General features: G+C 41.9%; 1 non-coding gene across 1 annotated transcript; it reads left to right on the plus strand.

The window, feature by feature from the left end:
- Window positions 1–3,363: 3,363 nt before the first annotated feature.
- Window positions 3,364–3,436, plus strand: Trnaa-cgc (transfer RNA alanine (anticodon CGC)). Its single transcript has one exon. It is a non-coding gene; the product is annotated as a tRNA-Ala (tRNA).
- Window positions 3,437–144,179: the final 140,743 nt, after the last annotated feature.

A 144,179-nucleotide genomic window follows, 5' to 3' on the forward strand; every position in this document is an offset into this window, starting at 1 on the left:
AAAAATACATAGAAACGTCAGAAGAGGTATCAGTAGAGAAAAATAATGCTTTATACTAGATGAAGCTCCATTTGAAGAGGTTATAAGGATGCAGGTAGGTAATTTATTGTAGTTGACATCGGAATGTGAATAAATAAACCAAAATAGTCTGTTCTGCCTGTACTTCACTTAGATACCTCTCTCACTGAGTAGTGCCACAGACTAGTTTGCTAGCATAATTTGAGTCAGTACTGTCTTATGACATAATATGCTATTGCAATAGGCATGTGACATAAATGTACTGGAGTAATGATTTTGTGTAAATCTCATCCTAAAATCCCGTAGCGATTACTAAGAACCCAGAGGTTTTTAAACACACACTCCAATACTTACGAAATTAAGACGAACAGTGCAATTCACGATCTCGATATTAGAGGTTAATATATTTTCCTTGTTGTCAAGCATCTTTATTTAGCATATAGAGTTCAGTTTCATATTGTAGTGCAGAAGTCGGTAACAGGCAGTAGGCATACCCGACGGAGGAAACTGAAAACGGGACAGTGTGCTACAGTCGTTAACACACGGCAATCGTCTTCGTAAAAATTAAACGTTCAAATATTTCTCTCAGGTCTTTCTGATTTCCTTATCACCAGTTTCTCCGAAATTGCTGCAAGAAAATTTATGGATGGCTCACTAAGCAGGCCATTTGTTCTCTTAAGTGGCCATCAGTTTGCCTTTAAGAAAGGTAAAGGTGTCAGAGAGGCAGTTCTGACGTTGAGCTTTATAACTGAAATAAGCCACCTCCTTGCGATTTGGCTATCTATAAAATGTGTTCTACAATGTGAAACGGTGCGAATGTTCGAAATGCTCAAGAAAGTTGGTGCGAAATGTTCGAAATGCTCAAGAAAGTTCGTGTAGTCTGTACGGAAAGACGGGCAATAGTATACACTGCTCAGCCAGAAGATTGTGACCACCGACCAACTATCGATATAAGCCCGTCCAAGCGATAGCATCGTCACCAGGCGAGGAATGAGTGTTAGTCAGACACATGCACGGTGCATGTAGTATAAGTGAGCTTGCTGTCCGTGTCTACTATGGGGAAGGTGCGCAATGTATCTGAGTTTGACAAGGGGCGGTTTGTGGTTGACCGGCAGCTCGGCAAGAACATTTCGGAAACTGCACGACTTATCGTGTGTTCGAGGCGTGCTGCGGTGAGTGTCTCCAGCAGTTGGCGAAACCAGGGTGAAAGCATGTCTCAACGTCACAGGGATTGGCAGCCACCTCTCATTACAGATGTCAGACATCCTAGACTGGGCAGTCTGGTGAAACAGGACAGGTGGCGGAAATAACATCAGACTTTAATGCTGGAGAGAGTACGAGAGCTTCTGAATGCACAGTGCACCGAACCCTGGGCCTCCGCAGCTGACGACCAATGTATGTGCCAATGCTAACGTCGTGACATCGCAAACTGCGACTGAAACAGGCAAGTGACCGTCAGCACAGGATGTTGGTGTAGTGGCAGAGCGTTGCATTATCTGATGAATCCAAATATCTCCTTCATCATGCCGATGGAAGGGAGCGAATCCGCATATTCCAGGAGAACAGCTCCTTGACACCTGTACTGCGTCATGGGGACGGCTGTATTATGCTCTGGAGAACATTCACATTCGTATCCATGGGTGCAGTGGAGCTCATGCAAGACACCGTGATGGCCAAGGAGTATAGTACACTGGATTTGAAACTGACTGAAAACATGTGGGATTTGACTGAACGTGGCTTCAGAGCTCATCGCCCTCCTTCTCGGGGTTTACGGGAAATAAGTGGCTTGTGTGTGCAGATGTTGTACCAACTGCCTACGGCGACCTACCAAGGCCTCACTGCTTCCTTGCCACGATGCCTCGCCACTGTCATTCGTGCCAAAGGTGGACATACCGGACGTCAGGTAGGTGGTCATAACGTCTGGATGATCAGTGTAACATATGTGCAAGAACTAAAAAGGAACAATAATAACGGATTACCAAGAAGCAAGTGTTCAGATTAAATAGCGTGTAAAACAGGAATGCAGTCTTTTTCCCGCACTGTTCAGTACGTACAGTGAAGAAGCAACGATGGAAATAAATGACACATGCAGGAGTAGGATTAAAATTCAGGGTGAAAGAATATAAAAGATAACGTTCTCTGATGAGACAGTTATCCTCATTGAAAATGACGAAGAATAACAGTACCTGTTGAATGGAGGGAACTAGTTAAAGAACACGGAATATGGATTGCTAATATACCGAAGGAAGTCGACAGTAATGAAGAGTAACAAAAATGAGACTAGTGATAAACTGAACATCAATATTTTGGACAATATAGGGAAACAGTTTTGTGAAGGAATGTGGGCAGCCTTCGCACTTCCCGCCCCCAGAGAGTTGAGAGCTCTCAAGAATATCTTGGGAGGAGAGTGCAGCGCATAGGCGAAGAACGGAGTGCCGTTCTTAGGTGGACAGTAGAGCACGAGCGCCGGCCGCTGTGGCCGAGTCGTTCTAGGTACTTCAGTCCGGAACCGCGAGACTACTACGATCGCAGGTTCGAATCCTGCCTCGGGCGTGGATGTATGTGATGTCCTTAGGTTAGTTAGGTTTAAGTAGTTCTAAGTTCTAGAGGACTGATGACCTCAGATATTAAGTCCCATAGTGCTCAGAGCCATTTGAACAATTTCAAGAGCTTCTTCTTCTTCACGCGATCAGGCCCAGAGGACCGCGCGCCACCACAGTTAGAGCTCTCCATCCGTCTCTGTCTTCTGCTACCTGTCTCCAGTTTTCCGTGACTCCCAGCTGCAACAGGTCTTCTCTCACTCCATCGATCCACCTCTTTCTAGGTCTTCCCACTGGTCTGCTGCCTGACGGGATCCAGTCCATTGTGATTTTGGGCCATCTTGTTGCCTCCATTCTAACAACATGTCCAGCCCATTGCAGTCTTTTGCTTCTCATCACTCCCAAGAGCAAGAGGTGAAATTGGAGGTGGGCTCTGACAGTACTATGTGTATGGGTTGGGTTTCGTATTTTTCGAATTTTTGTTACTAGTGCAACCTGACGAATCTAAAAACAACAAATATTAAAATCGTTGTAAACTGTCGAATTCTTGTATTGATATAAAAGCCGCTCCACAAGTGCATGTTACCTACGACGCAGAGCTGCAGAAATTCTGGAAAGCAAGTAACGTCGAATCTTAAATGTGTCTGTGACTTAGAGCAAAAATTCTACAAATAAGTGTTTTTTGGGTAGCGGTATGACCGTTTACGGTGAATTACAAGCCTTACTTGTAGACTACGAGCAAAGAACATGCAGTGAGTGATGGCCAAACCTATGTTTTTAGTCGCCACTGCCAAAGGCGACACCGAGCTAGGTGGCGCAGTGGTTAGCACACTGGACTCGCATTCGGGAGGACGACGGTTCAATCCCGTCTCCGGCCATCCTGATTTAGGTTTTCCGTGATTTCCCTAAATCTTTTCAGGCAAATGCCGGGATGGTTCCTTTGAAAGGGCACGGCCGATTTCCTTCCCATTCCTTCCCTAACCCGAGCTTGCGCTCCGTCTCTAATGACCTCGTTGTCGATGGGACGTTAAACACTAACCACCACCACCACCAAAGGCGACAGTGAAGACCCGTAAGACGCTCAACGTCCATTTAGAAGCTTAACGTGGGAAACAGTGTAGTAAAAATAGCACAACGAAATTAGCAGCTTTGGAGTAGTCGTTAGAGAGCAATTGTAACTCAGAAAGACAAAATTAGAATATCTTTTCATGAGAAGGACTTAAGTGAAATCCATACTGAGTAGACAATAGTACAAAAAATGTTACGAATCCTTCCAGTTTTATTTTAAACAGCACTGAACAATATGTCTCTTAGTGCTCCTATATACTGTATAATGCTAGAGCCAATGCCTGAAGTATTTGAGTTGTTATGCAGATGTGCAAAAGGAGGAACAGTATGTCACAGCAATGAATCAACTAGGACCGATGTTTACATTTCTAAAGAAGTATTTATTTTATTATTGTACGGCAAATGCCGGAATTGGAAACACTCCGTCTCGAAGTTAAAATATTTTCTATATAGTCAAGCATCTTTATTTATCATACAGAATGTAGTTTTTCATTGTAGTGCTAAAGTTTATAACAATTTGTAGACAGAACGGAGGTAGGAAATTGGAAATGGGGCAGTCATTAACACACATCATTCGTATTCGAAAAATGTAACGCTCAAATATATATTCAGGTCCTTCTGATTTCACTTATAACGGGTAATCATTTTGCTCCCCAGGAGGAAGAAACAGCTAGCCGATCTCGCCAACATTATACAGAATAAACATTGATGAAACCGACAAACTGCAGGTACAGATCCTTACCGAGCATGCTGGCGCAGTGGTTGTTAGCACACTGGACTCGCATTCGTTAGGACGACGGTTCAAACCCACGTCCGGCCATCCTGATGTATGTTTTCCGTGACTTCCCTAAATCTCTTCAGGCAAATGCCGGATTGGTTCCTTTGAAAGGCAACGGCCAATTTCCTTCCCCATCCATCCCTCATCCGATGGGACCAGTGACCTTACTGTTTGGTCCCGTCCGCAAAGTCAACCAACCAACCAACAGATCCTTTCTGAAAATGTAAGAAAAAAGGTACTATGAACAAGTGACCGGAAGTGCATCGTTTCAGTGCTAGATGGTGTTGAGAATGCCACTTCCTTTGACCACGTACCGTGTGTCCGTTGTCTGGTGCTCGCTGTGAGGCTGTCACGGCTACTGTAAGCGGCAGAGAACAGTGCGGTATTAAAGTCGGGAACAAGGTGAGATGGTGTTTGCGTACAGCCAAGAAGATGGAAACGGTCGAGAGGCACCACGACTGTACCAAAACAAGTATCCTCATAGACACCAACAACGTCGCACAACATTTCAAGCCCTTTTTGGGCGTTTGTGTAAACATGGATCCTCTCAGACAGACCAAAGTGGAGGAAGGCGGCGGACTGTGCGTACAGCAGATATGGGGCTTGTACCAGTGTTCCTCCCAATGTCCTGCACAACCTGGTCCTCCGAATCCACCACACCATGCTGCTGCTTGCAGTACCGCGCCAGTCACACAGCCTGCAACATACAAGGAACTCAGAGCATGTGGTCAGAGGAACTGTCATTCATCAGCGACATCTACCACGGCAACGATGCTTTTCCGAACACCTGTTCATAGGATATTTTGTCCTCCACTTGCCAGGAATCCGTCGCTGCAGTTTGTCGGTCTTATTAATGTTCACCCTGTTTTATAAAGTGAATCAAGCAAAAGATCCTTATTAATTTCAGAACAACTTCCTGGGTGTGTGACCGCGTCATATGTAATGAAATTAGCAACGTTTCGGCTGCTATTTCTAGTGACTGATCACCCTGACAAAGGCTGAAACAGCAGCCCCCACGTTGGTAGTATTATTATATATAACAGACCTTACTGAAATGGTCTCCAGGTGCAAAAGTCTACGCTCTTGTAAAGCAAGTTAAATTAAACGATGTATCGAATAGAAACAACACAGTATGAGAGACTGTAATATCAATTTTTTGTATCTTCGAAGACATTACAAAAGAACAGGAATGAATCTCAAACAGTTCTCTCGAGTTTTGGAATTAGTGAGATACAGCCATATCGATATGTGGTACTATGCTTACGTCAGTACCAGATTGCTGAGAATGACGGAGAGAAAAATGTATTTTTTTTCCTCCGTCATTCTCAGCAATTTCATTTATGAAGTCACAATTCTCCTTAACTTCTTTTCAAAACTTTGTTGTTTGTTGAAAGCTCATTTAATTCTTCTTCACAAATTCTGCGAATAAAATATACTGGTAACAAGACCCGTAACAGAAATGTCGCTTTGTAGCAACTCAAGGCGCTCGTGCGGCCTCCGACTTGTGGCTTAGATATCTACAGCCACTTAGTCGAGGGTTTGCAGCAGGTTGACAGCAGCTCCAGCTAAGTCCTCTGGCCGAGCACAGAGTCGGCCGCTAATTAACGAAGCCGTAGCCAGTCGCAGGGACTAGGGCATGGCTTCCGGACCCCTTGGGGAGATGGCAGCAACTGTCTTGCTGGTCGAACGGACCAATGCGGCGCGTCTGTACTACGGAGTGAGGGTGAAGGACAGAGGATTAGGCGGCGGTTAAAGCTCAACCGAGACCAGCCTATTGCGCTTGCGAGTTCAGCTGTACAGGGCAGCCTGCAAACAGTAAATTACAAACGCGTTGAGTGGAGATTTTTTTCGATAAATTTACATACGCAACTAAAGGAGCGTTCTGGGATTGGAGAGATTAACGTGCACACGTAAGTAATACGCCAATGTTCAATGTCCTCTGAAAGATGGTTCAACGTTTCTCACGGTTATAATGAGGTATTTAAATTTAATGAGTATGTGATAGGAGATCACGATCATCTGATAATAATAATAATAATAATAATAATAATCTGTGATAAAATTAATACATTCATATACGACTTCTAGCTATTTAAAAGAAGCTTCGTACATGAATCTCAATGTTTTTTCAAACTCTCAATTCCCTAAAACTAAGTCCTTCCTAATTTTAGTGGATGACAAACATAGCTCTGCCCCGTTTCGGCAGCATTTCACGATCATACGCAAGTAAGCACAGACAGTGGAATGAAATTATAAACGGCATTCAAATAAAAACAAGACGGTAAAAAGGAAGTAAACTGAGAATTATTTAAAAAGTAATCACAGTAACGGAGACAAGCCGCTCAATAATCTCATAGACATTCATGGAAAAATTTGTACAGTTGCCTACGGAACCATGATTGTACCCAGGCGCTCACTTGTTTTTCCGAAGCAAATCGATGGCCAGGAATGCCTTTCTTTAGGGCTACAAAAAAATAGAAGCAACATGGAGAGATATCGGGAGGATTGTAGAGGATGTGTTAAGACATTCCAGCGAAACTTTTTCAGCATAGTTGAAGCAATCGTGGCAAAGCGCCCTGGGATAGCCCAGTTAGTAAGAGAATACGATGTACAAGGTATGTGCAGGAAATCCGACTAGAGGAGAGACAAGTTAGTAGGACATGGATTACCGTGTTCAGGAAGTATTAGATGAGTGCGGAATCGAATGGGACAGAAGAAGATGTGTAGGAGTTAATGAAGATAGATAGATTAAGGAAGATGAGCGCACCGGGAAGCAGAGGCACATTGCATAAGAAAGGAATAGGCGGGACAGGAAGGCCATTCGACAGACAAAGCGCTTTCCAAAAATCTCGCCAAATGAAAATTTCCGTTCAAGCTAATTCATTTGAAAACTACAGTCTGTGCAGTCCTGAAGCATTGACTGCACACTGACCGACGAAGCGCCTCGAACCAGCGTCAAGTAGTCGATGACACACACACCACTGGAAAGAGCGGGCAGCATCACACCTGCAGGAAGACAGAGTTCGCCGGCCCCTGTCAACGCTGATTTAACCAGCCCCCATCGCTAGTCGGACCCAGTTCGGTCTCTGTCTTCGAGAGCATCAGTACTGACTAATAGGAAGACGATACATAGCTTGCGTTCTGCGAGTAGTAGTAGTGTATAACTGAATTGCACAGCAGGTACAGGAAGCCATGTTTATTTTCTTTTTAGGAATAAAGTGCCCTATTAATTAGAAAGTTTGGTGTACAGATCATTTTAAATTTCTGTCACCGGCCATCACAACTTCTCTCCTTCCTTGTTTGTGTCCGTCTCAACACTCTTCCTGTACAATTCGTGAAGAAATTGCTGGGGGAAAAGTCGTTTTTCCTTCGTTGAACAGAAACCACGTTTTGGCTGATGATTTCTGTCCTTCCACAGCTTAACAGCCCTGGCATCAATAGTGTTTGGCTACCTGTACCTTACGGAACTTAAGATAAAGCTACTTGCCCCATATTTTCGTTCTCAAAATACAATGAGGCTGCCGACTCCCACAAAAATAAACTCTTCAGATAAATTTCTTAAAATCCGTTAGCTTTTTTTCGTTTCAGAATATTTATTAGATAAAATCTCTTTTGGTTACGTTAAGACTTATTTATCTGTTCATATCTTCTGATTATCATACTTCCACTGGCCACAATATGGTGTTATTTCAATGAATAAATACAGCCCCTCGGTTACGTTATAATCACGAGCTATCTTGGCCTTGTGAGACAACGTATGTTTAATTAGGGTAGTCTGACAACATTCGTGGTTTGAATTACGAATAAAAGATGGAAGTGAATGCCTGAACTTCATTGTAAGAGATTAATCATTGCATCTCGTTGGCCTTGGGGTTTTCTGCTTGAGTTTCGGTTGGTTATTTTACTAACAATTTAGCACTGAGTTTCAGAAAGCGGATAAGAACAGGAATAATTGTTTTTGAGTCCAGGGTACTAGGTAAGAAAGATAATCGACTCGCAGTTCTACTCATAATTAGTCCTTATAATTAAATTTTCCATTTTAACACATTATAACGCGGAAACTAACTACCGTACGAGTACCAAACTTCGTAGCATTAATTTCAAGGATGTGGGGAAGCGAAATAATATAGAATCAATTGAATTGAAACACTTTTATTGTGCTGCTACGGTACATCATACCATGACACGTTCATAGGATTCGTCTACCAACAAAAAGCGTTCGACAATGTGAAACGGTTTGAGATGTTCGAAATTCTCAGAAAAGTATGTGTAAGCTACAGACAAAAATGTGTTAAATACCATATTTTTTGGTAGCAAGAAATAACTAACGATTTGCTGCGATTGGGAAGAGTGTAAGACATGAATGCAGCCTTTCACGTCTGATGTTTAATCTGCACATCGGAAAGCAATGTCCTAAATAAAAGATACGCTCACCAGGGGGATAAAATTCGGGGTGAAAGTTACTTACAACAAAGTATTGCTATCCTCAGTTAAGGCGATGATGAATTACTCTGCGTTCTGAAAGATATGGATGGTTTACCAAGCGCAGAATATGGATTGCTAGTAATTTAATTTTAAATAAGATGGATACTGAAGAAATTCAAAAGAAGGAAACAAAGATTACTAGGAAAACATTAGATCCCAAAATTACTGATAGAGAAACTGATAGGGTGGAGAGTAGTAAGGAAATAGAAGAATACACAGACATACTTGGTGACATGTGAAAACAAAAACTTAAATTTTATGGGCACATTAAAAGAGTGCTATCCACTACGTTGACAAAACAAGTAGTAGAATTCTACGAAAAAAGAAGTAATGCCAAAACTGAGCCCTTTCACTGGATCGCTGCGATTAAGGACTACTTTAAAGTATTCGGTATAAATCAGGCAGACGTTACAAACAGAAAAAGATATTTGATTCGAAAGTTGCTCAGAGGGAAGTTAGAAAACGGTCTGGAACAACGCGGTCTGATAAAAAAAGAGATTTCGTTCTGAAAGGATGAAATAAATTTCGACACAAAGAAAGGCCATCTATTAAAAGCGACATTGATTTATTGTAACTCTCGTGGTCTTATTGGACCTATACGTGAATAATGATAATAACTGATACGAATCGCTTATGACATTGCTATCCTGAGAGAAACTGAAGAAAGGTACATTATCTGCTGAATGGAATGAACAGTGTAATGAGTACAGAATACGGACTGAGAACGAATTGAAGAAGTAGCAGAAACGAGAACAGCGAGAAACTTAACATCAGGATTGATGGTCATGAAGTAGGTGAAGTTAAGGAATTCCACTACCTAGGCACCAAAATAACTAATAACGGACAGACCAAGGAAGACATCAAAAGCAGACGTGCACTGGCAAAAAGGGCATTCCTGGTCAAGAGAGGTCTACTAGTATCTAACATAGGCCTTACTTCGAGGAAGAAATTTCTGAGAATATACGTTTGGAGTATAGTATTGTATGGTAGTGAAACATGGACTGTGGGAAAACAAGAACAGAAGAGAATCGAATCATTTGAGGTGTGGTGCTACGACGAATTTTGAAAGTGAGGTAGGCTGAGAAGGTAAGGAATGAGGAGGCTCTGCACAGAATCGGACAGTAAGGGAATATGTGGAAGACACTGAAAAGGTGAAGCGACAGGGTGATAGGATATCTGTTAAGACATGTAGAAATGACTTCCATGGTACTAGAGGGTAATGTAGAGCGCAAAAATTGTAGAGGAAGACAAAGACTGGAATATATCCTGCAATTAATTGAGGACGTCGTTTGCAAGGCTACAAAAAAAAAAAAAAAAAAAAAAAAAATTCGTGGAGGACCACATAACACCAGTCAGGAGACAGACACCTAAAAAAAAAGATAGAAAGATGTTTTTCCTTATCTAGGCCTCTCATGGAAAACAGTACTACGCTCTATTTTCAGAAAGCTCCTCTACAACTCCTTCAAAATGTTTGATATCACTAGATCTTACGTCGTGACGAAAGCTTCCTTACGTCATGACGATAGCTTCCTTACGTTGCCGAATTTACGCTGTTTCCAAATGAAGTGACAACTCTTTCAGTTAACTGCAATGAAAATATAGTGTATATCTGATTTTGTTTATGGACTGAGGTCGTCTGTTGATTGTTGGCATAGGAACAGCCAGCTTACAAAATATTTAAGTAAATCTATTTTTTGTACTATAGCGTTATTTGTTGAATGTAATTATCTTCATCTGAGTCACAATGTATACATTCAGTGCTAAAGAACGATTCAGATAATTATAAATGTAATTTAAGATACAACAATCTACGTAAGAAATGCTAATTTTAGTAAAAGACAGAGCTACTGTCTCTCTTAAAAACTTGGAAACAGATTAGTGCCTAAATGGAGACTGGAGACAATTTTGGTTACTTACGAATAGAAGTTTTCCCTTAAAGCTTATGAACTGTCACAGTTCATTACATACGACTTTTACTGCATGCTCACTGTTTTCGTATTCTGTTATGCCTCACCTGATTGATATTATGACAAATGCAATACTCCATGTGTTACATGAAATGTTCCACCAATGATTTGTTTCACTCTATTTGTCTTTGATAATATGTTTCATCTATAACTGCTAATGCCTCATTTGATTGCAAGCAGACACTGCCTGCATTATGCATGGTGCTTTCAGATGCTGTATTAACATTTAACGAATCATGATGTTGGTGTTGCGGCCGCGTTAAATATGTGTCGTCATATATGTCGGTTAGTTTTCAAATAATTTTATAAAGAGTTTCAGCATGCCTGCTTCAGAGTAGTACAATGTCTCAGTCCAACTATTCACTTAAAAATCTTCTTCGTCATTGGTCGTACAACTGTATTAAAAATGTTGCCCCAATCTATTTCGACTTAAAAAAAAGTTAGTTTCGTTTTGCAGACAGATTATCCACTCGAGATCGTAGTTTTCCACGGTAACCTTCTTGAATAAACGATTCGCGTTCTAGCCCCGTTAGATTTGTCAGTCTTGGGCTTCCGACGATTTTCTCGGTCTCTATCATCAGGAGGTCACGACGGAGGAAGTCATTGAAAGCTTGAGATTGGCAAATCTAACGCGGCAAGAAAACCGTGAACAAAACTGTATGCGTTTCCATGTATTTCACCCGGATCTGTAATCAACACACTACCCAAAATCATTTATCAACTAGAGAGTTATCATCAAAACTGACGTACTTCGAAATTCAACGGTGCTTTCTTCTTTCAGCACTAGATTTTCAAAATAAGACTGCTAAAAATTAAAAATACGGAATTTGCAAAGACACGGGCACAAGAACGAAATAACTTCTGTTAGTTGTTAACTGCTGTTAGCTGTTTCACCGTCGTAGCAGCTCTTAAGAGCGTTCTGAAAAGAAAAAAAAAAGCAAGGTAGTCTCTTCGCGGAGCGTACATCCTTCTAGACTCCATTCAAAAGACTGTGATCATAAAGGCAGGCTCTAAAAAAGCTCATCACAGAAGCTACGTTTATGGAGATGCATTTTACCGCGGAATTATCTTCAGAGCCCTCTTATACGATACGGATTTCTTCAAAGCAGTGCAGTGCAATTTGCATTTGAAAAAGCGCGCATTACGGGTCGTTTGGTGGTACTACATGTGTGTGAATATGCACGCTATCTGCTTACAATTTAGGAGCAGCGTTTGTGTGAGTTTTCATATTCATTCGCATAGAGACAAAAAAGGAATAATGAAGGAACGGGGGAGTAGGAAAGCGGTAGAGAGTTTCGAACAGAAAGTTCAGCGTTCTGCTCTGAATAGAAATATGGCACTGAAGTAAATTTTGCGCTGGTATACTGGGAATGGAAAGTGTTTCTTCTCTGGATCATGTTAAATGTAAGCGCTTTTTTCTTCATATCCATAGAACGAAATATTTTTGTTCGATGGAAAAACGTTCGAGAAACCGAAGCCTTCCATCATAAGATTAAAGAAGACACAGGATATTTACTGAAAGTAGAGAAAGAGATTACCATTCAAGGTTGCATTACTACTGTGAAGGAAAGGCAGTAATTAATGGTTTATTTAAGAAAAGGGAAAAAGAAAATAGTGAAATGTAAGACAGAACAAGAGTTCTGTTACTCTACTGCTAACAGCGGCATGCAGTTAGGAATTGTGGTTTAACCTAATGAGTTCTATGTAAGCAAACAAGTAACAAAGCAAAGCTCCGCGTTCTGGTCCAGATGGTCTAATCGGGACAGACCGACTAAAGAGTCATCCTTTGCCAGTGGCGTCATCTGGATGCGGTATGGAGGTGCGTTGGGTCAGCACACCATGCTACCGGCCGTCAGCTGTTTAGACCTTCGAATCGGTACTACCCGTCAAGTAGTTCGTCAACTGCACCACGAGGCTGAGTGCACTCAATCCAGTCCTCCCACCGAGGCACAGTCCCTGGCAGTACGGGGAATAGAAGCCGAATCACGCACATAACATGCAGATACGCTGGCTGCGGAGCTAGGGATGGAGGAGTTTCGCACAACTCATTCCAAAAAAGATCCATCCCATCTCTTCGTGTTCTTCCACACTGCATACACTGCAATCCCATTATCTTTGGGAACCAAGATGTTCTGGGCAGATCCGAGTATCCATAGTTTTTGGAAGTATGTCAGTTTTTTCTCTGACAACGCTGGCTTTCGCATTCTTTATTCTCTCGTCAACGCCACCCTGTAACACTCAATACGCTCATGCCTCACATGATAGGTGGACATAAGCACTCATCTGATAGAACGAAGGAGCGTAACGATTTTCAGATGACTAAATACTCTGCCAGGTAGCAGTTCAAGATAAATGCAGTAAGTTGTATCTAATAATGTAAGAGATTATCTGTTTCCAAGGGGTCAGAAATAGCTAGTGACATGGTGAAAAGTCTTAAGACTCACCTTTCTTTTCGAGAAGCTACCAGACTATCATAGTATAAAGTACCTATTCTCTACGATGTACGTAAGGTTCTATTGCGACAGTTGTACGTAATGTTCCGCTGTTAGTGGAAACCAGGCATCGATCCGAAGAGCATTGCTTACCAATAGGACATAGATCGTTGCAACCTGATGCTACCGCACGAATTATTGTTACTGCTTACTACAGCCGAAATGAAAAAAATTTGTAAAAAATTGAATTTCCAGTGTGGTTAGCCGTAATTTTGTACGCCAGATAATGTTGTGAATGAATTTAGATTGCAGAATAAAACTTCCACCGATTCCAAAAACGAGATAAAGTTATTTAGTAAGTAATTTTAATGATTTGGAAACAAGTAAATCTCGCGTGAAAAAGATGTATCAGCAACTGGACAAAATGCACAAGCCCTGACTTACTGGTAAAAAATACATGTGAGATTAAAACAAAAGTCGTTAATTTGGAGTGCAATGATGTTATTTTTCATAATGATGTTCAGTGACTAGCAACACATTATGGGAACAATAGTGTGTTACGTAACCCGCGATAATGTTGCCTGTTTGAAAATATGCTCAGTCATGGCCAAAACTGATTGTTATTCTTCACTTATTACCCTGTCTCTGATTGCTATTCAAATAAATGCGGCAAAACCTTCATTCATTGAAAAAAACTATTTTTCAGTATCAATATTACGTAGACGTATGCACACAGTATCATTTACGAAATACAACAATTTTTCAGAAGTAATGTTACATATCATTTACGAAATACGGAATCAAATTCTAAAGCTACTTTGACCACATGAAAACCAGAATGCTTTTGTTATGGAACCTGAATTTCACATTAAATAACTTTTAATTTGAACCGATTTTCTCCAGTAGTCGTGCAATGATATTTGAGCAACTATAGTTACTATTGCGTTTTATTAAAATGATCACTCGACTGAAAATGAACTGTAAATGTAATTTTGACTATGTCTTTCACTTCTGACTTTCTCGGAATTTATGGTGAAAGGATAGGATCCTACTGATGGTTAACGAATCTGGCAATGAAGATTCTCTCGACAAGTTCTTTATTTGACTACACACACTATAATGTTCCACTATAATCTTCGTTATCAGGAGAAAGAAAACTGGCGTTCTACGTATCGGAGCGTGGAATGTCAGATTCCTTAATCTGGCAGGTAGGTTACAAAAATTAAAAAGGGAAATGGATAGGTTAAAGTTACACTACTGGCCATTAAAATTGCTACACCACGAAGGTGACGTGCTACAGACGCGAAATTTAACCGACAGGAAGACGATGCTGTGATATGCAAATGATTAGCTTTTCAGAGCATTCACACAAGGTTGGCGCCGGTGGCGACACCTACAACGTGCTGACATGAGGAAAGTTTCCAACCGATTTCTCATACACAAACAGCACTTGACCGGCGTTGCCCCGTGAAACGTTGTTGTGATGCCTCTTGTAAGGAGGAGAAATGCGTACCATCACGTTTCCGACGTTGACAAAGGTCGGATTGTAGCCTATCGCGATGACGGAACGCCGTGCTAGATCCCAACGGCCTCGTAACACTAGCAGTCGAGATGACAGGCATCTTATCCGCATGGCTGTAACGGATAATGCAGATACGTCTCGATCCCTGAGTCAACAGATGCGGACGTTCGAAAGACAACAGCCATCTGTACGAACAGTTCGACGGCGTTTGCAGCAGCATGGACTATCAGCTCAAAGACCATGGCTGTGGTTACCCTTGACTCTGCATCACAGACAGGAGCGCCTGCGATGGTGTACTTAACGACAAACCTGGGTGCACGAATGGCAAAACATCATTCTTTCGGATGAATCCAGGTTCTGTTTGCAGCATCATTGTGGTCGCATCCGTTTTTGTCGACATCGCGGTGAACACACATTGGAAGCGTGTATTCGTCATCGCCATACTGTCGTATCACCCGGCGTGATGGTATGGGGTGCCATTGGTTACATGTCTCGTTCACCTCTTGTTCGCATTGACGGCACTTTGAACAGTGGACGTTGCATTTCAGATGTGTTACGACCTGCGGCTCTACCCTTCTTTCGATCCCTGCGAAACCCTACATTTCAGCAGGATAATGCACGTAGCAGGTCCTGTACGGGCCTTTCTGGATATAGAAAATGTCCGACTGCTGTCCTGGTCAGCACATTCTCCAGATCTCTCACCAATTGAAAACGTCTGGTCAATGTTGGCCGAGCAACTGGCTCGTCACAATAAGCCAATCACTACTCTTGATGAACTATGGTATCATGTTGAAGCTGCATGGACAGCTGTATCTGTATACGCCATCCAAGCTTTGTTTGACTCAATGCCCAGGCGTGGCAGGGCCGTTATTACGGCCAGAGGTTGTTGTTCTGGGTACTGATTTCTCAGGATCTATGCACCCAAATTGCGTGAAAATGTTATCACATGTGAGTTCTAGTATAATCTATTTGTCTAATGAATACCAGTTTATCATCTGCATTTCTTCTTGGTATAGCAATGTTAATGGCCAGTAGTGTAATAACTGCACCTACACTGTGTGATCAAAAGTATCAGGACACCCCCAAAAACATACGTTTTTCATATTGGGTGCTTCGTACTGCCACCTAATGCGAGGTACGACACATCAATGACCTCAGTAGTCATTAGCCATCGTGAGAGAGCAGAATGTGGCGCTCCGCGGAACTCACAGACTTCGAACGTGGTCAGGTGATTGGATGTCACTTGGGTCCCACGTCTGTGCGCGAGATTTCCACACTCCTGAACATCGATAGGTCCACTGTTTCCGATGTGATAATTAAGTGGAAACGTGAAGGAACACGAACAACACAAAAGCGTACAGGCCGACCTCGTCTGTTGACTGACAGAGACCACCGACAGTTGAAGAAGGTCGTATTCTGTAATAGACAGACATGCCCAAGGCGACATTGCAGGCGCGCGGTTCCGGACTGAAGCGCCTAGAACCGCTCGGCCACAGAGGTCGGCAGAATTTAAAGATTTACTTGATGATGAAAGAGCAAAAAATTATGATTGACAAATGGGATTCATTGCTCTGTACATTGAGAAGCAATTTGTTCTGTGGAAGGATGAAGCACGTGATGTAATTGATGGTACAATAGTCAATTTGTTGAAGTTGTGTTCATTTTTACGCTAACAGTTGCAAGAGCTCTCACTGGAATTGAACGAGGCGTATGGAGACATTACATATTACTGCAAATTACGTTGGTGATACCAAAGGATGTGACTGGAAACATTTTTGGTTTAAAACCAGCTGTTATTGAATTTATGATGGAAAAAGCGAATCTTAGAAATCCTGAATGGACTGCCGATCTCGCATTTTAAGAGGACTTGACTTATCGCTGTTCGAAGTAAGATATGGGAAGGTGAGAAAAAATCTTATCTCTGATAGAGCTGCAGTGAGAAAGAAAAGATCTTGGCAGAAGGGACAAATTCTGACAAAAAGCACCACCAGATTTTCTAGCTCGCTGGCATTAAAGAAAATACGTGTTCTGAAGAATTCATTGTGGCCTTGAAAGAGTTACAAGGATAGTTTCGTAAACGTTTTGAGGACACTGTCTTTCTTACACTTGTTTTGGGACAGTTTTCGAGATCGTTTTGCTTCTCAGTTGAAACCACCCGTGTCCACGTGCGGATGTAACTGATTGATCGGCATTGTAATTTCGGTTTCAAAGACAAAATATTTTACAGTAAAACTGTCCAGGAGCTCCACATTGTTTACCCCGAGAAGGGTTTTCACGTCTCCATAATAAGGTTTCAAATCTGGTAAAATATCTTTATCAACATATGTGTTTAAAATACCTTTTTCGATTATAAAACTACATACGTCACGATTAGGTGGCAACCTGAGCGTGAAATCTGTGAAACCGTCAGTGTCTGTCTGTATGCCAACAGTTTGTACCAGATAAAGATCATTTTTTTGTCTTCAGTGTACCAAAAATTATTAAATAATACTAAAATTTTGTTTTGCTTGCGATTATGTTGTTGAGAAATCTGTAATATGAAACTTAAAGGTATATATACAGGGTAAATAAATTCAAGTTTGGTAAGAAAATATTATATTGAACCAGAGATTGTCAGATGTAGTATCGATTGTGTAGTAGCGTCGCTGCTCATCAGCGATTCCTGATTCGAGGTGTTATGGTTAATGTGTTAGAGTAACTTTAGATCCTGAGATTAATGGAGGACTCTCATTTGTAAAGACTTATAGTACCTGATGTGTGCTGGATATATACTTATTCTCTATGGGGAGTAATAATTCTTTTTATTTGCAAGATCCTATGATGTCTGCTAACTGTAAAAGGAATCTCAACACAAGTTGGAAATAATTAAGGTAAATGAAGTTGTTTTACTACTAATGGAATGATTGACAGATAGAATTCATTGCTTTGTACGTAAGTGATGATTGAGACAACGTGTAACACTCATGTCAAATAATTTTCCTATGATGTCTGCTAACTGTAAAAGGAATCTCAACACAAGTTGGAAATAATGAAGGTACATGAAGTTTTTTACTACTAATGGAATGATTGACAGATAGAATTCATTGCTCTGTACGTAAGTGATGACTGAGACAGCGTGTAACACTCATATCAAATAATTTTGTAAAGCTAATTGTTAATGTATAATCAGTTTATTGAGTGTGTTAATTGTGAGCATTTTTAATTTTCAAAGAGCCAAAATACAAGTTTAAAGTTAGTGCCATATTGTAACTTACCCCAAGGCAACACTAGTTTCCAGATCCACGTCATTTTTGATTAACTATTTTATCAAGAAGTAATTGTCCCAGTCATATTCGATTTAATTAAAATGTGTGCTAAGCAACAGTCTTGCTCAGTTGCTTTTTGCTGACTATACAATTTAAAGTACTAACAGGGAGCAGTGCGATGACCTTTACTATTGCGCAGATAAAGGTAAGAAATTTTGTTTCTTCAGGGATAGCATTCATTAAGCACAGGAACCAATATTTTCAAACCGATCAAGTTTTGTTTTATTACCAGAGTCAATTTCAAATCAATAGTTTTGTATCAGATTCAATTTTTGTGTAACGTAAATTCATGCACTTTTGGTTTTGTTTAAAGTTATTGGCAGTTTATATTCTAGCAGATGAATGAAATTTGCATTCTCACAGTCAGGGAAGTTCAGTACAGGTTAGAGCGCATAAGCGACAAGATAAAATGCACGTTCACATGCCATTCTCATTCTAACAGTTGTGTTTCAGTCTATTGTCAGTTATGTAATTTCAATCATATTTCAAACGTACCTGTTTCGCATATTTCAAATGTACATGCTTCAAAACCAAGTAACATTCAGTGCGACTACACTACGGTTTAAATGCGGTGTGGTTGCAGTTTTCCGCTCTTTCCGCTCCTCAAGCTCACGCTAGATATCGTAACTTGGCGGTGGGGAAAGTGTGCTGTTAGAAGAGAGAGTTATGCACGCATGCACAAGCACCACTCGCTTGCCGAAATCAGGGCCTTCCCTGTTCTGTCAGAGCACAAATAAAAAAAGTAAACAATATTTCGTTTGCTATCCGAAACTGACAAACCTCTGCCTCCTTTGTGGCATTAATCCCTTCGTATGGGATCAGTGGTCACTATTATTTGGCAAATTCATTTTACTTTAATCTTTTGGCCCGTTGTACTTCCCGTCACCACATTCATTAGTTGACCTGAGGGAGGGAGGTCGCGTTCGCAATCTGTCTGCGAATCTTATAAATTTACCCTGTGTCTTACCATGTTTTGACTGGTTGTGTAACTTCTTTACCATTGTGGAGATTGGACATCAGCCCAGTATTTGCCTAAGGAAACGTGGAAAACCGCCTAAACCTAAAGGCTGGCTGGTTTACCAGACCAAAGTTCATTAAGATTAGTTGGAATGCAGCAGAATGGTAGAAAATCACATTTTCAGTTTTTAAAAATATAAAATAATTTTGAATATTTTTGCATGAAATGGTGCAAAATGTGTTAAGAAATTCTAATTAGAAATATTTTTTATTTCATTTATCAAAATTGTATGTGCCCTCAGGAAACATACCCATTTTGCCATCTGTTCGTATACCAATCTTCGCATTTACGAAAACATAATGTAGTAGGCTGTGGATTTCACTCTTCTGATGCAGAAAAGTTGATATGTCGGTTGGTATCATTGTCATAGTAACTGTGTTTACAGTTCATTTTTTTTGAGTTTAGTTTGCTCCTCGATCGGAATTTATCTGTCTTGTTAATAATTTTGGTGCTAAGTGCCGTAATTTCTACGATGCCTAGGAGTGCGTTCATTATTTAAAAAGCGTAACTTCTGCGGGAATCAATTTTCGTACACCGTTTTTGTATTGAGAATGAAAACATTGTTCAGGTAGGCTGTATTCTGTATATACAGCCTACCTGGATCATATTTTCATTCTCAGAACACTTTGGGGCTGTGGAACACACAAAAACAAAATCTTGTGAAAGTGATTCTGCTTCATCAACTATTGAAGGTAATGGAAGTTCTAACACTTGTACAGTTGGTAAGTGTGAAGGGGGCACACCCGCTAGTGCATAAGGAAAGTTATCAAGACTTGTAAGTGAAGTTACAATGAAATATATAATATACAGAGAATCTTGGCACATTGATCTCTGAAAATGCATCCACGGTTGAACGCAGAATCATAACAAGACGTTCAACAACCTCATACGTACCCGTACGCTGAATAATGTATTTGTCAGGAAAAAAACTTCGAAATGGCTTCTAGGTGAAGAAGAGGAACCAAAAGATAACCCTGATGACTCTACTGGACACTTTTGATAATAAAATAAGCGCTATTTGTGAATAATTTTAATTGCGTTTTCTGTCATTTGACATTTTCACTGTTATATGTTCCTTTATCTCACAGGTCACTGAACCAATGACACTCAGATTTTCAGAAATGCTATAAAATAGTTAAATGTTGCCAATGAGCTAGAATCTTGACAAGAACTGACTTATGTATGGTGATTCATTTTCCACAATTAAAAGTTGCATAAGAGTACAAAAATTCGTAACTTTTGTACCAACATAAAAGAAAAATTGATTCTAATTCAGTGAACTAACACTAGAGGCAGAAAACAGCTGTCTAAATTTCGAAGTACTAGGGATAACAATTCCAGAAAGTAAGTTACACAAATTTTGTAAATTTAACATTCTCCTGGAGAATACGACATAGATCTAGTTCTCTGCCTTCTCTCGCAAGTTAGCGCGCTGAGCGTAATGCAATACGAGTAGCTCCTTAATTGTTACCTAATAATAACAATTCCCTCAATGTTTATGAAACTACTGGTGAATCACTGCATAGATAAAACTGGCCTGAGTATGGATCTATGCAACCGAAACTAGTTTCTAAACGCAAGTTAATCGCTATCTGTTCCGTTTCAAGATTAGTTTTAATAATCAATTGTGATTCTTCTTTGGACATAAGGCCCTAAATTATAAGCATCTGAGAGAGTAGCAACGCCAAAAACCAGGTCACGTGCAAGATGTGTAGACTCTTCCCCCAACAGGCACTGCAGTAAGTTCACGTTTTCTGCGGAAACTTTCCAAACAACCTCGCCGTAAACAGGGTGGTCCGGTTCCACAGGAAAAGAGGAAACGCGGTTTCTAGTGGAGCTCTGTCACCTAACTTGAGGGCGCGCCCTGTTGACGCGCAGAATTAATGTCGGCGCCGTATTGGCAGCTGTCCGCCGGAACAACGTTAAGCCCATCCGGCCGCCCCGCCCATCTCCGCGTGATCGAGTTAGGTCGCGCTCGTCTGTTCCGCCAAAGTGGCCTTGTCAACACTTTTAAATTAACTCCCCAAACGCCAGTCGCGCGGAGAAAGCTCGTTATGATCGGATAAATCTGTCCTCCGGTAACAAACTGATGCCTCTGTTCGTCTAACGCTTTGGGATTTGTATTCCGAACATCAGGGCACATTACGGACTGTTGCTCGAGAAACGTGTATCATTGGAGGAGACTCATATCAACGTTTCGTATTCATTTCTTATTGAGGTATGTGTCAGTGTAGTATTATATTGGAAGTAAGCAGGAGGCAATCGATTTTACATTTAACTCTAGAAAACTAAAGGGCGGAACACGTTACATTGCCACTAAACTATCGTAAATTTTAGTACTCCAAATTTTATTCAAATGAAGTAATTTTTGTGTACTAGTAAACTGGAATTAAAAATTTCGAATTGTATGTTACATATAAAATAAGACCAAAATGTCTTGTTTTATACCCTTCAATTGCAATTTTATTGATCAAAATGTTATTAGAAACGCGTTCATAACTTGTGTTATGCGCTAGATACAAATTACTATAATTATTATAATTCAAAGTGTATTTTACACACAAAATGATTAGAAGGTCTTGTGTTTCCTTCCGCTGTCGCCCAGGGATTCTTCGTAGGATTCTTAGTTTTCCTCATTTGCTGCTTCAAAGTCTGGAACTACATCATTGTCATCTGTACAAACGTCATCATCTTTTCCAAGAAAATCTTCATATTCAATATTTCTCCATTGTCTGTCTCTTTAAAAGTTTCTTGAAGCAAAACACCCAGTATGTTAGTGTCGAAATCAGACTCACCACCATGCATCTTGTGCTAATTTCTGTAGCAAAAGCAGAGATTATCAATGAGGAAGGCCAGTTTCATATAAAATGACACTCTTCTAATTGTAACTGCTTGATATTTCATCTAAGATGCTACACTAAGATAAATTCTAGGTGACGAAACATATCTGACGGCTATTAGAAAACAGGAACACCATTACTAAACGTTCGTAGTATTCACGACAAGATTACCAGTTCGGTAAATAGTTAGTTAGGCATTAAATAACTCATCTATTGCTAACAATAACGTTTGCCATTAAGGTACTCAAGAGAAGGTGTAGCTTTTGAGTGCAGATTGACGGAAATCGCAAAGAAATTCCAACTGCATTCGTAAATCTTACCAGTGTTTAGTAATCTAGGGTTAATTATGCAATGATGGAGCCGAACATTATGATCGTATGCTAGGCAGCGAGTTGATTTACCTTGTATCACAATACGTAGACGATTCTTCGTGGCATGCTTACGATAACTTCATGACATGTCTTTGGAGGTATGTCGCGTTACATGTCAACAAAGGTTACACGATTTGCTTGCATTACCCTCTGTAATAAAAACTGAGTGGAAAATGTGAAAGTTGTCATGCGAAATCCGCAACGATTCACTGCGACATAACGACGAAGGAACAGATCGGAAAAAGAGTAATAAAGTACCAGAAAACGAAGCCAAAGTTCTCGGGTTTGACCACAGGTAAGTCGTAGGACTTTTACCTGTGAAATAACCCTTCTTTCACCTCTGAAAATGTTGGTTGATGTGAAAAGTACCGAGTGGCATCGTTGTTCGGAATGCACAATAACTGCAAGTCCCCTACAACTGAATGGGGAAATCTGTTCAAAATGTTGGACGCAGGCAGCGATATACCACCTCCAACAGCACCATGCCTAGTAAATTACTGTGGTGTGCAAAAACAATATTTGGTTAGATGACTGCTTTTTTTTTAATACGAAGCCTGATCAACAGAGGCAGAAACGTAAAGCGTTACGCTATGAATCAAAAGAATTGCCTCCCGCAGGTGAGAGTAATAAAATACTATTAGTTAACTGACAAAGCATTCTCAACAAAGTTCCAGAGTTCGAAGTGCTCCTGAAAATCAGTGAAACTCCCTTAACACTAGCTACAGAAAGCTGGTTGAATACGGAAATTGAAAGCAATCACATTTTTGGGGAAAATTTGAGTGTATATCGAAAGGATAGACAAATGGGAAATGGAGGTGGTGTACTTGTCGTAGTAAACAAAAAAACTCAAATCCATCCAGAAGGAAATAGAAGCTGCGTGTCAGACTGTTTGAACAAGATTCAGTATCAGCGGTGGGCATAAAATGATAACTGGATACTTCTATAGCCCACCAAACCCATCTCCTGATGCAACCAAAAACTCCAGAGAAAACATCAGTTCACTTGTACATAAGTTCTCCAATCATAAAGTAATCATCGGTGGAGACTTTAATCATTCAACGATTAACTGGAAAAACTACAGTTTTATTAGTGGTGGACGAAATGCCTTCTCTGAAAACTACCTGGAACAGATAGTTGGGAATCTCACTCATGGCAACAAATAGACCTGATCTCTTTGAGGATGCCCACATCGAAACTGGTTCAGTGGCCATGACGCGTTTGTGACGACAATGATTACAAAAGTACAAAGGACAACTAAAACAAATAGAAAGATAAATATATTCAGTGAACTAATTAAAAAATCAGTAGTGTCATATCTCAGTGAGGGACTTGAAACTTTCATTATAGGTCAGGATCACGTAGAGGTACTCTGGCTCATCTTTATAAGAATAGTTGATCACTTAGTGGATAGATATGTACCCAATAGAACAGTTCATAAAGGGAGGGTATCTCCACGGTATGCATTCACAGTAAAGAAATTTCTAAAGAAACAGAGATCATTGCGTAATAGCTGTAAAACAAAGTGTAGGACTATAGATAGAGAGATGCTGAACGAAACACGTCTGGTTGTCAAGAGAGCAATGCGTGATGACTCCAATGACTAAGACAGCAGAATGCTGTCAAACGATATTTCACAAAAATCCAAAACGATTGTGGTCGTATGTAAATGCAGTTAGTGGCACCAAAGTTAGAGTCTAGACCCCAGCGAATAAGAGAAAACTGAAACTGAGGGCAGCAAAGCAAAAGCTGAAATGTTCCTTTACAAAGAAAAACCCAGGAGAATTGCGCCAAATTAATCGTCGTACCACTGGAAAGATGAATAAAATAATTATTAGCGTCAGAGGTGCTGAGAAACAACTGAAATCACTACAACTGAATAAAGGTCCAGGGCACGATGGGATACTTATCAGATTTTGTATTGAATTAGAGGCTTAGTTAGCCCCTCTTCTAACTATAATCTATTGTAGATCCCTCGAACAGGAAACCGTGCCCAGCGGTTGCAAGAAAACACAGGTAACACACGTCTACAAAAAGGATAGGAAAATTACCGTTCAAAAGCTTTCACGTCCATTTCTTGTAGAATCTTAGAAAGTATTTTGATCCCAAGCATAATGAGGTATCTTGAACTGAATCTCCCCTCCATGCCAAGCAGCATCGATTTCGAAAACACTGATCATGTTAAACACAACACGCACTTACCTCACATGACATACTGAAAGCATTGGATCAAGGCAATAAGGTAGATGCAGTATTTCTTGATTTCCGAGAAGCATTTGACTCAGTACCGCGCCTCCGATCTCTGTCAAAAGTTTAATTATATGGGGTATCAAGTGAAATTTGTGACTGGCGTGTTGTCTTGGATGGAGAGTCATCGTCAGATGTAGAAGTAACTTTGGATCTCTTCCAGGGAAGTCTGTTGTGACCGTTGCTGTTCATGTCGTGTATTGATGATTTTGCGGACAACATTAATAGTAAACTGAGACTTTTTGTATACGAGGTAGTTATTTATAATGAAGCACTCTCTGAAGGTAGCTGCATAAATATTCAGCCAGATATCGGTAAGCTTTCAATGTTGTGCAAAGATTGGCAACTTGCTTTAAATATTCAGAATATAAAATTGTGCATTAATTTCATCATGGCAGCAACACCAGCAACCGTTGCGAAATTGTCTCGAATGAAAAACAACCCACAGTTGCACTAATTATATTTATTCCAAACCTTGACCATGGTTTCCGCTATAATAATATAGCCTTCTTCAGAAGTCATAAGTTTTTAACAATGAAAAACGTCTTAGCCCAGCGGCTGTGTCAAGATCAATAAAATAAAATAATTTCAACAGATATAAGCTTGTTTCGATCATAAGTAAAACTACATATGGCACCGTATGTCCTCCGCCACTGCATCTGTTATACTAGGCGCACGATCGTCAAATGTGCTACATCCTGTGCGCTCCCCACATGGTCAAGGTTTAGAATAAATGTAATTAGTGCAACTGTGGGCTGTTATCATTCCAGATAATATTGTGCACTTCGAAAAACGAAAAGAAGTAGTTTACTACGGCTATAATACTAATGAGGCACAGTTATAATCGGCTAAGTCATACAATTACTTGGGTGTAACACTTAATAGGGATATGGAATGGAACGAATACTGGGTAAGTGCAATCAGTCTACACAGAAAAAAAATGTACAAATGTGTGTGAAATCTTATGGGACTTAACTGCTAAGGTCATCAGTTCCTAAGCTTACACACTACTTAAACTAAATTATCCTAAGGACAAACACACACACCCATGCCCGAGGGAGGACTCGAACCTCCGCCGGGACCAGCACCGCAGTCCATGACTGCAGCGCCTCAGACCGCTCGGCTAATCCCGCGTGGCAGTCTACAGAGAAGATTGACTATAAACCACTCGAGTGACCCATTCTAGAATATTGCTCAAGTCTGTAGCACCCATACCGAATAGGACTAACACGGATATAAACTATGCAGAGAAGGGCAGCACGAGTGGTCCAGGTTTGTGTGACCCACAAGAGAGTGTTACAATGAGGCTGAAGAAACTGAACTGGCAGACTCTTAAAGATATGTGTAAATTATCCAGAGAAAGTCGACTAACAAAGCTACAAGAACCAGCTTTAAATGGTGACTCTAGGAACACATTGGAACGCACTATAGTCAAAAAATGGTTCAAATGGCTCTGAGCACTATGGGACTTAACTTCTGAGGTCATCGGCCCCCTAGAACTTAGAACTACTGAAACTTAACTAACCTGAGGACATCACACACACCCATGCCCGAGGCAGGATTCGAACCTGCGACCATAGCAGTCGCGAGGTTCCAGATTGTAGCGCCTAGAACCTCTCGGCCACTCCGGCCGGCACACTACAGTCCCCTACGTATTGCTCCCGTTTGGATCGTGAGACAAGGTTGGAATAATTCCTGCACGCATATAGGCATTTAAATACTCATCCTTCCCGCGCTCAATACGCGAATGGAAGAGAAAGAGTCCCTAATAAACTTATTTCGTCGTTCAGTAACGAATTTGTTTTCAAATCCGACTAATCGCTGTTTGAAGAGATAATGCATGTGAAAGGTTTGTTGTGCTACGAGAAGTTGGGGGTGCCCTGCCCCCTACGATTCCTTCTCGTGTACTTCATCTTGCAAGGGCAGTACCGAATATTTACGTCACAGGAAGCGAGGGTAAGAAAATGGGCGTAAGGGAACTACAACTATCGCATGGGTACTACTTTCAGCCAATAGCTAGACTAAATACGTTGCTTTTACTTGGCTCCTGGTTTGCATATAAAAATCGTACTCCTTTAGAGCAAAGTATCCCTGCTGAAAAGTATGTAACATGGCAGTTCATATTACATGGAATCACTGGAAAAATTCAGCCTCTGGATGTTTTTTTTTTCCGTGGCTATAAAGCATTATCGCACTATCTGTAGCTATGTCTTAAAACATAGCCATTTTCACGCTAAAATCCACGACAGACTGTTTCTCATTCGATTGGATGCCATCACATTCCATCGGCTCTCATCACTCCACTACACTAATATGATTATACGTGCGTTCTTTAAAAGTGGATACCTAGCTGATGGTCCGGCACGTTTTGTAACTCCCACGGAGTTCGCCTTCGTTCTCGATAGTGCGAACCTTTGTAATAACTGTGGCGTACCATTTTTCATTCTGTGGTCGTGATACAAATCAATATCTTGCTTTGCACGTTTCTTGGGTGTAGACGACGTTTATTTTGTGACGTGTAACACATAGATTGCATATAAAGTTGTTCTCTGCACCTCCCGGACACTTATTTTCTGTCGATCTCGCGATGCACATGGTGAACCGTTAGCGGCCATTACTTTTCTGTCATAAATTTTAACACAACACTATCAAGTGAAGGAGTATCTGCTCCAGAAAGAACAGATACCATTGATGACCGCGAAGCCTCTCAAGAATGAAATGATAATTAAATCGACACCCTAGCTGCAAACAGGCGTTGATATACATCATTGGGGTTATATTGAAAATATGTGCCCCGCCCGCGTCTCGAACCCGGGATCTCCTGCTTACATGGTAGACGCTCTATGCATCTGAGCCAACGCGGATACGAAGGACAACGCGCCTGGAGGGACTTATCCGGTGCACGCTCCCCGTGAGACCCACATTCCCAACATGTTAAAACATGACTACATTCGTAGTGCCCCTAGTTGATGTTTGCCCATCACACTCATTACTCGTGGCAGATTAATCCACATGGTCCCGTACGTGTTGGGGCATGGAGTGTGCGTTCGAACAAGAAGGTGCAACGGATAAGTCCCTGCAGGCGCACTATCTTCTGTGCCCTCGGTGGCTCAGACGGATAGAGCATTTGCCATGTAATCAAGAGATACCGGGTTCGGGAACCGGTCAGGGAAAACGTTTTCAACATGTCCCGAATACTATATATCAACGCCTGGTTGTAGCTAGGATGTCGATTTAATTATCATTTCATACTCTCAAGTGATCCTTACTAAAGACTGAAACTGCAACCTGGTCTTCAAGAAGTTCCTTGTCAGTCTCGTAATAGAACGCACTTACCATGTGATACGCTATGCAATCAATAAAAAGGAATATGATGGGCTTCAGTTTCAGCTACAAGGTAATTTCCTCGCAGAACGAGACCACGACTTGCAAACAGAACAGATGGTTCAGTTAAAACTTCCGGGCTGAGAAGTCGTGATCGATATATAAAACTTTCCTCTGTGACAACGGGCGATATCTTCGGAGGTACTTATACAAGACCAACTGCATCAGCGGCTCGAGGAGTCCCCGCATTTATAAAGTTGCGTATGCCGATCGCGTAATCACCTCTGTTAGGCGCCATCGTCCTTGATTATCTTTAAGTCTTATTAATTCCTGATTATGGCACATTTCTGGAACTGTGCTAAATGTGTAGCCCACATGACATGATTCTCACTTACAGCATAAACTATATGGCTGAGTTAATTTTTATTCTGCGCTCTTTTAAGAATCATACCTCCAATAGAATTCTGCACACATTTAATAGTTCCATTAACTTCTGACTGTGGCATACGAATTAAACGCTGCTGAATGTATACCACTAATCAGCATGTGTCTTTTACTTATGGCAAGAAAATTGTTATTCATTTTGGATTTATTCTGCGTTGCACTCTTTAAGCTACCAGGTTTCAATTTACTGGTTTTTATCGCGTGTTAGTTTTGTTTCCATATTTTTATGTCTTCAGTAATCCTTTTCCACACGCCTGTCGCGTTGTTTATGTCATTTTATAATATTTCCTCTCCTGTTCTTCATTTAAAATTGACAGTTTAAACGTTTACACCCGGGCTAGTCGGTCTCATGCCATTCATTCCTAGTCGTCCTAAGATATGACTTTAATGTCGTCATTCAAAGTTTACAAACATAGCTCCGTCCTTAAGGGTAAATCACTCCGTCCTTGGTTCTCGCTTGCGGCTGTCGCCTCGGTCATACACACTCTTGCGGCATTCGGGAGTCACAGCTGACGATTTAAGTCTTTAACATAATGCAGCACGTCAGCAACCGTATATGTATAGAAAATAAACAATTTTTTCAGCCTTCAGTTGCAAGGTAAAAATTACCTTGCAACTGAAGGCTGAAAAAATTGTTTATTTTCTAACGATTTAAGTGTTCCGGTTCGTATCTTATACCATGCCTCTTCACCTAGGCTGTTTCTCTGTTTTATTATTAGTTGTCGCCTCTCTCATTTTTCACCGTATCTAGGACGGCCGCTGATAGAATTTTACTCGTATTAATGATAGTCCTCATTTGTTTTATTCTATGCATACAAGCGTAGGTAAAGTTTACTTTTTAGTGCACTTGTCTTTTTTGTTTTCAGTCATTCCACGTGGTGACGGGGCTTCGTTAGCCCGAAACCGGTCGTGAACTTAAAAATGTTGTTGTTGTTGTGGTCTTCAGTCCTGAGACTGGTTTGATGCAGCTCTCCATGCTACTGTCTCCTGTGCAAGCTTCTTCATCTCCCAGTACCTACTGCAACCTACATCCTTCTGAATCTGCTTAGTGTATTCATCTCTTAGTCTCCCTATACGATTTTTACCCTCCACGCTGCCCTCCAATATTAAATTGGTGACCCCTGGATGCCTCAGAACATGTCCTACCAATCGATCCCTTCTTCTAGTCAAGTTGTGCCACAAACTCCTCTTCTCCACAATCCTATTCAATACCTCCTCATTAGTTATGTGATCTACCCATTTAATCTTCAGCATTCTTCTGTAGTACCACATTTCGAAAGCTTCTATCCTCTTCTTGTCTAAACTATTTATGGTCTTGTTCCTCCTGCCACCGAACTTCACTAATTCCCACTATATCTGACTTAAACCTATCCATTTCCCTTTTTAAATTTTCTAACCTATCTGCCCGATTAAGGGATCTGACATTCCAGGCTCCGATCCGTAGAACGCCAGTTTTCTTTCTCCTGATAACGACGTCCTCTTGAGTAGTCCCCGCCCGGAGATCCGAATGGGGGACTATTTTACCTCCGGAATATTTTACCCAAGAGGACGCCATCATCATTAACCATACAGTAAAGCTGCATGTCCTCGGGAAAAATTACGGCTGTAGTTTCCCCTTGCTTTCAACCGTTCGCAGTACCAGCACAGCAAGGCCGTTTTGGTTAGTGTTACAAGGCCAGATCAGTCAATCATCCAGACTGTTGCCCCTGCAACTACTGAAAAGCCTGCTGCCCCTCTTCAGAAACCACACGTTTGTCTGGCCTCTCAACAGATACCCCTCCGTTGTGGTTGCACCTACGGTACGGCTATCCGTATCGCTGAGGCACGCAAGCCTCCCCACCAACGGCAAGGTCCATGGTTCATGGGCGGGTGGGGGGGGGGGGGGAGGTAAAATAAAATCCTTATAACTGAGACTTTGATATACATATCAATTAAAAGCAATCGACTGTCGTTCTGTTGAAGCAAAGTCGACATCCATATTTTATCTACAAATTTTTATCTTGTCTATTGAAATTATTATAGTGTGTGTGGATATATACGTGATACTTGTTTGAATACGGTTCTTAGGCGAATTTCTTACGATGGTATAGGCAAACATTTTGTCTGTCCCAAATTTCCGACTCATAAAATAGGATACAAAGACAGTTAAAATATGTTTACACACACAGAAATCTGTACACGATTCACAGATATGACGCACACAACTTCCCTTCCTCATGCTGACTGTAGACGGTGGCGGTGAGGATGGCACAATTGTATCAAGCGAATCACAGGCACACGTAATACGGGATAGACGCTATGAAACAGAGAATCAAGACGAACGGCATGCATAACTGTGCGATCTCTGCTCCTGCACAAAACAAAAATCAAATCAAATGGCTTTGAGCACTTTGGGTTCAAATGGTTCAAATGGCTCTGACCACTATGCGACTTAACTTCTGAGGTCATCAGTCGCCTAGAACTTAGAACTAATTAAACCTAACTAACCTAAGGACACCACACACATCCATGCCCGAGGCAGGATTCGAACCTGCGACCGTAGCGGTGACTCGGCTCCAGACTGTAGCGCCTAGAACCGCACGGCCAATCCGGCCGGCGAGCACTTTGGGACTTAACATCTGAGGTCATCAGCCCCTAGACTTAGAACAGCACACACATCCATGCCCGAGGCAAGATTCGAACCTGCGACCGTAGCAGCAGCGCGGTTCCGGACTGAAGGGGCTAGAACCGCTTGGTCACATCGGCCGGCTCTTCACACAGCAGTTCGCAGTAACAGCTGGGGAAGCCCGCACTATTTAGCTTATATTCGTTATACAGGGTGACCCATAAATCCGTTAACATTTGAAAATCTATTAATTCATAGAATAGTGTGTGTAGAGAGGTAAGACTTGACGTACATGCCTGAAACGATATCGGGTTTTACTGAAACCAATAACAATTGCAAAAACTGGGCAACAGATGGCGCTGAGGAGCAACACATCAGTGACACCGTTTGAGAATCGTCAGAGTAACGGGTGCGAGGTTCGCCAATGTGCTACAAAACCGCATCGTCTCTAGACTAGCTGATAAAAACCTGCTGGAAGGTACGACTTTTATGCAGGATGGCGCTACGGCCCATACCGTTAAACGTGTGAAAGATCTCTTGTGCACTCGTTAGGTGAGATTCGCTTGCTGAGGCGCTACTTGGCGTCCCAGGTCCCCAAGCCTCGATCCTTGTGATTTCTAATTGTGGGGTTACCCGAAGTCGCGAATCTACTGCGACCGTCCGACCACATTAGGGATGCCAGAAGACAACATTCGACGGCAGCGTTTCGCCATACCTACTGATAGGCTTCACAGTGATGTTCACAATATTACCCGCCGAGTACAGGTATTGCTGATATTGTAGAGAACGTCGTCTTTGCTAAAGATCCATTGATATGCTAATTATTGATTTTGTATGATATGAAGCGCCATATGCTGGTTGATTTTTGCTCTTTGTTTTGGTTTTAATAAAAAACCCTGACATTTCAAACATGTATATCAGTTTTTACCTCTCTACGTACATTTTCAAAAAAAAACCCCTGACATTTCAAACATGTATATCAGTTTTTACCTCTCTACGTACATTTTCAAATGTTAGCGGACTTTTGGGTCACTCTGTACACAAGTACGCCCTACACCGAACAGAAGATTTTCACGCAACGCAGCGTGTTGTCTGCCCTACTGGGTCGAGTGACACATCATCGACCGTGAACACTTCCCACCCGCTGCTCCGTCGCGCCCGCCTAGAGTTGGGATCGACTCCGAAGCCGCCGCCGCCGCCGTTCAGACAGAGGGGCGCCGCCCAGGACACGGTCCTCGCCGCCGTCGACAGCCCGCCGGCGGCTGTCGACTTCCGATATTCGATATCGACAGCAGCACGTCCGCCGCCGTCCCGCAGAATCGACTGCCACTCAGTTCCCGAGCCCATTTCCTCGAGTGGAACCGTGAGAAATTGGCTGCCTTTCCGCCGCTCATCCAGAACGCGCGGACGACGCAGAACCGTTCGAGCAGAGTGCGATTGAAATTAAAATTCATGCGAGTTTTCCCCTCCGTCGCGTCACGTCGCTCTAGCGAACTCTGATACCTACTTCGAGTCCCTTCTCGCCTTTTCCGGTGATAGTGACCCTTGATAATGGAAGCAAGGCTAAAGAAAAATCCAGACCCGTTCTTATGATTTGTCGACCTGGAGAAAGCGTTCGACAATGTAAAATGGTGCAAGATGCTAGAAGTTCCGAGAGAAAATATGGATAACCTATAGGGAGAGAAAGGTAATATATAATATATACAAGAACCTGGAGGGAATAATAAGAATGGAGGACCAAGAACGAAGTACTCGGATTAATCTGTACATCGAAGAAGCAAGAATGGAAATAAAAGAAAGGTTCAGGAGGAAATTAAAAATCAAGGTAAAAGAATATCAATGATACGATTTGCTTATTATATTGCAATCTTGAGTGAAAGCAAAGAAGAATTACATGATCCCCTGAATTGAATGGTCTAATGAGTACAGAATATGGATTGAGAGTAAATCGAAAAAAGAAGTAAGTAATGAGAAGTAGCAGAAATATGAACAGCGAGAAAATTATCATCAGGATTGATGGTCACGAAGTAGACGAAATTAACGAATTCTGCTACCTAGGAAGACGGATGGAGCAAGGAGGACATCAAATGCAGAATAGCGCTAGCAAAAAGGGGATTCCTGGCCAAAAGAAGTCTTCTAGTGTCATAGGATACAACTTGAGGAAGAAGTTTCTGAGTATGTGCGTTTGGACTGTGGTAAAACCGAAAAAGAAGAGAAACGAAACCTTTGAGACGTGGTTTTGAGACGAATGTTTAAAATTGCTTTGATTGAAAAGGTAAGGAATGAGGAGGTTCTGCCCAAAATCGGACAGGAAAAGAATGTTTGGATAACACTGACAACGGTAAGGGACAGGTTGATAAGGCATCTGTTGAAACATCAGGAAATGACTCGTATGACACTAGAGGGAGCTGTAGAGAGCAATAACTGTAGAGGAAGACAGAGATTGGAATACATCCAGCAGATAATTGAGGACGTAGGTTGCAAGAGCTACTGTGAGAAGAAGAGGTTGCCACAGAAGAGGAATTCGTGGCTGGCCGCCTCAAACCAGTCACAGGACTGATGACTCAAAAAAATAAAAAACAAAAATGGGTCTCCCTTCTTCTCCAGCACAGTGTCAGCTGACCTTACATGGCTGCTTTTCAGTGAAGAGTTTTTAACGCGCATATCCGATAAAGAAGCGGAGTGAACTACCCTCGTGTTGCTATTTTTCCCAGAATAGAGCAACACGTTATAGTACTGCCCTGTTTAATAATTTGGCAACATGGTGGAACGTCTGCGATTGTAGTAAATATAAATTACAACGATCACTACAAACCACTTTAATTTCACAGGTGGTTAGCTGTTTCGGGTATACAACAACCATCATCAGACCAGTTTCAAGTCCTGATGAAGTCATTGACGGATGCCAAAAGCAGCCCTTACTTGCTCCTCATCTGATATTCATAGAGATCTGATGTTGGTTGTTACATAACCGAACTCGCCTACCACCAGTAACATTGAATCGTTTTGGACTAATACTCTTATATGCTTTTCTCGTTTTTACATAAAGATTTTTCGAACATGGATTCATAGAACAATTATGGTTACAAGAAAGGAATAACCTTCAATTCAAATGAGTAACTGGACTTCCTGACATGAACGTTCTTCATTGTTAATTATTTTGTTTCATTTATATTCTAATTTTTAGTCTTCATCTTATATAGTTTACTTGAGCGAAGAAAGGCATTTCAGGTGGATACGGAATTTTTGGCGCAGCCCCCTTCTTCGGAGCGGTGCATAGAAGTCGACGGAGAAATAGGTAATTATCGGGAGATTAAAACAGGAGTTAGATTCTAACGTGACTCCTGATAATGTGACAAGTTTTTGCTGTAACATTATTATACCGTTGCTAGGCGTGACCAATTTTTAGTATTCCATCCATAAAATGGATGAGATATTCTGGTTGTCATTAGATCGAGCGTGGTCCAATGTCCAACGTCCAAGGTCCATGTGACATGTGAGATCCAGTCCTTTCATTTGCTCTGTCAGGCCCGTCAAGGGATCCTTGGACTTCAAATAAAGGGATTTAGACATCTGATTTCTTAATCTGACAATACTTCAAGGATGTTATATTATTTATATGACGGCATAAACTTTAAAACCAACTCTGCGCTTAAAACTTTTTTTAAATTTTTAATTTTTATACTAGATGGGCTTTTCTACAACTCTGCACATTTTAGAACTCTGTTCTTTTTAACCACTTCCCAGTAAGCTGGGAATGGGAGGAGTTGAAGGTTCCCAATTACTGTGATCATTTGGCAAAGGGTTCAGAGTTGAAGCATTGGGCTCACAAGCAAGAGAAACCTCCCAAAGAGCTGAAACTGTATTTTGTGGTAAGTACACTTGTATCTCTTGAAAAAGTTTGCAAGACTAGTGTGGGCAAGTTTCTGTGTTGGTGTGGGAGAGAGTCGATGACTTACTCGATATTTACTGGAATGCACCTGTCCGACCAGTTCGAGCGTCCAATGTCCATTTTTTTATCCTTGGACGTATGCGGGGTTGGCTGTTTTGGATCTGACCCATCAGAAATTTTGGTATGGCAGAGGATATATGTTTACCACCATATCTTTCCATTTTTAGTCAAGGGTTCTAATACATAACAAAAAGAGAGAAAAGCGTGAGTGAGGTAGCTAAAGAGAAATTGAGACTGACGAGTAAAAACAATAACCCAGTAACACAGTTACTGAAGTTAAAAGCAAAAGTCATAAGTGTACGGGAATTTTGATTAAAAGCACTCATCAATTTTATTTTATGAGAAAAACAACTTCCTCATAAGTTGTAGCGAATCACCTGCATTCCGCCGTTTGAACCTGAGTAATAGATTGCTGCAAAGGTCATAGTAGCCTTGGGTGAAATATTTTATTTTGAGTAGTTAGTACCAAACATGCAACGGCGAAGTAAAATGTTTATCTTACACTGAGAGCAGAATTCTGCTGTGTTGTATTTCACATTGGAACATACGGTCGTAACTGTGCATTCAGGGCGAATGAAAAATGGGAGTGCGCGGGTGTGGGCTCTATTTTACAAAGAATTTGTCTATCATAAAATTTTCTTCTTGACAACAGAGAAATGACAACACACCAGAACTTAATTTGCAGCCCAATACTGCTCGTGAAGGGACGGCTCTACAGGGGTATAACGACATGAAATGCCTATAATCAAACAACTGTAAACAAAACTGAAATAGACTTTACTCCACCAAATAAAATTGGCCAACGACAGTAACAGTTTAAAACGTGGTGGCTACTGGCCATAGACAGAAAAATGAAAAAAAAAAAAAACCGTATTCTGTACCTAACCGCAGAGCAACCACTACAATGCAACTCTCCGTCTTAATTAAGGCTACCCAAGTTAGCAGTTAATTCAATTTGGATCAATGACCTCTCCCATTACCATCTAGTCACGTGGCTCTTAACGGAAGAAAATCGGCAGATGTGGAGGTAATTTCTGTGGTACCCCAGCGAAACACCGTTACTCTTTACAAGCTACATAAATGATCTAAAAGAAAGCACCGAAGCTCTTTAAGACAGTTCAGAAATGATGTGGTTATCTATAAGAAAAACGTAGCAACGCCAGAAGACAGATTGCAAAATGAACTATAGATGGCAGATGAATGGTGTAGGATCTGGCAGTTGACCCTGAACTTCAATAACTGCAACATATTGCCCGTACATAGGAAAATAAATCCACTCTTGTACAACTACCCTATTGACGACAGACTGCTCGAAACAGTGATCACCGAAAAATATCTATGAGTATATATCCTGAACGCCCTTACGTGGAATGACCAAATAGTAAAAAAAGCAGATGCCAGGCAGATTCGTAGGAAGAATCTCAAGAAAATATCGACGAAAGAAGTGGCTTACAAGGCGCTTGTTAGACTGATTCTTGAGTATTGTTCATTAATCTGGGACCCTTACCAAGTAGGATTGATAGAAGAGACAGAGAAGATCCAACTAAAAGTGGCGAGCATCATTACTGGATCGTTTAATCGGCGTGAGAGCTTTCCAGAGATCCTCAACAAACTCCAGTAGCAAACTTACAAGAGAGACGTTCCACATCAAAGAGAGATTTGGCTTATTGGTTGATTTGGGGGAGGGGACCAAACAGCGAAGTCATCGATCCCATCGGATGAAGGAATGTGGGGAAGGAAGCTGGCCGTGCCCTTTCAAAGGAACCATCCTGGCAAAGAGAGATTTGCTATTGTAATTTAGAGAGAATTTTCCGGTAGGAGTCGGACAACATATTACTTCCTCTTACATACATCTCGCTAAACGACGACGATGAGAAAATTCGAGAAATTAGAGCTAATACAGAGTCGCACCGATAGCCATTGTTCCCAGGCGCCAATTGAGTGGCACGGCCGGGAGACGGAGGGGGAGGCGGTGGGGGTGGGGGGGAGGGGTGAGCGAGGGTTCAAATGGCTCTGAGCACTATGGGACTCAACATCTTAGGTCATAAGTCCCCTAGAACTTAGAACTACTTAAACCTAACTAACCTAAGGACAACACACACACCCATGCCCGACGCAGGATTCGAACCTGCGACCGTAGCAGTCCCGCGGTTCCGGACTGCAGCGCCAGAACCGCTAGACCACCGCGGCCGGCAGGTGAGCGAGGGGGTTACCAGTAAGTAGTACCAGAAGTGCTTCCACCAAACACCGTCAGGTGGCTTGCAGAGTGTTGACATAGTGTAGACTTAGATAGCTAGCTACTAGAGTACCTAGAATAATTTCTGTGTAATTTTCTGTACAACTGACATAAAAAACAGGGCACTATTACACGGTAAAATAATAATTTTCGACGCAACATCATAATCAAATTCAGTAATGCTCACCTTCTGTACCATTGCACATATAAAGTCAATCGTGCCCACGACATACAAATGACAATACCAGCATCGCTCTCGCTCTTGGAGAAAACATCCGCACGCTCAGCATTACACCGCACAGCAACCATAACAAACTGCTCTGTACCACCAACACTCTCAATACATAGCGTGTGGTATATTGTATCACTTGACCGACCAAACTACTGCCGTCGGTCACTGAGGCTCCCAGTTAGTGCTCATCTGGTTGCGGAAGTCTCTGTCTGGGTCTCCATTGGAACTGCCGTCCTCTAGCCCAGGAAAAGACACCAACCAGCCCACATCGTTATTTGTATCCATACAGTGGCCACTCCCCACGCTGGCTATTAACGAGATCCCTCAGACAGCTACTTAGCTTCCTAGCTTCGAGAAGACTCCACATTCTCGTCTCTCCGTACATTCTCTGCCTCCAGCTGCTATCCATGGATGGCCCTGCTTATGGGATCCATAGCACAGCTAACAGCTCCTGCTGTCTGCTGGGCGGACCTTCCTTGCGTACACCGGAATTAAGTCTACTGCACACTGCCGCTCGTAGTACAAGGCCAGACTATTTTGTGAAGCCCGCCAATACTCCAGCTTGGGTGCTGAAGTACCAAATACCCAACTTCCATCTAGCGCGCTGATGGGGATCCATTCTAAGGCGTTTGGAGAAAGCTGAAACCCCTGTCAGGATTTTACGGTAAACAAATAACTGTACATGTAAAATATTGAAAAGAAACAAACAGAAAAGATGATCGTTAGCGTGGGTTGTGTTACAATGCGGATATAGCACAAAGATGATATCTAGAGGTGACTCACTAATTATAAAAGTGCGAGAACTACTTGGACTGCCGATAATCTATCGAAGCTGTGCAATAAAATTAAAAGATCACTTCTTCGAAACCCCGAATTGTCTGTCATTGCGAAGAATAAGATTTTAGGCTCAAAGAGGCCTGCAATATTCCTCTGTAATGGCCCAAATGTGTGCCGCCCAGCGACGTTATCTTCTAACTCTGCGACGCTTCAGACAGCAAGGGGTTCACACACACACACACACACACACACACACACACACACACACACACACACACAAACAAACAAATCAGAAGTTTATGTGAGCTGTAAAGATGGACAATAATGTCACATTGGCACCAAATTTCACCACATTTCTGCCCAGTTCCACAGTGGTCGTGTCACACTATAAGAAAGTCGTCACACCCCTTTTACCTACATTTCACACCTTCATAAGAAGCCTCTGCGATGGAGGTCAGAGCCGCGTCACCCTGCGCTGAAAAAACAGTTTTCTCGTGAGTGGCCGAGAAAATATTTCAGAAACATGGCCGTTCAGAATTGACACGAAGAGACCACAAACAATGGCATAAAGGGCGTCAATGAAACCACCACTTTCGGTGGGGCGTTGATTCCCACACATTTTGTGGTCGAAAACGACAGTTCGCAGGGAGATAGGCGATGAGACGACGTTCTTGACAACTACTGACACTGCTAACATCTCCCCGACGCTTCACCTCTTCTCTAAGAAGATCGTGGGTGATACACCATACTGAACGTGATTCACTTTAAAGAGATCGCAATTTTTACTTTGGTGTTCAAGATGGAACACCTGGAGATCATTTAAAACCATTCGACGAAATGTGGAGGTGATCTGAAGCGACAAGGGAACCTTAATGTTGTGTCATGCCTCCTGTAGTGTGTTACGGTGGGGTGCGACTTTGACACGTATGAACAAAACATCTTAGTTCGGCAAAATATTTGGTAGTGAATTTTAGAAATGTGCCTTTACAGAGAAAACCTGCGGAGTAGTTTAGGCTCCTGGGGGTAGGCAACCGCGTGGCACACCTACGATGCCATTTGTCTGCCTGTAGATGATTGGGGCGGTTGTCAACAAAGTCTTCATGTTGCTGATAGCACTGCGAACTCTCGTTGTCAACCACGAAATAAGTGTGAATCAACGTGCCAATAAAAGGGTGTTTTCATTAACGCTCTTTGTGCCATTCTCCTGAGACCTTTCCGCGTCGATTCTGAGCGGCGGTGTGTCTGAAATGTTTTCCACGGCCACCTATAAAAAACCGCTTGATTTCACTACTGCAGGCAGGTGTCGCCGACCGTTTCTAGGCGCTTCAGTCTGGAACCGCTCAACCGCTACGGTCGCAGATTCGAATCCTGCCTCGGGCATGGATGTGTGTGATGTCCTTAGGTTTGAGTAGTTCTAAGTTCTAGTGGACTGATAACCTCAGATGTTAATTCCCAAAGTGCTCAGAGCCATTTGAACCATTTCGGTACTGGAGTCGCGCTTTTGACCTCCATCGCAGAGACTTAGAAAGAAGGGATGAAAGTAGATAAGAGGGGCTGTGACGACCTTCTTATCGGTGGCACATCCACGGTAGCGTTTGGCAGAATTGTGGTGAAATTTAATGCCAATGTAACATAATTAACCCACATAATATGTCACATGAACTTATGAGCACTGGCCTTAATGCACCTGTCGACACCTTGCTTTCGAAGTGTTGTCGATCGCGAGGGTAACATCGCAGGGGTCGATGCCTTTGCACCATTACAGAGGAAGGTTGTATGTATCTTTGAGCCGCATTTCAAACTTATGCATCAGAAATGGCGTTAATTATGGGTTTTCATAAAATGATGCCCTAACTCTGTTGTGCAATATAATTCGGCGACATCAATGGTATGTCTGCTTGCACAGGATACAAGCACTGTAGTCATCAGTTTATGCTCGTACCTGCATAATTCAACATTTCCGCAACATGAAACTGTTACTATGGTCATTCTCACACATTAAGAGCATGCATACTCCGGCATAATATTACATGAAAGTCATCAGTTTATTTCTTCGCGCGTGTCACGCCAACGAGTCTAACAACTACAATCACATTTCTCTTAACTCACTCTCTGTCACACTGCTTACTGTACGACCGTCCATTATCGACATTTTACCATCCTGTCTCTCTCCATCATGTGTTTTACGTACTTTTGCTTTTATTGTAGGTATACAAACATTTAAAATAAAAGAAACCGCCGAACACCAGAGAATAACACGTTAATAATAACAAATGTGTTGCGCAGCATCACATAAAATAATATATAGTGTCACTATAGTGCAGACATGAAACATGACATGAAACATGAAAAAGGAAATTAATAGCTTCAGTTATCAGCAATATGTTGACACACATCTATCTACGAAAGCTGCTGTAGCAGCATTGATAGCTGCTATACTGAATCATGGCCTTCTCCATTATTTACGCATGTGTCCATGGCTGACGTACTATTCTTTTGGAAATAACAATTCCACGGCTTCACTTCAAATATCTGTTTACCTCTTCTTCCCCATTTGACGAAAATCAACAAGTTTTTTGTTTTAGCTATCGTAATCTCTTCTAGACATGAAGGAGCCAAGACGGCCGAAGGAACACAAGATTGCAAGGCAATGTTAATGTGAGCTAATAGGAAATCAGCAGCATCTGGTTCATTCATTTCTTTTCGAGTAACGGCACGTCCAGAGAAGTTCAACAACTACGCCATCATTGGACATGGATTGGCACTAGGAGAGCAAAATTTTGTTATTGTTATTCCTTCTTGCCAGTTTCGATAACTTCCAGTCATAATATCTGTTTTATTTCTGCTATGAAGTATAGCTATTTGTAACCTAAATAAATTTAGTGCTGTGTAGGGATTAGCGTCTTATTATGTATTACGTGCGATAATAGCGATATAATGTTGTTATAATGTAATTCCCAAATTTACATCTTTATGCCTAGAATGACTATTTACGTATTATTTTTATAGGAGAGCGCTTGAGCGTACTTAACTAATAGCTACGAAAGGAGTTAGTTAACAAAGTAGAGCTTAGGAACTGTTATTTACAGAAAAACAAGACGAATCGCTTTGTTGTACTACTAATTTAGATCATACACAGCTATGAAGAATCACACTTATTAGCATCTCGACAGTTCTGTACCGATCGGGTACTTCTGTCCCAACGTGTATCACGCATCGTTGCAGCATGCAATTGGTTGGTTTCTTTCTATCGAGCGCATCCTGGTGTTGTCTTGCATGCTTTCATTGGCCTTGTCTATCCATTGTTTTCTGGGACGACCACAGGGTGAACACTGCCCTTGGTCGTAATGGAGCGGTAGTTTTTGACACTGACTTTACTTGTGATTGTGATCTGTACCACCTGAGACTTGCTTCTGTAAATTTATTGAAGGCTGTGCCTCCCGACTGTTCCGATAAATATTTATGTTTCCGATAAATATTTCTTTGTCACACTGTTGGTAGCGCCCAACACTTCCACTTCAGTTTCAGTCAGGTATATCCATGCTTTGTTTGTAGTGAAACAAGTATTTTGATACGGTACCACTTCTACATCCACATCTACATCTACATGACTACTCTGCAATTCACATTTAAGTGCTTGGCAGAGGGTTCATCGAACCACAATCATACTATCTCTCTACCATTCCACTCCCGAACAGCGCGCGGGAAAAACGAACACCTATACCTTTCTGTTCGAGCTCTGATTTCTCTTATTTTATTTAGATTATCATTCCTACCTATGTAGGTTGGGCTCAACAAAATATTTTCGCATTCGGAAGAGAAAGTTGGTGACTGAAATTTCGTAAATAGATCTCGCCGCGACGAAAAACGTCTTTGCTGTAATGACTTCCATCCCAATTCGCGTATCATATCTGCCACACTCTCTCCCCTACTATGTGATAATGCAAAACGAGCTGCCCTTTTTTGCACCCTTTCGATGTCCTCCGTCAATCCCACCTGGTAAGGATCCCACACCGCGCAGCAATATTCTAACAGATGACGAACGAGTGTAATGTAAGCTGTCTCTTTAGTGGACTTGTTGCATCTTCTAAGTGTCCTGCCAATGAAACGCAACCTTTGGCTCGCCTTCCCCACAATATTATCTATAAGGTCTTTCCAATTGAAGTTGTTCGTAATTTTAACACCCAGGTACTTAGTTGAATTGACAGCCTTGAGAATTGTACTATTTATCGAGTAATCTAATTCCAACGGATTACTTTTGGAACTCATGTGGATCACCTCACACTTTTCGTTATTTAGCGTCAACTGCCACCTGCCACACCATACAGCAATCTTTTCTAAATCGCTTTGCAACTGATACTGGTCTTCGGATGACCTTACTAGACGGTAAATTACAGCATCATCTGCGAACAACCTAAGAGAACTGCTCAGATTGTCACCCAGGTCATTTATATAGATCAGGAACAGCAGAGGTCCCAGGACGCTTCCCTGGGGAACACCTGATATCACTTCAGTTTTACTCGATGATTTGCCGTCTATTACTACGAACTGCGACCTTCCTGACAGGAAATCACGAATCCAGTCGCACAACTGAGACGATACCCCACAGGTCCGCAGCTTGATTAGAAGTCGCTTGTGAGGAACGGTGTCAAAAGCTTTCCGGAAATCTAGACATACGGAATCAACTTGAGATCCCCTGCCCATAGCGGCCATTACTTTGTGCGAATAAAGAGCTAGCTGCGTTGCACAAGAACGATGTTTTCTGAAACCATGCTGATTACGTATCAATAGATCGTTCCCTTCGAGGTGATTCATAATGTTTGAATACAGTACATGCTCCAAAACCCTACTGCAAACCGACGTCAATGATATAGGTCTGTAGTTCGATGGATTACTCCTACTACCCTTCTTAAACAGTGGTGCGACCTGCGCAATTTTCCAGTCTGTAGGTACAGATCAATCGGTGAGCGAGCGGTTGTATATGAGTGCTAAGTAGGGAGCTATTGTATCAGCGTAATCTGAAAGGAACCTAATCGGTATACAATCTGGACCTGAAAACTTGCCCGTATCAAGCGATTTGAGTTGCTTCGCAACCCCTAAGGTATCTACTTCTAAGAAACTTATGCTAGCAGCTGTTCGTGTTTCAAATTCTCGAATATTCCATTCCTATTCCCTGGTGAAGGAATTTCGGAAAACTGCGTTTAATAACACCGCTTTAGCGGCACAGTCGTCGGTAACAGTACCATCGGCACTGCGCAGCGAAGGTATTGACTGCGTCTTGCCGCTTGTGTACTTTACATACGACCAGAATTTCTTCGGATTTTCTACCAAATTTCGAGACAATGTTTCGTTGTGGAACCTATTAAAGGCATCTCTCATTGAAGTCAGTGCCAAATTTCGCGCGTCTGTAAATTTTAGCCAATCTTCGGGATTTCGCGTTCTTCTGAACTTCGCATGCTTTTTCCGTTGCCTCTGCAACAGAGTTCGGACCTTTTTTTGTGTACCACGGGGGAATGTGAGCTGACGTTACATGTTTATGGCTAAATTCCTTACAGTTATTATGTAACAGGGATGCAAATAACTGAATGGGCAACTGCGTACAGATTACATTTAATTACGTGGGTACTGCCTATACTTTCAGTTTAGTCAGCGAAATGAGCGAGAGACATAACAGATGAACAGAGAGAGCCGAACCTTGTAGCCATGAAAAACAGAATAGCGCACTTTCTGCGACACATGGCCCTGGTTAGGTGCCGCCACAATTTTGTACAGAGGCCGCGTTTTGCGATAGGAAGTGAGAATGACACACTGCCTTCGAACATGACCTATAAGACAATCATAAAATGAGTAACAGCTCTTCCGCGGAAATCGACCATACCAGGAAACCGAACACGGGAAATTTTTTCTGTACTTCCTGTGTGAGAGCCTGGGAGGAGCGTTCGCACACAGACCAAATGCATTGTGAATATTAGAGGAACCCTGGCAACCACCATAGGAAGCCAATGCTTTGCGAGAACACTAATACATCGTCTGTGGTAAGGGAGCTGGTGTATGGTAAAATCAAGGATAGGTTGTTTCATGAACAGTAACTCAATCGCAGCTTCATTGCGTCGTAATTACCAATCAGTCCTTCCTCTGTGATGATGCTATACACAACTGTTCTGCGCCTGACAATTAAGACTACGCACCACTGAGGTTGTGGTCGCCGCCACAGTCCACTATGCAATCTGCAGCTAAACTCTACAATGATCAGCGAAAACATTATGACTACCTGTTTCGTACAGTGTTAGTCCACCTTTGGATTGTAATACATCGTCGATTCAGTGTAGTAAGGATTCTAAAAATTCTTCCTAAATTTCTGTAGGTACGTGACACTAAATGTCTATGCACAGGTACTCAATTACAGTAATTTACAGGTCAGTGGTATACGGGCATGAAGCTGCCGACAGATAGCGTCTCAGAGGTCTTCACTCCGGCTCAGATAAGGTGCATTAATGAGATAGAACGGTGTCTTGCTGGAAGGTGGCATCACCATCTGAGAAGACATCAAACGTGGTTATATAGGTGATCCGGAATAGTGTTCACATAGTCTAGAGCTGTCCTAGTGGCATCGATTACTACAAATCCCATGGAAACCCAGATAAATATTCTCCGCAGCGTAACACTGCCCTAACTGGCCTGAGAGTGTGGTGAGTTGCATGTTTCGAGCAGGCATGCACGAGAAGAATGGCGTACCTGGACATGACCATCCTACTGGGCGCAACGAGAAACGTGATTTATCAGACCTGGTGACGTGTCTCTACTGATCCACTTTCCATTCTCGATGATTCTTCCAAACTTAAACGCGGGAGCAGGTAAAGTCAGCTGTTGCGGAGTCACATCTGCAACAATGTTCGCTGAATGGTGTGCACCGACACATTCCTGCACTAGCGTTGTGATCTGCTGTAACTTGATATACAGAGCGGGAAAGCCTCCGGCCTCCACGTTCTGTGATGAGCTGTGAACGTCCAACACACTGTCATCTTATTGATTGGCGACCCCATGGAGTGCTGTGTGCACAACGACCATATAAGTGAAATTAGAAGGAAGGTCAGCGTTGGCCGTAATACTGATGGTTTATTAATGGCAAAATCGATTTTCAATCACATAGTGATCATCTTCAGAGCTGTGGTGTACAAATTAAACTCATAGGCACTAGTATCAAGTTATTATCAGTAACCAAAGCTAAGAAACGATCACAACGTGAAACAGCAGTTTGTTGCTTTAATTTTGGACACCAGTGTATCTGTACACACTACCGAGCAGATTAACCCATCTCTTCTTTCACTGTCCCTTCTATACTCATTTCTTCAACTACCTTGAACTCATTTACCTCACATCAAGGCATACACAAACTGACTAAGTTCTCTGCTACATCCAGCATTCAGTTTTAGTGTCTTTTCTTGAGAGTGTGTAATTGCCTTTTGTTTATCTAAAGCTTTATCCGTAAAACTACATTAAAACTAACCTTCTTTTAACTAACAAGAAATACTTGATTGTTAATTTCCCATCTATATTTATATCTTATACCATCTCTGTCCTCACTGGTTGATCCTAATTCCTGGCAGCATTCTTTATCCTTACTCCCATGACAGGAAATTCTCTCGAATACTTTGCAACATCTTGTTTTAACTCTGTCTTAGGTAAAAGATTCTCCTCTACTTCAAGAATACAGTCCCACTGTAGACATCTGTTTTCCTTAAAATAATCCAGTATCGTTACCTCAAGAAAATTTTTTATTAAAAGAATCTCAAAATTCTCTGATGGAGTCGTTGTCCCCAGTCTTCGTAGCAGTAACATTTCAGTTACATTCTTTTAAATGTCCCCCCGAGTACTAAACTACCGTCCTTACCCATTTCGGGAAATGAAATAGTCGCTAGGATTCAGATCAGGTGAGCATGGAGGCTGCCGAACAACAGGAATGCATTTTCAGGTAAAAATACCGTGATGGAAGTGGTTGTGTGACATGGGGCGTTCTCATGATGAAGCATCCACTTGTCTGTAATGTCCGATCCCACTCGATTGACCCTTTTCCTGAGCCTTTCAAGGTCATCTTTGTGAAACACTTCCTTGACAGTTTGTCCTTGTGGAGCAGTCTCACAAGAACACGCCCACGTTCGACATTTTCGTCAGTTTTTGTAGTTGAAGTCTCCGTGAGTGAGGTTCATCGTGTTCCCGGCGTTCCAAAACTAATTTGCACCAGCGGAAAACTTGTGTTCTTGATGAGGAATGTTCATCATAGGCCTGTCTTGACTTTTCAAAGGTCACACTCGGGATTCGCCATTTTTAACACAAAATGTGTTGACATAACGTTGCTCTAAATCCCACAGTTCGACTTTCGTAACACATAATAAAAACACAACTTTACTGATGGCGGATTCAGTAATCACGTGAGGACTGTTGGGAGATGAAACGCAGTCTGAGCATCTGGAAGGGATGAACACGCCGGTCTGCACAAGTAGAACGACACAGCGTTGATAGATCGCCCCCAGTGTTGTCAGTCTCATTACTTTCCTCACACACCTCGTAATCACGTTTATTTTTCTTGTTATAAGCTTCACTGCTTAAATTATTACCTACAATCTATATATGCCGTTCACCATCAACAAATATATTTGTCCGCACCTCATCTTCATTAACAACACTTGCAACATTATTGAGACGTTTCAGTGCATCCTCCACTGTCTCTACAACAAAATCACCAGCTGCAGCTACACTCTGCAAAACACCTTGTTCAGCCCTCTCCACTAAACCATCTGTCACAGGTTCCATTGTGTGTACATAAATAACTTCATTTTAAATTCGAACATTTTAGGTTAGGCTTTGCCATGACTGTTACTGACATCGAATGAAACAACAAGTTTACTGTTCACAAGTCACTGTTTATTTATCACGACGACACGTTTCGGAGGTTTAAACTTCAATTGTCAGGTTGTAATGTCCTTCGTATCTTCGGTCTTGGCTAACACTCAACGGTAGACCAATGAGATTGTTATTTCTTATGTACCGGTATCGACGTTACAAACAGAACACTGATGAACTGAACTTGCGACTTGTGCGAGATATTTACTTCACTAAATGTCGTAATTAAATCGTTTATAATCGATGGTTTATCAGTTGCTATTTAAATATTAATGATGAGTTAAAATTAGTTCCAGCGACACCAGTTTCTATATAAGAGCCGAGCGCTTCAGTCAAATAATATCGCAGCACGTTATCTGTATAAATAATATTGTAAGACTTGAATGATAAATGCGTGAATTGACACGATTTGCTGGTTTATTACACAATATTAGTCACTTCCTAATATAGCCGTGAGGAAGAAGCTTTCCCAGGTGTTGGGGGGAATTATAAATTATATGTTTCGTATCTGTCGCCAAGTTCCATAGTCCATAAGTTATAACGAATGAAATTGTCTATCTGTGTTCACTTAAATAGTGTTAACTTCAGGTTATCTAATTAAAAGTCACTTCTGTCTAATACATGCAAGTCCTGTATCTGAATTCTAAATAACCTAATATTTGAAGTCAAAGTATCTTTTCACTGTGTCATAGTAGATCGCAATAATCAATTCTGAAAAAACATTCTAATTGCGCCTACATATACGAGCATTCAAAAGTATGACCTGCTTCGGTTAACTCTCGTAACGTAGTGACAATGGATTGAATTATCCTTAGCCGTTACTCACGAATCTCAAAGAGTACTCACACGGAGTATTCTTTGGGTACGTTGGTTCTATTTTGCGAATTTTAATTACAATGATTTTGCGATTTACTATGATTTTGAATTTTGAGTTTGGTTTTACTGGAATCCTATCTTTCTTTAGTATGTTAATAAATTACTAAGTATTATATTCCTGATTCAATTACTGGTTAATATCCAAATGATAGTGTTAACTGGAAATTTGTTTGCTTGTTCATTTTTCATGGAATTTGGAACTTGTTTTGCGGAAATCTTTGGGAATTTTGGAGCTAATTTTTGATTTTCATTTCTCGTCCGAGGAAGTGGCATTGCAAGGTGGACTCACATTTGTTAGTGGGACATATGCGTGTGTTGTGTTACGATTTTTGAAGTATCTTGTGGCACTGTCTCCAGTGGTCACAGGTTCCTTTCACTGTCTAACACCTCACATTTATACTGTCATAGTTTGTAAAGAAAGATGCCTCATGATGGAGGTTTAAATAAAGAAACAGTGATAAATAAACAGTGATACAAGCCTCATTAGTGGAACATGCATCTCCATGCACGTGTGCAACACCGCTTTTCGAAAATTATTTGTCCACCTCATATTCACGTTCTCTCCTAGAATGGAACACCACAACGCCCGTCAGAAACAGCCTTCAGAGTCAGACGTTGCAATAACAATAACGTGTACACTAGTGTGCCGCGAGCCCATAGCAAGTGTTGCCGCCGAGTTACTGCTAATGCCGCTGTCGTTAGGGACAGCTGCAGCTCGCCGTGACGCAGTGAGCACGGTTACTGCTGTCCCGGAGAGCCGTGATAACGGCAGCCCCGCTGTTTTTCTGCCGCTAATCGCCCCAGACGCGTTAGCGCGCCTCGCGCCCCGGGAGAGCATGCCGTAAGAATTTAGAGCCGGGCGGTGGGTCGCGCGTGGTGTGATTTGCCGGCTGTCGCCGCGACATTACGGCCTAATTGCGCGAGCCTGCGCCAGGGCCAGGTGTGGCGCCAGCTGCAAACTTAAGCGGCCGGGCAATCAAAGTTTAACGTGTCCCCAGCCCCAGCCCCGACGGCTGACCACGGCTGCTCCCGGCCGCCTCCAACTCTGCCGGCACGTCCTCCGCCTCGCTCCTCTGGTACCAGGGCTTCCAGTCCATCTGCTGCTAACGACGCTTGCTACCCTAGGAATACGGCCAGCAACCCGCTCTTGTTATTACCCCTTCAGATCTACCGGCTGTTTCAGCGTCATTCGTTTCCCGACAAAAGAAAGACGACACCTCGAATCACAAGAGCTGAATGTATATTCTGCACACAACTGTGAAGTGCGTGGCAGGACGTCATTACCGTTGTATCACGTACAGCGTGTCCACGAAGGAGTTCCTCATTTCAAAATATCTCGAAAACTAAGATCTATAGACGAGTGCAGCAAAATGTATGTTTAATGTGAAATAATTTTTTACAGAAGTTTCGAAATAGTTCGAAAAGCTGCTAACAGCCGGCAAAGTGCATTGTTCAGCTCGTACAATATCAGTGCGCGTAACTAAACTCGGCCTCTGGAAGCAGTCTTTGCAATCACATCACAACATTTTCGAAATGTCTGCCACTCGCAGTACTTAGGTGGCGCAAACGAGCAGTGAAAGTTTCCATTACATTCTGTAGTGTCTCAAAAGAAACGGTTTCAGATGCACTTAGATTGTCAATTCAAGCTCATGTAGCCTAGTATGATGGTTCCGATATTGTCTTTATGTGGCCCACAAACGCCGGCCGCGGTGGCCGAGCGGTTATAGGTGCTTCAGTCCCGAACCGCGCGACTGCTACGCACGCAGGTTCGAATCCTGCCTCGGGCATGGATGTGTGTGATGTCTTTAGGTTAGTTAGGTTTAAGTAGTTTTAAGTTCTAGGGGACTGATGACCTCAGGTGTTAAGTCCCATAGTGTTCAGAGCTTTTGAACAAATTTTTTGGCCCACTAAGTCACAAGGAGTCCAATCGGAGAATATGGAGGCCAATAGATTTCTAGCCCAGTATAGTTACAATAATCAAACACAATGACTCCATTGCCGAAGTATCCATCAAGAAAGCGAAACAATTGTTTGGTGCGGCGTGGGCTGGCATGATGATTGCGCAGACCACTCCGTGCCTGATCGATCCTCCAACGCAGTGTGGCGAGAAACTGTTCAAAAATTGCAATGTAACGATCACTGCTGATCGTTTCTCGCATGAAAAAGAGCCATTAATACCTTTGTTGCATACTCAGCCCAAACAGTAACTTTGAGATAAAGCAGTGGTTTCTCTTCACACAGATGGGAATTTTCGGAACCTAAACATCCACAGTTTTGTTGTTGATAAGCGACTCCATTCAGGTGGAAGTGTAGTTCATGTGTGAATCAGCTGCAGCCGACACCAAATCCTTCATTAACAGAGAATCTGGTTGCTAAGTCATCTCTCTGTCGCACAGCTTCAGATCAGTCTCTGCTGCATTTCGTTGGACGGATTCCCCTGGATTTCGAGACATTTTCAGGAGAACCTTCAGTTTGCCTGGAGCCAACATTCCCAGCTAGGTCATCAGCCACGCAGACTTTTCATTGGAATTTAGCGAAGAAATTGCGAATGATTATCTCATCAGTTCCTTGTGGAACATTACATCGTGTTCAAACACTGCGCTTTATTTGCCGTAGGAATGTGTTCCAATTTGCGGTATTCCATTACCATAAAAGCCCTTTCTTCAGTGGAAAAGATCAACCTTTTCGTTATTTCGCGTTTCAATGATGGAGCTGGTAGCTTTGAGCTGCGGCGTGCTATTTTTAGACGTTACATATTGCATTTACAGCATCATCTAATGGCAGCTTTTCGAACTATTTCGAAAATTCTGTGAAAATTCTGCTTACAGTTCTTGCAGCTTTCATGACAGATATAGCACGTGTTACACTCGTCTATCGCTCTTAGGTTTCGAGATATTTGATTGTGAAACAGGGACTCCTTCGCTGGATATTTTGTGTTAGTGCTTCTTCCATTGTCATTCACGTATGCAGCGCTGGAAAAATTATTACTTGCATGCAAGTTTGCGCGTTGTAGTTAGACTAATCTGGTCATTGCACTCCCTACAGGAACGATACGTACGGGATTTTTGTACATTTCTAGATTCCTCCCTCGGCATTAGTTCCTAAAAAGTCGTATGTAAATTTACCCAGGAACGCTCAAGTTCCTCGGTGATGCTTTCCGAAGCGTTAAGAAAACCTGTGAACATTCGAGCTACTCTTCTTTGTGTGCGTTCAGTATACACTGTTAGCCATATTTAGTATGCGTCCCAAGCACATGAGCAATATTCTATGTGGCTCTCGCGAGCGTTATGTGCACAATCACCAGTGTAGAATAATTACGAGTGAGCCTGTGTGATCATTCCACGTAATATCCAAATAAATAACCATTTGCGGTTATACTTTAAACATTATCAGTTGCGGCCCCGAGGGCCATTATGAACTGTGGCTGTCTCAAATGTCCTGAATCCACTCAGGAGCAAGGCAAGTTCGCCTAGATAGTTGTGAATAGATTCACTATGCTTCATTTAGCCAATGGTCTTCGGGACTGTGTTTAAAATAGAAGTGCAACTGCTGCGGATGCCTGTGTCGTCATGTCGAAGATCCTGGACAAGAATATTTCCATATAAACTGTTGCTGTTCTTGTCTAGAGTCTGAGGACTGGTATCAGACAACTCTCCTCGCTAGCTTATCCTGTGCAAGCATTACTACTGCAGCCTACATCCATTTGAATCTGCTTAACTGTGATCAAACCTTAGTGTCCCTCTAAAATTTTTACTCCTGCCGCTTACCTCAGTTAACAAATTGCCCATTTTTAGATGCCTCAGGGTGTCTCCCATCAACCGATCCTTTAGTCAAATTGTGCTAAAAATTATTTATTTCTCCAATTAGATTCAACATCTTCTCACTATTTACCCATCTAATCTCGACGATTCTTCTACAGCACCACATTCCTCAAGCTTCTTCTCTTGTGTAAACTGGTTACTTTTCACATTCCACATTCTGTAGAAGGTATATCCCTACCAAATACCTTCAGAAAAAATTCCTGACATATAAATTTATTTTCCATGTTAAAAAAAGTTTCTGTTTCACACATGTTTTTCTTGCTACTGCTCTCTTGAATTTTTTATAATACACACGTCGAAAAAAGTTTTGCATCACCCCAGTTCCCAGAACTCCTGAAGATGGACGTTGACTGTCGATATTCTATCCCTTTGACTTTTCAGAGATGCCACTAAACGCGCCAAAGATGTAAACAACCATGCATGAGCAGCTCCTATTAGACGGAGGGAGTCCGACAGTCGTTCAGTTCCAGTCATTCCACCAGGAAGGAGGTATTCAGCTCATGTTGTCTGTAGTTCAACCATGCCTAGACGGTCAGTACCGCGGCTCGATCGCGTCCGCATTGTTACTTTGTGCCAGGAATGGCTCTCAACAAAGGAAGTGTTCAGGCGTCTAGGAGTGAACCAAAGCGATGTTGTTCGGACATGGAGGAGATACAGAGAGACAGGAACTGTCGATGACATGCTTCGCTCAGGCTGTCCAAGGGCTACTATTGCAGACCGCTACTTTCAGATTATGGTTTGCAGGAACCCTGACAGCAGCGCCACCATGTTGAATAATGCTTTTCGTGAAGCCACAGGACATCGTGTTACGACTCAAACTGTGCGTAATAGGCTGCATGATGCGCAACTTCATTCCCGACGTCCATGATGAGGTCCATCTTTGCAGCCACAACGCCGTGAAGCGCGGTACAAGGTGGAGGTTCCCTGATGTTTTGGGGTGGCATTATGAGGGGCCAACGTACGCCGCTGGTGCTCATGGAAGGCGCCATAATGGTTGTACGATAAGTGAATGCCATCCTCCAACCGACAGTGCAACCATATCGGCAGCATATTGGCGAGGCATTCGTCTTCATGGACGACAATTCGCTCCCCCATCGTGCAGATGTTGTGAATGACTTCCTTCAAGATAACGACATTGCGCGACTAGAGTATCCAGCATGTTCTCCAGATATGAACCCTGTGGAACAGACAGATTGAAAAGGGCTGTTTATGGTCGACGTGACCTATCAAACAGTCTGAGGGATCTACACCGAATCGCCGTTGAGGAGTGGGACAGTCTGTACCAAAAGTGCCTTGATGAACTTATGGATAGTACGCCAAGGCGAATACAGGAATGCATAAATGCAAGAGGAGGTGCTACTGGGTATTAGAGGTACCGGCGTGTACTGGAATCATGACAACCACCACTGAAGGTCTAACTGTGATGGTACAACATGCAGTGTGTGGTTTTCATGAGCAATAAAAAGGGCGGAAATGATGTTTAGGTTGATCTCTATTCCAATTTTCTTTGCAGGTTCCGGAATTCTCGGAACCGAGGTGATGGAAACCTTTTTTGGTGTGTCTACATATCTCGGCCACTGCCATTTGCTTTGCCGCCCAGTAATAAAACTCATTTACAGGATTTTACGTCGCATTTACTAATTTAATTCCTTCTCAATCACAAGTTTTTACTGCATTACACTCCATTATTTATGTTTTAATTTTCTTGATGTTCATCTCATAACGTCTTTTTGAGTCACAATCCATTCCGTTTAACGAATCTTCCAATTACTGTAAGATCTACGCAACAACTACAGTGTCGTCGGCAAAATTCTACTTTTTATTAATTTTTGTGATCTTTAATTCCCTTTCCAAATATATCTTGGTTTCTTTCACACCTTACTAAAAGTGTAGATTTAATTACATCGATGATACGCTACATGTTACACTCTGGCACACGGCTCAGTTAACAGATTTCAGTTGTGACATGTTGCTATAATCGATTAATTTGCTTTTGCGTTTCGTTAGACATATATTATAAGAGATAATGAAAGCAATGCCGCATTTTGAGACTTTTATCTACTTCCATTATACACAAAGGAGTTTACGCGATGCGCAGTTCATGTTGCGACATTCTTCTGAGGGAACGACTTAAGCTCTGTTCAAAGCCCAGACTGTAGTTCATGTTGAGTGGTATGGTTAACAGACCACTCGTCAGTGTGCAACTAGAGAGATCTGTTTTCCACGCTTACCTCAACTTTTCCATATACTTTCCTTTGTATGCCAGCGGGTTGGGCTGTTGCAACTGTCTTCGACGAAATAGAGACTCTCACTCCGCTTTAAAAACCAGAGTGATAGTTTTAAAAATTAAATTACCTACTCACAATGTTTTCAGCAGAACAGTCTCTGTCTTCGAAATTATTGGTAAAATATGAAAAACGATGTTACTTAGAATTCGCCGCACCAGCGTCGCCTTCAACTAACACAAATCCTTGAAACAGTTTACAACAGAAAATCAACAGCTCTTTTGTTACGGAGTAAACGGCAGTAACTTATTCACAACAAATTTCACTTTTATAGAAAACTAATCCGCCTGAATCATGGGCTCGGCGTGGAGGTGGTGAAATGAAACCACATCAGGGTTCAATTACTTCTAAGATAGTTCCTCAGTAAATCTTAAATAAATTGCTTATGTAACTTAAAATTGAACTAAACATCAAATATTTTATACTAAAGACATTTTATAATAGAGCTTCCCCGTGTTAATGAATTCAGTAAAAAGACTGGTATTATATTAATAACAGTATTATGGACACAGATTAGAGCCATAAGCGTCGGTTAATCTCCACATTCAGAATTTCATCTGTCACTCAGAAGCCAGCTTCTCCCTCAGTCTGTATGCAGCAGAAAGCAAGCGCTATCTCACCCAATCATTCCGTCTGTCGTCCTGTGATATCAGGACGAATTAATCGTGCCTATTGAGTGCAGTACCTCAATAAGGCTTCGCTCCATTAATGCACAAATGAAATGCTGAATGCATAATTTAAACAAATCTAATGGCAAATGAGGTGGTCCTGTTTGAATGTAAGCCGTGTATGACGCTCAAATATTGCGACTAGATGCAGTATATGGAGCGCAAGTATAGCCACCACATCTGAGCAATATGCTACAGACAGCTGTTCAATTAACATGGCAGCACATCACGAGGTGACCAACTGTGAACTTGGAATGATAATGTGTTCAAGACTCATGGGACATGGCTTATTGGAGATTACGTTCATGTTTCTGGTGAGTAGTGTGGATCTTCAGTACTGCAAGCAATGATTTCACACTCGTAAACCATCAAAAAGACTACCAAAAGTGTTCGACGAACAAATTTTACGTCAGAAATTGGGTTCAGATGCACTTCTGATATAAAATTAATTGACTAATTAAGTACTTTCATCAATTAATAGCACTCTCCCTCTCGGAACGCCAAAGCCCATTTGGGTGTTCCTCCTTCTAGCCCATCTAGGACATCCCCAGCCATCTCCACACCCTCTGAGAGATCAAACCTAAGTTCCGGACTAAGAAACGGACCTGGACCACTGCCTTTGCTGTTTGGGTGGTAAAAGAAAACCTTCTGAAGCAACTTTGATACCAAATTAAATGGATAATCAATTAAATTGATCAGTTAATTACATAATTACACCCTCCTCTACATCTACAACTACATCTACATCCATACTCCGCAAGCCACCTGACGGTGTGTGGCGGAGGGCGCCTTGAGTACCTCTGTCGGTTCTCCCTTCTATTCCAGTCTCGTATTGTTCGTGGAAAGAAGGATTGTCGATATGTCTCTGTGTGGGCTCTAATCTCTCTAATTTTATCCTCATGGTCTCTTCGCGAGATATACGTAGGAGGGAGCAATATACTGCTTGACTCTTCGGTGAGGGTATGTTCTCGAAACTTCAACTAAAGTCCGTACCGAGCTACTGAACGTCTCTCCTGCAGAGTCTTCCACTGGAGATTATCTATCATCTCCGTTACTAAATGATCCTGTAACGAAGCGCGCTGCTCTCTATCTCTTCTATCAACCCTATCTGGTACGGATCCCAGCCCCTCCCCCCTTCTTCACCAGAAAGAATGTCGGGAAATTCTAAATGCGTGTTAATGCCGGGGTAGCAGCTGACAATGACCTCAGAGTTATAGTGGAAGTTGAGAATTTACGGTGAGTTACGAAGGTGAGGCTCGTTCAAATAGAGTGCGACAAGCTGACGTGTGTATAGAGGGGAAGTTGACGGTTAAGTGCGCCACATTCTGTCTCGGCATTCCGGTCTCCTGCAGCAGCAGTCTTAGTGCAACGTTACTCTTGTGCTTAGTGTTGCTACGCTAAAATTTATAGCAAGAGAGTCATCACAAAACGTATTTCTAAAGTATCTGTGATGCACACATATTGTCTGCACGGCGCGGCATGTGCTGCAGTGGGGCGAAGGTAGAACTTTGGTTCTCTCTTACATAAGGTAGCGGGAGCATTGAGATGAAGCTGTGCTGTGTGTGATTTCGGTCGCTCAATCATTCTAATATCAATGAAAGTTCAACGCAAGGTGGTACACCAAATCCAACAGATTTTCGATGCAATAAATGTAAAATTCAAAGCATACAAAATCAGCTATTTGCGAAATACTGTCGCATAGTCTCCAAAAGTAAGCCAATGCTATTAAAGTACAGCGATGGTTTGTGTGGTCTCCCCCTCCCACGATTAAGAAATATTCTATTAAAGCTACAGTCTGAGAGAACTTCGATCGTATCTCTTCGTTCCTTAGTACTTCCGTATCCCACTTCTTCGCGTATTGCATTTGCCTGACTAGTTTCTTAAACTTCAGCCTCCTCTTCATCACTACTATATCATGATCTGAATCTATGACTGCTACAGGGTACACCGTACAATTCACTTATCTGATTTCGAAATCTCTGTCTGACCATGACGCAATCTAACTGAAATCTTCCAGTATCACCCAGAATCTTCCAAGTATAGCTCCTCCTCTTCTGATTCTTGAGCAGAGTATTCGCTATTACTAGCTGAAATTTATTACGGAACTCAATTAGTCTTTCTCCTCTCTCATTTCTTGTCCCAAGCCCATATTGTCCTGTAACCTTTTCTCCTTCTCTCGCCGTACAACTGCATTCCATTCCTCCAGGACTATTAGATTTTGATCTGCCTTTACGTACTGTATAACGTTTTCAATATCCTGATATAACTCCTCCACCTCTTCGTCTTCGGCTTGCGACATCGGCATTTATACCTGAACTAATGTTGTCGATGTTGGTTTGCTGTCGATTCTGCTGAGAACAACCCTACATTGAACTGTTCGCAGTATCTCACTCGCTGCCCTACCTTCCTATTCGCCGGCCGTAGTGGCCGAGCGGTTCTAGGCGCTTCAGTCTGGAACCGCGCGACCGCTACGGCCGCAGGTTCGAGTCGTGCCTCGGGCATGGATGTGGGTGCTGTTCTTAGGTTAGTTAGGTTTAAGTAGTTCTAAGTCCGATAGTCCCATAGTGCTCAGAGCCATTTGAACTCACCTTCCTATTCGTAACAAATCCAGTTCCTGTATATCATTTTCTGCTGCTGCTGATATAACCCTATACTCATCTGACCTGAAATGCCTGTCTTCTTTCCATCCCGCTTCACTGGCCCGCACTGTGTTTAGATAGAGACTAAGCATTTTCCTTTTCAGATTTTCTAGCGTCCCTACGACGTTCAAACTTCTAACATGCCACACCCTGACTCGAAGAACATATCCCAAATATTAAGAAACCAGGCACATTCAGCCACTACTCCCGATTGCATGTGCTATGTAATGCTTTGTGTTAAAGTAACATGATGCATGGCAATAGGCAACACTCAGATTTCCTTTTTCGCCCTGCAATACAGCCCAATACGGAATCAATTCGCTACTACCTTAGTGAGGTCTACATGTCACAAAGCTGCTGTTAACGGGTCACATTGAACTGAGTGCCACAAATCTTAACAATACTACACTACTGCGGGACGAAATTATGTTTTTTTAATCCTATGCAAGACTGGATACGTTGTCAGAAAGGTAGTATTCATTTCTATTCCACGATTCTTCAACGTAGCTTACAGTGTAATCACAGCTATCATATTAAGGGCAGACCTAATTGTGACTGGTGTAGGAAAAAACAGGAAAATAATTCTCTCTTCTTCAAATGTGTATAACAAAGTAAAAAGAATATGTCACAAAATAATAGTATCTTTGCCTGCGACAAAAAATGCTGTTACTGTAGCTAAAACAAGTCTCTGATCACAACACACGAGGATAGGAGAGCTCCACATTTAACACAAGAAGCCATAAAGCCTGCAAGGAAATATTATTACTCCTACTACTTCCTGTAAGCAGACTTCATACAGGTCAGCATTTTCAGAATCTCTCACAGTCATATGAGGTTCTGATCCTTCTTTCAGAAGATTTAATGGAGGTTTAGTATTAGCTACAACCTTTGTAGTTATTTCTGCATCTCTAACCTACTAAATATCATCCACATCCACAAAATCTTACCGCTCGGAAGAAGAATTTACACATATTTTCAAAACCGCACAGCATGTTCAACCCATGGGTTATTCATTTCATCCCAATATTTCAGCCCTCCACCAGAAAAGAAACACATACCGTTTCATCTCTGTCGCCCGTATAAAAGAAACCAGCTTCACTTAGTTTTTCAGGACATTACGCAACAGCTCAAGAACAACATTCGAAAAATACTAGCCTTGCATCGTATGCCCTATATATAGAATGAGCTTACCTAATCTCTCACACATCCACGTTGAATTGTATAACGATGCTGATTCACGAAATGAATGTGGGAGTATCTCTATTCTGCACAGGTTACAAGTATCGTACAAAAGAAACAGTTCGACCTATCGATATAACTCCGCCATCACTCTCAGATATCCACTGCGTTACAGAGCGACCTGCTTTCGGAGTTCTCTTTCACTGTAGACCGGAGAGATGTGGAGGGGGGAGGGGGGGGGGAGGTCTGATGGTGTATTCACTAGCTGTAGATTCAGGATAGAGTCTAGGGGCTCCCCAAGAGAATCCGATACACTCATACACACACACACAGAAAAATAGCGCAAGTGCGTTGAATGTTGAGTAGGGATGTGAGAATGGAAATGGATTAACAGTTGCTTAAATAATTGGAAAAAATGATTGGAAAGAACAGTTGAGAAAATTGTGAAAGTAGTTTATGAATCTGTGCACAATCTTGGGTGAACTTTAACTGATACCAATATCAACAGACATTGAATATGATTACAAATTGGTTCAAATGGCTCTAAGCACTATGGGACTTAACATCTGAGGTCATCAGTCCCCTAACTGAGAACTAATTATACTTGACTATCCTAAGGACAGCACACACATCCATGTCCGAGGCAGGATTCGAACCTGCGACCATAGCAGCAGCGCGGTTCCGGACTGAAGCGCCTAGAACCGCTCGGCCACATCGGCCGACGATATGATTACATTCAAGGCCAATAAAAATAATTTACCTTACGTACTCCTGCTTCCAATCACCGCAATCATTGAAACTGTCGATCTGTCTATAAGTTCTTAAACATGCGAAGCACAATATTTTTAGTATAAGTAAACCAAGTTCAATAGATGCCTATCAAGTCTGAGTCATTACCTTCACATTAATTCCATTGTGTCTAGCCTTTAGTGTGACAATGTCGATGCAGGAACTCTTTTTCCAGATACGGCGTTAATGATTCTTGTCTGCACCGAATCTCTCGATAAAGGATCTCGGTGGCGAGTGAAATAATGAACAGATAGGAGTTGAACTTGTACGAATAAATATTCCTTTTCTAATAACAATTTATAATACTTTTAATGTACGGTTGAAATACACATTTTTCACAATGCTGGTAAGACGGATCCAATCATACGTCCGTACGCTACCACTTCCCGAAACAAAAGGGTGAAGTTACGTGAATTAATAAATTAAAGAGCGTATTTCTTAGTTTGTTTCGTACAGATGTCTAACGATGTATCAAAACATTGTTCTTGTCACAAAACAACTCGTTAATTTACTTTTGGCGTGTCTTTGGTTCATAGCTTATTCAGTTTATATTTAGCTTATTTATAATAAAAGAATGAAAAATAATATAATTCGATACAATGGTTTCTACATTTACAAGCAAATTTAGAATACGTGGCTAGAAGTGGCTTCATGATCACGTGAGCATCTTGGTATTGCGGCATCTTGGATCTTCTGAATAGGCTGTGTATAAATGGAGCTTTGAAAGCAGGTGACTCTAACACAGTGGATGTCTGAGGGTGATGCGAAGGTAGGACGGTTGGAACTTAAATGGTGGCAACTATTTATTCACAACCGACACAAAGTTATGTTGATTCTCGTGTACGACTGTGATGGTGTCATCCGTTCCTCCAAGGCAGACCGTCAATGGACAGTATTAGTATTCGTTTTTGGAGCATCAACGGTGACCAGCCTTGTGAAAGAAGTGGTGACACTATCTGCGCAACCCTTCCATCATTTTACACGACAATGCACGGGCACATGCAGCGTAAGCTGCGGCTGCTCTGTTCGGTCGATCACACTGGAAAGTACTGTATCATTCACCACACTCCACGGACTTAGTCCTTGTAACTTTTATTTGATTCCGAAGATGAAGGAACCACGTCGTTGCATTCGCTTCAGACCTGTTCCAGAGATTCGACAGGCAGTAGACCGCTCAATTCGCACCATCAACAGAACATGTTCTGCTAACGCTATACTACGCCTTCCACATCTCTGGCAAAGGGTTCTACACAACTCTGGTGACTACTTTGAAGGACAGTAAGAGGTGCAAACATGTAAGTCGTTTGTATCGGTTATGAATAAATAGTTGCCGCTATTTAAGTTCCAACCCTCGTATATCAGTGGTCTGAACTGTTTCTTTTCTATGATACTTGTAACTTGTGCAAAATGGAATACTTCCATATTTTGTCACCGCCTAAATCAGCATCGTTATACAATTCAACGTGTGATATGTGGGAGATTAGGTTGGCTCACCCGAAATATAGAACAAACAGTGCGAGGCTCCCCTCTTTCGAATTTTGGTCTATAGCTATTAAGCTACGTCCAGAAAAACTAAGTGAAGTTTGTATCTTTCATGTTGGCGACGGAGATGAAATGGTATGTGTTTCTATTGTAGTTGAGGGTTGAAATATTGCGATAAAACGAACAACTCATGGGTTGAATACGCTGTGCGGTTTTCCAAATGTGTGTTAATGCATCTTGCGAGTGGTACGTTTTTGTGAATGATATTTATTAGAATAGAGATGCAGAAGTTACTGCAAAGGATCCAGATAATATTATGAAACGAATAACTCATGGGTTGAATATGCTGTGCGGTTTTCCAAATGTGTGTTAATGCTTCTTGCGAGTAGTAAGTTTTTGTGAATGACATTTGTTAGAATAGAGATGCAGAAATTACTGAAAAGGATGCAGATAATATTAAACCTGCATTAAATCTTCTGAAAGCAGCATCAGAACCTCATATGACTGTGAGAGCTTCTGAAAATTCTGACCTGTATGAAATCTGCTTCCAGGAAGAAGTAGGAGTACTAATATTTCCCTGAAGGCTTTATTGCTGCTTGCGTTAAATGTGGAGCTTCACTATCCTCGTGTGCTGTGTATCAGAGACCTGTTGTAGCTAAAGTAAGAGCACATTTGTCGAAGTCAACTGTGTGATAAGAGATACTATTATTTTATGAAATATTGTTTTTACTTTGTTGTACACATTTTGAAGAATAGGGAATTATTGTTAAAACGCGTTATTTACTTGTTTTTTCTGCACCAATCGCATTTAGCCCTACTCTTAATATGATACCTATGATTACAATGTGATCTGCGGTAGAAGAATCGTGACATTTTAGTGGCTCTGAGCACTATGGGACTCGTGACATTTTAGTGTTGAGCAGAGCACTGACGTATAATACTACTGTTCTGTCAACATGTGCAGTCTTCCATGGGGTTAAAAAAAGATAATTTCGTCCCCCAGTAAAGTACTACACGGTTCCATATGACGCGGTAACAAATCCTTTGCGACATGTACACCCCTCTAAGCTAGTAGCAACTAGATTCTGTATTGGGATGTATTTCAGGATGAAAAAGTAAATCTCTGTGCTGCCTACGGCCGTCCATCATAATACTTTAGTATAAAGCATTACACTGCATATGTAATCGGATTTGTGGTTAAAATACTTGGTTTCTTAATCTATGCAATATATGTCGGATAGAAGAATGATGTCACATATTACCTCAATTGGGGGAAGTCTAGGCATTCTATAGACACTGTACTATTTTCCATAGTTAGGAGCGTGGAGTGTATTAGGAGAAATTGGTACGCATGCGTAGGGAATAGGAAAACTTTATCTAAAACAGAACTGCTTGACGTAGAAATGGAACATCAGTCTGTGAAGTTGTAATGGCTTTCTATAGGTCACTAGTAGATTATGGAATCGGGTAATCAGAATGGATATGTGCGTGTACATAACGTTTGTGAGAACCGTTTACATCTTCCTTCGTTAAAAAGAACCTGTTTTTTAAGCTCTGAATTATAAAAAGGTGATGGATTGTTCGAGTTTGGTACTGTGTGAATACTAATGATACGGAAGTGCATTACTGAAATCAGTATGGGATGTGTATGGCTTGGGAGACTGTAATTTTGATGGAACATTTGTTAATTATGGAAGGGAGCACCATACTCGGCATCATTGTACTTAAACAGCCTTGACAGTCGTTTGTGACCTATATTACACGCATCTCATACCATTGAACAGTTTATTCTACCTCATAAAATTACACTTCGAAATCAGGAGTGGTGTTCTATACGAATGTATATGGCGTGTAAGACTGTGGTTTTAGTAGGACATTTGTTAATCATGAGAGGGAAGAGCACACAAACTGTCGCTGTACTTAAATAGCACTGACGTACATTTGGAAACTATGAGACGGTATTTCGCAAATAATTGTTTTTGTAACCTTTGAATTCTATATTCATTGAATCGGAAACCTGTAGGAGCAGATAAATCATCTTGCATTGAACTTTTGCTAATCTTAGAATGATTGACTGGGAGAAAACACAAATGGCGCAGCTTCATTTTGATGCTCCCGCTGTCTTAAGCAAGATCTACTCTCGTTCCACGGCAGCACATACCGCTTCGTGCAGACCACGTGAGTGCATGGCACTTAGATGCTTTGGGAATACGCTCTGCGATGACTCTCGAGCTGTTAATTTTATGTACCAGTACCAACTACAATGAATAATGATGCACTTACACTGCTGCTATCGGGGACGGGAATGCCGAGACATAACGTCTCGTACTTGACCGTCAACTGCCCACTGTTTATGTGTCAATTCGTCAGACAGCTTCTCTGACTCTGTTTGAACGAGCTTCATCTTCATACCTCACTATACATTCTCAAATTCTACTCTAACGTTGATGTCATTGTCAGTTGCTATCCCGACATTAACACGTGTAGACAGTAACATCGATTCGGCAGTTCAGCGCTACGTAGTCGCTGTCCACCAATTGTGTGAATGCACATCAGTTCTGTTACGTGGCAGGTCTTCGAAGCAAAAGCAACATATAGATGTTGCTAGGACCGTATAGGTTGGCATATTCCATTCGAATACGTAACGAAAAAAAAATGAATCTCTGGGAAAGACACTTATTTCTCCCGGAAGCTATGCTATGGATTAAGGTAAGGGTAGATGAGGGTTTACAGTATATGGAAGTATAAAGACCATCATTTTTTACCCCGTCAGAGCGTGGGACTGGGGTGGGAGGTTACTCGAGAATACTGGTATATGTATCCTCCACCATGCACTGCACAACGGCTTGCGACGCATTTGTTTTGTATGTAGGCTGTTCACAGGTGTGCAGTTGTCTGCAAGCAAGTGGAAAGACCTATGGTGGGCTGGTAGTTGACCTGAACGTAACTAAATCTGTTGCACATTAATAGGACTATAAATACTGTGCACTGTCATAGGAAGCGTAAGCAGCAGTAAAATGCCTAGCCGTACGCATCTGGAGCGGACTGAAGAAGAATGCATATGTCGGGGTCAGATTGACTTACTGGAATCTTAAGGGAATAATGCTAAACACTGAGGACTGACAGGTCGGTAAGGTAACGCAGAAGAATATGTTAGGTTCAAATTCATTTGCATGGATTTTTAAGTAAGTGTATTACGTACATCCACTAAGAAGTGACAGTGTAGGAGGTGAGTGTCTGCAGTTCCCGTCGGCATGTCAACAGGAGATGTGGCGCTACAGTTGGGATCAACGTGTAAGAGGCATTAAAATGGATGCTGTTGCTGGAGGAAACACTGATAATGATTTGGGTTGGGTTGTACTTGTTGATTAATTAGAACACGATGTACGACAGACGGATAAACATGTAGATACTAGCTTTGGTTCTAAATAAATACCTACACTAAGTATAAACGCACTACCAGGTGGATACGTTCTGTTCTAGACGGAATTCGGTGTCATGGTCGGTGCACTCCCGAAGAGCGCGTGGGGCTAAAATGAACAATGCTACGATTAAACCCCGAATCGTTCGCTGCTCTAGCAGTACCTCTGCATTGTGCGTGGAGGTGCAAACCTGTTCCACCAACGTAAATGATTCAGCGGATAGTGTACGTGTTGCAAGCTCTGTGATACTGTTAGAATTGTATTACGGAATTACATCCCAAATGAACAGCTGGTGACGAATTCCTCACGAAACACCATGCTGTCAACGAAGTATCTGATACGATTATGCCGTCTCATGTCTAGCGTAGGGATCAGTGCAATACGATAAATGAGACGGGGATGTGTACCAGGATATATTCAAAGTCTATGAAGCGTGTGGCGCTCAAATTATTCTCAGGACTGAGACCTGGCTGAACCCTGAGATAGGAAGTTCTGAAAAATTTAGTGAGGGTTTGAACGTGTATCGGAAAGACAGATTAGACACCGTAGGAGGTGGTGTTCATTGCAGTTGACGAAAATATTGTGTCTACTGAGATCGAAGTAGAGTGTGATTGTGAAGTTATCTGGACACGTTTAACAGGGCTAGGGGAAATAAAGTTAACTGTAGGGTGTTATTATCGGCCACCAGGTTCTACCGTGACAGTTGTAGAATCATTCAGAGGGAGTCTACATTCTCTATTGCAGAAGTACCGCATAATGCTACATTAGTCGGAGGCGACTTCAACCTACCTAGTATAGACTGGGATCTATGGATTCATTACAGGTGGTACAGACAAGCCGTCGTGTGAATTACTTTTGAAAACTGTCTTGAGCAGCTAAATCGATAACCAACGCGTAATGGAAATATTTTAGATCTGGTAACCACGAACAGACCAGACCTCATCGACGGTGTCAGTGTTGAGACAGATATTAGTGATCATGATGTTGTCATTACGACTAAGGTTACGAAAGTTAAAAAGTCGGTCAAGAAGGCTAGGAGAGTATTCTTACTAGAAAGAGCAGAAAAGCAGTTGTTAGCATCCCACTTAGTAAATGAATCGACTTCATTTACTTCCGGTACGATGGACGTAGAAGAATTATGGGCAAATTTTAAACACATTGTAAATCACGCATTGGACAAGTATATGCCCAAAACGTGAGTTACAGACGGAAAAGACCCACCGTGGTTTAACAGCGCAATTCGGAGAATGCTCAGGAAGCAAAGGCAGTTGCACTCGCGGTACAAGAAAGATCGGGAGAATGAGGACAGGCAAAAGTTAGTAGAGATTCATGCCGCTGTAAAAAGAGCGATGCGCGAGGCATTCAACCACTACCATCGTCATACCTTAGCAAAAGATATTGCTGAAAACCCAAGGAAATTCTGGTCTTACGTAAAATCGGTAATCGGGTCGAAGGCTTCCATCCAGTCACTCACTGATCAGTCTGGCCTGGCAACGGAAGACAGCAAAACGAAAGCTGAAAAATTTAGCATTTGTGAAATCTTTCACGCAGGAGGATCGTACAAACATACCGCCGTTTGAGTCTCGTACAGATTCCCTTATGCAGGACGTAGTGATAGACATCCCTGGGGTTGTGAAGCAGCTGAATGGGTTGAAAATAAATAAATCGCCAAGTCCTGATGGGATTCCAATTCGGTTTTACAGAGAGTACTGTACTGCATTGGCTCCTTACTTAGCTTGCATTTATCGCGAATCTCTTGCCCAACGTAAAGTCCCGAGCGACTGGGAAAAGCGCAGGCGATGCCTGTATATAATAAGGGTAGAAGGACGGATCCTCAAAATTACAGACCAATATCCTTAACATCAGTTTGTTGCAGGATTCTCGAACATATTCTCAGTTCGAATATAATGAATTTCCTTGAGACAGAAAAGTTGCTGTCCATGCATCAGCACGGCTTTAGAAAGCATCGCTCCTGTGAAACGCAACTCACCCTTTTTTCACATGATATTTTGCGAACCATGGATGAAGGGTATCAGACGGATGCCATATTCCTTGACTTCCGGAAAACGTTTGACTCGGTGCCCCACAGCAGACTCCTAACTAAGGTACGAGCATATGGGACTGTTTCCCAAGTATGTAAGTGGCTCGAAGACTTCTTAAGTAATAGAACCTAAAACGTTGTCCACGATGGTGAGTGTTCATCGGAGGCGAGGGTATCATCTGGAGTGCCCCACGGAAGTGTGGTAGGTCCGCTGTTTTCTATCTACTCAAATGATCTTTTGGATAGGGTGGATAGCAATGTGCGGCTGTTTGCTGACGATGCTGTGGTGTACGGGAAGGTGTCGTCGTTGAGTGACTGTAGGAGGATACAAGATGACTTGGACAGGATTTGTGATTGGTGTAAAGAATGGCAGCTAATTCTAAATATAGATAAATGTAAATTAATGCAGATGAATAGGGAAAAGAATCCGGTAATGTTTGAATACTCCATTAGTAGTGTAGCGCTTGACACAGTCACGTCGATTAAATATTTGGGTGTAACATTGCAGAGCGATATTAAATGGGACAAACATGTAATGGCAGTTGTGGGGAAGGCGGATAGTCGTCTTCGGTTCATTGGTAGAATTTTGGGAAAACGTGGTTCATCTGTAAAGGAGACCGCTTATAAAACACTAATACAACCTATTCTTGAGTACTGCTCGAGCGTTTGGGATCCCTATCAGGTCGGATTGAAGGAGGACATAGAAGCAATTCAGAGGCGGGTTGCTAGATTTGTTACTGGTAGGTTTGATCATCACGCGAGTGTTACGGAAATGCTTCAGGAACTCGGGTGAGAGTCTCTAGAGGAAAGGAGGCGTTCTTTTCTTGAATCGCTACTCAGAAAATTTAGAGAACCATCATTTGAGGCTGACTGCAGTACAATTTTACTGCCGCCAACTTACATTTCGCGCAAAGACCACAAAGATAAGAGAGATTAGGGCTCGTACAGAGGCATATAGGCAGTCATTTTTCCCTCGTTCTGTTTGGGAGTGGAACAAGGAGAGAAGATGCTAGTTATGGTACGAAGTACCCTCCGCCACGCACCGTATGGTGGATTGCGGAGTATGTATGTAGATGTAGATATCATTCGATTTCGAAGACTTGCAAATGTATCAGGTTTTATTTGCACAGTCCTCGTATAGTAAAAATGCAGCAGTAAGGCTTCGTTGGTCTTTAAAAAATTTAAATCTGGCGTACCAATCATATAGGAGATCGGGTCTATAACGAGGCATACTGACATTCACTTTTAATCGGCGATTACGCATGTGACTGGAAAAGGAACGAAGAAATCGATAATACTGTTACGCCATGGTCCACACCGTGTAGTTGTTTCTGGAATACGTATTTAGGTGTCGGCGCCTGTATACAGCAGAGCTGCGACACTCGTAAGGTACAGCTATTTGCAAAGAATAGGGACTGACGAATTTCTGGTAGCCGAAGGGTCCTGCTACTGTTCTATTCCGACGTTGACTACAAATCACTAGAAGGTATACCAGTCGTAAAAAATGCCAGGACGCGAGCTTCTCATGGTGCTGAACATTGGTGCGCTATTCTTCTCGTTGTGATAGCTCTCTTCATAACCACTGACGGGTAGAGGGCTAAACAGCCCTCAAACTAACGAAAGAGTGCTGTCGCAATGTTGGCATAATTTCGAGAGAATTAGGAGGGGTCTGAGGTTTGTCTCATTATATCTAACGTTATGTATCTAATAATGGAAAATTAGTGCGAATGTGAGGGTAAGCGATACTCTGTTAGAAGGGAGGCTGAGAGGTTATTTCTCGACCGCTTCTTCTAGTTGTGGCCAAACATATTACTCTGTCGCACATAGGCCTCGCGATCGAAGACTGGAAGATTCGTGCGAATATGGCGGGTGAGCGATATTCTGACAAACAGCAGGCTGAGAGGTGATCTCTTTAACACTTCTTCTAATCGTTGTGAGAAGACGCATTACTCCATACCATATACGTCTCGAGAAGTGACTTTAATGAGATTACTATCGGCTACACCTTACTTGATCGACGAAATGAGCGAGTGAGTACAAAAATGTTCACGCGAAGATATTAATATGGCTATATAAACAGCTTAGGAACGAGATAAATTGGAAGTGCAGGGCGGTTCCGCCGATATTGCTGCAGGAAAAAAAAGTGACATTCTATTTTTGTCGTTGTGATAGCTGCCTATCTATTCATTGATGGGTTCGGGACTAGATGGTCGTCTAGGTAATAGAACAGTGGTGTCAGAGCGTTACGGGATTTCGAGAGAATTACTTAGCAGGGGCATTTATCAAAAATCAGATGGAGTCAAATACTGTATGTAAAGAATAGAAGTTTATTGGGAATATGGAGGGTAAGAGATACTCTGACAAAAGTCTCACGTCTCACGAAATGACTGCGATGAGGAAATTAGAGACTAATGCGAACATTTTTACTGAGAGGCGATCAGAAGCAAAAGTTCTGTCTTTTTTTTTTTCTCTGTAAATAGGAGACAACATTTTTTCGCGTACATTGTGTGCCTATAAACGGATGTACTGATGTCTTAATTGGTAGACTAAATTTACATCTACATCTTTATGCACACTTAGCAAGCCATAGAACGGTGCTTGACGGAGGCTCCCTGTACCATTAATAGCCATTTCCTTTCTTATTTCACTCGCGATTTTTCGTACCTCGTCTTCGTTTTACTTACGCGAAGTGTACGCTATGTGATCAAAAGTACCCGGACACCCCCAAAAACATACATTTTTCATATTAGGAGCATTGTGCTGCCACGTATTGCCAGGTGCTCCATATCAGCGACTTCAGTAGTCATTAGACATCGTGAGACAGCAGAATGAGGCGCTCCGCTAAACTCAGGGACTTCGAACGTGGTCAGGTGATTCGGGGTCATTAGTGTCATACGTCTTTACGCGGGATTTCCACACTCCTAAACATCCCTAGGTAAACTGTGAAGTGGAACCGTGAAGGGACACGTACAGGACAAAAGCATACAGGCCGACCTCGTCTGTTGACTGACAGAGACCGCCGACAGTTGAAGAGGGTCGTAATGTCTAATAGGCAGACATCTATCCAGACTATCACACAGGAATTCCAAAATGCATCAGGATCCACTGCAAATATTATATAACAGTTAGCCCGGAGTTGCGAATACTTGGATTTCATGGATGAGCGGCTGCTCATAAGCCACACATCACGCCGGTGGATGTCAAACGACACCTCGCCTGGTGTAAGGAGTGTAAACATTGGACGATTGAACAGTGGTAAAACGTTGTGTGAAGTGGCTAATCACGGTACACAATGTCGCGATCCGATGGCAGGATGTGGGTATGGCGAATGCCCGGTGAACGTCATCTGCCTGCTGTGTTGTGCCAACAGTAAATTTCGGAGGCGGTGGTGTTGTGGTGTGGTCGTGTTTTTCATGGAGGAGGCTTACACTCTTTGTTGTTTTGCGTGGCACTATCACAGCACAGGCCTACATAGATGTTTTGAGCACCTTCTTGCTTTCCACTTGCAACACGGTCGAGCACCTGTTCATAATGCACGGCCTGTGGCGGCATCATTACACAGCAATAATATCCCTGTAATGGACTGGCCTGCACTGAATCCTGACCGGGATCCTATTGAACACCTTTGGGATGTTTTGGAAAGCCGACTTCGTGCCAGACCTCACCGACCGACATATACACCTCTCCTCCATGCAGCACTCTGTGAAGAATGGGCTGCCATTTCCCAAGAAACCTTCCACCAGCACCTGATTGAATGGATTCCTGCGAGACTGAAAGCTGTCATCAAGGCTAAGGGTGGGCCAAAACCATAATGAACTCTAGCATTAATGATGGAGGGCGCCACGAAGTTGTAAGTTATTTTCAGCTATGTGTCTCGATAATTTTGATCACACAGTGTATGTTGGCATCAGTAGAATCCTTCTGCAGTTGGCTTCAGATGTTACAATTGTAGATTTTCTGAATAGCATTTCTCGAAAAGAACATTGTGAGTGCAATATCACTGCACGAAAAAAATTATTCACCATGAAAAGGAGCTCTTTTGCTCAATTTAATTAATTTGTCAATGAATTTGATATCAATGACTTGCCGACGGTCGGGTGGAAGAGAGGGCGGGACTGTCACAGGTACGTTTGCGACCTGGAGCGGCAATCAGGTGTTTTCTCGTTGCGCCGAGATCTATGAACGAAATTTCAGTCTACGACCTACATAGGAATACATGACCAGCGTAATAAAATCACATATCCGCTAATGGCCATTACAATTTCTACACCTAGCAGAAATGCAGCTGATTAACAGGTATTCGTTGGACAAATATACTAGAACTGACATGTGATTACATTTTCAGGCGATTTGGGTGTATAGATCCTGAGAAATCAGTACCCAGAAGAACCACCTCTGGCCGTAATAACGGCCTTAACCCTTTGTTGCCTGACGGTACCAAAAAGTACCAGTAAGTTTTGACTCTCATTATTTTCTCGTGGTGCAGTTTCGTGATCTGAGAGCCTGTCGGTATGTAACAGTAACTCTGCTCTACTGTTTCGTAGTTGTTATTGTGCAATACATAGACCTCTCTGGAGGTCAGAGCTTGAAATTGTTTTTCGCGCGCTGCTGTGAAAACAGAAGATTGTATGTGCTTGTTTCCATGGTGTTGCCTGAATTTGTGCGCAGTTTATTGAAACTTCCGTTGAGTTTTCCATTGTACGTACTTACCTTCTTTGTTTTTTTATAACAGTTTGAAGCATTACGTTACAAGTGAATGAGATAAAGTGGAAAATATAAGGCGGACTTATTAGTACCGTCAGGTTGTGCGAACACTTTATTGTAGCAACAATGCGTTACCTCTCACTAGTTGTTCTGTCCACTTTTTCTCACACAGAAATCCGTAAATACATTTGCCTGTGGAACAATTAGAAAAAACAGGAAAGGTTTGCCAGGGAATTTACCTAAAGAAAAATGTCTAAATCAAATCACAGAGTGTCATCTTTAGAACTAACAGTATTTCAATGGAAGGAAAATAAAGTAGTGTATTTTGCGTCAAACTTCCATAGCACCGAACAGAGCGTAGTGACAAGAAAACAGATAGATGGAACTAGCATGTCTATACCATGTCCAGTTATTGTATGTGATTACAATAAAAACATGGGTGGTGTGGATAATGCAGACAGATTACGTTCAACTTATGGTCTTGACAAGTGATCAAAGAAATGGTGGCACCGTCTCTTCTGGGGAGCAATAGAAATTGCTTTTGTCAATGCTTACGTCATTTTCAGTGATCTACATGGGGCACTGCCACTGCTGGAATTCAGGCGTGCTGTGGCACTACGGCTAATGAATTAACAGCAAGTGCCAAATCTCAAAAAGAGAAACTCTGGTAAAGATGAAATAACTCTCCCAAAGAGAAGGAAGGATAACTTTTCTGTTCCGAAGGATGTACGTCTTGGCAACCGAGGAAACCATTTTGTAGTGTTCAGTTGTAAAAGAGGACGATGCGAAATGTGTGCAAAAAATAAAATTCAGTCGAGACCACATTCACAATGTAGTACATGTAAAGCGTATTTGTGCTGCAATGAGAAAAAGAACTGTTTCCTACAATTTCATGAGGTATCACTAAATATGTGATATGTATATACTGTCAAAAATGTATAGATAAGTTACTATGTATTGTAAAGTTGCTCTAGAATAAATTTATGCGAAATTTTAAAAAAATTTCAGAAATATCATATTTCTGATAATTTTCTAATGTAAAAATATTTAATATTTATGTGGAATAAAGTACAAGTTATAAAAATTGGAGCATTTTTCTGCGCATGTTGTGATTCTGTCCATGGAGTCTGACGGTACTTCTGAGTACCAGGAGAGAAAAAAGTTGCAAAAAATAAAATAAAATTTTACAAAAAATCCTACCGTCATTTGAGGCCACAATAGCATAAATTCTGCAAAGAAAATGTTACAAAGTAAAAATTTTCTTATGTCAGGAAACAAAGGGTTAATACGCCTCGGCAGGGAGTCAAACAGAGCTTGGATGGCGTGTGCAGGAACACAATACCACAGTTCATCAAGAGTAGTGACTGGCGTATTGTGACGAGCCAGCTGCTCGGCCACCATTGACCAGACGTTTTCAATTGGTGAGATATCTGGAGAATGTGCTGGCCAGGACAGGAGTCGAGCATTTTCTGTACCCAGAAAGGCCCGCACAGGACCTGCAACATGTGGTCGTGCATTATCCTGCTGAAATGTAGGGTTTCGCAGGGATCGAATGAAGGGTAGAGCCACGGGTCGTAACACATCTGAAATGTAACATCCACTGTTCAAAGTGCTGTCAATGCGAATAAGAGGTGACCGAGACGTGTAACCAATGGCACCCCCTACGATCACGCCGGGTGATTCGCCAATATGGCGATGACGAATACACGCTTCCAATATGCGTTCACGGCGATGTCGCCAAACACGGGTACGACCATCATGATGCTGTAAACAGAACCTGGATTCATCCGAAAAAAATGACGTTTTGCCATTCGTGCACCCAGGTTCGTCGTTGAGTACACCATCACAGGCGCTCCTGTCTGTGATACAGCGTCAAAGGTAAACGCAGCCATGGTCTCCGAGCTGATAGTCCATGATGCTGCAAATGTCGTCGAAGTGTTAGTGCAGATGGTTGTTGTCTTGCAAACGTCCCCATCTTTTGACTCAGGGATCGACATGTTGCTGCACGATCCGTTACAGCCATGCGGTTAAGATGCCTGTCATCTCGACCGCTAGTGATACCAGGCCGTTGGGATCCAGCACGGCGTTCCGTATTACCCTCCTGAACCCACCGATTCCATATTCTGCTAACAGTAATTGGATCTCGACCAACGCGAGAAGCAATGTCGCGATACGATAAACCGCAATCGCGATAGGCTACAATCCGATCTTTATCAAAGTCAGAAACTTGATGGTACGCATTTCTCTTCCTTACACGAGGCAGCACAACAACGTTTCACCAGGCAATGCCGGTCAACTGGTGTTTGTGTATGAGAACACCGCCGCCAACCTTGTGTGAATGCTCTGAAAAGCTAATCATTTGCATATCACAGCATCTTCTTCCTGTCGGTTAAATTTCGCGTCTGTATCACGTCACCTGCGTGGTGTAGCAATTTTAATGGCCAGTAGTGTATTACCGAATGTATAAAGTGATACGAAGTACTAAACTAATATTTTCATCTCCTCTGTGCCGCTATTTCGCTACTTTAAGAGGCATCGCAAAAGAGTTATGTGAGGAGCCATCCTGTGACAGTCTCCGTCATGACGCAAAGATGAGTTGAATATTCTAGTCATGTGATGCAGGATGTAACAGATATTAAGCTGATGTGTATTGATTTTTTATTTTTTTTTTTTTACTGCCGGAGAGAATATTTACAGGAAATCTAGCCCAGAGCGTAACTTACTACAGGATTTTCACACTAAGTACCACAAGTAACGCTACTTGGCGCTTTGAAAACTCGTGTACGCTGCGATTCCTTCTGTTTTCGAAAAGAACGTGTATGAAAGGGAGGAATCAAAATTTCGTTTGAGAAATTGGAGGTGTATTAACAACAGCATCCCCATCTCGGATTGAGTAAAGTGAATTTTTTAATCTGGGTGATCTGTGTCAGGGGTGTAACTGCAGTTAAGACTTTACATGTTAAGACTTTACATCCCAGCCGCACCTGCTTGCCTCGCACTGTGCTAGGAGTTAGCGACGCTGGTCCGCGGCCAGCGGCAGGTGAGGCTCGAGGTCTCGGCCGACCGGATGCCGCAGCTTAGTCTGTAGCGACCAGCACGAAGAGAGAAATACTCTGGCCGGCCGGCTCTTTACATTTACAATGGGCTTGGTAGATGGCGCTGGACAGGACTGGTGATGATTGGCCTGTTTTCTCCTCTTGAGACGACGTGTTCACGTAAGATAATGAGCACTACACTCATAAAAAATATCACTCGATGCGTTTCCCATGTTTCTGTTGGCTAGGATGCGGATTGCGGCTCGTAAATAGGTGTAAGTGTGTTTCATTCCCCACTGCTGTTGCTAGATGACTACCCTATATAGTGAGCATGGAGTTCCTCATAGGTTGTTCTTTTAACCGTCGCAGTGTGTGCTACTTTTAAACAGTTTTTTATCTCCATTTTACAGTCACCCCGTTTTTTGTCTATTGCCTTCCATGATGTTTCACTTTTTTATATCTATGTTCTTATTCTCTCCTTTGCTGTTTTTAAATGTCTTCTATTGTTTTGTTCTATGTCTTTCGGCTGAAGAGCAGCGCCTATGCTGCTGCCAGTCCGCCCCGATGGGGAACTGAAATACAATAAAGGAAAAAAAAAACCTCATAGTTCAAAAGTGGGCTTTATGTGCCTCCTAGCAGCTGTTCTTCTGCACGTAAGCGATAGGTTGTGGTTTTGTGACTATGACCCATCTTCTCCACATGGAGCGAAGCAAACGTCTTGTGCTAGAGTAATAACGAAGATATCCGCTCTACATCCGGCAGCTACTGCCGAGGTTGACTACACGTACGCTCTAGTGCTCGATCGATGGCAAATACCATGGTTCAAATGGCTCTGAGCACTATGGGACTTAACATCTTAGGTCATCAGTCCCCTAGAACTTAGAACTACTTAAACCTAACTAACCTAAGGACATCACACACATCCATGCCCGAGGCAGGATTCGAACCTGCGACCGTAGCAGTCGCGCGGTTCCGGACTGCGTGCCTAGAACCGCGAGACCACCGCGGCCGGCGGCAAATACCATCACTAACTCCCATGCTTCACAGCCAGAGGAAAAAATTTGAATTTTCGCACCGATCTTGGAATTGCCCGCCAGTTTTCGGACTCTCGCCCAATAGGGGGAAGGGAGCTAGACTGCGCCAATCTTCTGGGTCAGCCATCTTGGACTATGGCATCATAGACCACATCATCGTTCCAAAGATGATGAAATAAACAGAGTATCCTATGTTCTTCCACACCAGCGATATGCAAATTGAATTTTTATAAATATTGAATATTGTAATTAACTATTATTATTATTATTTTATTATTATTATGACCTCTGCAATGCAAGGTAATCGGCATCTGAATTTGCTTCAAAAATATGAATTTACCACGAAAATTTGAATTTCAAACCGATTTTGAATTTCCCATCACTTTTCCAGGTGGGTGAGGGAGGAGGGGCAGGTATGGTTAATTGATCAATTTCATTAATTAGTCAATTACTTTGATATGAAAATTGCGTCGGAATCTCTACTTTTACTAGCCAACCTTCAAAGGCAAAGGTCCCATGTTCAAATCCTGGTGCAGCATACAGGTCTGATTTCCTAGAGGGGAGGGACTGGGAGGGCTGGGGATTTCCCAGAGGTGAGGACGAGGGACCCTGCGATGGCCTGGGGAATTCCCATAGGCGGAAGGGGGAATTTATTTCATAAATTTAATTAACTAGTCAATTAATATGTTAAAAAATGCTCCAGAACCGGATTTATCCCACTACTGCCTCCATCCTGAGTTTGTGGCCTCATAACCTTATCTATCAGATCTGTTTCCCATGATTTTTGGCCACTCTTCGTTAGATGTAATGCACAGTTAAATGAAAACGAGACAGATGGAAAAAAGTGAGTAAACTCTTTATCATTTCAAAAGTAATCGCCCTAACTGTTGATATGTCTTCATAGAAAAATGTTTGCAATTGCTTATGAAAACGATGATTGCACCCAGGCGAGCATCTTTTCGTCCATAGTAAATCGAAGGCAACGACGGTTTTTCATCATCGCATCGTCTGCCCCTGGTAGCTGAGTGGTCAGCTTGACGGAATGCCATACCTAACGGACCGGGTTCGATTCCGGGCTATCTTGGACGTTTTCTCCGATCAGGGAATGGGTGTTGTGTTGCCCAATATCATCATCCTTTCAACCTCATCAACACTCAAGACGCCGAAGTGGCATTAACCCGAAAGACTTCAACCAGGCGACCGGTCTACCCGACGGAAGGCCCTCGCCACACGGCATTTACATTGGAACTTCTTTAGTTAAATGTGCGAATCAGAACTTAAATTGCTGAATGACTGAGAAGATGTAACTTCTACGTTATTTGATTCTGAAACAGCTGAGTAAAACTGAACTTAGTGAGCCTACTTTCTCTTTACCTTTTTAATCATGGCAATATGGACCCACAATATTCTAGCGCAATGCAATCTGAATTCAAATAATTAATTCAAAAGAGTGGCCCTGACGAAAAAGAAATTTTAACAATAACCTATACATGTCATTAAGCACTTACCTCACAAAAATCGTCATTACGCAATCTTCTGCAATACAATGAGCGTCAATATTGCCAGCTAAATAAAAGATTGTAACTACTAAAGCCCCTAACCACTAATAGGCATGTGGTTAGCAAAGAAAGATTTTTTGCAAACCAAATAATGTATTTTTTACTTTAATAATGTGACATCCAGTTCAGACACGAATCTAAATCGTCATTGACATCCAGTACAAAGATATATAATCATGAATAATTTTCAATCTCCAAGTCGGATACTTCCGGGTTGTTAGCCTACGCCAACACTTCAGACCTCTACCCTCCATCCATGCTAACTTCTCACATCTAACGTCCATCACTGCTGGCTGTTCACCTACAACTGCCCAACAGTACTTCCATCACTGCTGGCGGCTAACTTCCAACTGCCCAACACTATTGGCGATTAACTTCCAACAACGAGGCCAACCAGCCACAGAGTCTCTTACAAATAAAGCGCAGTCATAGATCCAATGCAAAGCGCTACACAGCACTGCCAACACAAGCAGCCCACTTACACCATTTATCATCACATCAATAGTTTGAAAATTACATCGGAACTGTATGGAAAATGTATAAGGGCTTCCCAGTGAAACTTCTGCAGTGTAGTCGAAACAATGTTGGAAAGTTATGGGCACACCCACTGTACCCTCTTAGTCAGGGGTCGCTAAGAGAATCAATAATTGACTTATCGTGTTGAACCATCTACTTAAAAGATATGGCCTTGAATGAATAGATTATGAGAACATTTGAAATTTTGGTGCAATCAACCACTATTAGGAATATTGCATATTTTTTTGGAAGGCGTCAAGTACGCAACCTGTAACTGTGACATAGCCGCCGGGTTAAGTATTTAATACACTGGTGTGAAAAACTTGTGGACGATACTAACTATCTCATGACATACACTGCTGGCCATTAAAATTGCTACACCAAGAAGAAATGCAGATGATAAACGGGTATTCATTAGACAAATATATTTTACTAGAACTGACATGTGATTACATCTTCACGCCATTTGGGTGCATAGATCCTGAGAAATCAGTACCCAGAACAGCCACCTCTGGCCGTAATTACGGCCTTGATATTCCTGGGCATTAAGCAAACACAGCTTGGATGGCGTGTACAGGTACAGCTGCCCATGCAGCTTCAACACGATATCACAGTTCATCAAGAGTAGTGACTGGCGTATTGTGGAGAGCCAGTTGTTCGGCCACCATTGACCAGACGTTTTCAATTGGTGAGAGATCTGGAGAATGTGCTGGCCAGGACAGGAGTCGAGCATTTTCTGTATCCAGAAAGGCCCTTACAGGACCTGCAACATGCGGTCGTGCATTATCCTGCTGAAATGTAGGGTTTCGCAGGGATCGAATGAAGCGTAGAGGCACGGGTCGTAACACATCTGAAATGTAGCGTCCACTGTTCAAAGTGCCGTCAACGCGAACAAGAGGAGACCGAGACGTATAACCAATGGCACCCCATACCATCACGCCGGGTGATATGCAAGTATGGCCATGACGAATACACGCTTCCAATGTGCGTTCACGGCGATGTCAACAAACACGGATGTGACCATCATGATGCTGTAAACAGAACATGGATTCATCCGAAAAAATGACGTTTTGCCATTCGTGTACCCTGGTTCATCGTTGAATACACCATCGCATGTGCTCCTGTCTGTGATGTAGCGTCAAAGGTAACCGTAGTCACGGTCTCCGAGCTGATAGTCCTTGCTGCTGCAAACGTTGTCGAACTGTTAGTGCAGATGGTTGTTGTCTTGCAAACGTGGCTGCACGATCCGTTACAGCCATGCGGATAAGATGCCTGTCATCTCGACCGCTAGTGATACGAGGCCGTTGGGATCCAGCACGGCGTTCCGTATTACCCTCCTGAACCCACCGATTCCATATTCTGGTAACAGTCATTGGATCTCGACCAACGCGAGCAGCAATGTCTCGATACGATGAACCGCAATCGTGATAGGCTACAATCCGATCTTTATCAAAGTCGGAAGCGTGATGGTACGCATTTCTCATCCTTACACAAGGCATCACAACAACGTTCCACCAGGCAACGCCGGTCAACTGCTGTTTGTATATGAGAAACCGGTTGGAAACTTTCCTCATGTCAGCACGTTGTAGGTGTCTCCACCGGCGCCAACCTTGTACGAATGCTCTGATAAACTAATCATTTGCATATCACAGCATCTTCTTCCTGTCGGTAAAATTTCGCGTCTGTATCACGTCACCTTGTGGTGTAGCAATTTTAATGGCCAGGAGTGTATTATTCCCAAGTAAACAGCTCGATAAGAATCGGAACATACAGAGAAAGAACTGATGGTAACTAAAAAAGTACGGAATGAGACAAATGTCTGTGATATAGCCACAGCACATTACAAAAGGCTGGACATAGTTAGAGTGGGTCTTCACCGTGGACGGCAATGCATGTCCTACAACGTGATCCCATGATGGCTACAAGATTGGTAAGGAATTCATGTGGTAGGGCGCTTCATTTCTCCACCAGCGCAGCTGACAAATGCAGGACGGGTTTGGAACATGTGAACGTGCTGCAATACGAGTCTCCAACGCATCGCACACGTGCTGGATGGGATTTAGGTCGCGGGAATGGGCAGGCAAGCCCTTTAGCCGAATATCCTCTCGTTAGAAGAGCGTCTCCACCTGCGCTGTTCGATGAGGTCGTGCATTGTCATCCATAAAAAAGAAGTAACCGCCGAATGGACTCATGAAAAGACCCCAACGGGGAAGGAATACATTGTCACAATAGCTCTCGCCGGTAAGTGTACCGTCTTCTATGATTTATAGGACAGTACGGGCATGCACACGTAGTCCAGGGCAGCGTCTCTGCTTAGTGATCAGAACGTCCCCGGCTCTGGTTTCGAACCCCACTACCGCTTAAAAATTTTGAATAACAATGTTTAGCAGTGGCAGATGAAGGCTTCTAGGATAAGAAGTTACCCTCATTCTACCAGCGGCCATGTAAAAGTGGGCGGAGAAGCGGACAGAGATTCAGGGAAATCTCTTGCCCTTGGGGAGGGAAACTGCCCCTAAAGGCGGAAGAATCAGCGATGATCGGTGGCATGAGGATATAAGTTGCAATGAAAACCACTGTTTTACAGACACATAACGTGTATCCGCAGGACATGCGGCCTGTAACAATTGAAAAAAGTGTCACGACGATCAGTCCATTGGCAAAAGATTCCGGGCTAGTCCCCAATCTGGACGCCTGGGAGAGAACTGCCAAGTGGGAGGTGACGATGAGAAAAAGATTGAATGTCAGAAGACTGAACGTGGTAGGAACGCTAGAAAACAGGAAATGGAACTTATAAGGCTCAACCTAAATACAATGGGAGTCAGTGAAGTGAAATGGAAGGATATCAAGAATTTTTGGTCAAATGAGTATTGGGTAATATCAACAGCAGCAGAAAATGGTATGGTAGGGTTAAGAATAGGACGTTAGGGCTGAGAGTGAGTTACTGTGAACGGTTCAATGATAGGGTTGTTCTCATCAGAAGTGATAGCAAACCAACACCAACAACGATAGTTCAGGTACACATGTCGACGTCGCAAGTCGAAGCTGAAGAGATAGAGAAAATATATGAGGACATTGAACGGGTAATTCAGAACGTAAAGGGAGATGAAAATCTAACAGTCATGGGGGATTGGAATGCAGCTGTGGGGGAAGGTGAAGAAGAAAGGATTACAGGAGAATATGCGCTTGATACTAGGAATGAGAGAGGAGAAAGACTAACTGAATTAAAATTTTAGCTAATAATAACGAATACTCTGATCAAGAATCACGAGAACGTAGACTTGGAAATGGCCAGGAGATACGGGTAGATATCAGTTAGATTACATAATGGTCAAGCAGAGATACCGAAGTCAGATAGTGGATTATGAGGCGTACCCAGGAGCAAATATAGACTGAGATCACAATGTAGTAGTGATGAAGAGTAGGGTACAATTTAAGAGACTATTCAGGATAAATCAGTGCTCATAGAGGTGGGACACGGAAGTACTAAGGAATGGAGAGTTACGGTTAAAGTTTTCTGAGACTATAAACAAGGCTGTAGCAGAAGGTGACGGGAGGAGGGGGGTGGGGGAGTTAATGGGGTCTGGACTCCCCCTATCCGCCAAATGAAGTTACACAAGACGTAGTTGCCCCATAATGAAACTTAGTTTCAGTCTTATGACGGAAACGGGATACGTACTCTCCATAGTCAACTAGCCCATCTATCATTTCAGTTCTTACTTACCGTTCGGTTTAATGTAAGATGTGTTGGCGTTCATTGTATTTGAGCTGTTGTGATAATATCTATTAATTGATAAATTTATATGAAGAAAGAAGAAGAAAACTTACTTTGATTCATCCAACAGCGTTAGGGTAAGTGAAATATTTAAGCACTACTATAATTTGCCTAGTAGCCTACGGCAGTTTAACTTCAGCACTGAAGTCTTTATTTTGAAACAGGAAGAACTCTGAGGTTGCAATATTTCAGTATTTCACAAAGCAGCGGAGCGGAAAACATCATTAGAAATAACATCATCAGTGCATCAAAATAGACTTGGATTTGCCTGTGTCGCTCAAAAATCGGGTCTATCAACGAACTTATCGATCGAACTGCGATGGTTGCATTTGCTCAACATTCCAAAGTTAGTAGCCCATATCGTCCAGTGTGGTCACGTGGGTGTACTCAGTTATGAAAACCTGTTCCCATACGGAACGATGGGGACAGGTTTCTAGCTAGCGGAAGGGATATATGATGGCAGCACACTCTATAACTCGTTCGTTCCTAAAATATTTTTTTCAGTGGCCTGGTTGAATTCGCAGCACCGACTGCGCAATCTATCCCTCCCTCCCCCTTTCGTTCAACATTTAATTACGCCCTTGTAATACTGTAATAACTGAGCCTGGAATTCCATGTGCAATCAAGTGACAGAAAATACTCAATTAAAGGAAAAACATAGATTATCTGCATTCCATCTTTTCTTGTGATGCATTTTATTTTATTTTAAAACAATGTACAGCAACCAGCTTTTACGAATTCTCCATCCTCCATGGTAGTTCTGCGCGCTGAGGCACTGAGCTGAATTGAGGAGAATCCGTGTATTCGAGAAGCGAGGTGGCTCGAATCCATCCGCCAACAACCTTGCTCTAGCACTTGCCCGCGAAAGGCAAAGGTCCCGAGTTCGAGTCTCGGTCCGGCGTGGTTTCTTTCCCTTTTGTACTGTAGACAAGTGCTGAGACTGGTCCCTTACTGTGGGCCACAGCCAGTTCCTTCCGAATTATCTTCCTTCCTGACAGAATCAGTTTCCTTAACGATGCAGTCTCTCTACCTAAATGAAAATAGATGCATCAAAGGCGAATCGAACATCTCTCTGGGGACTCTCGACACTAAAAACCATACAATAAATGAATAATAATTATCCTTATTTAGGATCATTCGTTTATCTGCCGGGACATTCTTTAATGCAGAAAATGATCTTTCTACATTGCAAGAAGTAATAGCATACTTAAACGAGGAAATTAGGAAAAGTATAAGGTTGAACAATTCCAGGTCCTTTGCATTTTCGCCACCAGCAATTGTTCTAGCTTCTCTGTCGAACAGAACGATGTCAAATCTGTTTATTCTATCAGCCGTGTCGATAATAATGACGGTGCCCCAAAAAATTCTCGCTCATCCATTTCTGAGCACTTCCTCGCTAACATACAGATCGAATGAATATCAGTGTAAAACGGCCTTGGAGGTTGAAGGGAGACTGGAGAATGAAGATTGGAGCATGACTGCTTTCCAGTGGTTTTCCAAAATACGGCACTCCTAGGTAACGAGATTACTTCTCTGCTTGGTGAGAACTCCGGCATCATTGTCGAATAAAATGATTTATCCTTCTTAATGGAAATCCAGTATTCTATGGAGAAAAACTCAAAAACTGAACTATTGTGCACAATAGCGTAATACTGTGCACTAGAAGCAGAAAAAGATGATTAATATGGAGGACGAAAGTGTAAAATATTTAATTATAAAAAATCAAAACATGCAGTTTGCATGAATTTACTTCCTGTAAGGTCAAAATATGCAGACATTCACTGAAAAACTACGGTTATTTGTTATTGTTAGACCACAGAATGAATAGACCAGAGTACGAGAAGTGTAACCAACACATACAAAAACATGCATTTGCATGGAGATCCTGGCTTTAATAACGATGTAACCAAAGAGAGTTTGATAGCAGGTTATGCTGTAAATACGTTTTTTTTGTAAATTTATTTGCAATCGTCTATCATTCATGAATTGAAAGTACTGCCTCTTCAGTTCAAATAAGTAAACGAGAAAATCAACAGCTGACTCGATGATGAAAAATACACCGAGGAAAAATGATACCAGAAGAGATTTGAAGCATCATCAACCTTAGCTAAAGAAGTGTTTGAATATGTTATGGAAGTATGTAGGTAGGTGAAGAAACAGACTGAAAGGGACAGTAATCCACATGACTTTTCTTAAAGTGTATTACTTTTGCTAGCAACAGATGATCTCATTTAAAATCTGGAGTTGGAATTTCTTCTAAACAAGGATTTTTTACCTTCAATCGAAATAATGTTACCCATTAATTACCATCATAAGAATTCTGATAAGCGATCCGAACGGAAAGTTTACTCTGAGAGTAGAATATCGCAAAACTACCTTGGAGCAGAGTACATATTATGGTGGTGGGTAGATGGTGTTGTCAAGAAAAGTCTGTCCACCCTGCTAAACTTACGCTGGTTTTTTATGCTTGTGACAAGAACTTCTATCCAAACATACGGTACCTCTTGCGCGTGCTTGCGTCCCTACCATTATCAACGTGCGAAGCTGGGAAGTTATTTTCTACAATGAAGGAAGTTATGACTTACTTGTGGACTACAGTGGGCGATGGAAGATTGACCGGACTTTATTTTCTACAATGAAGCAAGTCATGAATTACTTGTGGAATACAGTGAGCAATGGAAGATTGACCGGACTAGCCTTAACGTCAGTACACTATTCTCTTCCTTTTCGGCAGATGTCTTAAATGTCATTGCAAAAGAAGGGATAGTAAGACTTACACTACAGTTGTCAAATCATGTTCTGTGGTATTTAGACGTGCAGATAAAAATGTTACATCAAAATGTTTTTAAATAATTAGTTATCTAAGGAGTCCAAGTTTTATGTAAACCTAATGGTTCTTTACAAACACCGGCTCCCGTCGGATAACAGAAGTTAAGCGCTGTCGGTCTGGGCTAGCACTTGGATGGGTGACCATCCGGTCTGCCGAGCACTGTTGGCAAGCGGGGTGAATTCAGCCCTTGTCAGGCAAACTAAGGAGCTACTTGATTGAGAAGTAGCAGGTCCGGTCTCGAAAACTGACATAAAGCCGGGAGAGCGGTGTACTGACCACATGCCCCTCCATCTCCGCATCCAATGACGCCTGTGAGCTGAGGATGACACGGCGGCCAGTCGGTACCTTTGATCCTTCATGGCCTGTGCGGGAGCAGAGGAATGGTTCTTTAGTTGATACAAGTACCTAATTTTCAATGAATACTCTGATTTTATATGATATGTACAGTGTAAGGAAGTAATATTTTCATTTCGTCGTACAACATTAACATACACTGTAACACAAAAGGAACGACGTGTCACGAAGGAATTACCCGAATGGGACGGATCTCTGTAGATGTGATGTACATTTACAGACAAACTAATTATTACAAGTTCAGAAAAATTATATGATTTATTGAAGAAAAAGAGCTTCACAAACTGAGAAAGCCAATAACGCGTTGGTCAACCTCTGGCCCTTAAACGAGCAATTATTCGGCTTGGCATTGACTTTAGAGTTTTTGAGTGTAATCTTACTGGATATCCGTGCCAAATTCCCTCTAGATTCCCCCAAGATGGTTGGTGGGTCCAGCCCACAATGCTCCAAAAGTTCTTAATGAGGGAGATACCCAGCTAACTTGCTGACCTAGGTAGGGTTTGACAAGCACAAAGATAAGCACTAGAAACTCTCGCTGTGTGCGGGTAGACATTATCTTGCTGAAATGTAAGCCCAGGATGGCTTGTCATGCACGGTCACAAAACACAGCGCAGAATATCATCGACCTATCGCTGTACTGTAACGTTGTGGCGTTGATGATAACCAAAGGTCTCTTGCTGAGAAAAGAAATGGAACTCCAGATCGTCAGTCCTGGTTGTCTACCAGTGTGGCTGGGGATAGTCAGGCTCGTATACGAGTAACAGTCTGGGGCTTCTCCAGATACAATATTGGCCCGGAGTATCACTAACCGGAGTAGAATTGTCTTCAGTGATGAGTCGCGCTTCAAATTCTGCCCCTTGACCAGCGAAGACGTGTCTGGAGACGCCATACGACCAGACAACCAGGAGTGATGGTCTGATGTGCCATTTCTTTTCAAAGCGGAACCTCTTTGGTTGTCATCCCCAGCACCCTTGCAGCACAGCTGTAGGTCGATGATATTCTACGCCCCAATGTGATGCCCTTCATGACAAGCCATCGCGGGCTTCCATTTCAGCAATTCAGCAAGGTAATGCCCACCTGCACACAGCGAGAATTACTACTGTTATCTTCGTGCTTCCAAACCCTACCATGGCTAGCAAGGTCCCTGGATCTCTCCCAGTTGCGAATGTTTGAAGCATTAAGGGGAAGATCCCGCCAACCAACTGGGGATTTTAACGATCTAACACCGCCAGTTGGACAGAATTTGGCACGATATCCCTCAGGAGGACATCCAACAAATCTGTCGATCAATGCCAGTCCGAATAGCTGCCTGCGTAAGGACCAAAGGTGGACTAGCGCTTTATTGACTTTCTCAATTTGTGAAACTCCTTCTCCTGAATAAATTATCCAATTTTTTTGAAACTGTAATCATTTGTTTATTTGTACATGTACATAATAGAAAGCGATTTCCGTCCCATTTTGGTGTATTGTTAACTAAACTGATTAACTCAGTTTGCCTGTTGCTGTCATATAAAGATAACTAATATATAAGACATTCACATAACGATTTAACTGACTGAACGATTTTCTAAACATTTCTTTAATCTATTTAAAAATATTCAAAATAGTTGTTTTTAATCATAGTCTTTGGTTTAGTAGTTTTTATTCCTTTTCATATTTTGTATGATTATTATTTTCAAACTGTAATGATCTTCAGTAGTGGAAACTGTGATACAAAAATAATGTTGTTTTGCGTAAGGTTTCGATAATATGTCTAGTTCAGCGATATTTATAGTGGAAGGTGGCTATCAATCGTCATTTTTTACTGTGTATCCTTGCATAAAGATGACTCACTTGTGGAACGGTGATACATCATCTCTTCAAGTTTTATTCCAGAAACAATGAGCTACTGTGACATGTCTTATTCGTAGCCGGCCGCGGTGGCCGAGCGGTTCTAGGCACCTCAGTCCGGAACCGCGCTGCTGCTACGGTCGTAGGTTCGAATCCTGCCTCGCACATGGATGTGTGGGATGTCCTTAGGTTAGTTAGGTTAAGGTAGTTCTAAGTGTAGGGGACTGATGACCTCAGATGTTAAGTCCCATTGCGCTTAGAGCCATTTGAATCATTTGATCTTATTCGTAATATCCTTTGAACCGAGAGTTCTACCGTCACAACTCTAATGTATTTGTAAATAATCGTTATATAAACGGCAACGTATGTTGTACATCATAGAGGACTTTATTAGCATTGAAGGCTGTAGTTGTCGTTTGACAATAGAATGAAGATATCATATCGCTAATTAAAGAAATACTTAATTGTAGATTTCGGTAAAAATAAATTTATATTCAGAATAAATTGAAAAAATGAACCTTGTTAAGGTCCTCTTAAGAAATCGGAAACCCTCCCCTCTCTTTGACGAAATTCTGGATACTTAAATATAATAATCATGGTGGGAAGGAATGCCGTTTTAGAGGAAGGAGTAGAAGAATGTTACGGGAGAATAAAGGCTTGTGAGGAATGAGAGAGGAGACAGCGTGATTGAGTTCTGCTTTATATTTCCTCTAATTACAGCGAATTTTCTGTTCAAAGATTCATAAAAGGGGACATATACTTGGAGAAGGCCGACAAGACAGGATTTCATTTAGATTACATCATTGTCAGGCAGAGTTTCCGAAATCAGATGTTGGATTCGAGGCGCAACAAGGAACAGATAAAGAGTGAGATCACGGTATAACATTGATGGCGAGGGAGCTGAAGTTTAAGAGACTACTCAAGAAAATTCAATACGCTAAGAAGTGCGATACGGGATTGTTAACGAACGAAAAGATAAGTTTGTAGTTCTCTCAGGCTAAAGATACAGCAATAAGGACTACCTCAGTTTGCAGTTAACTTGAAGACGAATGGACCTTTCTAAAAAGAGCAATCACAGAATTGGGAAAGAAAACATAGGCACAAAGAAAGTAACTGAAAAGAAACCTGGAGTGACACAAGAAACACTGATCTGTGAAAGAAGGAACTACAAGAATGTTTAGAGAAATTCAGGAATACAGAAGCACGAATAAATTAGGAGTGAAATAAAGATAAGTGCAGGGAAGCTAAGGTAAACTGACTGCATGAAAAATACGATGAAATCGAAAAAGAAATGGTTGTGGGAAGGACTGACTCAGCATATAGAAAAAGTCAAAACAGCTTTGGCTGAAATTAAAAGCAAGAGTTGTAACTTTAAGACTGCGACGGGAATTCCACTTCTAAATGCAGAGGAGGGAGCGGGTAAGTTGAAAGATGTCATTGAAGACCTTCATGAGGGGAAACACTTGTCTCATGAAACGATGCAAGGAGAAACAGAAGTCAATATAGAAGAGATAGGGAATGCACTATTATAGTCTGAATATAGAAGAGGTTTGGAATATTTAAGATCGAATAGGACAAAAGTGATAGATAACATTTCATTACAATATATACATTTATTGTTGGAAGTGCCAACAAAAGGACTATTCATGTTGGTATCTAGAATCTACGAGGCTGGCGATATACCATGTGACTTTCGGAAAAAAAATTATCCACATAATTCCGAAGATAGCAAGAGCCGACGAGTGCGAGCATTTTCGCGCACTCCGCTTAATTGCTCAAGGATCCCGGCCGCTGACATAAATAGTATAAAGAAGAATGGAAAAGAAAACTGAGGTTGTTTTAGATGACGATCCGTTTGGCTTTAGGAAAAGTAAAGGCACTAAAATGGCAATTCTGACGATGCCGCTGATAATGAGAGCAAGACTAAAGAAAACTCAAGACACGTTCATAGGATCTGTCGACCTGAAAAAGAAAACGTTAAACTGTGCAAGTTGTTCGAAATTCTGAGAAAAATAGGGGTAAGCTATAGGTAAAGACGGGTAGTTAACAATATTCACAAGAAGCAAGAGGGAAGAATAAGGGTGGGAGATAAAGAACGAAGTGCTCGGATTAAAAAGGATATATAACAGTAATGTAGTCTTCAAAGCTACTGTTCAGTCTATATATCGAAGTAGCAATAAAATTAAAATTCAAGGTGAAATTATATTAATGATAAGAGTCGCAGATACATTGCTATCCTCACTGAAAGTAAAGAAGAATTACAGGACCTGCTGAATGGAAGTAACTGTCTAATGAGTATAGGATATTGTCTGAGAGTATATCGATGAAAGATGAAACTAATGAGAAGTAGCACCAATGAGAACAGCGAGAAATTTAACATTACAACTAGTTATCAAAAAGTAGATGAAGTAATGGAACTGTGCTACTTAGGCTGCAAAATAGCCCATTATGGACTTAGCAAGGAGTACATGAAAAGCAGACTAGCACTGGCAAGAAGGTCGTTTTTGACCAAGAGAATTCTACTAGTACGAAACATAGGCCTTAGTTTGAGAATGAAGGTTCTGAAAATGTACGCCGTGGGCACAAAGAATGTAAAAATGAGATGGACTGACAGGGTAAAGAATGAGGAGATTCTATGGAGAACCGGCGAGGAAAGGAATATGTGGAAAACACTGACAAGAGGAAGGGACAGGATGGGACATGTGTTAAGACGTGAGGGAATGTCTTCCATGGTACAAGAGAGAGCTGTAAATGAAATGAAGTAGTTGGCACAGGAGTGGAATGCGTAGCGGGCCGCATCAAACCAGTCACAAGACTGACGTCTCAAGAAAAAATAAGAAAAGAAAAATAAATAAATAAATAAAATCTGCATGCAACATTTTGCTTCCAGACACCTGGGTACCAAAACGATAATGTTCAACCACTTTCCTGGGTGTATTAATTGTTCCCAACTCTAGCCTTATGAGGGTACGTTCAAAACCAATACTCAGATCGAATCTGTTCTCATCCGAGAAGAGCATACGACTCCATGCCACGTTGGTCCAACGTCTACCCTCTCGGCACCTTGTAGGACAGTGCCGCCGATGTATGAGTTTTCCCACAACGTATTTGTCATCCGGCAGAAAGACCATCGCCATGCAGCTGCCGTGGCACTGCGTGATTCCGTATGTTGTAGTCCTCTTTAACGCAAGTAGTAATTGAACTTACTGTGTGACGCGGGTCCCGTCTTGTCTTTTGCACAGTCAGAGGCCATCTGCTGCTGTAGTTGTCCGTGGTCGATCACCTGTCCTTGGGGCAGCAGTGCCTATGGTTTGGAACCCTCCCCATAATCTGTTCAGTGCCAAACTACTCAGCTGTGCTCACGCACTTCGTCCTTTATTCCAGTTTCTCGATGATTATTCCCCACGTGGAATCATCCACGTGTCTCCGTGCCATGTTGAATGAAGAACACCACCACAATGCTCAGTAACAGCTCGTAAACTGACACACGATATCTTTTTGCCATTCCTTGAACAGCCTCGTGTTGTGGGGCCAGGTCCCTTTTGGTGCTATTGGCCTAATCACTCTGACCTCGCGTCATGTGAGTCCATCTTTGTATGCACAACTGCACAGCTGGGAGAACGCTAAGCATGTTGCCAACATGCTCCTACATTTTCATTCATTTTCAACCAATTGTTAATATGTCATGTTACTTTATCTGCCTCGTCTTTGCAGAGCAGCAGGGCAGTATAATACAGACTGTACATTACGTCTTTCCCTGTAGTTTACGCCTACGTTTCTGAGAATCCAATGAAGGTGGAAAGGTTAGACAACAGTAATATCCCTCACTACATGTAATTGAGCTTCCTAGGGCAGTAAATACTTGGCAACTACTGGCACCTAACCTATCCTTCTGACATACTTTCCAATGCGAATTTATGACTTCTCTGATGTTCCGGTTGTATTTATTTATTTGAGTCATCAGTCTTCGGGCGTTTGTTGCGCCCCACCACGAATTCCTCTCCTGTGCGAATCTCTTCATCTCAGACTAGCACTTGCAACCTACGTCATGAAATATTTGCCAGATGTATTCCAATCTCCATCTTGTTCTGAAGTTTTTGCCCTCTGCAGCTCCCCATAGTACCATGAAACTCATTCCATGATGTCTTAATAGATCATCCTGTCCCCTCTCCTTGTCAGTGTTTTGCACATATTCCTTTCCTCTCCGACTCTGCGCAGAACCTCCTCTTTCCTTAGCAGTCCACCAAATTTTCAAGATTCCTTTATAACATCAGACCTCAAAAACTTCAATTCTCTTCTGTTGCGGATTTCCCACAGTCCAAGTTCTACTACCGTACAATTCTGTGCTCCAAACGTACATTCTGAGAAATTTCTTTCACAAATTAATGGCAGTGTTTGATACTAATAGATGTCTCTTGGCCAGGAATACCGTTTTCGTCGGTGACAGTCTGCTTTTTATGCCTTCATTGTTCCGTCCGTCATTGCTTATTTTGCTGCCAAGGTAGCAGAAGTCCTTAACTTCATCTACTTCTCGACCATCAACCCTGTTTTTAAGTTTTTCGCTGTTTTTTGATTTCTGCTACTTCTTATAACTTTCGTCTTTCTTCGATTTACTCTCAATCCATATACTGTACTCATTAGACTGTTCATTCCAATCAGGATATCATGTAATTATTTTTCATTTTCACGCAGGACAGCAATGTCATCGGCTAATAGTATCGTACATATCCTGCCGTCTTGAATTTTACTTCCACTCCTGAACTTTTCAGTTACTTCAATCATTGCTTCTTCGATGTACAGATCAACAATACGGGCGAAAGATTACATCCTTGTCTCATACCCTTTTAATCGGAATATTTACTTCTTCGTCGTCCACTCATTATTCCGTCTTCGTTCTTGTACATCTTGCATATTACCTGTCTCTCCCTATAGCTTACCCCTAATTTTCTCAGAATTTCGATCATCTTGCGTCGTTTAACATTGTCGAACGCTTTTTCCAGGTCGACAAATGCTATGCACGTGTCTTGATTTTTCTTTAGTCTTTTGTTTCCCATTCTTCCATATATTATTTTTGTAAGCAAGTTTTATGCATGAGCTGTTAAGCTGATAGTGCGATAATTTTCGCACTTGCCAGCTCTTGCAGTCTTCAGAACTGTGTGGATGATATTTTTCCGAAAGTGAGATGATATGTCGCCAGATTCATACATTCTACACACCAACGTCATTCGTTTTGTTGTCACTTCCCCCAATGAGTTTAGAAATTCCGATGGAGTGTTATCCATCACTTCTGTCTTATTTGATCTTATGTCCGCAAAAGGTCTTTTAAATTCTGATTTTAATACTGTTTCCCCCTCTCTTCTAAATCGACTCCTGTTTCTTCTTCTGTCACATCAGACAAATCTTCTCCCTCAAAGAGGCCTTCATTGTACTAATTCCCCCTATCCGCTCACTGCATTTAACAGTGGAATTACCGTTGCACTCTTAATGTTACCACCCTTGCTTTCAATTTCACCGAATGTTGTTTTGGCTTTCCTACATGCTGAGTCAGTCCTTCCGAATCATTTCGTTTTCGTTTATTTCACATTTTTCATGCAGCCATTTCGTCTTAGGTTCCCTGCGCTTCCTATTTATTTCATTCCTAAGTGATATGTATTTCTATATTCATGAATTTCCCTAAAAATTTTTGAACTTCCTTCTTTCATCTTTCATCTGTAGTATTCCTTCTGTTACCAATTGTTTCTTTGCAGCTACCTACTTTGTACCTATATATTTTCTTTCCAACTTCTTCTTTCATCGATCTGCTAAAGTATTTCTTCTGTTACCCATGTTTTCTTCGCAGTTACCTTCTTTATACCTACTTTTTTATTAGTTTCTGTGATTGCCCTTTTTAGAGATGTCCATTTCTCTTCAATTTTACTGCGCCTTGCGCAATTCCTTATGGCTGCATCTATAGCCTTAGAGAACTTCAATCGTATCTCGTTATTCGTTAGTACTTGTGTATTTAATTAACGAGACTAATTTTGGAACGTTACCATAGATGCTCCTGCAGTTTACTAATCACACATTAAAATTTTGTCTTTCCGATCTGCAAGACCAAGTGTTCTCCTTTGAGAGTAATGTGGGTGATCTCTATTTAGGCAGACATTGCATCATTTATCCTAGTAAGCGGTTCCTATAACGTAAAAAACCGTTCGCCACACGGATTTCAGTACTTATGCTAGCACTAGTGAGCATAGTGTTCTCGTGAGCTGTTAAGTAAGTCCCTACAGTTATCGATGCGATAGTGGGGGCCGACAAATTCGCATCCGAAGTAGTCACAAACTGTCCTCGTTTAGACCTTTCACCAGACGACACACTCTGGGTTCGAGCTTCAACAACTAAAGCAACAACCAAAAACAACAAGGATAATCTTATAACCCAAGCCTAAAGCGTCATTCGTGTCGACATGAGCCACTATCTGCAGCCTGCAGCACTCAGTAATTGCCAACAAAGCCTCCTCCATGTCTCGGGTGAGATCTCCCAGCAAGCAGATCGAGTGCACATAGAATGCAGCATGTCTGCTATTTCTCTGAGGGACATCTAACGTCGAGGTCTCTAATTACCAAGAAGGAACTGGCAGCACATCGTACCCGTTGCAAAGGCGCAAGCGGGGAAGCCAAACGGCCTGTTGCCACGTTCGCTCTCTTTCCAGATATACACGGATTCAACACAGCCCAACTACTCACTCTCGAGTAAGGGCAAACACTTCAGATGGTGATCCTCGGAAGATTGGGGTTTTCATGGATTTCTGAGGCACGAGCAATAGGCCACATCGTCAACCCCACACTGCCTCTAACTTTTTTTGGATAGCGGTCAATTCACCTTGTTTCTACAGAGAAGAAAGCACGAGGACAATGCTTTCACCTTACTCCAGAAGGCAGAAATAATACGAAACGACCTGTGTTATCTGATGATATAAACCCCACTGGGCACGCTTAGAGCCAATTGAAATGGCTGAGAAACTGTACACGAGTCCTCCTCAAACGGCGGATGGCATCAAAAGGGATGCTCTCCAAGAGCGTGACATGCTTGAACACTAAGATCTCCACCACATTGTGGAATGTACGTTAAGGAGGCTCTAATCACTGGATGGAGGCCGGCCGCTGGTGGCCGAGCGGTTCTAGGCGCTTCAGTCTGGAACCGCGCGACCGCTACGGTCGCAGGGTCGAATTCTGCCTCGGGCATGGGTGTGTGTGATATCCTTAGGTTAGTTAGGTTTAAGTAGTTCTAAGTTCTAGGGGACTGTTGAACTGAGATATTAAGTCCCGTTATGCTCAGAACCATTTTTTTGAACTGGATGGAGCACCACGCTATTCTGTATCAACCAGCAGCAGATTCTGATTTTAAAGATGTACGAAGAAGCACATTTTCGAAAAATCTGCACTTGTTGTGATCATTGTCTTGGTTTCATTTCGCAGCAATATTTTTATCTTCATAATCCTTAATCCTGCGTTCCCTGTTTGTCTCGAAGCAAAACTGACACACTTTCGCAGAGCTGCAAAACGTGTTTTGACCAGTTTATGTGGGCAATATTTCAGGATATCAGTTGTGTCTGCCTACATTTAAACAACTGATGGTGCCGCTCGTACGCTTATTGCTCTTCTGGTGAGTGTATATCCCATAGGTTTGTCCTGCGATGTGTTAGGATCTGAATCCCTGAAGATGATATCTACGATACATTAGGGAGATGAACTTACACGCCTAAGCAACAATAAAGTTCTCTGCTAGGCCAGCATACTGATTGCTTTTTGGTTAAACATTACCTAGTTCTGTCAGTCATTCAACGTGAGTACTAGAAATATTTTCCCATTTCTTGATTACATTTAACATTTGAATACTGCTGTATTACCTGTTGAAATTAAATTATAGATCGCTGCTCAGTTTTATTTAGGTTCTCATATGATCCTTTAAAAACAGAGTTTTCAGACACTGTGAGATGTGAGTATTGTAGCTGTCAGTCTTTTCAAATTTTATGATTGGTTAGTTTTGTGTTGTAATTCTGACTCCAAAACAAATACAGGGTAGCTTCAATTGCCTGTGTAGCTTCCATAACAAATCAACCACCACAAAGCGTTTCTCTCTGGTTCCCAATCTATCTTTACGTAGTATTTCACGAATTCTCATAATACATAACACATATCAGTGATAACAGCATATTGCTTTCAATTTTCGGTATTTGGTATCAGACAGTTTAAACGCATTTACATATGCACGTACACACAGTAAATCTAATGTTTTGAGTTCACTACACATTTTCCTGAAATTTATGCGAAAACAGGATTATTCATTATTCGCAGTGACATGACGGCTTTTGTGCGAGATTACTCCATTAAGCTACTTCACTCCAATTTCAAATATGGTGTTTGTCAGCCGATATATTTCCTCACTTTGATTACATCACACATTACAATGCACGTGTCATTTCAGAGAACATAAGGTGTCAAAGTTACTTTGAACAATCAACCAGATACAAAAAAGGTTATATTTTAATTAAGAAATAACTTATTAAATTATCTCATTAAAACAATAATAATTTCATTTAGCTCAAAATAGACCAGTATTAAAACCTGAAATTAAATCTACACGAATAACGCCAACGATTAACATCAAGTTTGGTAATTAAACAATTTTTTTTAAGTATTACTTATTTTGTTACTTTTTCGGTACAATTTGCAAGGTACACAATCTATAACTGCAAACTGTACGTTTTTGTGATGTGTATTCACGTCCAAGCAACTACTTAGTTACCCATGTTATTAAACATATGTACCTCGTAAGATTAACTGAAACAGAAATTTCACATTCTACGTGAAAGAGATGTACAGCAGCTCTCATGTTACACGAAATAGCTGTTCTGTAGTTTGTAACTTATTTATCAATTATACCGATTCGTTGTCGTCAGTCTGTTTATCTTTCTGTATACAGTGAAGTAAAACATAAAATATTAAATTTACAGTTTTTTTCATTTACTAAATTGCGAGCCATTCAAATGACGAAAGTGTGTCTTGTCATTTTGAAAATTCGCAAGATTTGTAGACCAGCAACTGTAGATACATCTAAGATTTACATCACAAAATAAACAGGTAGAACAAATTGAAGGGAAAGAGGAATGTCTGTCACCTCAGTAAGTTTATCACGACTGAGAGCTAAACTGCACTTAATCTCTAAGACTGGGTAATTTTCAAATGGATGTCCGCAGGTCGAGCCTACTCCCATACAATATTATTTACGAGTGTGTCTGTGTTAAGCCTCCTTCGCTATGGATATATGTTTCGAAGGCCATCGATTGTTATCACGCTTAAATGAAATACTGTATTCTGGTTACTTGACTAATTGCGTGAAAAGCTACTGATTTACTTCTTGTCGAGGGTTACTAATTAACATCTGGAATAGGGATATTATTCTCTCTTTTGTTACCCAAAGCCAAAGTGAAAGTAAAGATGTGCCCTTACACGTTGTACAATGTAACAGTGTCTCACACTAGGAGAGCCTGATTAAAAACGAGAAAAGTAATGCTCGTACTAAAAACTGTTCATTTAAGTCTACATTTGTCGTCAAGTTGCTGTCAGCTTAATCGTAGAAGCTACCTAATTTTTTCTAATAGGATAGGATATCCACATGATTCAACTGTCCAGTCTTCGGCTAAAAATCAAAATATCCTCTGTTCAGCTTCGATTCGAGCCAGTGCTTAAATTTTGAACATATACCATCAGCGATGATGGCTAAAGATTTCCTACATAAAGAGTCACCATCGGTCTGCCAACGGCCGGGTCAAAGGGCACTCTCTTGCTCTTGGGTTGGGAAACTGCCACTTAACGGCGGAATAATAAGTAATAATCAACAGCATGAGGACGAGACGACAAAGAAAACCAGTGCATCCAAGGGACCTAATGAGTACCCAGAGGTCATGTGGTCTGCAGCTGAAAAAGCGTCATGATGATCATTTACAAAAAATTCTGGATTAATGCCTGATTCGTATCTCAAGGGGAAACTGTCTTGAGAAGCAGGAAAATTTTGAAAGGGAAGTGCAAAGACTCTCTAGATGCAGTAGGCGGGGGGGGGGGGGGGGGATCACTGAAGTGAAATGGAAGGAAAATAAGGATTTTCGGTCAGACGAATACAGGATAATACCGGCGGGGGTAAAACCGGAGCAGGATTCGTTATGAACAGGAAGGTATACCAGAGACAATGGCGCGAATATTCTCATCAGAATCGAAAGCAAACCAATTCCAGCAACAATAAAGTCACAAGTAACATACTAAGTGAGCATACAGAATGGGCAATTCAGTATGTAGAGGTAGATGATAAGAAAATAATCATGGGGATTGGAACGCAGTTATAGGGGGAGGAAAAGAAGACAAGGTTACAGGACTCGGCGGAGGAACGAAAGAGAGGACAGATTGAATTCTGCAACAACTTTCAGCTGATAAAACATGGCGTTTCAGTCTTCGATCGCTATACTTTATTTTCAATTACCGGTTTCGGGCTAGCTACCCATCTTCAGATCTGTTAGACAAAGTTAAAAATGTAATTAATAAAAGAGATACAGTTAGTGATAGAAACATCTTAGTTTACAAAAAGAAATTTTGGAACGTATTAAATGCCAACATACCATATATTGTAGTTACAGAGTAACTTGTCCGTACAGAACACTCGGTTCGCTGTCATAAGTAAAGTAAATTTCAATCTGTTAAAACCTTATATCGCAGTTTTTAAGAGTAACCTGATTGGTAACAGTAAAAAAGTGCCCTCTACCTATAACAATTGTGCATCTGTTATTATTTCACCGTATATATTAATGGCGAATATTCTTTTTAATAAAACAATTTTTTAAGGCAATAACATATGAATAATCTTTTTTGAGTGGACCATGAAACGAAAAATTTACACTAATTTAAAATTTCTTTTTAAAGAAACATAAAATATAATTAAAATGTAGATATTGTTTCGAAAATGTGCGTTTCCTCTTCTTGGTTTTGATTGGTGTTGGAGTGGATTTCCCTACGTCAGAACGTATACACCGCCACGCCGTGTCCTCTTCCGCCGCGCCCAATTCACCTCGCCGCCAGTACGCTGAGGGCCGTTCCGCTGCAGCTGTTTCTTACTGGGGCGTGCTGTTGCTTTCAAGAGTAAGCCTAAAACAGGTCTTTAAAAATCTCATAATAATTCCTGTGCATAAAATCACTTTGCTCATTAAGTAGTAGGCCTGGGGTTTTTCTTTGATGAGCGTATATTTCAATCTCTTCCAGCACGTTGAGATAGAGACTTTTTGGAGCTTTATGTAGCACCTCCATTTGTTCATTTATATTACTCACTTCATGTCTATTCTCTTTCACATGTGTTCCAAATGCTGCTCGATTGCTATGACTGCAATGTTCCCTGTATCGAATTTCAAAATTCCGCCCTGTTTGTCCTATATAATAACTGTCACATTCAGCACATTTAATCTTATATACTCCGGAATTATTGTATTTCATTTGCTTTGTCGTTGCTGGTTTATGTCTTAGTCTATGTGTCATTTGCCCTTCATTCTGAAATGCCACTGCGATGTTTTTTGGAAAGCATTTAGCATTCTTTCCGACACACGCCCTCTGTATGTCAGGGTGACAAACTTCTTCTTAACTTTAATTTTTCTAGAATCGCTAATGATACCCGCGGAATTGTTTTTGATCTTGTTAAACATCTTGTGTCCTGTATCCATTAGCTGCTGCTACTTGCTTAATAATACCTAGTTGTAAACTAAGATGTTTCTATCACTAACTGTATCTCTTTTATTAATTACATTTTTAACTTTGTCTAACAGATCTGAAGATGGGCAGCTAACCCGAAACCGGTAATTGAAAATAAAGTATAGCGATCGAAGACTGAAACGCCATATTTTATTAATGAACGATCGCGGAATTCCCATTCAGACAATTATGTCTTATTTTTGATAAACTTTCAGCTGGTAATGTCGACTACAGAAATCCAAAAACCACATGAAGAGGCTGAGTAATTGGAAACGGGAGGGAGACATGGGAAATTTCCAGCTGGATTACATTACGGTCAGACATAACTAAATCCAATGCTGGATTGTAAGTGTAACCAGCGGCAGATATAGACTCCGATAATAAGTAAGTAATGATGAAGAGTACAGTGAATTTTAAGGGAATAGTGCAAAAGAATCAACATGGACAAAAGTTGAATCCGGAAGAACTAGGGAAAGATAATGTGCGTTTAAAGTTCTCTAAGGCTTTTGATACTGTGATAAGAATACCTCGGTAGGCCATTCTCAAGATGAATGGTCATTTTTTAAAAGGGCACTCAAAGAAGATGGACAGAACCTTATAGGTACTAGGATGGTAACAGCGAACAAACATTGGGTAACAGAAGAAATACTCCAGTTCATACACGAATTAAGTAAAAACTGTTCTCATGAGATGACAGAAAAACAGTAATAAGTCACTTAGGAAGAAATAAATAGAATGTACAGGAAAGCTTAAGTGAAATGGCTGCAGGAAAAGTCGGAAAGGTGTCAATATTAAGAATGCAGGACTGTTGAGTGGTACTTAAGTAAATAAATTAGTGAAATCAAAGTGAACTAGAAATTAGAATATAAATGGAAAACTTGGTTTAGTTTAGAGAGTTACATACTGGCATTCAGCGGGCAAAACAGCAGAACAGAAGAGACAATGACCATGAAGTCAGCGAGTTCCACATAAGCGGGCGCTGTCGATTCAGCCGTCAGGGCATCGCCCGACCGGCTCACGTGTTTCTCAGTTGTCGTATGTGAGCAAAGGCCCTCGCCTACATCCCAAGAGCCAATGACCAACGTAAAGAAGATTCTTCGAGAATCTATTCAACGTGACAGCAGAGGCAATGACCGGCTCACGTGTTTCTCAGTCGTCGCGTGTGAGCAAAGGCCCTCGCCTACATTCCAAGAGCCAACGACCGACGTTAAGAAGATTCTTCGAGAAGCTTTTCAACGTGACAGACGAGGCAATGACCGTGAAGTCGTTCACCTCCAGTAAACTGAAGTGAATAAATACGCGAGACGCAGTGGGCCAGACAGATGAAGTCAGAGGAAGTCAGATGAAGACAGATGAAGACGGAGTCGAAGACGGAGACGGAGACGAGAGACGAAGAAGACGAAGAAGCGTAGCAGTAGTTTTCAGTCAGTTTCGGTGCTGAAGACCGTCATGTAAGAAGAGGAATAGCAAGCAGTAGCCGCAGCGCCAGAAGACAGAAGTTAAACGGTATTTGAAGTCTGATTTTTACGTACCCGGGTGACTCGTGAGGACGGGAAGGAGACGGCCTCACGTCAGTAGTCACCTGTGAGCTGGGATGAAGACCTGACAGCCGAAGACTGGCAAGCAGGAGTCCGTGGTTCGAGTCCGCCACACTGGCCTTCCCCCGCCGCGCCGCTCCGCTGGCCGACGCAGAACACACGCGGCCGCTTAGAGAAGAGAAACACTGGGACGCGACACCCAAGGTATCATCCGATGCACGATTTCGCTCGCAATAATTAAACGGGCCACCTCGCGCTGCGCTTCTCCAGTCAACTGAGCGAGACAGCGACACGAGATACACACCGCTACGCGTAATCAGACGCCGCCGCCGCCGCCGCCGCCGCCGCTGCCGCAGCAGAAGACTTCACAAACGACACAGCTGCCGCTCTCCGAACCAGAACATCCCGTATGATACAGTTGTACAAATCTTCAATAAAAGTTATCTTATGTAAAAATGATGTTTCATTCGACCTCATACCCGAGCCAAGGAAGAACCCACCCTGCCCACATGTTGTTAAGAGAGAAAAGTTAATTTATTTAATATTTTCACCCTGACAGAATGCTTTAGAATGCTCATCCTGACAATTGACTTGCATCAAAAGAGAAAACCCAGTTACATTTAGTGACAGAAGTGCCACATTTAGTATCACAACTGTTACATTTGGTATCAGAAGCCGTTATAGTTGTTACATTTGGTGTCAGAGAAAAAACCCTTGGCTCAATATGAGGTGTTAATGACAGTCACTAAAGGTCCACAGTTAGTATTGTTTAATGTATGAAAGGATAGAGGTGCGCATAGCAGTCGTAATATTTTCTGTATTTAGAAGTGTATTTTCTCTCATGATTTTAAGAGTTTGTCGAAAATATTTAAACATCATTTGAATTCAGTGTGGTAATATTGTGTAACTAATAGTTTGTAAAATAATGACACGAAATCGTACAAAGTCAGAGTCAGCACCACAAGCGGTTTCTACTGAGGAAGCTATTCAGAGCTTATTTAATCAGATAGAACAGCTTAAAAGTGATAATAATGCATTATTTAAACAGTTGAGTGAGGTTAGGCAAACCAGTTCAATCCCTCCCAGCCTAGATTCCTCAGCAGCAGCCTTAGTAACTCCTTTTTCAGGTAAACCTGGCGAGGACATAACAGCCTTTTTTGATGATTTAGTAACAGCTGCAAAGTTAGGATCATGGTCAGATGAACAGCTCTTACAAATGACAAAGTTAAGATTGACAGGAGAGGCTAAAGCACACGTCTTATACCATGAAGAATTACGGAATGCTCCAACATTTGAGGAATTGAAGAAAGGATTGCTTAAACGTTTTCAAAAACAGAACAGCTGTAGATTTTATAGGGAACAGTTAAACACTATCACTCAGAGGCAAAACGAGTCGTTAGAAAGTTTTGTAGATAGGATTAGAAAAGTTAATATTAACACCTATCAGTTGACAAATAGTGATGAAGCAAATAAAGTTATTTTACAAGAGGCAGAAAATAGAGCTCTGGATACATTTTTACGTGGGTTACCTCTTGAAACGTCCCGTCGTGTCAGGGCAGAGTTTCCTAAAAATTTAGCGGAAGCTGTATCTGTGGCGACGGATTTTGAAGAAATTGACATTGCCACCAGATACAAGGAGAAGCGAAATGTATTTTCAGCAGGAGTACGATGTTTTAGGTGCGATCGACAGGGACATATAGCAAAAAACTGCAGACAACCTCAATGCACTAATTGTCAAAGAATAGGTCACACATTCAAGGAATGTAGGTCTAAGAATGTTTTTGGAAATAGAAATCAGTTAAACTCCAACGGGAATGCCGGAGCCGCCGCCAGGCGTTCCCAATAAAATTTCATGCCATTAAGGCGAATGTGAAGGCGGAATGCTGGTTATCTGCTACCATACAGGATAAAGAGGCAAGGATACTAGTGGATACAGGTGCAAACGTATCAATAGTAAGTAATGAATGTATTGGAGAAAAGAAATATGACCCTCCAAGGTATAGATTGAGTGGAGTAGGAGGAGGTACAGTGAAGTCATTAGGATGTACATCATTGATTTTCTATATTCACGGTGTACAATTTCAAGAAGATGTAGAAGTGGTAACAAAGGTAACTGACGGATACGACGCGATCCTAGGACTGGATTTCCTGAATAAACATCACGCTAAAATCGACCTCAGACAGCAAACTGTAGAACTTAGCGGAATAGTGTTTCAGCTAGGTGAGACCGCTGCAAAGGGCCCGCTGCCGCAAGATTTCCCCAACCGGAAGGCGAAATCAACTACACTGCGTGCAACGTCCTTGAAGGTTGATTCGCGGGATCAGATACCATCTGGCTCAGGAAAACTTTTCTGGATGACCGTTGACCCCGAAGTACCTACAGATACAGTGTGTCTAATAGAGCCTTTAGAGGAAAATGAGGAATTAGATGTATCACATTGTTTTGTACGTAGAAGTGTTGTACGGGTTCAAGACGTTGAGGGAGAAAGAAAAGTACCGGTACATATTGACAATTTCGGAGTGGAGGACAAAGAGTTGCATAAGGGAATATTAGTAGCTACAGTCAGTACTTTTGAAGAAGAAGATTTCATTTGGTCAGATATTAACGATGGTCAGAAATCAGACGCCTATAAAACCGCATTACGCCAGAAGATTGAGCATTTGAAAGGAAATGATAGAGACACGATAGAAGCAGTTTTAGTTGAGTTTCAAGATTTATTTAATGCAGAAGGTCCATTGCCAGCAACAGATATCACACAGCATAGGATCCCAACAGGAAATAGCCCCCCAGTTTATAGGAAGCCTTATAGAGTTGCGCATCACTTACAGCCAGTACTGGATGAATTTATAGAACAGCATCTAAAAGATGGAATTATAGAATATTCTGATTCGCCTTATAATTCAAATATCGTAATTATTCCAAAGAAGTCCCCCGACGGTACGAAACGATATAGATTCTGTTGTGACTACAGACACCTTAACAAACAAACTATCTCGGATGTTTATCCTCTTCCAAACATTACAGATATCATTGACAGTTTGGGTAACAGTAAATACTTTTCAACAATCGATTTACGTAGCGGATATCATCAATTGGAAGATTGGAAGTTGCTCCTGAAGATAGGCATAAAACAGCATTTTCTACCCCTGGAGGCCATTGGCAATTTAAAAGAATGCCTTTCGGTTTGAAAAATGCACCAGCAACTTTTCAAAGACTACTCGATGGAGTATTGCGAGGACTCAAAACTCAGCAATGTTGTGTATATCTAGACGATATTATTGTATTCTCCAAAGACATTAATGAACATGCTGTGCGTCTGCGTAATGTTTTTCAGAGACTTAGAAAAGCTAAATTAACATTAAATATGGAAAAATGTACTTTTGCATTGACAGAGGTTACATACCTAGGGCATGTCATTAGTGAAAAAGGAATTAAAACAGATCCTCGATTAATTTCGGCAGTTAAGGACTTCCCAACACCACAACGCGTTAAGGAAGTACAAAGTTTCATTGGTCTCGCATCGTACTACCGGAAATATGTTCAAAATTTTGCTGAAATTGCCCGACCCTTAACCCAATTATTAAAAAAGGGTGCAAAATTTCATTGGTCTGAAGATTGTGAATCAGCATTTCAAACCCTTAAAGATAAGTTAACACACAGTCCAGTATTAGCCTACCCAGATTATAATAAAGAATTTATTTTATCCTGTGACGCAAGTGGTCATTCAGTAGGAGTTGTTTTGAGTCAGAATATTAATGGCGCGGAACACCCCATAGCCTACGCTTCGAGACAACTAACAACAGCAGAAAGAAATTATTCCACAACGGAGAAAGAATTGTTAAGTGTTATTTATGGTATCAAATACTTTAAATGCTACTTGTATGGTAGGAAATTCAAGGTTATTACAGACCACGCAGCCTTAAAATGGTTGCTTGGATTAAAGGATCCATCTAGTCGTCTTACCCGTTGGGCCCTATGTCTTTCCGAAATGGATTTCGAAGTTATCCATAAACCAGGCAAAAAACACACGAATGCAGATTGCCTAAGTCGGAAAATAGCACTTTTGGAAGCAACAGGCCGAGATACTGAGGACTGGAGAAAGGCACAAGATGAGGATACAGAATGCAAAATATACGCAACTCAAAAACAATTTTGCTTTGAAGATGGTGTATTATGCCGTAAAACAAAACTTGGACCGCGAATTGTTGTTCCCCAACACCTTAGACAAGAAATAATGGCAGAGGCCCACGACCATATCCTTGCAGGACACGGTGGACAGCGGACAACCGAAAGACGTGTAGCAGAGCGATTTTGGTGGCAAACCAGAAAGCAGGATGTTGCGCAGTACGTTCGTAATTGCATTGCGTGCGCACAACGAGCTGAACTTTCTCGTTCAAAAATACCCTTACAGAGGCTCCCCGAGGCTTCATGTCCGTTTCAAATCTGCGGACTGGATCTCTACGGGCCATATCATAGAACACCGGCTGGTAATAAGTATGTCCTTACAATTATAGATCACTTTTCACGCTATCTAGCTATGGTGAGTCTCCCAGATCAGCAAGCAAATACAGTTGCCCAAGCTTTAGTTAACAACTGGATACTTAAATTTGGCGTACCTGAAGCTATTATCACAGATCAGGGATCTAATTTTATGTCGGAATTAATGAAACAGCTATCCCACTTACTAAAAATACGCAAATTACGCACAACTCCGTTACACCCTCAGTGCAACGGGCGCACAGAAAGAGTTCATCGGACAATTGGCAAGATGCTTAGTTATTATATTAACGAACAACATTCTAATTGGGATACGTATTTACCAATAATCGTGTCGGTATACAACGCTAAAACGCATGAAGCAACTGGCATGTCACCTTATGAAGTGGTCTATGGGAGAAAAATGCCGTCCCCTTTTGATGTAATCAGGCAGAAAAACGGAAAAGTCGGAGAAACAGTAAGAGATTTCAGTCGAATGATGAAGGATGTATGGAAAAAGGTTCAAAAATCTAATACAAAGGCTTTGGAACGACAGGAAAGATTAGGTAATACCCAAGCTAAATATCCAAATTACAAAATCGGTCAGTGGGTTATGGTTTCGACTCCTTACATTGCTAAAGGAAAAACGAAGAAATTTGTAACAAACTACAGAGGTCCTTACCAAATTATTGAGATCACGTCACCAGTCAACGTTAAATTGCAACTGCCCACCCGAACTACTATTGTCCATGCAAGTCGTTTAAAACCTTTTAAGGGCGCTCCAGATGTGATTCCTTCAACAATAGTGTCTGCTTTTCCGAAGGGTGGAGGAAGTACCCGAAAAGGAAAAAGAGTGGCCACGCCAGCACAACATACAGACATGGCACCATACAATCTTCGACCAAGAGTACGAATGTCCTAGTTGAATCTTAGTAGACTGTAGTATACATATTTAAATAATTAATAAATGATAAGGGTTTATTTTTTAAGAAAGAAAAGTTGAACGTAGAGACATGTAGATCTTGTAATTAACAATGTATTCCTTCTTTTCTTTGTTTTTGTTTTTACTAGGTTGGTAGGTTCATAACCATGTTGTTTGCTTTTTTCAGAAAACGCCATGCAAGCATTTCCTACACAAAACCTGTCCTACCTCAATGACTCCCTTGACAGTTCCCTTCTGAAGTCATTAGATATGTTCATAAACTCACAGCAAGGCAAAATTGATGCCAATGTTATGATGCAACATGTTTTAAAATTAAAAGGTGAACACAAAACTAAAATTATAATGCTAGGAACGGGTATATCTGGAACCTTTGTGTTGGTGTTTCTACTTTGTACAGTTTTCTTTTATCTAAGACGAAAAAAGAAGCCAAATAATAATATACCACTTCATCAAATCCCTGTTACCTAGATACCACACTCTTAACTGGTGTACTTCAGTAGTTACTTTTCAGCACTAGTGTATTAATTTTGTTTATTGTACTTCACTCTTTACTAAACAGTCTTATGTTAAAGTAAAAAATACTGTAGAATAAATATTCTTGCATTCATATAGGGTTGATTAAACAGGTGTTGCTATGTAAATTTCTAAGTGAATAATCTATTTTTTGTTTATTCATTGTCATCAAGATTTGTTACACTTATTATAACCATTTATGTGTGAACTATGTGATTTATGAGCGTACAGTGCTTTAGTGAAGTGATAAAGTATTTTCAACATACTTAATGTGAAGCGTGTGTAATCTTCTAAGTCGAGAGTTTTCATTGCTTATGTTAGTGCTTTTGCCGTGTGAAGAGTGGAGGAATGTTGAGTGGTAAATTCGAGGGCGAATTTCTCCGAAGGGTGGAGGAATGTTGAGTGGTACTTAAGTAAATAAATTAGTGAAATCAAAGTGAACTAGAAATTAGAATATAAATGGAAAACTTGGTTTAGTTTAGAGAGTTACATACTGGCATTCAGCGGGCAAAACAGCAGAACAGAAGAGACAATGACCATGAAGTCAGCGAGTTCCACATAAGCGGGCGCTGTCGATTCAGCCGTCAGGGCATCGCCCGACCGTCTCACGTGTTTCTCAGTTGTCGTATGTGAGCAAAGGCCCTCGCCTACATCCCAAGAGCCAATGACCGACGTAAAGAAGATTCTTCGAGAATCTATTCAACGTGACAGCAGAGGCAATGACCGGCTCACGTGTTTCTCAGTCGTCGCGTGTGAGCAAAGGCCCTCGCCTACATTCCAAGAGCCAACGACCGACGTTAAGAAGATTCTTCGAGAAGCTTTTCAACGTGACAGACGAGGCAATGACCGTGAAGTCGTTCACCTCCAGTAAACTGAAGTGAATAAATACGCGAGACGCAGTGGGCCAGACAGATGAAGTCAGAGGAAGTCAGATGAAGACAGATGAAGACGGAGTCGAAGACGGAGACGGAGACGAGAGACGAAGAAGACGAAGAAGCGTAGCAGTAGTTTTCAGTCAGTTTCGGTGCTGAAGACCGTCATGTAAGAAGAGGAATAGCAAGCAGTAGCAGCAGCGCCAGAAGACAGAAGTTAAACGGTATTTGAAGTCTGATTTTTACGTACCCGGGTGACTCGTGAGGACGGGAAGGAGACGGCCTCACGTCAGTAGTCACCTGTGAGCTGGGATGAAGACCTGACAGCCGAAGACTGGCAAGCAGGAGTCCGTGGTTCGAGTCCGCCACACTGGCCTTCCCCCGCCGCGCCGCTCCGCTGGCCGACGCAGAACACACGCGGCCGCTTAGAGAAGAGAAACACTGGGACGCGACACCCAAGGTATCATCCGATGCACGATTTCGCTCGCAATAATTAAACGGGCCACCTCGCGCTGCGCTTCTCCAGTCAACTGAGCGAGACAGCGACACGAGATACACACCGCTACGCGTAATCAGACGCCGCCGCCGCCGCCGCCGCCGCCGCTGCCGCAGCAGAAGACTTCACAAACGACACAGCTGCCGCTCTCCGAACCAGAACATCCCGTAAGATACAGTTGTACAAATCTTCAATAAAAGTTATCTTATGTAAAAATGATGTTTCATTCGACCTCATACCCGAGCCAAGGAAGAACCCACCCTGCCCACATGTTGTTAAGAGAGAAAAGTTAATTTATTTAATATTTTCACCCTGACAGAATGCTTTAGAATGCTCATCCTGACAATTGACTTGCATCAAAAGAGAAAACCCAGTTACATTTAGTGACAGAAGTGCCACATTTAGTATCACAACTGTTACATTTGGTATCAGAAGCCGTTATAGTTGTTACATTTGGTGTCAGAGAAAAAACCCTTGGCTCAATATGAGGTGTTAATGACAGTCACTAAAGGTCCACAGTTAGTATTGTTTAATGTATGAAAGGATAGAGGTGCGCATAGCAGTCGTAATATTTTCTGTATTTAGAAGTGTATTTTCTCTCATGATTTTAAGAGTTTGTCGAAAATATTTAAACATCATTTGAATTCAGTGTGGTAATATTGTGTAACTAATAGTTTGTAAAATAATGACACGAAATCGTACAAAGTCAGAGTCAGCACCACAAGCGGTTTCTACTGAGGAAGCTATTCAGAGCTTATTTAATCAGATAGAACAGCTTAAAAGTGATAATAATGCATTATTTAAACAGTTGAGTGAGGTTAGGCAAACCAGTTCAATCCCTCCCAGCCTAGATTCCTCAGCAGCAGCCTTAGTAACTCCTTTTTCAGGTAAACCTGGCGAGGACATAACAGCCTTTTTTGATGATTTAGTAACAGCTGCAAAGTTAGGATCATGGTCAGATGAACAGCTCTTACAAATGACAAAGTTAAGATTGACAGGAGAGGCTAAAGCACACGTCTTATACCATGAAGAATTACGGAATGCTCCAACATTTGAGGAATTGAAGAAAGGATTGCTTAAACGTTTTCAAAAACAGAACAGCTGTAGATTTTATAGGGAACAGTTAAACACTATCACTCAGAGGCAAAACGAGTCGTTAGAAAGTTTTGTAGATAGGATTAGAAAAGTTAATATTAACACCTATCAGTTGACAAATAGTGATGAAGCAAATAAAGTTATTTTACAAGAGGCAGAAAATAGAGCTCTGGATACATTTTTACGTGGGTTACCTCTTGAAACGTCCCGTCGTGTCAGGGCAGAGTTTCCTAAAAATTTAGCGGAAGCTGTATCTGTGGCGACGGCTTTTGAAGAAATTGACATTGCCACCAGATACAAGGAGAAGCGAAATGTATTTTCAGCAGGAGTACGATGTTTTAGGTGCGATCGACAGGGACATATAGCAAAAAACTGCAGACAACCTCAATGCACTAATTGTCAAAGAATAGGTCACACATTCAAGGAATGTAGGTCTAAGAATGTTTTTGGAAATAGAAATCAGTTAAACTCCAACGGGAATGCCGGAGCCGCCGCCAGTCGTTCCCAATAAAATTTCATGCCATTAAGGCGAATGTGAAGGCGGAATGCTGGTTATCTGCTACCATACAGGATAAAGAGGCAAGGATACTAGTGGATACAGGTGCAAACGTATCAATAGTAAGTAATGAATGTATTGGAGAAAAGAAATATGACCCTCCAAGGTATAGATTGAGTGGAGTAGGAGGAGGTACAGTGAAGTCATTAGGATGTACATCATTGATTTTCTATATTCACGGTGTACAATTTCAAGAAGATGTAGAAGTGGTAACAAAGGTAACTGACGGATACGACGCGATCCTAGGACTGGATTTCCTGAATAAACATCACGCTAAAATCGACCTCAGACAGCAAACTGTAGAACTTAGCGGAATAGTGTTTCAGCTAGGTGAGACCGCTGCAAAGGGCCCGCTGCCGCAAGATTTCCCCAACCGGAAGGCGAAATCAACTACACTGCGTGCAACGTCCTTGAAGGTTGATTCGCGGGATCAGATACCATCTGGCTCAGGAAAACTTTTCTGGATGACCGTTGACCCCGAAGTACCTACAGATACAGTGTGTCTAATAGAGCCTTTAGAGGAAAATGAGGAATTAGATGTATCACATTGTTTTGTACGTAGAAGTGTTGTACGGGTTCAAGACGTTGAGGGAGAAAGAAAAGTACCGGTACATATTGACAATTTCGGAGTGGAGGACAAAGAGTTGCATAAGGGAATATTAGTAGCTACAGTCAGTACTTTTGAAGAAGAAGATTTCATTTGGTCAGATATTAACGATGGTCAGAAATCAGACGCCTATAAAACCGCATTACGCCAGAAGATTGAGCATTTGAAAGGAAATGATAGAGACACGATAGAAGCAGTTTTAGTTGAGTTTCAAGATTTATTTAATGCAGAAGGTCCATTGCCAGCAACAGATATCACACAGCATAGGATCCCAACAGGAAATAGCCCCCCAGTTTATAGGAAGCCTTATAGAGTTGCGCATCACTTACAGCCAGTACTGGATGAATTTATAGAACAGCATCTAAAAGATGGAATTATAGAATATTCTGATTCGCCTTATAATTCAAATATCGTAATTATTCCAAAGAAGTCCCCCGACGGTACGAAACGATATAGATTCTGTTGTGACTACAGACACCTTAACAGCCGGCCGCGGTGGTCTAGCGGTTCTGGCGCTGCAGTCCGGAACCGCGGGACTGCTACGGTCGCAGGTTCGAATCCTGCCTCGGGCATGGGTGTGTGTGATGTCCTTAGGTTAGTTAGGTTTAAGTAGTTCTAAGTTCTAGGGGACTTATGACCTAAGATGTTGAGTCCCATAGTGCTCAGAGCCATTTGAACCATTTTTTTGACACCTTAACAAACAAACTATCTCGGATGTTTATCCTCTTCCAAACATTACAGATATCATTGACAGTTTGGGTAACAGTAAATACTTTTCAACAATCGATTTACGTAGCGGATATCATCAATTGGAAGATTGGAAGTTGCTCCTGAAGATAGGCATAAAACAGCATTTTCTACCCCTGGAGGCCATTGGCAATTTAAAAGAATGCCTTTCGGTTTGAAAAATGCACCAGCAACTTTTCAAAGACTACTCGATGGAGTATTGCGAGGACTCAAAACTCAGCAATGTTGTGTATATCTAGACGATATTATTGTATTCTCCAAAGACATTAATGAACATGCTGTGCGTCTGCGTAATGTTTTTCAGAGACTTAGAAAAGCTAAATTAACATTAAATATGGAAAAATGTACTTTTGCAATGACAGAGGTTACATACCTAGGGCATGTCATTAGTGAAAAAGGAATTAAAACAGATCCTCGATTAATTTCGGCAGTTAAGGACTTCCCAACACCACAACGCGTTAAGGAAGTACAAAGTTTCATTGGTCTCGCATCGTACTACCGGAAATATGTTCAAAATTTTGCTGAAATTGCCCGACCCTTAACCCAATTATTAAAAAAGGGTGCAAAATTTCATTGGTCTGAAGATTGTGAATCAGCATTTCAAACCCTTAAAGATAAGTTAACACACAGTCCAGTATTAGCCTACCCAGATTATAATAAAGAATTTATTTTATCCTGTGACGCAAGTGGTCATTCAGTAGGAGTTGTTTTGAGTCAGAATATTAATGGCGCGGAACACCCCATAGCCTACGCTTCGAGACAACTAACAACAGCAGAAAGAAATTATTCCACAACGGAGAAAGAATTGTTAAGTGTTATTTATGGTATCAAATACTTTAAATGCTACTTGTATGGTAGGAAATTCAAGGTTATTACAGACCACGCAGCCTTAAAATGGTTGCTTGGATTAAAGGATCCATCTAGTCGTCTTACCCGTTGGGCCCTATGTCTTTCCGAAATGGATTTCGAAGTTATCCATAAACCAGGCAAAAAACACACGAATGCAGATTGCCTAAGTCGGAAAATAGCACTTTTGGAAGCAACAGGCCGAGATACTGAGGACTGGAGAAAGGCACAAGATGAGGATACAGAATGCAAAATATACGCAACTCAAAAACAATTTTGCTTTGAAGATGGTGTATTATGCCGTAAAACAAAACTTGGACCGCGAATTGTTGTTCCCCAACACCTTAGACAAGAAATAATGGCAGAGGCCCACGACCATATCCTTGCAGGACACGGTGGACAGCGGACAACCGAAAGACGTGTAGCAGAGCGATTTTGGTGGCAAACCAGAAAGCAGGATGTTGCGCAGTACGTTCGTAATTGCATTGCGTGCGCACAACGAGCTGAACTTTCTCGTTCAAAAATACCCTTACAGAGGCTCCCCGAGGCTTCATGTCCGTTTCAAATCTGCGGACTGGATCTCTACGGGCCATATCATAGAACACCGGCTGGTAATAAGTATGTCCTTACAATTATAGATCACTTTTCACGCTATCTAGCTATGGTGAGTCTCCCAGATCAGCAAGCAAATACAGTTGCCCAAGCTTTAGTTAACAACTGGATACTTAAATTTGGCGTACCTGAAGCTATTATCACAGATCAGGGATCTAATTTTATGTCGGAATTAATGAAACAGCTATGCCACTTACTAAAAATACGCAAATTACGCACAACTCCGTTACACCGTCAGTGCAACGGGCGCACAGAAAGAGTTCATCGGACAATTGGCAAGATGCTTAGTTATTATATTAACGAACAACATTCTAATTGGGATACGTATTTACCAATAATCGTGTCGGTATACAACGCTAAAACGCATGAAGCAACTGGCATGTCACCTTATGAAGTGGTCTATGGGAGAAAAATGCCGCCCCCTTTTGATGTAATCAGGCAGAAAAACGGAAAAGTCGGAGAAACAGTAAGAGATTTCAGTCGAATGATGAAGGATGTATGGAAAAAGGTTCAAAAATCTAATACAAAGGCTTTGGAACGACAGGAAAGATTAGGTAATACCCAAGCTAAATATCCAAATTACAAAATCGGTCAGTGGGTTATGGTTTCGACTCCTTACATTGCTAAAGGAAAAACGAAGAAATTTGTAACAAACTACAGAGGTCCTTACCAAATTATTGAGATCACGTCACCAGTCAACGTTAAATTGCAACTGCCCACCCGAACTACTATTGTCCATGCAAGTCGTTTAAAACCTTTTAAGGGCGCTCCAGATGTGATTCCTTCAACAATAGTGTCTGCTTTTCCGAAGGGTGGAGGAAGTACCCGAAAAGGAAAAAGAGTGGCCACGCCAGCACAACATACAGACATGGCACCATACAATCTTCGACCAAGAGTACGAATGTCCTAGTTGAATCTTAGTAGACTGTAGTATACATATTTAAATAATTAATAAATGATAAGGGTTTATTTTTTAAGAAAGAAAAGTTGAACGTAGAGACATGTAGATCTTGTAATTAACAATGTATTCCTTCTTTTCTTTGTTTTTGTTTTTACTAGGTTGGTAGGTTCATAACCATGTTGTTTGCTTTTTTCAGAAAACGCCATGCAAGCATTTCCTACACAAAACCTGTCCTACCTCAATGACTCCCTTGACAGTTCCCTTCTGAAGTCATTAGATATGTTCATAAACTCACAGCAAGGCAAAATTGATGCCAATGTTATGATGCAACATGTTTTAAAATTAAAAGGTGAACACAAAACTAAAATTATAATGCTAGGAACGGGTATATCTGGAACCTTTGTGTTGGTGTTTCTACTTTGTACAGTTTTCTTTTATCTAAGACGAAAAAAGAAGCCAAATAATAATATACCACTTCATCAAATCCCTGTTACCTAGATACCACACTCTTAACTGGTGTACTTCAGTAGTTACTTTTCAGCACTAGTGTATTAATTTTGTTTATTGTACTTCACTCTTTACTAAACAGTCTTATGTTAAAGTAAAAAATACTGTAGAATAAATATTCTTGCATTCATATAGGGTTGATTAAACAGGTGTTGCTATGTAAATTTCTAAGTGAATAATCTATTTTTTGTTTATTCATTGTCATCAAGATTTGTTACACTTATTATAACCATTTATGTGTGAACTATGTGATTTATGAGCGTACAGTGCTTTAGTGAAGTGATAAAGTATTTTCAACATACTTAATGTGAAGCGTGTGTAATCTTCTAAGTCGAGAGTTTTCATTGCTTATGTTAGTGCTTTTGCCGTGTGAAGAGTGGAGGAATGTTGAGTGGTAAATTCGAGGGCGAATTTCTCCGAAGGGTGGAGGAATGTTGAGTGGTACTTAAGTAAATAAATTAGTGAAATCAAAGTGAACTAGAAATTAGAATATAAATGGAAAACTTGGTTTAGTTTAGAGAGTTACATACTGGCATTCAGCGGGCAAAACAGCAGAACAGAAGAGACAATGACCATGAAGTCAGCGAGTTCCACATAAGCGGGCGCTGTCGATTCAGCCGTCAGGGCATCGCCCGACCGTCTCACGTGTTTCTCAGTTGTCGTATGTGAGCAAAGGCCCTCGCCTACATCCCAAGAGCCAATGACCGACGTAAAGAAGATTCTTCGAGAATCTATTCAACGTGACAGCAGAGGCAATGACCGGCTCACGTGTTTCTCAGTCGTCGCGTGTGAGCAAAGGCCCTCGCCTACATTCCAAGAGCCAACGACCGACGTTAAGAAGATTCTTCGAGAAGCTTTTCAACGTGACAGACGAGGCAATGACCGTGAAGTCGTTCACCTCCAGTAAACTGAAGTGAATAAATACGCGAGACGCAGTGGGCCAGACAGATGAAGTCAGAGGAAGTCAGATGAAGACAGATGAAGACGGAGTCGAAGACGGAGACGGAGACGAGAGACGAAGAAGACGAAGAAGCGTAGCAGTAGTTTTCAGTCAGTTTCGGTGCTGAAGACCGTCATGTAAGAAGAGGAATAGCAAGCAGTAGCAGCAGCGCCAGAAGACAGAAGTTAAACGGTATTTGAAGTCTGATTTTTACGTACCCGGGTGACTCGTGAGGACGGGAAGGAGACGGCCTCACGTCAGTAGTCACCTGTGAGCTGGGATGAAGACCTGACAGCCGAAGACTGGCAAGCAGGAGTCCGTGGTTCGAGTCCGCCACACTGGCCTTCCCCCGCCGCGCCGCTCCGCTGGCCGACGCAGAACACACGCGGCCGCTTAGAGAAGAGAAACACTGGGACGCGACACCCAAGGTATCATCCGATGCACGATTTCGCTCGCAATAATTAAACGGGCCACCTCGCGCTGCGCTTCTCCAGTCAACTGAGCGAGACAGCGACACGAGATACACACCGCTACGCGTAATCAGACGCCGCCGCCGCCGCCGCCGCCGCCGCTGCCGCAGCAGAAGACTTCACAAACGACACAGCTGCCGCTCTCCGAACCAGAACATCCCGTAAGATACAGTTGTACAAATCTTCAATAAAAGTTATCTTATGTAAAAATGATGTTTCATTCGACCTCATACCCGAGCCAAGGAAGAACCCACCCTGCCCACATGTTGTTAAGAGAGAAAAGTTAATTTATTTAATATTTTCACCCTGACAGAATGCTTTAGAATGCTCATCCTGACAATTGACTTGCATCAAAAGAGAAAACCCAGTTACATTTAGTGACAGAAGTGCCACATTTAGTATCACAACTGTTACATTTGGTATCAGAAGCCGTTATAGTTGTTACATTTGGTGTCAGAGAAAAAACCCTTGGCTCAATATGAGGTGTTAATGACAGTCACTAAAGGTCCACAGTTAGTATTGTTTAATGTATGAAAGGATAGAGGTGCGCATAGCAGTCGTAATATTTTCTGTATTTAGAAGTGTATTTTCTCTCATGATTTTAAGAGTTTGTCGAAAATATTTAAACATCATTTGAATTCAGTGTGGTAATATTGTGTAACTAATAGTTTGTAAAATAATGACACGAAATCGTACAAAGTCAGAGTCAGCACCACAAGCGGTTTCTACTGAGGAAGCTATTCAGAGCTTATTTAATCAGATAGAACAGCTTAAAAGTGATAATAATGCATTATTTAAACAGTTGAGTGAGGTTAGGCAAACCAGTTCAATCCCTCCCAGCCTAGATTCCTCAGCAGCAGCCTTAGTAACTCCTTTTTCAGGTAAACCTGGCGAGGACATAACAGCCTTTTTTGATGATTTAGTAACAGCTGCAAAGTTAGGATCATGGTCAGATGAACAGCTCTTACAAATGACAAAGTTAAGATTGACAGGAGAGGCTAAAGCACACGTCTTATACCATGAAGAATTACGGAATGCTCCAACATTTGAGGAATTGAAGAAAGGATTGCTTAAACGTTTTCAAAAACAGAACAGCTGTAGATTTTATAGGGAACAGTTAAACACTATCACTCAGAGGCAAAACGAGTCGTTAGAAAGTTTTGTAGATAGGATTAGAAAAGTTAATATTAACACCTATCAGTTGACAAATAGTGATGAAGCAAATAAAGTTATTTTACAAGAGGCAGAAAATAGAGCTCTGGATACATTTTTACGTGGGTTACCTCTTGAAACGTCCCGTCGTGTCAGGGCAGAGTTTCCTAAAAATTTAGCGGAAGCTGTATCTGTGGCGACGGCTTTTGAAGAAATTGACATTGCCACCAGATACAAGGAGAAGCGAAATGTATTTTCAGCAGGAGTACGATGTTTTAGGTGCGATCGACAGGGACATATAGCAAAAAACTGCAGACAACCTCAATGCACTAATTGTCAAAGAATAGGTCACACATTCAAGGAATGTAGGTCTAAGAATGTTTTTGGAAATAGAAATCAGTTAAACTCCAACGGGAATGCCGGAGCCGCCGCCAGGCGTTCCCAATAAAATTTCATGCCATTAAGGCGAATGTGAAGGCGGAATGCTGGTTATCTGCTACCATACAGGATAAAGAGGCAAGGATACTAGTGGATACAGGTGCAAACGTATCAATAGTAAGTAATGAATGTATTGGAGAAAAGAAATATGACCCTCCAAGGTATAGATTGAGTGGAGTAGGAGGAGGTACAGTGAAGTCATTAGGATGTACATCATTGATTTTCTATATTCACGGTGTACAATTTCAAGAAGATGTAGAAGTGGTAACAAAGGTAACTGACGGATACGACGCGATCCTAGGACTGGATTTCCTGAATAAACATCACGCTAAAATCGACCTCAGACAGCAAACTGTAGAACTTAGCGGAATAGTGTTTCAGCTAGGTGAGACCGCTGCAAAGGGCCCGCTGCCGCAAGATTTCCCCAACCGGAAGGCGAAATCAACTACACTGCGTGCAACGTCCTTGAAGGTTGATTCGCGGGATCAGATACCATCTGGCTCAGGAAAACTTTTCTGGATGACCGTTGACCCCGAAGTACCTACAGATACAGTGTGTCTAATAGAGCCTTTAGAGGAAAATGAGGAATTAGATGTATCACATTGTTTTGTACGTAGAAGTGTTGTACGGGTTCAAGACGTTGAGGGAGAAAGAAAAGTACCGGTACATATTGACAATTTCGGAGTGGAGGACAAAGAGTTGCATAAGGGAATATTAGTAGCTACAGTCAGTACTTTTGAAGAAGAAGATTTCATTTGGTCAGATATTAACGATGGTCAGAAATCAGACGCCTATAAAACCGCATTACGCCAGAAGATTGAGCATTTGAAAGGAAATGATAGAGACACGATAGAAGCAGTTTTAGTTGAGTTTCAAGATTTATTTAATGCAGAAGGTCCATTGCCAGCAACAGATATCACACAGCATAGGATCCCAACAGGAAATAGCCCCCCAGTTTATAGGAAGCCTTATAGAGTTGCGCATCACTTACAGCCAGTACTGGATGAATTTATAGAACAGCATCTAAAAGATGGAATTATAGAATATTCTGATTCGCCTTATAATTCAAATATCGTAATTATTCCAAAGAAGTCCCCCGACGGTACGAAACGATATAGATTCTGTTGTGACTACAGACACCTTAACAGCCGGCCGCGGTGGTCTAGCGGTTCTGGCGCTGCAGTCCGGAACCGCGGGACTGCTACGGTCGCAGGTTCGAATCCTGCCTCGGGCATGGGTGTGTGTGATGTCCTTAGGTTAGTTAGGTTTAAGTAGTTCTAAGTTCTAGGGGACTTATGACCTAAGATGTTGAGTCCCATAGTGCTCAGAGCCATTTGAACCATTTTTTTGACACCTTAACAAACAAACTATCTCGGATGTTTATCCTCTTCCAAACATTACAGATATCATTGACAGTTTGGGTAACAGTAAATACTTTTCAACAATCGATTTACGTAGCGGATATCATCAATTGGAAGATTGGAAGTTGCTCCTGAAGATAGGCATAAAACAGCATTTTCTACCCCTGGAGGCCATTGGCAATTTAAAAGAATGCCTTTCGGTTTGAAAAATGCACCAGCAACTTTTCAAAGACTACTCGATGGAGTATTGCGAGGACTCAAAACTCAGCAATGTTGTGTATATCTAGACGATATTATTGTATTCTCCAAAGACATTAATGAACATGCTGTGCGTCTGCGTAATGTTTTTCAGAGACTTAGAAAAGCTAAATTAACATTAAATATGGAAAAATGTACTTTTGCATTGACAGAGGTTACATACCTAGGGCATGTCATTAGTGAAAAAGGAATTAAAACAGATCCTCGATTAATTTCGGCAGTTAAGGACTTCCCAACACCACAACGCGTTAAGGAAGTACAAAGTTTCATTGGTCTCGCATCGTACTACCGGAAATATGTTCAAAATTTTGCTGAAATTGCCCGACCCTTAACCCAATTATTAAAAAAGGGTGCAAAATTTCATTGGTCTGAAGATTGTGAATCAGCATTTCTAACCCTTAAAGATAAGTTAACACACAGTCCAGTATTAGCCTACCCAGATTATAATAAAGAATTTATTTTATCCTGTGACGCAAGTGGTCATTCAGTAGGAGTTGTTTTGAGTCAGAATATTAATGGCGCGGAACACCCCATAGCCTACGCTTCGAGACAACTAACAACAGCAGAAAGAAATTATTCCACAACGGAGAAAGAATTGTTAAGTGTTATTTATGGTATCAAATACTTTAAATGCTACTTGTATGGTAGGAAATTCAAGGTTATTACAGACCACGCAGCCTTAAAATGGTTGCTTGGATTAAAGGATCCATCTAGTCGTCTTACCCGTTGGGCCCTATGTCTTTCCGAAATGGATTTCGAAGTTATCCATAAACCAGGCAAAAAACACACGAATGCAGATTGCCTAAGTCGGAAAATAGCACTTTTGGAAGCAACAGGCCGAGATACTGAGGACTGGAGAAAGGCACAAGATGAGGATACAGAATGCAAAATATACGCAACTCAAAAACAATTTTGCTTTGAAGATGGTGTATTATGCCGTAAAACAAAACTTGGACCGCGAATTGTTGTTCCCCAACACCTTAGACAAGAAATAATGGCAGAGGCCCACGACCATATCCTTGCAGGACACGGTGGACAGCGGACAACCGAAAGACGTGTAGCAGAGCGATTTTGGTGGCAAACCAGAAAGCAGGATGTTGCGCAGTACGTTCGTAATTGCATTGCGTGCGCACAACGAGCTGAACTTTCTCGTTCAAAAATACCCTTACAGAGGCTCCCCGAGGCTTCATGTCCGTTTCAAATCTGCGGACTGGATCTCTACGGGCCATATCATAGAACACCGGCTGGTAATAAGTATGTCCTTACAATTATAGATCACTTTTCACGCTATCTAGCTATGGTGAGTCTCCCAGATCAGCAAGCAAATACAGTTGCCCAAGCTTTAGTTAACAACTGGATACTTAAATTTGGCGTACCTGAAGCTATTATCACAGATCAGGGATCTAATTTTATGTCGGAATTAATGAAACAGCTATGCCACTTACTAAAAATACGCAAATTACGCACAACTCCGTTACACCGTCAGTGCAACGGGCGCACAGAAAGAGTTCATCGGACAATTGGCAAGATGCTTAGTTATTATATTAACGAACAACATTCTAATTGGGATACGTATTTACCAATAATCGTGTCGGTATACAACGCTAAAACGCATGAAGCAACTGGCATGTCACCTTATGAAGTGGTCTATGGGAGAAAAATGCCGCCCCCTTTTGATGTAATCAGGCAGAAAAACGGAAAAGTCGGAGAAACAGTAAGAGATTTCAGTCGAATGATGAAGGATGTATGGAAAAAGGTTCAAAAATCTAATACAAAGGCTTTGGAACGACAGGAAAGATTAGGTAATACCCAAGCTAAATATCCAAATTACAAAATCGGTCAGTGGGTTATGGTTTCGACTCCTTACATTGCTAAAGGAAAAACGAAGAAATTTGTAACAAACTACAGAGGTCCTTACCAAATTATTGAGATCACGTCACCAGTCAACGTTAAATTGCAACTGCCCACCCGAACTACTATTGTCCATGCAAGTCGTTTAAAACCTTTTAAGGGCGCTCCAGATGTGATTCCTTCAACAATAGTGTCTGCTTTTCCGAAGGGTGGAGGAAGTACCCGAAAAGGAAAAAGAGTGGCCACGCCAGCACAACATACAGACATGGCACCATACAATCTTCGACCAAGAGTACGAATGTCCTAGTTGAATCTTAGTAGACTGTAGTATACATATTTAAATAATTAATAAATGATAAGGGTTTATTTTTTAAGAAAGAAAAGTTGAACGTAGAGACATGTAGATCTTGTAATTAACAATGTATTCCTTCTTTTCTTTGTTTTTGTTTTTACTAGGTTGGTAGGTTCATAACCATGTTGTTTGCTTTTTTCAGAAAACGCCATGCAAGCATTTCCTACACAAAACCTGTCCTACCTCAATGACTCCCTTGACAGTTCCCTTCTGAAGTCATTAGATATGTTCATAAACTCACAGCAAGGCAAAATTGATGCCAATGTTATGATGCAACATGTTTTAAAATTAAAAGGTGAACACAAAACTAAAATTATAATGCTAGGAACGGGTATATCTGGAACCTTTGTGTTGGTGTTTCTACTTTGTACAGTTTTCTTTTATCTAAGACGAAAAAAGAAGCCAAATAATAATATACCACTTCATCAAATCCCTGTTACCTAGATACCACACTCTTAACTGGTGTACTTCAGTAGTTACTTTTCAGCACTAGTGTATTAATTTTGTTTATTGTACTTCACTCTTTACTAAACAGTCTTATGTTAAAGTAAAAAATACTGTAGAATAAATATTCTTGCATTCATATAGGGTTGATTAAACAGGTGTTGCTATGTAAATTTCTAAGTGAATAATCTATTTTTTGTTTATTCATTGTCATCAAGATTTGTTACACTTATTATAACCATTTATGTGTGAACTATGTGATTTATGAGCGTACAGTGCTTTAGTGAAGTGATAAAGTATTTTCAACATACTTAATGTGAAGCGTGTGTAATCTTCTAAGTCGAGAGTTTTCATTGCTTATGTTAGTGCTTTTGCCGTGTGAAGAGTGGAGGAATGTTGAGTGGTAAATTCGAGGGCGAATTTCTCCGAAGGGTGGAGGAATGTTGAGTGGTACTTAAGTAAATAAATTAGTGAAATCAAAGTGAACTAGAAATTAGAATATAAATGGAAAACTTGGTTTAGTTTAGAGAGTTACATACTGGCATTCAGCGGGCAAAACAGCAGAACAGAAGAGACAATGACCATGAAGTCAGCGAGTTCCACATAAGCGGGCGCTGTTGATTCAGCCGTCAGGGCATCGCCCGACCGGCTCACGTGTTTCTCAGTTGTCGTATGTGAGCAAAGGCCCTCGCCTACATCCCAAGAGCCAATGACCGACGTAAAGAAGATTCTTCGAGAATCTATTCAACGTGACAGCAGAGGCAATGACCGGCTCACGTGTTTCTCAGTCGTCGCGTGTGAGCAAAGGCCCTCGCCTACATTCCAAGAGCCAACGACCGACGTTAAGAAGATTCTTCGAGAAGCTTTTCAACGTGACAGACGAGGCAATGACCGTGAAGTCGTTCACCTCCAGTAAACTGAAGTGAATAAATACGCGAGACGCAGTGGGCCAGACAGATGAAGTCAGAGGAAGTCAGAGGAAGTCAGATGAAGACAGATGAAGACGGAGTCGAAGACGGAGACGGAGACGAGAGACGAAGAAGACGAAGAAGCGTAGCAGTAGTTTTCAGTCAGTTTCGGTGCTGAAGACCGTCATGTAAGAAGAGGAATAGCAAGCAGTAGCAGCAGCGCCAGAAGACAGAAGTTAAACGGTATTTGAAGTCTGATTTTTACGTACCCGGGTGACTCGTGAGGACGGGAAGGAGACGGCCTCACGTCAGTAGTCACCTGTGAGCTGGGATGAAGACCTGACAGCCGAAGACTGGCAAGCAGGAGTCCGTGGTTCGAGTCCGCCACACTGGCCTTCCCCCGCCGCGCCGCTCCGCTGGCCGACGCAGAACACACGCGGCCGCTTAGAGAAGAGAAACACTGGGACGCGACACCCAAGGTATCATCCGATGCACGATTTCGTTCGCAATAATTAAACGGGCCACCTCGCGCTGCGCTTCTCCAGTCAACTGAGCGAGACAGCGACACGAGATACACACCGCTACGCGTAATCAGACGCCGCCGCCGCCGCCGCCGCCGCCGCTGCCGCAGCAGAAGACTTCACAAACGACACAGCTGCCGCTCTCCGAACCAGAACATCCCGTAAGATACAGTTGTACAAATCTTCAATAAAAGTTATCTTATGTAAAAATGATGTTTCATTCGACCTCATACCCGAGCCAAGGAAGAACCCACCCTGCCCACATGTTGTTAAGAGAGAAAAGTTAATTTATTTAATATTTTCACCCTGACAGAATGCTTTAGAATGCTCATCCTGACAATTGACTTGCATCAAAAGAGAAAACCCAGTTACATTTAGTGACAGAAGTGCCACATTTAGTATCACAACTGTTACATTTGGTATCAGAAGCCGTTATAGTTGTTACAGGACAAATTCCGAGGATAAGCGTGGACGTGAGAGCAAACAGGTCTACTGAAGGACTCTTCGTGGGAGGGGGAGTGTCTGCTGACGTGACAGAAGAAGAAACGGTAGTCCATCTGGAAGACATAGGGGGGTTACATATTACAGTCAGAGTCTATCAGAACTGTGGAACACTTCGGTCAAATCGTGGTGTAGGCAGAGATAACATTCCTTCAACATTTATAAAACCATGGGGGCAAAGGCAAAATAGTATTCAAGGTGGTGCGTAGAATCTGTTATACAGAATACATACCATCAGATTTTTGTTAAATATCATCCACACAATTCCGAAGACATCGGCAGAATATAAATGCGAGAATTATCGCAAGAAAAACTTAATGGTTCATGTATACAAGGTGACATCAAGGATAATACTGAGATGAGTGGAAAGGAAATTAGTAGACCCCTTGAGTGACGACCAGTTTGGCTGTAGGAAAGATAGAGGTACTAAAGAGTCAGTTCTGACATTACGCTTGATAATGGTTGCGACCTGTAATGGTGTGACAAGCGTACGAAACAAATACTGTATACCAAGCACCTACTTAACGAACTATTGCTCGGTCCTCCCAAGGAAATACATTGTCATAATCGTACACAAGCAACGAAGGCTTTTGGAATACAAGCAAAGAGTCGTATATGAGAAATTTAAGTGGTGTGTTACAATATTTTACGCCAAGGTGGGATAAATCACCTCCATGGCATCTTAATGGGCACAAAACATTTTCAAGTTTTACTAATTTCAGAAAATAATGGACTCCAGAAACAGTATTTTGACAGTAATTCAATGATATTGTAAAAGAATAGAATTATTTTAAGCTTGTGTGTGTGGACGTGTCAACACATGGAGCTTACCTTGCTTGGTCAACTTTCCATGGTCTTCAGGATAATCTAAGTTCAAATGAACGTGTTTGTCATTTTTACCCAACTGCTTAGTGCTCTTCAGACCGTTCAATAAGTGTACTGAGCAGATAAATTATGCAGAATATTCACTGTGGTCTTCTCTTGGTGCAAAAGCAATGGAAGGTCATCAGAAACACAAGACTAGAGGGAACCCAATAAAGAGACATAGCAACCATGAAGGACTGTAGGGTTGACGAGGCTGAATAATACGCTAACAGCGGATAATGCTCCTATCGGAACACAAAAAGGAGGATATGCTCCTGTTTATTCAAACATTATCACTGAAAAGTGGGGTGCCAACAGCTTCAGTTAACCTTGTTCAGCAACTTTAAATATCCTCCCACAAATTTTGGCATGCGAAGATATTCGCGCTCTTTTTAGCACGCAACTCACATCTCACTTCCACAAGCTGCCCTAAATGAACTCGCTCACATCCACTGTAAGTCCGTCATGCCCATCGACTCCCACTTGCCCATTCTAACTCATTAAGCCCATTTGTCACTATATATCACGTTTCCGACTTTGATAAAGGTCGGATTGTAGCCTATCGCGATTGCGGTTTATCGTATCGCGACATTGCTGCTCGCGTTGGTCGAAATCCAATGACTGTTAGCAGAATATGGAATCGGTGGGTTCAGGAAGGTAATACGGAACGCCGTGCTTGATCCCAACGGCCTCGTATCACTAGCAGTCGAGATGACAGGCATCTTATCCGCATGGCTGTAACGTATCGTGCAGCCACGTCTCGATCCATGAGTCAACAGATGGGGACGTTTGCAAGAACAGTTCGACGACGTTTGCAGCAGCATGGTCTATCCGCTCGGAGACCATGGCTGCGGTTACCTTTGACGCTGCATCACAGACAGGAGCGCCTGCGATGGTGTACTCAACGTCGAACCTGGGTGCACGAATGGCAAAACGTCATTTTTTCGGATGAATCCAGGTTCTGTTTACAGCATCATGATGGTTGCATCCGTGTTTGGTGACATCGAGGTGAACGCACATTGGAAGCGTGTATTCGTCATCGCCATACTGGCGTATCACTCGGCGTGATGGTATGGGGTGCCATTGGTTAAACGTCTCGGTCAAATCTTATTCGCATTGACGGCACTTTGAACAGTGGACGTTACATTTCAGATGTGTTACGACCCGTGGCTCTACCCTTCATTCGATCCCTGCGAAACCCTACATTTCAGCAGGATAATTCACGACCGCTTGCAGTTCCTGTACGGGCCTTTCTGGATACAGAAAATGTTCGACTGCTGCCCTGGCCAGCACATTCTCCAGATCTCTCATCAACTGAAAACGTTTGGTCAATGGTGGCCGAGCAACTGGCTCGTCACCATACGCCAGTCACTACTCTTGATGAACTGATGTATCGTGTTGAAGCTGCATGGGCAGCTGTACCTGTACGTGCCATCCAAGCTTTGTTTGACTCAATGCCCAGGCGTATCAAGGCAGTTATTAGAGCCAGAGGTGGTTGGTCTGGGTACTGATTTCTCAGAATCTATGCACCCAAATTGCGTGAAAATGTAATCACATGTCAGTTCTAGTATAATATATTTGTCCCATGAATACCCGTTTATCATCTGCATTTCTTCTTGGTGTAACAATTTTAATGGCCAGTAGTGCATTTGTGTCTCTCTTAACTGCCATTGCCTCCTGACAGCCAAGTCTGTTTCGTTCTGCCCTACTACTAGTGTTTCCCCTCAATGTCACTTGGTCCCTCTAGCTCTCTCTTTATGCTACTGTTTCACTCATTCTTTCCCACTACTGCTGTATTTTCTCACTGACAATATTTTTCCCATCCTCATCGTCATAGGCTCTATCTCTCGTTATGACTGGCTCCCACCCATTTGCACTTCTCCTCCTTATTCCTGTCCCTTTGGGACTGTCTCCTTCACTCTTTTCCTAGCTCTCTTCTGTCACTGTGAACTTTGTTCCACTGCCACTGTACCCCTCTCTTTTTCTCACAGTGCCATTGTCTCCTTCACTCTTTCTGTACCACAAACACTGTCTACTGTCTTCCAGCTTTTATTTCTTTTCCGTCTCTTTCCCACTGCCAATGTATCCTTCTCCCTCAGCGTAGAAAAGGACGAATATGTTCGCATGCCAAAATTTGTTCTTTTCCCTGCTACAGCAGGGCATCTAATTCATATGAAAAGAAATGTGTTGGTGGATAAAATTTAGACACTTTAACTATGGGGAACTGAAATAGCACAAAACTAATGTTACACCTCAGATCGGATTTTAAATGAAAAAGTTTTAGCGTCTGCTTCAGTATTACAACATGACGATCCAAAATTAAAACGGAGACACTTTACAGCATATTTCTCCGTTTTATGGCACGTCATAAACTACATTTTTGCCTCACACCGGATTTTATGTGCGTGTTTTGCGTGTACAAGTAGCATAACTTTTAACACCTGTATCTCCGAAACGGTCAAAGATGTGAAGAAAAATTTCAAGGTTGTTCGAGATCGCTATCCTAAGAATATATCTCAAAAAATTCAGCTATTTCCTATGCACAGTCGTCTTATAATCCGCGTCTCGGTTTTTGGATCCAGAAACTATATTTATGATATCGGATAAAGGTTTTTGGTAAACGGGAAGATGTCACTTCTAGGCGCCTAAAAATACACAGTTAAATTTTGAGCAATATATTGCTGTTAATTATTTGGATATGGGCTGCTCATGCCGAAAAAATTATGAAAATCAGTTTTTTCGGGTTTTCTCAGGAACCGTCCATGAACTACGTGGTCCCTCCATAAACCCCTTACGGCGCACCGTAGAAAGCATCTAACGCAAAAGAAATAAACCGATTTTCTCCATTTGTCTAAGCTAGAGGAAGAGTGTAAAATTTAAACTTTGACTCTGCATTCTACGATAGTTACAGTATGGAGATCTTTCTGTTGGATATACAGATCAATCCAAATCACTTGACCCTACCTTTCTATTCCCAGTAGAACCCGAGGTATGAACACCGGAAAAATCTCGTTTTTATGCTCGTCGTTTTGGAGCATACCGGTAACGCATGCTGTAGCAAGCATACCGGTTCTGCTTAGCCATGATCTATGCAAGAAGAGTTGTGGAAGGTGAGGGAGAAGCACCGGACCAGCGGACCGTGGAACCAGCTATCTTCCTATTATGGAGATCCGGTCCTGTAGGTGAAATGAATTCCAACTAACATGTCTCCAAAAAAGGAACTAGTCTCCTGGTACATGGAATTTTGGTCGAGTGGGAAGATCCACCACTTTTACTGCCTTTAACGTGTAAGTAGGCTGTTTAGGTTTTTATGTTGGTAACGCCACGTAGCGCTCTGTATGAAAATCACTGACTGTGCTGTGTGCAGTCTGTGGCTGGTTTGCATTGTTGGAATTTTTGAAGCTTTTGTCCCATATGCTGCATTAATTATAATAACAATGCCCTGGTGTCTGAAACATGTTCCTACATGCTATTCGGCAGTGCACTTGAACCGGCAATATTCGCATTTTGGAAAGCAGAAAATGTGTCTTGACTTATTTGAGAAAACGGCGAGGACGCAAAACCTGAATCAACAGTATTTGCACGATTGTGTCCTGTCATTTCGGATTCCTGAGGCGAGCTGTTGCCGACCAATCGATCGATAATACTCCCCTGTTCACTAATTGTTTCACTGTCTACACCATTATTTGCCGCCTGGTCCATTTCCCTGTGCATAATTACCAAATTACAATGTTGAACATTAGTTAATTCACTACACGGTGGCGCTAACACACTACACTCGTCTTCACTGTCATTTCTCAGTTTACTTTGGAGCTTAGTATTACATATTTCACATGCCATAATTGTCACAATATTTCACACGGTAACACAGAAAAGCAAAATTTGAAGAGTAAAATAAGAAAACACATTAAAATAGAACTCAAAATAATATCTAATTACTTGCAAGCACAGCTGCGAAATACTTGGTGCAAATCTACGTGCATGCCACATCTATTTTACTGTAAAACAATGAGAAACTACAACTATAAAGAAGATTCTCTCTACAATTATGCGCTAACAATAAACAGTAGCTACACAAATTACACAAACTACAAGAAAAAATCAGAAGATTCCAGTGAAGTATCCTCGGCTAAGGCTCGACATATGAAACATCCCCTTAGAAAAATTGATGAAATTACTGTGCTCATACGCTATTTGATTTTCAAACAGCTAAGCAGAACTGCACGTACTCAGACATTTCTCTCTTTACTTATTCTGATCAACACTAAACTGACACATTATTTTTAGCGCAACGCAATCTGACTTTCAATAATCCCTACAAAAGAATGGCCCTGACTAACAATAACCTATACCTTTCATGAATCACTTACTCCACAAAAATCTTCGTTACTCGAACTACTGCAATACAGCGAGCCCCAATATTGCCTGATAAATAAAAGATTCTAACTACTAAAGGCACTAACTACTGATAGGCATAGTTAGCAAATGAAAGATTTTGAAAGAGAACAAACAATGTATTTACCTTAATAATATTCAAAAGTCATCATATATATCAGTTCATGATGTACAGTATTACAAATTTACTCCTTCTGATGGACACACGTCGAGATCGTCGGCTCTCAAAATTCTGCCATCTCTATCCCCACATCCACCACTGCTGGCGGCTCACCTCCAACTGCGCAACGCTACGCACTGTTCACATCCAACTGCCCAACACTACAATAGCAAAAATTCCAACAATGCAAACCAGCCACAGAGTGCACATAGCACAGTCAGTGATTTTCGTACAGAGCGCTACGTGGCGTTACCAACATATAAACCTAAACAGCCTACTTTCAAACGTAAATGTTCCGGAACATCTCATTTCGAGATGTGTAGTTTATATTCTGGCCAGAGGACAGCAGTTTATTTAAGTGAGAACTTGCACTTCATTTTAGTAGGTGACGAGATGTATGAGGTATACGTTTCAAAATTTTGTCATTTTTCCAGAGACTAGCCTAAGATCTTGCCAACAGCCTTGCCGCAGTGGTAACACCGGTTCCCGTCAGGTCACCGAAGTTCAGCGCTGTCGGGTTTTGCTACCACTTGGATGGGTCACCGGCTGGGTCTGCCGAGTGCTGTTCGCAAGGGGGTTCACTCAGTCCTTGTGAGGCCAAGTGAGGAGCTACTTGATTGAGAAGTAGAGGCTACGGGAGAGTGTTGTGTCGACCACATGCCCCTGCGTTCCGCATCCAGTGAGGCGTAAGGCCTGAGGATGACGCGGCAGTCGGTTCGTGCCGTTGGGCCTTCCAAGGCCTGTTCGGATAGTGTTGTTTGTTTGTTTTAGCCTAAGTTCTTAAGTTGGAGGTTTCTGTGTGTTGCAAAGCGATTGGTTCATGCTTTATTAGTCGAGTTACCAGCTCACCACAGTTTCTGCTGTACTAATTTACATCTCTCACGGTGTCTTTTCTCTTTTAACTAGTAGTTTTAGAATTGATCGTGCTTGTGTAAGTGTGTGTTTGTGTGTGTGTGTGTGTGTGTGTGTGTGTGTGTGTGTGTGTGTGTGTGTGGTGTTTGTGTAATTATGATTATGGTGTCTAGGGGACTGGCACATTGCAATTCATTTTGAAATTTTTATGGATTTCTTTTAACCTTATTTGTCTCTTAAAACCGAGCGTCCAAACACATATGTTATCTTCATCATTATTTTTCGAACGTCTTTTTTTCTTGAACCTGGCACAATCACGCTCACGAGAGCATGCAGTAATATGACTAGCAATATCCTCTGCCTCTCGAGTGTCTGTTGCGAATCTCTTGAATGAGTCCTGGAACAGTTTGCTGCTGGTTCCAAGCACTGAGAGAAAGTTGGTTCCCCTTTTTTATAAAAGCGGAAAAGTTCCCGAGGGCGGTCCCTGAAGCACTATAAAATCGCAGGACGTGAAAGAGCCAAGTTTTACCCGTTTGGAAACAGTGAGCAACAAGTTTAGGACCTTTTTCCTCCGTAACGTCCACACATGTTTTCTACTGATGAGAGCCAGAACTTCCGCAGTCTCGCTACGTATTGTAATTCTCTCGGAACAGCTCTCAGGGAACTTATCGTAGACCTGGAAGCGAATCTTAGAAACATATAAAACAGTAGCTGTTTTCTGTTAGTTAAATCAAGGTCTCTCACTCCCTCTCTTTCTATCACTCTCTCTTTCTCTCTCTAGAACGTCTGTTAATAATTGACAATAATAAGTTTTTCTCCAGTCGTAACAAATGCGCGGCGATTTAAAACGTATGTTGCATAAGATTTACGACTGAAACATATTATTTAATGTCTTCAGTTATAAATTAATAAAAGGACACTAAATAATGTAAATGCAGAAAGTGGCTCAACACTAATATCAATTATGAGTGTAGAAAATTTCTATACTAATTACAGGACCTATATACAGCCACTTCGGTACACAAAATCTGTGTCAGTTGACCACGGTTTGGTTTGTACTACGGCAATGTTCATCAGAATACAAAATTACATGGAAAACCTAAAAATATAATGACATGGATTGAAATAATATACACTTAATAGGATTACTTCCATAAATTACGTAGAAACAGAATGAAGTAACATGTAAACACACCATGGTTTAAAACATTCCAGCAAAAGTGCTCACGTCAGGCAGAAATGTGTAGGAATAAGGTATAGGTATAACATGATTATCAACCAGATAAAATACTCCATGCAATATAACGACAACCGCGTGGTCGCATAGGACAAAGAGCGGCAAACTATAGCCGCTACAGTCACGCTAAACGGCTAACACTCCGAATTCTAAGCGACCTTGCGATTGTCATTATATTCCGTGGAGTGTTTTGTCTGATTGACAATCATGTTATACTTTTACATTTTAGTTTTTATTTCTATGACATTTCTGTTTGACGAGAGCACTTTTGCTCAAACGTTTTAAACCATGGTGTGATTTCATGTAAGTACATTCTGTTTGTACGTAATTTATGGAAGTAATGTTATTAAGTGTATAGTACTTCAATCTATGTCATCATCTTTTTCGGTATTCCATATAACTTTTTATTCTGATGAACATTGCCCCAACGGCAAAAATTTTGTGCAGCCGAAGTTGTTTTATATATGTCCTGTAATTAAATGCCTGCCGCGGTGGTCGTGCGGTTCTAGGCACTTCAGTCCGGAACCGCGGGACTGCTACGGTCGTAGGTTCGAACCCTGCCTCGGGCATGGATGTGTGTGATGTCCTTAGGTTAGTTAGGTTTAAGTAATTCTAAGTTCTAAAGGACTGATGACCTAAGATGTTAAGTCCCATAGTGCTCAGAGCCATTTGAACCATTTGTAATTAAATAGCGTACGGTTGCTGTATCATAACCAATCAAATGTTTAAAATTTCAGTTTCTATACTGGTTCTGCCTACACATAAAGCTGGTGAAGTTAGTTTTCGCGTATAGTGCACTACATTTGAATTATATTACTGATGTAAGTGGTAAATTGCAGTGAGCGAAATACACCAGTATCACTGGAAAAGCTCTTATTATGGTATCTTATAGTAAAAACAGTCCACCACGTGATCATGCTTTGTTCAGGTGGTGTCATTTAAATGGTGTACCAATCTGCTTGTACCAAGCTAACGTAATCATCGGCCTCTGCAGGCTTTGTGTCGATTTACATGCTCAGTTGAAATTAAAGCACTCCTCAAAGTCTTTGTTTTGACCTCTTGTATATTGTCATAGCATTGGTGTATAAGTTGTTATTTATTTACGAAGAATTGCAAATTTAGTAACATTCATGTGTGTGTAGAGTTCAAAGTACGTCTATCACAGGAATAGTCTTAGTAGAACCCGTGTCTGGAGACATCATCGAACGAAGCTATAGAGCGTCGAAGTGAGAGGCCACAACGCCTGTCGCTATGCCTCCCTTCTGGCAGGAGGCGTGACGAACGCGAACTGACTGCGGGCAGTAGCCCTCTTCTGTATCGTCCATAGGGTTCGGTTCCTTAGGTTAGTCTCGGTAGTGACGTCATTTTCTGTTCGTTTGCCGAATTTGCTCTTCTGTATGGTACTGATACGTGTTAACGATCGATCCGCACGCTATTTGTCTTCTGTACCGACAGTATTTTGGATTTAGTGATTAGGTTTCATTAAAGAATCACTGACACCCCTCTGAGTGGAAAGTGAGTTCAATAATTTTATTGTGCATTTATTTCAGCTGAGAATCATGTAGGTGGACATAGTGCATGCGGTACTGTTAATAATAAGGCAAGAGCGACGAATGTGGGCAAGGCGGCTCCATGAAATGCGGCGCGCTGTGATTTGGCAACGTAAAATGCCGGAGAGCAACTTAATGGCGAGATACAGACTGAGCAGCGACGCGGCCCGCAGCTTGGTTGAGGCACTGTGGCCGTACATGAGAGCCCATCAGAGAGCTAGTCGTACCCTTGCACCTGAAGGGACATTTGTTTAGCAGGTCCTGAAATGGCTAAATCACTTGAACAGCTCTTATTAGTCATCAAACGCAACAAGTTTTGACACCTGTTGTTGGATCTGATGAAAACGGGGTATGAGCTGACGGTTCAGCTGCCGCTAATCAGCCAAGTGTCTCACTGTGGACTGACAAAGTTGTGAGGGCTCCACTATGCACCTGCAGTAAGAAAATATATATATACAGGGCTATTACAAATGATTGGAGCGATTTCATAAATTCACTGTAGCTCCACTCATTGACATATGGTCACGACACACTACAGATACGTAGAAAAACTCATAAAGTTTTGTTCTGCTGAAGCCGCACTTCAGGTTTCTGCCGCCAGAGCGCTCGAGAGCGCAGTGAGACAAAATGGCGACAGGAGCCGAGAAAGCGTATGTCGTGCTTGAAATGCACTCACATCAGTCAGTCATAACAGTGGAACGACACTTCAGGACGAAGTTCAACAAAGATCCACCAACTGCTAACTCCATTCGGCGATGGTATGCGCAGTTTAAAGATTCTGGATGCCTCTGTAAGGGGAAATGAACGGGTGGGCTAGTAGTGAGCGAAGAAACGGTTGAACGCGTGCGGGCAAGTTTCAAGCGTAGCCCGCGGAAATTGGCTCATGCCACAACTGGAGACCGACAGCACCGACTTCATCTTTCAACAGGATGGTGCTCCACCGCACTTCGATCATGATGTTCGGCAGTTCTTAAAAAGGAGATTGTAAAACCGATGGATCGGTCGTGGTGGAGATCATGATCAGCAATTCATGTCATGGCCTCCACGCTCTCCCGACTTAACCCCATGCGATTTCTTTCTGTGTGGTTATGTGAAAGTTTCTACCAAGAAACGTGCCAGAACTGCGAGCTCGCATCAACGATGCTTTCGAACTCATTGATGGGGACATGCTGCGCCGAGTGTGGGAGGAACTTGATTATCGGCTTGATGTCTGCCGAATCACTAAAGGGGCACATATCGAACATTTGTGAATGCCTAAAAAAACTTTTTGAGTTTTTGTATGTGTGTGTAAAGCATTGTGAAAATATCTCAAATAACAAAGTTATTGTAGAGCTGTGAAATCGCTTCAATCATTTGTAATAACCCTGTATATACAGGAATAGTGTGTGTGGTAGTAGTGACAGTGAACGCTTTAGTTGTAGGATACCGTGTGTAGTGCACCATGCTGGGTGCGCATGTCTGCAGCTGTGGTCAGTTGTATGTAAATTGAAGGTGGTTGTGGGGGACAGGGTGGGGGGGAAGGGCTTACTGATGTCAGTTTCATCGTGACATTACACGGACACGGAATCAGCGGCGACGAGCGAAAATGTGTGCCATACATGGATTTAAACCTGGGATCCCCTGCTTTCTAGGCAGGTGCGTTAACCACTGCGCCATTCGGGACGAATTGTGATAGCAGCTGCACCGATTATCTCGGCACGTATCCCCCATTCCCACTGAGCGCCACCTATCCACAGTCCCTGTCCATATTCACCATACTCTTTACTCAGAGACTCCTGCTGGAGGGCGGACGTACTTATTCATGTGCACCCAAAAAGGTAGCATCACTGCCCATCAAGGCGAATCAGTAACATGCTTGGTGTCTGTTCTTTCGCACATTTCCGAAGGAATAGACACCGCGCGTTCATGTAATGTGGTCATTTGTCTTTGTTGGGCTGGGGTGAGGAGAGACAGCAACACTGTGCGGAACTGATTACGGAATTGCAACGGAAGCTCAGTTGCGGCAAACCTTCCGCTCGATGCACTCGCGTACCGAACTGATGGGCAGATTGACCAAATAGGGCTACAGCTCGAGATCTTTGGATTTTTATATTCGGTGATCGCGTCAGTTTGCCATTATCGCCAGTGGAGCAGATGGAGCTAGCTGTTGAAAAGACAAGCCCTGAATGCGATGCTCTGTTACCTCTGTGGCTAGCGGTGTCGGACACGGGCTTCTGTCCGTAGAGTTCTGCCCCTCGGAACCCTCAATACAGTCTCCAATGTTTAGCGACATAGCATACAGGACGTAACAGACAGAGAGCGTCAGCGTCAAAATTACGGGGTGAACGTCGGCTTACACAGCAGCCATCGCAGTCTACTCCACTGGAGCGTGCGGCAACAAGCGTAACTCCTTGAATAACGGCAGACATCCGAGATGTTGGCGCTTTTATTGAATTTAAAGTACAGGAACCATTAATACAAGTAAACGGGGGAGGAACCATTAGGTATAGGCAGTGGCACGCATCAGACAACAGGGTCCAAGGAATGTACAACACTATTTATTCCACTGGTACAGGAAAAAATGGAAATGTCGTGTGGCTAGGGTCTCCCGTCGGGTAGACCGTTCGCCTGGTGCAGGTCTTTCGATTTGACGCCACTTCGGCAACCTGCGCGTCGATAGAGATGAAATGATGATGATTAGGGCAACACAACACCCAGTCCCTGAGCGGAGAAAATCTCCGACCCAGCCGGAATCGAACCCGGGCCCTTAGGATTGACAGTCTGTCACGCTGACCACTCAGCTACCGGGGCGGACACTGGTACAGGAAATTAACACTAGGAGGGCCGGCCTCAACAATCTACCTGTAAGGACCGCTACCGGTCATTTTTACTGGTGAAGTTTTCCTTCTCTGTTTTCAGTTTACTTCTTAAGTGTCTCTGTAGGTAAGTAGTGCATCAAGCTTATGGTATAAATGCGTCATGCTTAAAAATTTCTGCAGAAAGTATATTTAAATATATAAAAAAGATCTAAGTAAGGAATACATGGTAAACGTAAAATCAATTTAAACTAAATTTCCAAATCCAATTTTTATGTGTATGACTTGTACTCAATCAAAGCCACAAACAGGTCATAAACATTATATTTAGTGTGAAAAATAAAGAAAAATGGACACCATTTGCTGTAGCAATAATGAGAAAATAACTTTTTTTATCTCTGTGTCATCTTTTCATACAAAATCACCGTCTTTGTCAAAACAATTTGCGCAAACGTACTGAACTCTTCCAGCACATGGACCACATACGAATTTCTTGCTCTGCACACACGGATTTTTAGGTTTTTTCGAACTTTTACATCCTCTTATTTGGCAGGTCTTCCGTACCGGAACCTTAAGTATTTAAGTGGTTGCAATTAGTGTATGAACAGCTCCCTTCCTTGGCAGTACATACAAAGAAGAGAGTTCTTCTGCTGATATGAAAAGAAACATCCGCCGACTAACTTTTTCTCCTGTAAAGGATCCAGGAATTGATTCCAGCAAGGTGTAGGGCGTTGAAAACCACGTGCATAAGCCATGTGCGACAGGAAAACTTGACAGTTTACAAGCGAGACATCTGGAGCAGAGTATCAACTCCACGTTTGGTGGAATTGTGGAAGCTCACAGTTTCAAGGAGTTCCTTCTGTGTTTGCTCTGACTGGTGCATTGACCTAAATAGAAGAAGAGTGATGTAGGAAATTCTCGGTTTCTTCATTTTACCCACCACGGATGTGTTGTCCCGCTTCATCTGCTCTGCAAGATGCTTGGTTCAAATGGCTCTGAGCACTATGGGACTTTACTTCTGAGGTAATCAGTCCCCTAGAACGTAGAACTACTTAAACCTAACTAACCTAAGGACATCAGACACATCCATGCCCGAGGCAGGATTCGAACCTGCCACCATAGCGGTCGCGCGGTTCCATACTGTAGCGCCTAGAACCGCTCGGCCGCTTCGGCCGGCGCAAGATGTTTGACTGCGAAGAAATTGTCACATGTTATATTTCTCAACTTTTGAAGTGTTGCATGAAATGTGTAACAACATGCTCTGCAACAGGTACGCTAGTGAGTCTTTCACCTTTACCCAACTAAAGAAATCCATTCAGCTTGTATTTACTGCTGGCATCTGCTACAAGCCAGAATTTCAAAATAAATAGAGCCGCTCATCTACGGTTATAGATACACCTGGTTTATAGTTCTGGATACAGTTAGCTACAAATTAATTCCAGACTGGCGTAGCTGCTGCGAAGCCATCGGTCTTTAATCTTTCAGCACGAGTGTGCTTGTCATCAAATCTTAAAAATCGCATCCCTTCTATTGAAAGGGTACAGTACCGCCCGACATTGAAAATAGGTACAACATACTTCATTATTTTTGTCAGAACAACACATTTTTTTCTAATAATAACTCAATTTCAATTAATACAGCGAAGCCGGATACCAGTGTGGGAAAGAATGACAATTTATTTATTTAATTGATCACATGTGCACTCCGACAAAATAAATCCCTACATCCAGTTTGGTGAGATCTGTGAAATGAATGAATGTATGGTCGTCTGCTAACTGCAGATAGTGAATGTGAATATATGATCATCTTTGAGACGATCCTTTGGCCACCTTTGGTGGGACCAAAGAGATGAAATTTACCTGAGCTTTGAGCACATGAAATGTGGCTGACCAATACGGTAGCATGGTGCTCCCCCAGTTCGACAGAGGTGCGAGAGAACCTGAAGAACGGCCATGTTTCAGCACTCTGCCGCTGGATCTTGTGCTGTTAAGACCTGTCTTAGTTGTGCTCCGTAAAGACAAAAGAGTGGAGACATGGTATGCATGTGGAATATTTAAGAGTAGTTTGAAATAATAATTTCTCTATTTCAGGAACTTTTGTGGGGAGAATTAAATGTCAGGCAGGTAATATTAATGGGATCGTAGTAATCTTCGGAAGTGACCAACGGTCACAATGAAACCACGTGTAGCAATAAGTTGAAATACTTCCGTGTGCTTAAGTTAAGCTGAATTACTAGCGTGTGTACTATAAGTTGGAATATTTAAGAAATAGCGTGTGCAGGACTTGAAATTAGAGGCGAGTACTTCCACGTGGTGAGTACTGTGTGAGTCTCAATCTCTGTATGAGACAAAGGATAAAGAGAAGTACTCGTCCATGGTATCAGTTGAGGACTCGTGTGTGAGATGAATATGTTCTTAATATTACTTTGCGAGATATGTTTCCGTGTGACGCTTGATTCAAACTATAACAGTCTGAGAGAGAAACAAGGTGAGTCAGCCGTCTATCCAGCAACGCCACTTGGCTTGCATTGCACAGGAAGACGTGCATATATCTCCAGAGTTCATAGTAGGAAAGTAGAATTACAAAGTGGGGCAGTGTCGTGTGAAACTGGGATAAATATTAATTGAAGTGGGAAAGCTGAAAGTGATAATGTTGTGACTATTCCCTGTGTAGTATTTCATAGTGTAGTGTGGTGTATGTCATGTAATTTAAGTATGTGTGGTTTGTATGGGAGAGTAGCAAGGTAGTTTCAGAGGTAGTGGGTTATGCGTGTTCCTTTTGTACTGCTCGGTCTGGAGGAAAGTTTCGTGATGATGATTGTGAGAGTCGAAGTGTGAGAAATAATAAAAGATCCACCATCCTATCCAGAAAGTGCACTGTAGCGTTAAATAATTACGAGACCATAAGATAGAGATTCACCAATGTAAAGCCATGCCCACTGGGCGGAATTTCTCATGTGTTATTGTTGTAGGTTATAGAAATTGTGTGTTTAGGTTATAGAATTTATCGGAATAAATAAGATAGTGAAAAGAAAAAGATTGGTGGCCTTTTCCTTCGAATTGTATGTTGTCATGATATCCAGAATTTGTATGTGCGCCACTCATATTCAGTGCGATGACCACGTGTTGATAAAAGCCGTTAAATAAAAAGAAAAAAAAGAAAATGTGGTGTTGCCAGTGCGTAGTGAACAGTCAGAGTTCTGTAAATTACTGATAGTCAGATGTGCGTTTCCGTTGCGTATTATTCACATAGTAGGATAATTTGTAACTTAATTGTGAGTACGAGACTTCATGTTACTCGATAAATAAGAATGAATCCACTCGCTTGGCAAGCCACTCATCTTGCAGGCCTGACTGCTTGATGCTGTGGCATGTGGGTGCCTCTCACTATGAACTTATTTCTTCCTACAGCGCGAGAAAAAAATGCCGGCCACAGAGGTTTCAGGGGGAAATTCATTCCTCCATACACTCCATGTGTGTGCATTATAGCTATAACAGCTTCTAATTGGGCAATATCAAGTACCCAAGTGTCACCCTCAAGAAGTTCTCGGGCTCTAATTTCTGTTAAGCTTTATGATCTGTAGAATATTATTGTCTATCAACACTCGCCATGCACACAAGTAACTGCCTGCGGCTATAAATTTCTTAGCGTTACACGTTGGATCAGGAGTTTGTACAAACACGTTATGACGCCCTAATATTCCAGGTGCATGCTTCTGTGTAATTAGAGCCCACAATGTTCCGTCAGCTGCAGTCTTTGTACGTCCAGCTTCCGAATGCTGAGGTGGATGCGATTTTTTCTGTTTTTTTTTTATTTAATATATATATATCCTCCCATGCGAGTAGGAATTTGTGGTGCCACTGGAAACTAACGTGTAAGCACTGGGCTATTCGTATGTTGTTGTACAGATTCTGAATATCCATTTCCCGACTCTGGTGATTCACCTTTTTCTCCTTCGTGGGGGCTGATATTCCGTGTCATCTTTATAACCTCTGTGATCTTTGTCATCCAACTCATCACATTCAGAAATAAATTCTCCTTAAGGATCCTCTTCTGATAAACTGTTCACGTAGTTCAGTAATTCTTCATCCGGACGAAAACATTGGCACGCTGTATTAATAAGGAGGAGCGGTAAGCTTCTGCAGAGGACAACAGCGTATTGGCAGAGAACAGCAACTCAAGTGAGTCCACTCTTCAACAACATAAAGTAAAATGTAAAGAGAGAGAGAGAGAGAGAGACAGAGGGAGGGAGAGGGAACGAGATCACGACAGGGAAATAAAATAACCTAAGCGAATGAAAAGATCCATTCTTGCCCCTTTACAGACATGAAACGTAAATAATATCTCACCAGTACGAATGACCGGTTGTGGTCTTTTAAGCTTAAAAATGTTTATAATTCTTTTATTTTTTGTAATAGACTTTTGTCTTTTACATAAATTATAAACCGTCAAGGTATATTAAAAGTCATGAAAAATAAAGCCCACACATCGAAACGGGCATTATTTATTAAACGGTAAACAACGCTCATGGCTCGCCAGTCGGATTGTCCGTTACGGTCCTACTAGCGTTAAATATATTGTGCAAAGTAAACAACATGCGAAACAAACGTTGCGATCGAGACTATTTTGTTTTTATATTAATTTATATGATCACTGGCTCTCCCCCGCTACAATGATTTTTGCCTGTTACTGATTAAATACACTTAATTATTTGACGTAAACCAAATACATGTTCCCAATGAGGCAGCGTACCTCTGACTGCCACACTCTCTCAAAGATACCAAGCATGCTGCAGAAAACCTCACAAGCTGCATGTAGCCTCTCCACTAGTTGTTCCACTGATTCCACAGTGGTTTCCTACACCACATTCTTCATATGGGCCCACAGGAAGGAGTCCAGCGCTTTGAAGTCAGGCGACCGAGACGCTCACGTCACAGGACCACCTCGACCAATCCAGCGATCGCCAAACTTCTGTCCTATCTGTATTCAGGCAGCTGAAGTGTGTGCGTGCTCCATTGTGCAAGTGTTACTTCCTCCAGCAATTCCGGAAGCACTTCCGGATGAACGTTGTGTAACTGACGCGTGAGTCAGTGAGGTGCTAATCAAGTAATCGTGGACTACGCCAGTCCATATACTGATGGTTAGCTTTTCCTAATGACATCGTTCGTGAGTGCCGTGGGGGTTCGCTTCCGCCCACACTTGGCAGTTGTGGACGTTGGACACATACTGACAGGTGAAGGAGGCCTCCTCCGTGTACAACACACATGCGGCGTAATACAGATGCTTGGCGCAACGCTACAGGAATCGTTGTCCGTAGGTGGAGAAAAGTCATGAGCCAACAGCACATCCTTCCGAAAATGGACTGGATGTCTTCCCTCGTCAAGCAGTAACTGTTAAACCTCTGAGTGGTAGCTTTCCATTGCGTATGCCACAGCGCGAGTTCTTGCAGATGGGTCTGCATTAGAAACTTTCTAGTTCGACCTCCTCAAATCGTGGCGTGCTTATTCTCCGCACGCGATCTCTGTCGTGTCGACGCTCTGTGAAACCATCTATTTCAGCCCAACAGACCGACGAATGGTCGCAAAGACAGAGTGGTGTGGCCGTCGCCTATCGGGGTATTGTTGCCCACAGATGGTAAACACTTTGGGGCCATTGCCTTTCACCTCACCATATGCGGAATGCACGTCGCGCTGCTCGGCCCACGTGAACGTCTCCGTGATATCGCTCATAAGCACGTTTCTGCTGCATAAGTTTGCTGTTCCCCTTTGCCACTACATCTGTTTGTGTTTCTATGGTGTTGGGATTACAGGTGTTGCTTCGTTCAGCGCCATCTAACATCCAGTCAGGAGTGAGGTACATTTCGAGACGTTCTGTCCGCGGTCTGTTCGTATACAAAGTCACGGCTGCTCCAGAGGGCGGTCTGGCGGCAGGCTTCCACGCCTGGAACTTCGACTCTCTGTAGCGTCATTGGCTGACGTTTCCGAACAGGGGTTGGTACACTCAATTTGTTCAAAGGCCACTTTCTACACCCCCCTGAAGTTAATCGTTTAGTCTTTCAATTACTGTGTGTACTGCTATAATGTATCTTATGTCTGTGATTTTAGCCACAGTCTCTATTAACACCTCACTGGTGCACCGTTTAGTGCTGCTAACTCCGTTTCCACGAGAACCTGTCTACGGTGTCGCGTACAGTACTTTGATGGAGGATCGCAGCGTCCTACCCACTCTCTCCTATAAGGGGGTTGACAGACGTATAAGTTACATAAGACTTCCGGTATAAGAGGTCATTCTCATTCTGCCAGTGGCCTCGCTAAAGAGGGCGGAGGAGCGAACAGAGGTTCGGGGCACCCTCTTGTCCTTGTGGAGGGAAACTGACCCTAAAGACGTAAAAATCAGCAATGATCAACGACTTAAGGATGCAGAAGGCAATGGAAAACACTGCATTAAAGACACAAAAGGCGTATCCACACGACATGTGGCCTGTGACTGAAAAAGTGTCATAATAATCTCTACATTTGAAAAAGATTCCTGAATGTGACGCGAATACATAGAAAGATAGATCCCTTATCATTTAGCTACAAAATAGCAGGTCAGCAACTGGAAGCAGTTAATTCCATAAATTATCTGGGAGTACGCATTAGGAGTGATTTACAGGGTGATTCAAAAAGAATACCACAACTTTAAAAATGTGTATTTAATGAAAGAAACATAATATAACCTTCTGTTATACATCATTACAAAGAGTATTTAAAAAGTTTTTTTTTTCACTCAAAAACAAGTTCAGAGATGTTCAATATGGCGCCCTCCAGACACACGAGCAATATCAACCCGATACTCCAACTCGTTCCACACTCTCTGTAGCATATCAGGCGTAACAGTTTGGATAGCTGCTGTTATTTCTCGTTTCAAATCATCAATGGTGGCTGGGAGAGGTGGCCGAAACACCATATCCTTAACATAACCCCATAAGAAAAAATCGCAGGGGGTAAGATCAGGGCTTCTTGGAGGCCAGTGATGAAGTGCTCTGTCACGGGCTGCCTGGCGGCCGATCCATCGCCTCGGGTAGTTGACGTTCAGGTAGTTACGGACAGATAAGTGCCAATGTGGTGGCGCTCCATCCTGCTGAAATATGAATTGTTGTGCTTCTTGTTCGAGCTGAGGGAACAGCCAATTCTCTAACATCTCCAGATACTGTAGTCCAGTTACAGTAGCACCTTCGAAGAAAAAGGGACCAAAAACTTTATTGGCTGAAATGGCACAGAAAACGTTCACCTTAGGCGAGTCACGTTCATACTGAGTTGTTTCCCGCGGATTCTCAGTGCCCCATATACAGACATTGTGACGGTTGACTTTCCCGGTAGTGTGGAAAGTTGCTTCATCACCAAACACAATCTTTGAAACGAAAGATTCATCTGTTTCCATTTGAGCAAGGATAAAATCACAGAAATCGATTCTTTTAATCTTATCAGCTGCAGACAGTGCTTGAACCAATTTCAGACGATAAGGTTTCATAACTAACCTTTTTCGTAGGACTCTCCATACAGTTGATTGTGGAATTTGCAGCTCTCTGCTAGCTCTGCGAGTCGATTTTCCTGGGCTGCGAACAAATGCTTGCTGGATGCGTGCTACATTTTCATCACTCGTTCTCGGCCGTCCAGAACTTTTCCCTTTGCACAAACACCCATTCTCTGTAAACTGTTTATACCAACGTTTAATACACCACCTATCAGGAGGTTTAACACCATACTTCGTTCGAAATGCACGCTGAACAACTGTCGTCGATTCACTTCTGCCGTACTCAATAACACAAAAAGCTTTCTGTTGAGCGGTCGCCATCTTAGCATCAACTGACGCTGAGCCTAGTCAACAGCGCCTCAAGCGAACAAATGTACAACTAAATGAAACTTTATAGCTCCCTTAATTCGCCGACAGATAGTGCTTAGCTCTGCCTTTTGTCGTTGCAGAGTTTTAAATTCCTAAAGTTGTGGTATTCTTTTTGAATCACCCTGTAAAATGGAATGATCATATAAAGTTGATCGTTGGTAAAGCAGATGCCAGATTGATATTCATTGGAAGAATCCTAAGGAAATGCAATCCGGAAACAAAGGAAGTAGGTTACAGTACGCTTGTTCGCCCACTGCTTGAGTACTGCTCAGCAGTGTGGGATCCCTACCAGATAGGGTTGATAGAAGAGATAGAGAAGATCCAACGGAGAGCAGCGCGCTTCGTTACAGGATAATTTAGTAATAGCGAAAGCTTTACGGAGATGATAGATACTGCAGTGGAAGACTCTGCAGGAGAGATGCTCAGTAGCTCGGTACGGGCTTTTGTTAAAGTTTCGAGTACATACCTTCACCGAAGAGTCAAGCAGTATATTGCTCCCTCCTACGTATATCTGGCGAAGAGACCATGAGGATAAAATCAGAGATATTAGAGCCCACACAGAAGCATATCGACAATCCTTCTTTCCACGAAAAACAAGAGACTGGAATAGAAGGGAGAACCGATAGAGGTACTGAAGGTACCCTCTGCCTCACACCGTCAGGTGGCTTCCGGAGTATGGATGTAGATGTAGATGTAGATGAATAGTCCTCCATTCGGATCTCCGAGAGGAGGCTACCAAGTGGGTGGAGACCACGAGAAAAAATTGAGTACACAACGAGTTGGGGAGTGAACTGGAAATAAGAATTTCTGGTGAGATGAGTATGGGATAATATCAACAGCAGCAGGAAATGGTGAAACGGGTGTAGTATTCGCTATGAATAGAAAGATAGGCAAAGAGTGTGTTACTGTGAACAGTTCAGTGATAGGGTTGTTCTGGCGACAATCGACAGCAAACCAACACCAAGAACGATAGTTCAGGTACAAATGACGACGTCGCAAGCTGAAGATAAGGAAATAGTGAAAGTATATGAGGATATTGAAAGGGTAATACAGTACACAAAGGGAGATGACACCTAAGAGTCATGGGGCTTTTCAATGCACCTGTTGGGGAAGGAGTAGAAGAAAAGGTTTGGGACAAGGAATGAAAGAGGAGAATAACTAATTGAGTTCCGTAATAAATTCCAGCTAATAATAGCGCATAGTCTGTTCAAGAATCACAAGAGAAATGGTCGGGTGATACGGGAAGATTTCAGTTAGATTATATCATGATCAGACAGAGATTACCAAATCAGATACTGGATTGTAAGGCATATGCAGGAGTGGATATAGACACAGATCACAAAGAAGTGGTGATGAAGAGTAGTCTGATATTTAAGAGATTAGTGAGGAAGAACCAATACGCAAAGAAGTGGGACACGGACGTGCTGAGGAATGACGAGGAACTCTTGAAGTTCTCTATCGCTATAGACACAGCAATAAGGAATAGCTTAGTAGGCAGTACAGTTGAAGCGGAATGGACATCTCTAATCACAGAAGTTGTAAAGAAAAACATAGGTACAAAGAAAGTAACTGCGAAGAAAACATGGGTAACAGAAGAAATACTTCCGTTGATCGAAGAAAGAAGGGAGTACTAAAATCTTTAAGACAATTCAGGAACACGGAAACACAAGTCGCTGAGGCACGAAATACATAGGAAGTGCAGGGAACCTAACACGAAATGGCTGCATGAAAAATGTGAAGAGATCGAAAAAGAAATAATTGTAGGAAGGATAGACTCAGTATACAGGAAAAGCAAAACAACCTTTGACATTAAAATGAATGGTAGTAATATTAAGAGTACAACGGAGAGAGCGGATACGTGGAAAGGATACATTGAAAGCCTCTAATAGGGGGAAGATTTGTCTGATGTGTTAGAAGAAACAGGAGTCGATTTAGAAGAGATAGGAGATTCAGTGTTAGAATCAAAATTACGTGAGCTTTGGAGGACTTAAAATGAAATAAGGCGGAAGGGTCAGACAAAATTCCATTAGAATTTCTAAATTCGTTGTGAGAAGTGGCAACAAACCTATTCACGTTAGTGTGTAAATTGTATGAATTTTCCGACTTACCATATGTCTTTCGGAAAAATATCATGCACAAAATTCCGAAGACTGCAACAGCTGGCAAGTGCGAGAATTATCGGACAATCAACTTAACAGCTCATGCATCCAAGTCACTGGTAAAGAAAGCTGAGCAAGTATTAGATGACGATCAGTTTGGCTTTAGGGGAGGTAAAGACACCACAGAGGCAATTCTCACGTTGTGGTTGATAATGGAAGCAAGACTAAAGAAAAATCAAGACACATTCGTAGGATTTGCGCCCTGGAAAAAGTGTTGTACAGTGTAAATTGGTGTGAAATGTTCGAAATTCTGAAAAATAGTTGTAAGCTATAGGGAGAAATGGTTAATATGCAATTTGTATAAGAGCCAGTAGGGAGTAACAAGAGTGGACTACGAGTAACGAAGTGATCGCGTTAAAAAGGGTGTAAGACAGGGATGTAGTCTTTCGCCCCTACTGTTGGCAATCTGTGCATCGAAGATGCAATGATGGAATTAAAAGCAAGTTTCAGGAGTGGAATTAAAATTCAAGGTGAAAGGATATCAATGATACGTTTCGATGATGACATTGCTATCCTAAGTCAAAGTGAAGAAGAATTACATGATCTGCTAAATGGAATGTACAGTATAATGAGCACAGATACATCGAAGAACGAGAAAGCGGTGAGAAGTATCAGAAATGAGAACAGGGAGAAACTTTACATCAGGATTGATGGTTACGAAGTAGATGAAGTTAAGGAATTCTGCTACCTAGGCAGCAAAATAACCAATGATGG

Source organism: Schistocerca nitens, chromosome 2 (genome assembly GCF_023898315.1).
Source record: "Schistocerca nitens isolate TAMUIC-IGC-003100 chromosome 2, iqSchNite1.1, whole genome shotgun sequence".
Lineage (NCBI taxonomy): Eukaryota > Metazoa > Arthropoda > Insecta > Orthoptera > Acrididae > Schistocerca > Schistocerca nitens.